The sequence below is a fragment of the Lytechinus pictus genome, chromosome 9 (genome assembly GCF_037042905.1).
Source record: "Lytechinus pictus isolate F3 Inbred chromosome 9, Lp3.0, whole genome shotgun sequence".
Taxonomy (NCBI): domain Eukaryota; kingdom Metazoa; phylum Echinodermata; class Echinoidea; order Temnopleuroida; family Toxopneustidae; genus Lytechinus; species Lytechinus pictus.
Genome location: NC_087253.1, coordinates 16,503,980 through 16,648,158, shown reverse-complemented (window position 1 = coordinate 16,648,158; position 144,179 = coordinate 16,503,980). Strand labels below are relative to the sequence as shown.

Below are 144,179 nucleotides of genomic sequence, written 5' to 3'. Positions count from 1 at the left end.
ACTAAATAATTTATGGCAATGAGCCTACCGGGTAGTTCACAGAACTTTGCCCGGTAAATATGATGCTCCAAACCTAACATTGTTGACACCATAGGTGTTTACACACAGAGCGAATCTCGCTGTTCAAATTCAGCAACGGCAAGCAATTATCTCGTTTCGAAAGAAAGAAGAATCTCTATTTAAAGGGGCATGACATAGCCGACGCTTTTATCCCATCACAGTCTACATTCTTTTAGAAGTTCCCTTTTATTCGTTTTCTATTAAATTTTAGCTTTCAAAAGTCCAAACAGTGTAAAATGGTCAGATTAAAACGTAGTACATAAATTATTGAATTATGGAACGCCATGTTTTTCTTATTTGTTTTCATGTCATGGATTAAATTGGATTTAATTATGTGCAGTTTGAATATGAGTATTAAACTAGCTTTTTGAATAACCTATTCTATGTTTTTTAACAACGATTTGTAAAAGTGATTGGGACATTTTATTCTGTAGTTTTTGAAGATATATTTTGTTATGTATTTTGCGTTTCATACCCTGTTTCATGTACTAAAGTCAATCTAATAAAGCAGACTCTGGACTAATGAATAATGATACTAACAAAGTAATTAATTTAATTGGGACCACTTGACCACACAGGAACTCAGATGATTTATCATCATAATTTAAAGCATAATGTATGTGCTAGCTGATAATTCATTGCGTCACTTGGTTGTCGGGCTAGCCTTGCTCAAGGCTCTCAGCTAGACAAAGATATTAGACTATAAAAGCGGCAGATGTAACGAGAAGTGCATAGAAAACTTTGCGCTCTTGTCGTAATAAAACGCGTGTTATCTGCTTCATTTTATATTTTGCTGGCGATGAATAATTGATTTGACATATTCCAGCAACTCGTATCCAACATTAAAACATGATGATTGGGAGATTTTCGTATGAATACGGACAATGAGTGTTTTGATTTCCATACAGAACATAATAGTACGATTACTGATAATTGGAGGCTAAAGCAATTAATGACATACCTAAAATATGATATTATATTTTCCCAAAAGGCTTGATTATAATGACAAAAATCATGTTTTGATCTATTATGTATTTGTTTCGTGGCAACTTAATGACTTTTGCATGAATTTCATGAAAATAGCTGAAAACATTTACGATCATAGTCGATATTTAGTATAAGTCTAACAGAATCCAATGAAATGACCACCAAAGTGTTTGTATTTATGAATAAAAAAAATGTGCCAAATGACTTTTGAAAAACATGTGAAATTGCTAAGAAATTAGCAAAATAAGCACGGAATTCCATAAAATGTCGGATATTTTCCCAAGCAATATTATTACACTGTCCCACATATGCCTTTTTCGTGTTAGTGATCAGGTTTATCGGTTTTCAGCTAAGGTTTCATAGTTTCACAAAAATAAGTTTATTTCAATGTGCCAGAACTAGATCTGATAATATGGATGCACTTAACCGTGATCTTTAAGACTTCCTCATAAAATAATTGTTTCCCGCAACTACTTTCTTTTACCTATAAGATGATGATGGTTAAAGTGGATGTGGCATATGATTTTGATGTTTCAAGTTTCAATTATGTGGTTTAATGTGCGGAATCATACAGTTCCTTTTTTAACAACAACAAAAAACTCCTTCGTACCCGCTCTTGCAGCTTCTTGGTAGCACACACATTTTTGTAACCGCACACCATTTAAACATTAATTTCCTTACTTCTTGTGGCTATAGATTTGCTTGAAGAAAAATGAATGATTAGAAGGAGGTGTTAATTTCCGGAAAGGAATAACCTAACATCCAAGAGCCTGTGAGAAAAAAGATAAAATGCGTGTGCTTCAGTCACAACGACGAAACCAACTCCGGACCGATCAAGGCTATTACGTTACTGCGAATTGTACATTATTGATCGGTTTGCAATCGGTGCATTGATGTGACTGTGTCATTATGATCGGTCTATAGATTTGCTTGGTTGATAACGGTATCGATAGAAATCTTTTCGCTCTGACAAGAGAGAAAACGATAGATCAAAGCGCTGAGCTTGTTTACTTGTCATCAATAAATATGCAATATCAGCTCGCTCTCGTTATCTCGACATGGATCAGTGACACGTTTAATTAAAGTGATTAGGTGATGATATTACAGGCCTAATCATCATTCATCAAATTCAGGGTGTTTACGTGACCCTGCATGTCTTGTCGAATCTTGACTTTGTTTCCATTTTATAACATATCAAAAGAAGCAATAAACGATCAGCCTCAATCATAAGAATTAACATCGATGGGTAACCGGAAGCATACATATGATACTCGGAGGGGGGGGGGGGGGGGGGTGTGACCGTCCTCTTATGAATTTCAAGTGATACAAAGATGAAAGAAAATACACCTCTTTGTTCGTCAACTCAACCTATCAAAATACCTGAGAGTCGCATCTGGTATATCTCACATGCTATTGTAAAATGTGAAATATCCTTTCCCGCCATCTGCTTAACATCACAGTGATGCAAACGATCGCCATGGTGACTCTCATACAAGCGCATGGGGTTTTGGAGTATTTTCTAAAATGTATTCAAAATGAAATCAAGAAATATCGTGACTAATTTTAAATCAGTATGAACATAAGGACAAATGAAAATAATTATAATAAGTGAAAATCCTTAATTATTGGATTAAGAATCAATGATTGGATTTTTTGACAATTTCTTTAAATATATCCCCCAAATATCAGAATTTGGTAAGTTCAAAGCGAAGTCTTATAAACAATTTCGGGGATTAATTAACCTTTTGACACCATATAAGGCTTAATTTACGTGTACCTATTTGGCAATGAAAAGCCCAAAAGCTGCACATGTGCTTAAATGAGAAGTGGAAAGTATCAAACAGTTCAGTGACGTAAAATAAAAGATAATAAAGAAAAAAAAATGAGGAGGGAATTTAAGGAATAGGAGAAAAGAGGAGGAAGAAATTTAAAGAATAAGCAAAAGAAGTGTAACAAGAAAAATATAGGAAGATAAAGAAGAGGAGGAGGAGGAAGAAAAAGAGGGAGGAAGAGGATTTGAAGATAAATAGGAGAAGAAATAATATATCAAACAAGAAATGAGAAAAACGAGAATGAAGAAAAAAAAGGATAGGAGTGGGAGAAAAGATGTAGTAAGAGAAGAAGAATCAGAGGAAAAACAAGAATGAAGATGATGAGGAGAAGGAGGTGAAGGAGATCATAATTAACAAACAATAGCACCCCCCCCCCTTCCCTCGCTTCCCCTTTCTTCCCAAGAATTTTCATTTTCAATTTCCTCCATCCATCTGAAGACGAGTTGCAAGAAGAATACCACGGGGGAATCACACGAGTCAACCTAGAGGATATATTGGCTTTGCTTTCTCAAAATTGCCTGGATATGAAGCAAATGAGGGCAAAATTAATAAAAGAGTTCGCATGAGGACACCCAACGGGGCGGATGAAATTACGAACAGGCATCGTTTTCTGCGTATGGGACCAAACAGTGAATGTTACGCGTGTCAACCTTATACACAAAGGACGGTCTTCGTGTGTGTGCGACTGAGTGTGTGTGAGATTTTGAAGAGTGCGAGTGTGGGTGCACAGTGTGGGAGCGCAGGCTGTGTGCGTACGATGGCCTTCATCATAAGGGTATGAAGGGTAAGATGCGAGATTGGATGATATGTGAACAAGGTCAGTGTGTGTGTGTGGGCAGCCGAATGTGTGTAAGGGATCCTCGGAGTGCGAGTGTGGGGGAGCAGGTACGAGAGCGCTGGCTGTGTGCACGTCGGGTATCATAGGGTAAGATGAGAGATTGGTTAGAAGCTGTTTGAACAAATAAATCCACAATCTAAGGGATCTGGCTAGATCTATTCAGAATATTCGGTGGTCAGTATTGAATAGGCCTCGCTACCTTTCCACGAAACATAATTAATTTAGTAAACATGGTTGAGAAAGAAGTCGGTAACTTGTGTTTTGGCATTTGCGGTATAACCTTTTCAGTGAATACCTCAATGCCTACCTATCATGTCTATTGTCATGGGCTCAATGTCATTCACGAGCCGATGAAGTTCTCATCGAGGCGGCTTGGTTCATATTCAATTTATTGTTAATTTATTTCTACTATGTTATTTCTTCATCTGTAATCCATTTGTCAATATACTATTATTTTCAGTTTTATTAGTCTTGCTTTATTATCTTTTTAAATCTCTTAATCTTTTCATCTATCATGTTCATGCTCTAATTTTGTATGTATTGACTAGGTCTTCGTGATTTCAAAAAAAGAGAGAAAAACAAAAAAAAAACTTGCTTTTGTTCTGTCTTAGTTTTCATGTTCGTCTACGTGTAGAAGCAATGTGGGAATGTGCGGTGCTATGTGTGAGCGTGTGGGGACCATGAGTGTCGATCCCGGGGGATGGAGGCTATATCCCCCCAAAAAAGGAAAATCAGGTGGGGGATGGCCTGTACAATCATCCCCAATATTTCGAGGACATGAAATAAAAACAGTATATCTCCAGAAAAGAAAATCAATAGATTTATGAAAATACATAAAATCAATCAAAATTGACAACGGCAACACAGAAATACCAACCCCCCAAAAAGAAAAAAAAAAAGTTAATCCTATTTTTTCTGAAGTTTACACGTCTATTTTGAAAACAGTTAACGCACTCATCTGTATGTGATAAGTGAACTTCCCGATATAGGGTAATTTCATGAGCCATGAATAAATGCATATGTTTAGGCCCTCTCTCATTTCAAAGTTGCATAAAAGCAAAATTGGTTTAACAACAAATGTATTTTTTTATATGTTCTAATTTAAGGTCAAGTCCATCCGATAAAATGTTGATTTGAATAAATAGAGAAAAATCAAACTAGCAAAACGCGGTAAATTTCATCAAAATCGGATGTAAAATAAGAAAGTTATGACACTGTAAAGTTTTGCTTATTTTCCACAAAACAGTGATATGAACAACTCAAATGAGAAAGTTGATGATGTCCCTCACTCACTATTGCTTTCGTTTTTTATTGTTTGAATTATGCAATATTTCATTTTTTTTAGATTTGACAATGAGGACAAACATGACTGAATTATATAGTATTAAACAATGCTCATTCCGCAAGTTCAGGGAGGAATTAATCGCTGTTTCATTTGACAATGAGGAGAAAAATAGTATATTCCCTATTTGATATAATAAAATACCAAAGAAATAGTGAGTGGATGACGTCATCAGTCTCCTCATTTGCATACCCACCAGGATGTGCATATAACTGTTTTGTGAAATTAAGCAAAACTTCAAAATGTCATAACTTTCTTATTTTACATCCGATTTGATGAAATTTTCAGTGTTATGTTTGTTGGATTTTTCTCTTTTTATTCGAATCAAATTTATGTTGGGGTAGACTTGTCCTTTAATTTAGCAGAAGTTACACAAGTTGGGAATATAGCTTCATCATTTTTGAATAACATGATTCTTCCCTTTGCTCACTATCCTATAGTAGTGAGATCAATCAAGTATGGCAGGGTTTGCGATGAAATCAATGGCCAATGCAATTTATTTCACTTTTCAACAACAAAAAATATGCACTCTAAATTACAAGGATTTGTAAAAATGAATCCATTACGGCGATGAATAGTGACCAGTCAAATAAGTACGTAAAGATAAATGCCAGTTGTGGTAACGATCTCAAAATGACTTTTTACAGAATCTAATATAATGACCACCCAAGTGTCTGTTTGTATGAATAAAAAATATGTGCCAAAGGATTCTGGAAGAAATGTGTACTTGCTGAGAAGTAAGCAAAATAAGCGCGGATTCGGTCACTTCCCTCAGGTCTTTATTCCAGCAATAATAAAACACTGTCCCACGTGTGCCTATCTGTGTTGGCGATCTTCAGTGTGATCGTTTTTTCAGCTTAGATTTTATGATTTCACAAAGTTAAGTTTATGTAACTGTACCAGATCTAGATCCACGATAATATAGTAATACCTAACCTTGGTTTTACAGACTTTCTCACGAAATCATTGTTTTACTGCAACTACTTTCATTTAGCTTTAAACACACTTGCCTTTAATATGTTTGAAACTTTGAATGAACAAGCAGATTGAAGGGTAACGAAGCAATAATGCAAAGTCGTAAATTACACAGCCTCAAATTTCAGGCAATCCATTAAAATTTAAGCTTACGTTTTAACCTCTTCCAAGAAGATGATGACTGTATAGGCCCTAAATTTCACAAAAAAGATTTGACTTCTATGTAAAGTATTTGAAAAGTTTGAACTTTGAGGGTACTTCTATATTTTGTTTTTGACATGTTAACAATTATGTCAAAATCTGCCACAACATAAAAAATCATGTAACTATCTCATGTAAATGACATTAAGGCTTTACGCAGAACTGTATTTTCATGCTTTTACCTTATATGGTCAATAAATCTGTTCTTATTGGTTGTTTTAAGCACAATTACTTATGGTTTTCATTTTTCTGCCCATAATTTGAGTTGTTCTTTTTCCTGAAATAAAATACTTGTAAACTTGAAATTTGTTGTGTGTTACAATGTTTCGTAATTTATTAGTGAAAGTGGATTACAATATTATGGCCTAGAAAGTGATTTTATTATGCTCTAAAATGCGATTTTCGCGTATCAATTTCTTTAAAAATCACTACCGTGGGAGGGGGACAGGGGCGTCGATCCATTTTTCGGATTGGGGGGGGGGGCAAAATCATGAATCAACGTTCAAAAGGCGCTCGATCGTACAAAACACCCCCCCCCCACACACACACACATAGGCATATTATATATATGTATATATATATATATATACATATATATATATATATATATACATATATATATATATATATATACATATGTATATATGACTCATGAGATACAAATTAATGCGAGCGCGAAGCGCGAGCTGAAATTTTTAGTATACTGACCTTAAAACAGGAAAAGCGTACCTGTTTAGGACTGTTTGTATAGTAACTCATGAGGAGGATACATATCTCACTACACAGATAATGCGAGTGCCGAGAGCGAGCTGAAATTTATTTATATTCTGACCTGAAAGCTTGATATTCTAAGCATTTTTGGTACCAATGATTAAGATTGGTATCTGAAAGAACAAATCTCTCTTTAAAAGCTCGCATATTTCGATCTGAAAAAAATGACAGATTGATGGACTTTTTTTTTTAAAAGAACAAGATATATATCCAACAAAATATTATTGCAAATCGAAGCGGGAGTTATTTTGAGGGTTAGAACTGAAAACGGGATATTCTATTCACCTATTTAATCATGAAAAGTATGGGTTTTTGCTACAGAAATGATGCGAGCGCGAAGCGCGAGCTGAACATTTTTGTATTCCAATCTGAAAAGCGGACATTTCGAGCACGATTTGCAATAGAGAACGAGTTGTGTATCTCAATCTCGCTTGCTGAACATTACAATCTTATTTTATTTTTAGACATCTGGAATTATTGGGGGGGGGGCAAAACGATATGTTTGCCCCCCCCCAATATTTTCATTGGTGGGGCGATCGCCCCCCCCCCTGCCCCCCCCCCCCCCCCAGGATCGACGCCTCTGGAGGGGGATACCCCTCCCCCACACCCTCTCCGCTCGGTCGCGTCGTTCCCTCGCCGAGACTCAGACACCAACATCCCCTAATCATCACAATAAATCGACACCTATGGTGGGGACATCTGCGATTGTGTGGGGGGTAAGGGTGAGTATGTGTGTGGTATGTGTGATTGGCTCGCTTCGCGGGAATAACTCTTACTAGCAAGACGCATGAAAATATAAAACCCAAATTTGTGTGTAGGCAAACCTGTTTTTATTAAATAAATGTGCTTGTCCTCGACCACACTTTCTCTCGATATTGCGAGACATAATGAATAATAATTGCCAAGAGATTATAATGCTTATAAAGTAATAACAAGAAGTTGAATCGAACACTGTAGGCCTATTAATGATGTCCCAATACACTGTTTTCATAGTCAACCTGTGACGGTATGCATTCTCCGTTCAAATAGAATGAAGGGGACGCGAAGATACTTGACCTCAATTTGATTTAATGATGGTGATTATAGTAACGATAATCGGATAATATCTAGTACCTGGATTACAACGCCAATGCCCAGTGGATGTGGCCATCGGTGTCACTATATCACCACAGTCACACTGCCGAAAAGGGCTCCAGTCCGATCAAAGCTAGCCATGCAGTATGTCAGTTTCGGGTCGTTTTCGTCGGTGTAACTGTGGCAAAAGATAATGCTGACTACGCCATTGAGGTTAATTTAACTTAATTCCTGCTCTCCGTCCGAAATAATCGTCTCGAAGTCTTGATCCAAATTCCCTGGGAGTTTGCATACTAGAGACTGAGAAGGATGAACGGTCATTTCGAGCTTATTTTCCCGAGATTTTCAAAAAGAATAATACAGATCTGAATTATAGAACATCATTTCGCCACCCCCCCCCCCCTCCATTTTAACTGTTATCACTGAGATCATTTTAATTATGCTGTTAATATACACTGTCACGAGCGTTTGCAATGAATGCAAACAACACATTATTTAATAGATCATGTTTTATATTCCTTGATCAGAAAAAGTAGAATTTGCCATTTATGATCATTGTTTTGTCATTTTCATTCCTTATATTTTGTCAAATTCAATTTGACTTCTTTCGTACTTCTGATTTTCCTTTATAGTTTAGTATCAATTAAATAACATTAGTTCTTCAAAACGAAATATTGTCATTTTTTGTTTCACAGGAGCCCTCTTATTGATGAAGGGAGGTGCCCCTTTCCCACACACAAATATAAAAAGTACATTTGATATAAATTATAACATATTTCTATAAATAGCATATTGTGCCTTAATCCATCCTGACATTTTCGTGACATACATGTATCGCATTTAGAACATGTAGAAAGGTGGGAGAATAAAATTGGAGAGTGCCGTAAAATCATGTTCATATTGAAAATTTGTTTGAAAATTTTACATTCTAGAAGGGTTTTGTTAGAAGTCATGCATGTATGAAAAAAAAGGTTTTCTTGCTGGTTCGATGAAATGAATAACACGAAACGAAAAAAAAACCTCAAGATTTAAAGCCAATTTTACCGTGCCCACTTGAATGATTGCAAATACTTGCTCAAACTCATTTTTGCCCACCCGATCGCAAAGTCCCTATCAGATATCATGTTGACAACCAGCTTGAAATTTGAGAATAACGGATTTTTCTGTTCAGTATGCACAAGAGGTTGGCCTATAACCGGTAAGGAACATGCGGTGTTTTGCACGCATGCACTGACTCTCAGCACGCTTAATATCATTTATATACAGCTATCATGATATGATATAAATCATTTCGCAGTTTATTCGAAAACAAACAAGTGTATCTTCAGGCACGCGTGAGGTGAAATTCACGACCCGCATCACGAACTCTCGTGAGATTAAAAGGCATGCCTGGCATACCAGAAAAAATATGCCCCATTTACACAGAAAATTTTAACATCAAAAGTACGACAGGGTTAATAAAAGAGTTTCTACATTTCCACTCAGCGCTGGCGTGTAGATAAGAGTGGGGGCATGCCCCCCCCCCACACAAAAATAATCACGACTAAGAAAAGAAAGAAGGAGATAAAGAGAAACAAAAGTTTTGCTTGCTTGCTTCGCTATCTTCAACTTTTTAGAAGGTGTTCAGCCGTACGTCATGTTGCCCCCCTACTTCAATTTGTTTGGCTCATTGCGCTACTGCCGCTCAGCCTCTCAAAATGACAAGGGAGGGAGGGGGAGGTGCACCCCCTAAAATACTTTTGACTCCTATATAACACTGTTCATAACTACCAACCAGTGGTGTACAATTTGATAATTTTGGATTGCTGTTAAGAGACTGAGCGGCAGTGGCGTATCTAGGATTTTCCACAGGGGGGGGGGGGGGGGCAAATTTGTCCGCCACAAAATTTGACTAGCAAAAAAAGGTCTTCAACCACAAATAAAGGATTTCGTACCAGAAAAAAAATTGACAAGCAAAAAAAAAAAAGAAAAAAAAAAATCAACCACAAATAAAGGATTTCGTAACAGAAAAAATTTTGACAAGCAAAAAAAAAAAAAAGGTCTTCAAGACTCGTCAGGGGGCAATGATATGTCCCTTGCATGGGTTGTGACTCGTCAGGGGGGCAGTCTGCCCCTCTGCCCCCTCCCCCCCCCCCCCCGTAGGTGCTGAGCGGTACTTCACCACAACATGTATTCCTGTTTATGCAATTTTCAAGACTTTAATGGGGCCAGATTCCAGAATGACACAGAATATCAGGACCCGGTATTACAGAGGTGAATAATCCATTGCGAATTTGAAATAATCGTTATGATTGTTTAAAGGAGAATGAAACCCTTGAAACCAGCTGAATCCATATCAAAGAGAAAAATCAAAGAAACATATTGTTGAAAGTTTGAGGAAGATTGAATAAATAATAATAAAGTTATGAGCATTTGAATATTGAGATCACTAATGCCATGTAGATCCTCCCATTGGCAATGCGACCAAGATCTGTGATGTCACACACGTACAACTCCCTCATTACTTTAGTACTTATTTCACTTATATTCTCACTTTTATAGAGTCTATCACAAGGTGAGGTGTTCTCTTTATGAGAGGACATGTACAGAGGTTTCACAACATTATATCATTGATGAATCGTTTGTCATATATGATTAGAATGAGCAAAAAGAGATGTTTTGGGGTATCTTTTCAGTGTCCAAAAGGGGAGAGTTGTTCATCTGTGACATCATATATCTTGGTCGCATTGCCAATCGGAGGATCTCCATAGCATTAGTGATCTCGACATTCAAATGCTCATAACTCTTCTATTGCTAGTCCTATTTTACTCAAACTTTTGTTGATCTTATTCTTTGATTTTTCTGCTTTCACAAAAGCTAACTTGCTCCAAGAGTTTCATTCTCCTTTAACGGACCGTCTTTTTATAGTAAAACATTATATAACCAAAGTATGAATTTAAATCAATTTTATAGTAATGCCATCAAATTTTTCTGCACGGTATTATTGTTGGGTTATTTTTTCGCTGCATGAAGTGATTACTTGATTACAGGGATTGAGTAATTTCGTGGTGGTTCACGAAAATATCATGCTTCAGAAAAAGTAAAAAGTGGTAAAGTGCTATTGTCGTCATTATCGCAGCAATTCAGCGACAGATTATAACGTAAAATCCCGGGTGAATCCTATTTGACCTACATGTTTGCAAGTGTAAGTTGCAGAAGAAAAGTATGAAGTTAATCATTCCCTTTAAACGAGCGATTCACATTGATGATATGCCCGTTCTGATAAAATCAGAAAATAATTAGGAACAAAAATGTGAAAGTTTGATGAAAATCCATAAAAGAATAAGGAAGTTATGCATCTTAAAATTCTTAGTTTGTGACGTCATATGCGAGTAGCTCCCCCTATATCATATGATAACAATTCCACTAATCATATTATTTTTTTAAAGAACAAGGTGAAATATAAGGGGGTGTGAAATTGGGTGTCTGATGATACATCTACCGCTCAAATAAAATCACATTTGTTAGAATATGGCATTTTGTGGAATTCCTACCACACGGTATAATTATTGAGCAACTGCTCATCTGTGACGTCACAAAATCAAATCTTAAAAACTAGAACTTCGCTATTCATTGACGATATTTCATCAAACCTTAACTGATATTTTCCTCTATTTTTCCTTCCCTCATCAAAACCAACCTATCGCCAGTTTGAACTCCCCCTTTAATGCATTGAAAATACGCATAATACTCCTTATGCATGTTCTCCACCTTGCGAAATGACTTTAGATGCATTTAGAAGTCATTCGACTATCGATTTGTCGCCTTTCACCGGGCTAAACTCTTGGTCATTAAAAGCTTACATCTCCCGCGAGGTAAATTAATAGCCAAGCACCGATTGATGCGATAGTATAAGAAATATTGCACTCTAAGAGGCTTGAAAACAAGATATGTTTCTGAAATGTGGATGATAAAATTGTTGGACCATACTTAACGTTGTTTTATAGTGGAGCGGTTATGTGACAAAAAATGGCCAAGATGCTCGGATCTGGCAGAAAGTGTGAAATTTGGCATACAGGGGTATTTTTGGGCGCTGATTTCAAAAATTGCCGGCCCCAAGCGATTTGACCATTGGGTCGGCCGCCATTTTGAAATCCAAGATGGCCGCCATGAAAAATCATTAAATGTCATTTTCTTGCGTTTTACATGGCATGTGACACTGAAATTTGGCACATATGGAGATTTTGAGGCACTGATTTCAAATATTGCCGGCCCCCAGCAATTTGACCATTTGGCCGGCGGCAAAATGGCCGCCATATTGAAATCCAAGATGGCCGCCATGATATATTATTGCAATCATTTTCTCGAGTTTTATATGAACTGCGGTATTTAAATTTGACATATAGGCTTAATTCGGGGTGCTGATTTCAAAATTTGCCGGCCCCAAGCGATTTGACTATCGGGTCGGCCGCCATTTTGAAATCCAAGATGGCCGCCATTAAAAATCATTAAATGTCATTTTCTTGAGTTTTTCATGTCATGTGACACTGAAATTTGGCATATAGTGGTATTTTGAGGCACTGATTTCAAATATTGCCGGCCCCCAGCAATTTGACCATTTGGCCGGCGGCAAAATGGCCGCCATCTTGAAATCCAAGATGGCCGCCATGATATATTATTGCAATCATTTTCTCGAGTTTTATATGAACTGCGGTATTGAAATTTGGCATATAGGCTTAATTCGGGGTGCTGATTTCAAATATTGCCGGTCCCAAGTGATTTGACCATCGGGTCGGCCGCCATTTTGAAATCCAAGATGGCCGCCATGCATATCGAAAAATAAGACCCCAAATTTCTTCTCTCTTTCACTGCAAACGTTCGAGTGCACGTAAGCGTATCACCAATACATAAAGACAGGCACGTCGATAGGGGTGCATGGTAGATATTCATGTAGGGTGAACAATGGGTGCGAAGGGTGACCGTTGTTGTATGAGCTTGATTTCACCCTCCCTGGAATACACTACCGTATTCCACCACACAGATTTGTCATGGTACTATATCGCCAATCCTTCTTGCTACGAGTCTGAAACTGCGTAGATTTCCCGTTTTACAGGCAAAACGATGGGAGCTATATCGCATATGATATGATATTTCAACAACTGAACTTCTCTTGCAAATTATATATCGTGGAATTCATAATTTTTCGACAAGAAAATGTAAAATTTTGAGCTAAACAATGTATATCGTCATGGGTTCGATGGCTAAAAATGAAACAAAATTCGTGCCTGGAACGTGTGGTATGGGCACATGCATATATTATTGTGGTCTTGGGTGAAATTATGTTATGCGTCTTTTGATTAGATGGTAAATAACGAATTGTTTTCCAGCAATCAAAATATATGTATCATCAGTCGAAAGAGAAGACAATAAGCTTTCTTTTGGCGTCCGAGTTGCTTTCTACACGTGTGTTAAGTTTGATGGCATCGCCCACAACTGGGATTTCCCTGTGATCTCCATAGACTTCTCTCGAATTCAGTAATGTTCATCCAATTTATGGCAGCCATCTTGAAATCCAAGATGGCTGCCATAAAAAAAATCATTAAAAAAAGAAAGTATCATAATTATAACGTAGTTATTATTTTGAAATTTGGCAATTTTGGATAACCATCGTGTGTTCGACAATCTGACAATGGGAGCATGTTCGCCTCTCAATCGGGAGATCGGGAGTTCAAGCTCCGACAGCATCAGACCAAAAGATGTTAAAAGAGGGGAGTTGCTTCTAACCTGTTTGGCGGTCAACGAATTAAAGGGAAGTTCAACCTGACAAAAAGTTTATTGAAACAATAACAGAATAAATAATGAAAAAAATAGTAAAGGTTTGAAATTCCATCAAATATTTAAAAAACTATTGGAATTTCATTTGGTGTATTTGTGACGTCAGATGCAAGCAGTTCCCCCATGTTTCTTATAGTACAAAATCAATGAAATGTAGACTCCTAAAAAAAAGAAAATGTTTTTTATTGAAGCCTCAGTATATCAACAAACAAATGATTTCACACCCGCTCCAGAAAGAAAAAAAATACCCATGATGAACCATTTATGCATTTTATGTCGCACAACATAATGGGGCAGCTGCTCGTACAGTAGCCTATATGACGTCACAAATCAAAAACTTAAAATTCTAATATCTTTGATGGATCCACCAATATCTTTTTTATATCATATTTTCTTTTGTTTTTAAAACAAACTTTTCTCCGGGGTGAACTCCCCTTTTTAAGGGATAGAGCAACGTCCGATGTGGCGCTGCTAAGTTGCTGCCGGGCTCACGATCTACAGGGTATGGGCAAAATAAATTTTCGGATTATTTCTGTTACTGAATTCTATTTTGAACAATAAAATGTGTATTATTATCATCCATCATTAATATTAATTTCATCATCATCATCATACCACTATAACCATCAGTACTTCAAGTCTGGAGCAGTTTTCTTCATGTTGATTTGTAATAAAATATTGCAATTATTGCAGCAATATTCTAAAACCAGCAGTCCAAAAACCTGCCTGTATGTCTAAAATGCAGTGCCTCAAATTATTTAAAACCAAGAAAATGATTTTGATGAATTTTCATGACAGTCGATCTTCTCTAGATTTTAAGGTGGTGGCCATTTTGCAGCATATCTATTGGACAGATTACTGGGGGCATTTTCAATATCCCTAGATGCCAATAAAATAATACGTTACGTGATACCAGATAAAGTGATTTTTTTTCAATGATCTTTTATCATGGCAGCCATCTTGGATTTCAAGATGGCTGACATTTTGCTTCTGACTCGGGATCAGATCACTGAGGGCCAGCAATATTTGAAATAAGCACCCCACACTCCGTCGATATGTCAAAGTGCAATACTGCAGATCATATGAAGAAATAATTTACAGCCTCTCAACAGAAAATGACTGTTCCGGATGGTTATTATTCAGAGAAAGCCACTTCAAATGTCTAACTGCAGAAGAAGCTAGCTGGTTTGTGTATGTATGGTGCTTCATACTTACGTAACATCTATATCAGCAATTAAGGGTGCCAAGGTATTATAATCCTTGCAACGGACAAAGATGTGGTTGTGTTGGATTTGTTTTCAGTGCCTATACAATGGGTTTTACTCACCATTATAATGTTGTACATCATTCAAACTTGGTAACCATATTGGAATTCAAAATAGCATCTATTTACTATGTTCTTTTCATTGATCAAGGATGCAAAGATCAAGTTATTCTCTAAATTTAAAGTGTAACATGCCATACGTAAGACTTGAGCAAATTATCTTTCATGGCGGCCATCTTGGATTTTAAGATGGCGGCCGTTTTGCCGCTGACCTGAAGGTAAGATTGCTGGGGGCCAGCAATATTTGACATCAGTGCCTCAAAATACCCCTATATGCCAAATTTCAGTGTCACATATCATGTAAAACTCAAGAAAATGACATTTAATGATTTTTCATGGCGGCCATCTTGGATTTCAAGATGGCGGCCATTTTGCCGCCGACCAAATTGTCAAATTGCTGGGGGCCGGCAATATTTGAAATCAGTGCCTAAAAATACCCCTATATGCCAAATTTTAGTGTCACACGTCATGTAAAACTCAAGAAAATGACATTAATGATTTCTCATGGCGGCCATCTTGGATTTCAAAATGGCGGCCGACCCGATGGTCAGATCACTTGGGGCCAGCAATATTTGAAATCAGCACCCCAAATTAAGCCTATATGCCAAATATCAATACCGCAGTTCATATAAAACTCGAGAAAATGATTGCAATAATATATCATGGCGGCCATCTTGGATTTCAAGATGGCGGCCATTTTGCCGTCGACCAAATTGTCAAATTGCTGGGGGCCGGCAATATTTGAAATCAGTGCCTCAAAATACCCCTATATGCCAAATTTCAGTGTCACATGACATGAAAAACTAAAGAAAATGGAATTTAATGATTTTTAATGGCGGCCATCTTGGATTTCAAAATGGCGGCCGACCCGATGGTTAAATCGCTTGGGGCCGGCAATTTTTGAAATCAGCGCCCAAAAATACCCCTGTATGCCAAATTTCACACTTTCTGCCAGATTCGAGCATCTTTTTCACATATCTACTGGACTATTATGGGACAGTTGGGAAGCATTATCTGGGAATGAACATCTCCTAAATTGGATTCGCCTTTTAAATTCCCCTAAATGCTGTATAAATTTAAAACAAACTAAACAGTTCAAAATATTTTTCATTTAAAACAATAATATTGCATATCAGAATATAAAGAAGAGTTTTTTTTAAGAAAGTGTAAGTATGAGTGTAGTGTGTGTTCTTTATGCGTGAGTGCATTGCTATTTTACGTACTGTACGCAGGTGCGGATCTTACTTTTTCCAAGAATGTTTGACCGAGAAATTTGACAAGCAAAAAAAGAAATGGGGGCTTCACTAAAATGAAGGTCACTTTGGTACCGAGAAATTTGACGAGCAAAAAGGAAAAGAGTTTCACTACCAAATGAAGGTAATTTTGGTAACGAGAAATATTTATACAAGCAAGTTAAAATAAATGGATTCACTATAAAACGAAGGTAATTCGGGCTTGGCTCCAAAATGTAGGTCATTAGTTTTTTTTTACTTGGCAACTCAAAGGGGGGGGGGTTAAACCGCCTACCCCCCCCCCCCTTAGACCCGCCACTGGTACGTTTGTATGTATATGCATAAGAAATCAATTTAAATCTAAGAACAATATTATACAGATATTGACTGATGGGGTGTGTAATATAAACATTCTTTGGACCGCCGAATTTATATTTTTCCGAGGGGTTATATTTTTCCCGAAGCGCGTAGCGCTCAGGGAAAATATGATCACGAGGGAAAATATAGATCCTTTAGGCGGTCCAAAGAATGTTGATTTTACACACCCAATCAGTCAATATCTTTTATATTAGATAGCCTAGATTATTTATCTAGACTCTAATTTGTAAAGAAACTAACGTTAGACCTAGGCCTACATTAAACTAGATCTAGATCTACATAAGCCTTAGAACTAACATTAAATATAGAATGTACTTACCAGATCCATTCCTTGCAAAAATTCCAATTTCAACAGAAATAAAGCCAACAGCAAAAATAAGGAAAACAGTCCTAGTGGTAGTCTCAATTCCAATGAAATTCCAATTGTTCCAACTGTTCAACGTATAACAACAAACACGAACGCAACATATTTACATAGGGTACGATGCAGTATTGTCTACTTGTTTATTATGTTTACAGTACACTGATGGAAGTGGTACTGTATGACCCTTTTCTGGTCCACATCCAATTTGTTTGATACAAAATTCATTTGAGGCGAGGACTGTGAGTCCGGTACAGGTCCAGGACACAGGGCTGACCGAGATCCATGTTGATTCTGAGCCGTAACATCAGATGCACAAAATTGGGGATGAGATATATCAGGACTAGATGGCGGCCTGCTGGTTGTACAAGGTTTTCCTGAGGCTGATGACTTGGTCCAGGACCCAATGTGGATCTCTGTAGATCCTGAGGCTGAGTCATAACATCAGGTGCAGATTCTGGAGGTGGATGAGATGGGACAGAGCTACATGTAGGTGGTGGCCTGCTGACTGTACATGGTGGTCCTGATCTTTCTTTTGCTGGACCAGATCCAGGACCAGGACCAAACTAGCACAATTAGACCTTGTACTACTTGGACTAGAAAGCCTAACTTTTGGCTGACATTTCTCTGACAAGCATAAGCTCATTTGTCGTTTGTGTCCTTCGTCAACTCGAGAGTAATGTTTAAGACTGCTCTCACTTTTATGTCCTGAAACCGACATGAGTATGCCTGGCCTCAAATCCTTGCTCATCTAACGTAGTGATAGTTGTGGCTCTAATGCAATGGCTCGTGTAGGGCCTTGACGTGTTAGCTTCAATGCTAATGCTTTTCATTTTGTTCCCCAATGCATTCTTACCAACAACCTGATGATCATACCATGGCACATTTTGTTGGTCTTGTTCTACTGTCCCTGGTCCTGGACCGCTTCCAAGTTTGACATTTTCTCGAGGCGCACTTGATTTTGGTCGTTGCCAAAAATATGGAAAATCACGATTCAGATGCGAAACATATTCACAGAACGACTTGACGGGACAATTTTCATCCTTCGTCTCATACATCCGACCACATTGGCTCCTTGAGTCATCATCTTTGTCTCCTATGTGGTTTTTAGTCAGCTTATCCTTCGCAAGATGAACATATCTCCTGTTGCTCGAATCTGTAGCAGTAGCGAAGTCGTCTGTCCTTAGATCCTTAAGATTATCCCTGCCTCTGTTACACAGGTGTAACATTAGATTAAAAAACACAGCATTCTGGAGACCTCTCGGAGTAGAACGGTCCAAGGCTCGCGAAGTCATTATTTTTTTTAAGTCTTCCTTACTAAAAGGATCCTTGTGTGTAATTGAACCCTTTCCCTCAGCTTTCAGTTTATGGAGGACTGCAGCAAACATGTCGTTTGCACGTCTAAATTCAACACTGTTCACAATGTCCATTGCCTTTGTTTTAAGAAAGTGCCTCTGGAGACCATATCGTATTGTGATCATGGAACTCTTTGCGTAACATTGGCCATTTCCCCGCCGCACCTCTGCGTAGAATGATCGAATGCACTCTCACATAACTCTTGCTCCGAGTATTCCGTCTCCACTTTTCCAAAGTCAAGAGACTTTGCCCTACAATAGCAACTGAATATATATATCGCCTGTTTCACAACGTTCTTAGTAGATTTAGAATCCTTATTGTCCAAAAGCTGGTCTAATTCCTCATTGCTCATTAGCACAAATCTAGGCTCCATTTTGAAGTATTGTTGAATTAAACTGGGGCTGGACCTGGACCGGACTCACTGCACTAAGTACTACATCACTTTTAAATTACGCGGTACTATATCGGCCCGAAAATTTATTGCAATATTGATATCGAGTTTTGATTGATTGCAAACGATAGCTACTTAAGTCCCACCTATGTTATTTTCGTGTAATTGGTAACATCTAATCCAAGAGAGGGCGCCAGACACGTAGAATAATATAGGAGTAATATAATATAGGAATAATATAGGGTAATATAGGAGCGCCTTGAGCACCTAACAAGGTGGATATGTGCGCAATATAAATATCCTATATTATTATTAGAAAACATATTCATGGACCAGCTGGTCAATATATTCATCGAAGGTGGACCGGCTGGGAAAATACACTGATTTCGATCATATCACGCGACGCGCAATCGACCAATCGCGCTTGGCTATCTGTCTTGGCTATCTAATATATAGTTTTATTTCAAATTTCATTCTCAGAAATTGATGGTTCTGTAAACTCATATCAGTCATATTATCCTTCAAAAAATCCCCAAGAAAACCAATATTAGTTGATTAATTGATTAATAATATATTCAAAATAACCACCAAGAAAGAAATATTAGCACTTTCAAAAGACATTGATCAACATGATAAAATAACGGTCAATTATGTGAATCAATATTATCGTTCAATAAATCAACAGAAAAAATATAAATATGGGTCTCATATGCGCTTTAAAAAGAAGACTAATAGTGAATGTCATCAATATACGATAACTCGAACGGCAGGTTATTTTGATGACGAGGAGTTCAACGGCAACCCATTTAAATTTGACTTAATTTAGTTTTCAAAGAAATGAAATAGGTGTAGTGGAGACCTACCCAACTCATTACTTTATATTAATTTATCTTTTCCCCTTTTCTTCCTTTTTAGACATTAAAAAAATATATATATATACTTTCACGTAGGCCTACGTTTAAAGGAATATTTAAAACAGATTTACAAATGTTCTCTCCTGACTGTAGTCCCTAAGGGGCTGCTTCTGTAAATAAAAAAGACAAAAAAAATAAGTAGAGCAAAATTCGGCTTTGGGGATTAGAATATTTAATGATTAATGCTGAAAATGCTTTGCCGTAGTGAATTAGTAAACTACAGATCACATGATAAGAGATGGAATTGGAAAGCATGTTTTGAGGTTTAAAGAGGATGACACACCTGAATCTTTCAGCCAGCGTATGCCGAAGATTATAGGCTATCGCAAGCCGTTATCTTAATCCAATTTCTTCATCTTAATAATTGCCTTTTGATAACAATCCAAAAGGATTCGTCATATATAGAAAGAATTAATTCTTGATATGTTGTGCTGTATACAAAATGCAATGTTTGATATTAAGGATGAAAATGGTTGCTATCTCGAAATTGGATTAAATGAGAAAACGGCTGGCTACACGTACAGTACGTCAGTATAAGGTGACGATGATGAAACAAAAATAAAAGAAAAGAACAAAAATAAAAACAAAAAAGAGAAAAAAGAGGAAAGAAAAAAAATCTGCAAAATATTAAAGAAGCTGATATTAAAAAAGAAAACGTGTGGGAAAACAGTCAACTGCTTTTACAAAGCCAATGAAAGAACAAATATGAATATTTTGTCACAATTGAACCTCTTTAAAGGGAAATTGCTTACCAAGACCGTGCTCCATCCATAATTCATAGTTTCATGTGGTTTTTTTTTGCCTTCTTCACTAATCCTTACCCTCGCCTGTATTAATGGACCAGTGGGTGGGGATCTTTCGATAGTTAAAGTTTGAATAAAGAAGAAAACAGTTTCTAAAGCATGTCCTTAAAAAAATTTACAATTGATTCAACCAGTCCCAACTATTGGCATGATTGAAAGCAAGCAAATTTCAAATTCTTGAATAACTTTGTTAGTTCAAATTGTTTTCTAAATAGGAACGAACGTAAGCATCATTTTCTTCACATATCAAATGCTATAACTTTTTATTTCTGAAGGGAAGCTGTTTACATTTCAAAATACAGGTAAGAGTGGAAGATAGGCCTATATTTTATATAGTGCTAAATTACCCTTTTATGGCTTGGACACAAATAACGAGTCCCCTGAGCTGCACATACGACCATTATTGCGACAAAAGAAATTGTAGGATAGCCATATGTCTGACTAAAGAAAAACTCAATGCCATTCTTACGAAAAACGAGCGAATTCTAGGAACATTTTTAAACCGAAAATAATTTCATTTCTCTAGAAGTACTCGAGTTGTTCTTATAGTTTAGGAGATAAAGGGCTTTATTCAGAATTTTTGATGGGGAAGGTTTGACAAGCTTATCCGGGGTAAAATTGTGTGCTGATTCCAAAAAATGTCAGTCTTATTGACCGTACTCACGACATTTTAGCCATTTTGGCCAATTATTGACCAAAAATGACAAATTTGACCACTCTTTGGAAAATGGTCCCTTAACAGAATGCATTTGTAACCACATCCAATTAAAAGGGTCTATCCTAAGCAAAAATGCACCCAGATTCCAAATAAAGTGGTTTCATTTTCCAAATCACACTAAAAGTGGTCATTTTTTTTTTTTTTTTTGGACCAAAAATGACAATTTTCATGATTTTTTTGTCCGAAATGTGTTACAAACATTGATCAGAACAAAGATTGGATGTCTTTAAAAATCCACATTTATTTTTAAAATGTGCGCTGGATCATAACAATCAACCTCATATAATTTATTCTGTCAGTTTTGACCTATAACGGTCATTTTGGGTACTTCAGACATAAACTGACCATTTGCGCAGTTATGCATTATAAACTGTGCAAATCGACAGGAATTTGAGGTCTTCAGCATGTATCTTCTTAATGGGATTGCATTTAAAGGTCTATCCTGTGTAGAATTTTATGCTGATTCCAAATATATCAGTCTTAATGATCCTATTTAAAAGCTTATGGGCATTTTGGTCATTTATGTGTCAAAATGACCAATAATACAAATTAAATTTATCCAAAAATACTTCGAATGTTACCAGAATCGTTACAAGGGTGTGCTGTGACACTTAACATTGGTGTATTAATCCTTAAATTGAACATCTCAAAATTATTTTTACTTCATGTAACTTATTCCATCAGTTTTGACCTATGAAGGTCATTTTTGGTACTTTAGACATAACTGACCATTCGCGCAATTCTGCATAATAAACTGTGCAAATCGACAGGAATTTGAGGTCTTCAGCATGTATCTTCTAAATGGGATTGCATTTAAAAGTCTATCCTGTGTAGAATTTTATGCTGATTCCAAATATATTACTCTTAATGACCCTATTCAAAAGATTATGGTTATTTTGGCTTCTTTTTGGCCCCAAAATGACTAATAACATAATTTATCCAATAATACTTCGAATGTTACCAGAACCATTACAAGGGTTTGCTGTGACACATAACACTGGTGTATGAACCCTTGAAATTGAGCATTTTTACTACCTTGGTCATTTTGTCCACCTTGACCCCGGGCTTGACCCCTGCCCAATGTGTATGTTAATTCACCCTATAGCGAACATGATGAGGATAAATTCAGGATTGCGTTAATATTAGCATCAGTTATTGTTAAATGGGGAAAGTTTGAAAGCTTTTGGGTGAAAATCAATACAATGATTTCATATAGTCCAGTGTTATTGGCCTAACTATTGGACCATGTGGTCCTTTTGACCACTTTTTACTCAGTGACCAGTGACCACTCATACTTTGATGAAAAAAAATGCTTAAATGTTGGTCAGTGTCATTATCAGCATGAACTACCAATAATCGGTGAAGAGTGTTGATAAATGTGATGAAATCCTTTACATCGAGTATACATAAGGTTGTTTGACCACGCACTCTGGTTATTTACCATTAGTAATGTTATATTGAAATCAATAAGTATTTTGTCACTTATTATGATTGATTATAATACATCTTATTATCAATAAAGAGCGACAACAACATTTGAATCCGATTTGATACATTCAAATGTTATTGGTCATTGTTGGGACCAAAAGTGACCAAAATGAGCCCTAGCTCATAAAGGAATTAATCTACTTCATAAAGTTTAGAAATATGTCCTAACATTGAATTATGCTAAAATGTCTCATTCCTGAATTTGCCTCCCCATATATATGAAGTTTCCATTTATAGCTACATTGTGGTCAAGGTGGCTAAAATCATGAAAATTACCACAGTGCATGGTCAAACAACGTTATGAATACTCGATGTAAAGGATTTCATCACATTTATCAACACTCTTCACCGATTATTGGTAGTTCATGCTGATAATGACACTGACCAACATTTAAGCATTTTTTTTATCATCAAGCATTAGTGGTCACTGGTCATTGAGGAAAAAGTGGTCAAAAGGACCACAGGGTCCAATAGTTAGGCCAATAACACTGGACTATATGAAATAATTGTATTGATTTTCACCCAAAAGCTTTCAAACTTTCTCCATTTCTCCATTTAACAATAACTGATGCTAATATTAACGCAATCCTGAATCTATCCTCATCATGTTCGCTATAGGGTGAATTAACTCACACATTGGGCAGGGGTCAAGCCCGGGGGTCAAGGTGGACAAAATGAAGGTAGTAACAATACTTTGGGTATGCTCAATTTCAAGGATTCATACACCAGTGTTATGTGTCACAGCATACCCTTGTAATGATTCTGGTAACATTTGAGGAATTATGTTATTAGTCAATTTTGGGCCACTAGAGGCCAAAATGACCAAAAGATTTTAAATACGGTCAATAAGACTGATTTATTTTTAATAACCATAAAATTGTACACGCATTCCCATCTTATAAGGGAGGAAAATAATACACACTGAAGACCTCAAATTCCTGCCTATTTGAACAGTTTATTATGCAAAACTGCGCGAATGGTCAGTAATGTCTAAAGTACTCAAAATGACCCTCATAGGTCAAAACTGATGGAATAAGTTACATGAGGTCAAAATACTCAGCTTTTGAGATGTTCAATTTAAAGAATTAATACACCAATATTTGGTGTCACAGCACACCCTTGTAACGATTATGGTAACATTCGAAGTATTTTTGGATAAATTAAACTGATGCTATTGGTCATTTTGAGGACCATAAGTGGCCAAAATCACCATAAGCTGTTAAATAGGGTCATTTACAGTGATACATTTGGAATCAGCATAAAATTCTACACAAAATGGACCTTTGAATGCATTCCCATTTTATAAGGGAAGGAGATAAAACACGCTGGAGACCTAAGTTCTTACGTATCTGCACAGTACATGAATTTAAAACCGCGCTACTGGTCAGTTATGTCTAAAGTGCCCAAAATGGCCCTCATAGGTCAAAACTGTTGGAATAAGTTACATGAGGTCAAAATACTCTCATGATGTTCAATTTAAAGATATAATAAACCAATGCTTGGTGTCACAGCACACCCTTGTAACGATTCTGGTAACATTCGACATATATTTTGATAAATTGAACTGATGTTATTGGTTATTTTGAGGGCCATAAGTGGCCAAAATTACCATAATCTTTTGAATAGGGTCATTAAGAGTGATATATTTGGAATCAGCATAAAATTCTACACAGGATAGACCTTTAAATGCAATCCCATTTAGAAGATACATGCTGAAGACCTCAAATTCCTGTCGATTTGCAGTTTATTATGCAGAATTGCGCGAATGGTCAGTTATGTCTAAAGTACCAAAAATGACCTTCATAGGTCAAAACCGATGGAATAAGTTACATGAGGTCAAAATAATTTTGAGATGTTCAATTTAAGGATTAATACACCAATGTTAAATGTCACAGCACACCCTTGTAAAGATTCTGGAAACATTCGAAGTATTTTTGGATAAGTTTAACTTGTATTATTGGTCATTTTGAGGGACATAAATGACCAAAATGACCACAAGCTTTTAAATAGGGTCATTGAGACTGATATATTTGGAATCAGCATAAAATTCTACACAGGATAGAACTTTAAATGCAATCCCATTTAGAAGATACATGCTGAAGACCTCAAATTCATGTCGATTTGCACAGTTTATTATGCAGAATCCGCCAGGCTTGAACAGAACTTGGTAGCCGATAGACCGTTTCACAACTGCAACATGGTCGCACTTGTCACATCGTAGGAAAGAAAACCTGTTAAATTAAAATTTTCAAAATTAAAGGTGTTTTCGCATTCGATTGCAGCGTGTTGATTCAGTGTTTCCTCCTCGAAGCAGGCCTGCGTTCTAGATCTTCACGGACGTAATTCCAGCTGACACCCGTCACAGCTAGGTGTAACACCAGAACCAGCAAGATAGGTCCTTTTATGGTAGTTTTTGCTTCTAATTTGTTACCCATGCATGAACCATGCATTTTATATACGTTTACAATGGCTTTTCAATTTGCCAATTAACCAGCTGATGTGGTTGCAAAAATTCGGAAATTGCACACGCATTAAAAGAAACTAGTTTCCGTCAAATGTTTTTTGTTCACTGTGTATATAACTGAAAAGGTTTATATGGAAGATATCGTCATACATTATTAAAAGAGAATACAGTTCCGCCGTATTCAGATCTAAATTTCGCATCTGTCTCATAGACAGAATTTTGAATTTTTATGATTCGTGTTATTTTTATTATTCATAACAATCCCCTCATAGCTTACTCAAATAAATCTAATGAAACATCGTCTCCATTTGTTCCAGTTTGCGAATTACAACATGGTTGTGTGAACGTAGCTCATAGTGACTGCGAAAGGTTGTTCATCATGCCCTTGACTAGTGTTTTCCGAAGGCATTGGTATCACCAATATTCACAAATTGACTAAATTCTGTTGAAGGTCACATGTCCTGCACAGAGAACATCATGCAGGACTACAACCCTTTCAGCCGTTGATACTACGTTCTTGTTTTGTTAGGGGTTTTTCGCTACTAATCATGAATGTGATAGCATTTGGTAAAGTGTTTTGAGGTAGACTTTCTCGTTCAATATAATAATATCGCTAAATATCATGTAAAATGAACAATACATGTTTCCACTCCCCAAACCTCCCCTTCCCCACGTTAATTTCGTTTAAAAGTAGACCCTGACTATATGACGCTGATTAACAGGGGTCCATGACATTTGATCCGGCGACAATTGCTCCGCTGCATGCAAATTCCCCACATTAATCATGTTAATGGAATGACCAACTTCAAACCTAGATTTAACACTATACCCTATCCTAAAACTAACCCTAAGCCTAACATAAGACCCTATTGCAACCCTTACCCTAAATCTTAGACGAAATAAAGCCCAGATGAAGTGTCGCCGGAGCAAATGTCTTGTCACCGTTTGACAGTGGTCATATCGAAAGAGGGTTTATCACTTTGGTAATTTGTCAAATTGCATTTTTGCAGTGGCTGTCATGGGACCAAAGATGGACACGCAGGATGATGGTGATACGGGAAGTGGTATTGCCGAAGGGACAGCGGAGAAAGCCATTCAAGTCAATATGCTGTTGAGACAGGATTCATCAAGGAGATTTGTCCCACCTTTGAGGTAAGTGGGAGAGAAAGAGGGGGGGTGTTTGTTTCACCTTTAAGGTAAGTGGAATGAAAGGAAGTGATGGTATGTAAAATATTGAAAGGAGAAGAGAGGAAGGGAGAGGGAGAGAGAGAAATAAGAGAGAGAGGGTGGGGTTGGAGAGAGAGAGGGTGGGAAGGGAGAGGTATGGAAAAGAGTGAAAGGGAGAGAAGTGAGCAAAGGAACAAAACTGCTGTAAATAGTATATTTTTTTGTATAACGAATGGAAAATATAGCTCGTGGTTGTGAATATATTTTAACTCGTTCATAACGAGATTCATTATGTAACTGAAAGAAAATAATTGCTTAGGACAGATAACACTTGGAATTCCTTAAGAACGCCACATGTCCATAATGCATTTGCATTCGTGCAATGCTTTCGACACTATATAATTGAGTGATCTATAGAGTCGAAAGCATTGCATAAAACAGAATTAGAATAATGGAACAGAAAGATATGTATTTTAAAGCACTGGAGGTAATCATACTTTCAATATTAAGGCATACATGTGCTTGATCAGTTTAATCCTTTCGAGAAATCTTAAAGTTACCCTGAGTGAAACGTGTAAGCTATCGGTTTCTATTCCCGATAATATGTTAACCATGTTGACTAATTAGAAATTCCCAAACACGTCTAATTCATCTGCTTCGTCCATCTTAATCTAATATCAAGGCGCTCTGTCACACTATCTGCGCTCAAATTCGATTTAGTAGGGCCCATCATTGTAGATACACCAACGACTTCATCAAACCTTACTTTCCCCGAAGAAACAAGTCACCTAGGAAAGGAAGATCCGTGCTGCCGTATATATCATCCAAGTTTACTCTGCTAACGCCGGGCTAGTTTTTTTTAATGAATAAATCCTTCGCTTTTCCGCGTCTTTTGAGGGAGATTAAAAAACTGGGAGCAAATCTATCCGCCGCAGACTCCTACATTGACACTAATATTCTAAGACGGTGCTGACATTTTAGAAGGTCTGCAGAAATCACAAGAGGCGCGTTTCTATACGACATGATTCTTTGTCATGCAGTTAAACGTGCAAACATCGAGGATGGAATTTCATTAGATATTTATTTTCTTCAGGCCTCAAATATTCCTTTAATAGAGGATCATAAAAGACTAGATCGCATGTCCAACTTGTGCTGTCACAATATTGTATTTTTAGAAAAAGATTACACTTTTACTACACCTACTTGCTAGTCATTGGCGATGGAAATGACATTTGGCGGTGGAAATGACATTTGGAAAGTATCATGTTACACAATGCGTTCAGAGAACATGCTGAAACTGTTTAATTTTGAGCTCTTACTTTCGATTTGCAAAAAATATTGGAGAATAAAGGCATAATACGATAGATCTACCTTTGGTGAACTAAAATGATGATTGCTTCTTTTACGGGGAATTCCCCTTCCCGATAATCCTAATAATTACAATACATATCCCAGGAAATGACAAAATTTTATGTTCCCCGACATTTAGAATGAGAAATTGTTAAAAATGTAGGTCGACTGCACGTTCGATCATCCAGGAACATGAATAATGGATTAGAAGAAAGATTTTAAACAAAATGATGAGAAAGAATATTTCGAGATAATGAGAATGAAAGAGCTGGAAAGGATTAAGACGAAGAAGAAATATGTAGATGAGATTGAGATTAAGGAAGGGTGTGGAGGAAGAAGAATAAGAAGAAAAAAAGAGTGGCAAAAAAGCAGGAATAAAAGAAAGATAATAATAAGAAAAAGACAAAGAAAGAAGTAAAAGAAGGCCGAGCAGGGGAAAGATGAATCATGATACAAGAAACAGATTGAGAAACCGAGAAAAAGAGTATGTTTTGATGACTTTCCCGAAGGTGTCGACGACGATGATGGTGATGATGATGATGATGGTGATAATGATGAAGGTGATGGTGGTGAAAATGATGATGACGACGTCTATGATGACGATAGTGACGAAGGTGGTGGTGGTAGTGATCTTGTTGATGATGTTATTGATGATTAATATACTGCTTAACCCTATACTTAATATTTTAGGCATTATATGGATTGTACCTATTTCTGCATACTTCCATGCCTACCAGCGGCTGATGAACTCGGCATGGGAGATTATAGACGACCTTTCGCCTAAATCTCCCAGGCCTATATGCCTGGCATTTTGACCAATTACATCTCTCTCCGAAAGGCCATTTTTACTTATTCTAGCATTGCCTTAACTTATGCATTTCCAACGGAGTATATACAGTTATTGAAGACAGGATATACGACGAGTGATTTCTTTTCTGAACTGCTTAAAGGGTAGCATGATAAGACGTCGTTCGGCGAAACGTATATGCTAGAAGGAACACAGCGTCCCTCATGATGTTCTGTATAGTATGATGATGATAATAACAATAATCATAATAATACTAGAATAATAATAATTGACTTTTGTATAGCGCTTTATCAATCTACGACTACTCAAAGCGTTTCACAATTTACCCGGTCACTGGATTCATAGCTTTTGGGCACACACTCGCTGATAAACCAACTACAAGGACGGTTGTTTCCTACCGGTACCCAATTAGCACCTGGGTGAGAGTGGCAAAGTGTGGATTGACGCCTTGCCAAAGGACGCTAGGCCATGGTGGGATTCGAACACATGGCCCTCTGATTACAAGGCGAGAGTCAGATACGTTGTGAAGTGTGAACAGATTTTGAATGCACTGCAAACACACACACAGAACATACTTTGAACTTACTGTGAACACACTGAACACATTTGAACCCATTTTGAACCCATTTGAACACATTGTGAACACATTTTGAACACATTGTGAACACATTTTGAACACATTGTGAACACATTGTGAACACACTGTGAACATCTCTTTGAACGCACTGCAAAGACACTTTTAACAAACCTTGAACACACTGTAAACACATTGTGAACACATTGTGTACACAATGTGTGCCAACGTTCTTTCAATGGGGTATAGCTAGTATGGAGGGTTGTATAATACTGGTGGAACTTCTTCTGGAAGCGGGGGGGGGGGGGCATTGGGCAAATGGGGCAAAATATTACGATGTGACCTACTTTTTTTCACAGAGCTAAAGATTTTTGTCTAAAATTCTTGACAGGAACTTGAGCGTAGAAGGTCCCCCCCCCCCATCACTCTCTCTCTCTCTCTCTCTCTCTCTCTCTTTGTCTCTCGGAAAAAATGAAAAAAATATGCCTTTGTGGGTGAGGAACAACTTGTTGATTAAGGTCTTTGCTTGTAGAATATCTGAGATAATGTTTCGAATTTACTAGGGTCTATGTTGCAATCTTTCACGACATATTGCAAAGTTCATTCCAGTTTAGCTTTTAGGAGCTGTAAGAGAAATTGTCGTATCAATTATGCGTGCTTAAATGTTCGTGTGACATATTTCAATATTAATCATCATACTTTTTCAGCAAGAGGGCTGGGGCATCATTTAATTCCAATTTGCTTTTTCCCTTTTTGTCTATTATTTTCTTTAAACATAATCAAATTAAGATCTCCCTCCCGTGATGAAATAAACAAATGAAATTGTGGTTTTCCATGCAATCATAAGTTGCTGAATAAAATATGACTGACTTTTTCTTGTTTTCTATATAATCTATATAATTCTTTATCTAATTGGTTGTGGTTTCTCGAGAATTCTCTTTTATACGCAATGTGGTTCAAACATCATGCATTTATGAATTTCATATCATTCCGCAATTCTTCTTGCGAGAAATTTACGAAATCAATTGCCATCGAATATACCAATCCACTGGGACATGGCAAAAAACATTTGTGTGCGGGGTGAGGGTGTGTGTGTTTGTGTGTTTATAAAAAAGCAAAGTGTGGATTTGTGTGTGGGATGGAGGTTTGTGCGATTGTTTCTGTTGGGCAATTCCATAAATTTTGCACGTCCGACCCCCTATATGAGGCACCTTCATGAAATTTTCTGTCTCTGATTTTTTGTTCTTTTGACAGTCTGTAATGCTCTCAAACGACCATGACTTAATTAGTTTATGAAGTGAAGTTCAACTTGAGAAAAATGGGGGTCGGACGTACAAAAAGGTTGATAATTTTATGGAATTGCCCTATTATTTTCTATATTATAGTCGAATCAACATCTTTGGATGGATGATTGACGTTAAGCACAGGTGCACAACCATGCGATATGGGTCATATTATTTATTTTCTTTATTTTTGACTTGCTTCACGTGGCATAATGAAACTTGTATTCTCGGAAAATCGTTAGAGAGGAAAGATCCATTATGTAAATTACCGGCAGGGATTGCGAATAGAGTGCATTCGAACGACTAATGGAAGAGCTTAAAATGCCAAATGGCATGTATTCTCTTATATCTTCTATCTTCTGAGTAAAATCCGAAATCTGAATCGGAGATAATGACGTATATTTCGATTGGGGGGGGGGGGGGGTTCGCTGATCCTGATGCCCCCCCCCCCCTTGGAGGTATTTTTTGTTGTTGTTAAAAGGCAGGTATGGTGGGTCTATGTCCAAAATAATATGAGATCTTCCCCCAAATATATATATAAATAAATAAACAAAACACCAGTAAGTAAGGAGAGAGTGAGGGAGAGGGGGGGGGGGGAGAAAAGAAAAGTCCTGAAAAGGTTATTTCGGCACAGGGAAAGAAAGAAAGAGAGAGAATGAGAGAGTGGGGGTGTGTGGAGGACTTTTTTTCCCTCTCTCACACGTGACTTAATACGATCGACGAGGCATTCACTAAAAAACAGTTTTCACCCGTCTCATAGCATGTCCAATGATTCGAAAGTTGATAACTTACATGCCACATGGAATAACTAAATCAACAGGTATGGTATTAAAGGGGAAGTTTATCCGGGGGGGGGGGGGTGCTACTCGAATTATAACATGATACCTATGTGCCACACAAAATTCGAAAATAGGGGGCTCTGAAACTAAATATTCATTTTAAATTGGGGTCTCCGGAACGGCCCTTGAATCAACGATTGCTAAAAATGCATTGCTCTGGAACTGACCACATAAAAGAATGGGGTCTCCGAAACTCATATGACTCCGCGTCGATCGAGCTCGCCGCCCCGACCGGCTGAGTAGTTCGAGAGTGGCGTGCACTGGAACATGAAACCACAAATTTGAGGGTCTCTGGATCGGGGAAAAATAGGAATTCTATGGCTTTCTAAATTGGTAATGCCCTGGAACGGAAATTTAGGCTGAAAATGGGGGTCTCGTCCGCGGCACATGATAATAATAATAATAATAATAAAGGTATATTTACCCAGGGTAGCCACTTCAGTTCCGAAAACTGTTCTCCCAGTGGGCCCTGCTATTATTACCCGGCTAAGCTAGGCTACCTATTCGGTGCACACAGCTTTTTTAGGAATTACGTACGTATCATACATTTATGCTAAGTATAATATAGCTCCCGGGGTACTTCACCCTTACAAAAAAAGTTTACTGTAAGAATACCAGAAAAAAAAAAGATAGGAAATATTGCTTAATGTTTGTAAAAAATCCATCAAAGATTTCGACAATCTATTAGAGTCTCATTTTTGTTTATATCTGAAGTCATATACGAGCAGATGCATCATTTGTCATTAATATAACATGCATAAGTTTCCCTTTTTCAATGTTTGTGATGGCTATTTTTTTTTATACAGGAGCGGGTATGAAATAATTTGTTAACATATTAAAGGTACAACTAAAACTATATTCATTTTTTTAGAAAATTAAATTCATTTTTTTTTTCAATTTATGATACATGGATTGCTGCTTGCATATGACGTAAAATAGAATTATGATATTTTTAATCATAGATGGAGTATCCTCAAATCTTCACCAATATATAAATATTTTTTTTGCTGTCTGTCTCTTTTTTTTAAGTCTAGCCCTTTTTTTTTCTTTTTACAAAACAGTGATCATAAGTGTATACATCTATCGAGCTATAGGTAGATGTGGAAGCCAGGAAATAATTTTATATTTAACCACTCTTGCGTTTTTATTTATTACCATTTTAAATGATGTATCTCTAAAGAAAAAAATCGGAATTTATGAACAAGAGTTTTATATACGCAAATAGAATTGAGAAGATTACATTTTTAAACCCCAAAAGGGTTACTAATAGTGTTATGTTCAGGTGAATTCAACTGGCCATCAAAATATACAACTTACAACTTAACAGAGTATGGTTGACTATAATGTTCATCTCATTCAAAATGACTAAAGACAAAACTTATATCCAGAACTATGATTTTTAGGGGATATTTCCTCAAGCAAAACGCATAACAAAAAACAACTACAACAAAAACATCAGAAAACGCCCTTATTATCCGACGCGATGGCTCTGAAGGCAGGCTGCCTAACCACCCCTCTAAAGACAGATTTTAGCTGCTACAGTATAAAGGCTATAGCAACAAAAGGGCTCTGAATTAGGATTGCATTATAAACGCCAAAGGCGATTGGTATGAGGGATATATATATATTTCAAAGGGTAATGTAATCCTAGATTGGTCGAATGGAAACGGTAAACCTATGATATTTCATATTTCAATATAAGGGATGACAAAAAAAGTTTGTTCCTAATAAACTGATAATTTATTAGGGTTTGCCTGACATAACAACATAACTGTGTGCAGCAGTGGCGTATCTGGGATTTTTCACAGGGGGGGGGGGGGCAAAACCGTCCGCCAAAAAGATTGAAAAGCAAAAAAAAATAATAAATAAATAAAAAGGTCTTCAATCACAAATGAAGGATTTCGTACCAGAAAAAAATTTGACAAGCAAAAAAAAAAGAAAAAGGTATTCAATCACAAATAAAGGATTTCGTACCAGAAAAAAATTTGACAAGCAAAAAAAAAAAAAAAAAAAAAAGGGTCTTCAAGCTCGTCAGGGGGGGGGGGGCAATAAAGGTCTTCACGCTCGTCAGGGGGGGGGGGGGGGCAGGGATACGTCCTTTGCATGGGTTGTGGCTCGTCAGGGGGGGCAGACTGCCCCCTCTGCCCCCCCCCCCCCCCGTAGGTACGCTAGTGGTGTGCAGAGTGTCTTCTGATTGTTAGGAGAGTGCTCTCGTTGCAATGTCGAAAATACTCGGATTTCTTTAGTTTGTTAACTATGGGAATCACGCGTTCTTTTTCATTATTTATCGCCGTTCAATCTTTCATATCTTAATCATTTATATTCCTACTGCCATTTTATTGTTATCATCTATATTCATTGTTTATTGATTGTTTCAATATGATTATTTTATTGTTATTATTACTTATATTCTCTTTTTTTGGGGGGGTGGGAGGGCTTTCTTTAGAATGAAGACTTGTGACGTAATGTCCAATCCCAAACTCCTTGTTCCCCTTCAAACTACCAGGGTCCCGTTTTCATAAAGACTTGTAATAATAACAAATGCACATTTTCTATATCAAGTTTACTATCAGCCAATCAGACTGAATAATTTAAGAGGCTTTTAACCGTTATTGCACATTCGTTTTAAAAAGCTTCATGAAATGGGCACATGGGGACCGTTTCATCAACATTTTTGTCCAACACGTTGTCAGATCCGACATCTTTCCTTGGTTCTGCTAGGCTGTTACCATGGTAACTGCCGGATAAAATCCACGAAACTTTCCCCTGATGTCATTGAAAGAGAATATTCCGGGAGAATATTCCATGCACCAGACTAAAGGTTACACCTTCTGAACAAAATGGCGTCTTTTAGACTCCGCAGAGAATTCACCCTCTTTGGTATCTTTAAATATTTGACAGAGTATCGTGTCACATGGCTAACACCAAGGGCAGGTAAGTCATCATTTATTGATTCGGCTCGTCAATAAAAGGTGAGGGGAAATCTTCTATACGTGGCACTGTGGCCCATGGCGTGAGAGAGAGAGAGGGAGAAGAGAGAGGGGGAGGGAAAGGGGAGGGAGGGGAGGGAGAGAAGGAAGGAGGGAGTGAGGAGAGAGACTGGATAAGGGGTAGCAGCAAACAGAGATTCCGGTAAATAGTTTTACCTTTAGACATGTTAAATGTCACCCAAAAGAGCGGTACGTAATGCAGTATTTGCGCAAAAGTACATTTGATACCACCAAAAAGAGAGGGGGGAACGACGCCCTTTGGATGATTCCGAATGACTGATAAAGAGAGGGATAATGATCCCCCCTCGCCCATTTACAGAACAAACAAGATTAAGGATAAAGAACGTTCCGCCCCATGGATGTAAAGGAGAGCAATGAAAATGGTAGTCAACCAATTTCAATACTCTTTCATCCATACTGCAAACCACGTACTTATACCCCTTTCATAAACCCAATTATGCGGCTAATAGCAGCATAATTTGGTCGTAAAATCGGAGGAGGACCAGAGTTATCCGCATTATTTTGATGCTGCAATTATCCGCATAATAGCGGCATCGGGACCAGATTTTGACTTTATGAACGCATTTCAAAGTAATGCGGATAATTGCCATGGTGCGGTCACAAGGTCACCCTTTTCCAACACAACCGCATCGGAGGGGGCGTGTGCAGTTGTCATGAAGATTATCCGCCTTTTTCAGGACGGGCGCTCGTAAAAATAATGCGGATTATTTTCGGAGTTTGTGAACGCAATTTTTATTGAATTATCCGCATTACTCTTAGGCGGCTAATTGGAGGATGGGTTTATGAAAGGGGTATCACATGGACCTATTACAACATATCAAAATGTAAAATGGGGTAGATTGTGTGAACAGAACGCTGTAATGTAAACCAAATATATGGGATACTTCTCAAGAAACTTGATGATAATTGGCTACTCGATTGATTATCAAAATTCGCAGATTGGTTGTCGAAAATGTTCCCGTCGTGTTCAACTAGCGTTCACCCAAAGCTGAACACACAGGGGAAGCCATGTACTTGTAAGACTGTCTACGTGATCTAAGCATATTTTACTCTGGTGAAGTATGATTGTGTATTAAATGTTAGGTTAGTTGTCTTCAAACTAAATAATTATAGCACAAATCATAAAGTTACGGCTGGCATTCACTTCGAGGTCTTTATAAAGTGAAATATCTTTGGCATAACTTTAATTAAGGATACTACCTGTTTTGTTACAAGCAGCAGCGGCATTATACTGCTGCTACTATTTGAATACTAAGCTACTACTACTTCTTCTATAAGTACTTCTCCACTACTACTACTGCTGCTGCTACTACTGCTACTACTACTACTACTACTACTATTACTACTACTACTACTACTACTACTACTATAGCTGCTTCTACTACTAAAATATTACTACTACTACGTCTATTATCTACCACTACTTCATCTACTACTTTCACTACTTCATGAAATACTTCCACCACCACAACCACCACCAGCGTGACCAGAACCATTAAAACTTCTACCAATGCTGCTATTAAAACTATATCAGCATCTGCATTGTTGCTTTTTCTTGATCGTCTTGTTTTTTTTTATTACTGCCGTTGATGCTGTCATCGACATTGTAGTTGAGGTCAGTGTGCTATAGAGAAAGTGGGCAAATAGACGTACTGCATCTCGCTTCCCAACTCCCAAACTAATACTTCATGAGAAGCAAGAATCGTCAGGGTTACCTCTCCGCTCATTAGAGAATCCAGACAGATGTCTGACGTCAGATTTATACACAATTTTATAGTAAATTCCACGGACAAAGTCAGTGTTCGTATAAGCGAATCTGAAATAATTGGAATGTAGACTCATTCACATTGAAGATGAAATGCGTATACCGATTACCAAATGAAATGCGGACATTCACACCAGAATATTGCAGTATTCCAAAGAATAGGTTTAGATTGGCAAGGTCCCCTACAAGCAGTTGGCCTACTTTTCAGATTGTCTTATGCCAAATGGGCTAAATCCGTTTGGTCTTATTTGGAACTAATTGCTGTTAGTCTACGTTGCGCTTGGGCCAGTGCACTTTGTCAGATTTTCATTTAGTCCATGTCCAGTTGGTCTAGTTACCTTTTTGTTAACTTATTGTTTTACTATGTTAAATGAACATTTAATTAATTATTTCGTCGATAACCACGAAGACTAAGTGGTATTAGATCAAGTGGGTATTAGATGATATGGGTAGACCTAATTGGTAATTTAACCAGATGTTAATTGGGCTAATTGATAATCAGACCAAATATCAAGAACACGAACTGGTTGTTGGTCTAATAATACATTTTGATATTCATTCTTCTCGCCCAATTAACACTTAGTCCAATTAGACCAAATTGTATATGGATGACTATTGGACCAACTGGCTATTAGACGAATTGGTGAGTGAACGAAATGGCAGTTAGGCCACGTGGATAGTGGACGAAATGATAGCTAGTAGACCAAATGGTAGATAGACGAGCTGGTAACCGTTGGAGTTGGCATTAGACCAATTGAAGATAAACCAACCAGAGTATGGCAACATTGTTCACAGTAGAAGGATCCGAGATAATTTGAATGGATGACTTTCGGGTCAGAAAGGAGAAGGATAGACCCAATGCTAACAAGATGACGTAGTTAAAATTCATCAGCTGCAGTAGACGACGAAATAAATTTGATGTCGTCTTTGTTTGGCACATCTTTGCTCGCGACCTCTCATAATGAAGACATTGTTAAATCAGAAATGTTAAAACTTTCCGTGTGTGTACGACAGCAATATGCCCTTAATGTGTGGCGATTATAATTAGATGACGTCAGTTATCATGGGTATTCGAAAGAATCTTGAATCTTCAATCTTATTTGTTGTTCCGAATGCGCGAGTAATCTAACTGATGATTTCGAAACACGTATATTTCATACAAAGATGTTCGCCATTCCGAAAATGGAAAAGATTTTGTTGGTCATATCATTTGTGACATGATCCGAATATTCGTTAATCCGAAAATAAATCAGTGCTTGTTACCAATTTTACCAAAGGCCTATCTTCATGTCCCGAGCTTTGGGCAGTGAAACCTAATAAAGAGCTAGAAACGTGAACCATAATCGAGTATCATCGAATATGAAAATATTACAAAAACTTAGGAGTCATCGAATGTATTTTTAAATTTACAAAATATGAATTAAATATCGCATTTTGTCGGTCGTTTGGATTAAAATTCAACTCTAGCTGCCCCTCCCGGTAATGTTTATAGTTGTACTTGAATTAGCCGTTTGAGCACGAACTTTATAAAATATTTAGTAATTGGACATTAGAAAGGATCATAGTTGTCATTTTCAGCCTATTCCATTCTTGACAAGGTATTTCATATAATCAAATTTTCAGCCTATTCTATTCTTGACAAGGTATTTTATAAAATCAAGAAAAAAAACCGCGGGTTTTTTCATTTTGATCCAGTAAATTTACCCAACTCATTTTTATATCCTCACACCATAAACTCTTTTGGGGCACATGCATTAATAATCATGATCCAGTAATGAATTGAAATACATGTAGTGACATGGAGCCTTGGGGATTTACCAAAAGGCGCAATCTGACACAAAGGTATGGATTGTTATTCCAAAAATTCAACAGTTTAAAAATGAAATATAACTCGTTAATACGAGAATTATTAATAAGGTATGCGAGTGTTACTTAATTTTCGGAATATCGAGTTTCGGAATAACGGACTTTTTATTATTTTGCTTCCGATTAAAGAAAATTCGATGCAAACTGTAATCATCATATTGTACTCATGTGTATGATATAACTTTCGATCTTTGTATTTTGCTATTTGCGATTTTAATATACTAAGCATACAATGTCTAATGAATCTATATATAATTTTGGTACCTTAGTAGTTGACCTCCATCAATATATTATTCGCAATAACGGTAGTAAGTGTTTGTCCTTGCTGTGCAAGAAAATAATCTGTATCATTGCTCATGTAATTATATTTATGCAGAAATTGGCAGCGGGACGTGAATGTACCCTTTTTATACTCAATGGATCCGATTTTAGGAAATATGACATCTGTTACACCATAAAGCATAATTCATATAAGTTTATCAAGTTTCTAGCAATGAGCCAAACGAAATTGAGGGGGAGGTGGGGTGGCCGACATGATGCATGGGGCAAAAGTTCTGTAAAAGCTGCGATAGAGCTAACAAAGCAAGCAAGCAAAAATGATGTAAGTTTTAATTATTTAATTATAAAAATATAATTTTGTGATAGATTTTGATATAATATTCAGAAAATGATATAATATTTCACACTCTTTTATTTCCGTTCTTACTTGTACCCCCTCCCCCTTGGGGTCAATGAGCCAAGCCCCCCCCCCCCCCAACTTGCACGTCAGTGGATTCTATTATCTCTAGAAATACACGAATGGGATCGTAAATACGTAACTAGAGTATTGGAACCTGTGTGTGTATATAGTTGAAATGGGACCATTTCACATTAGAAAGATGTACCCAAGTGATAACATGAAATTAAGAACCTTTCTCAAAGGTCATAGATTGTAGATATTAAAATCTGAGGTTTGGGGTCCATTTCACATTGAATATCTATATAAGTGAAGGTAACAGCATATGACAGATATATTTTCTGTCACCTTTAACAGATTTAGGTAAAAGATAGGATGAAGTAAATCCGGGGTGCTTTCACACGTAAGACATGAACATACTGGAAAAGGTGATTTTTTCTAAAGATAAATGTATTCTGTGTTCCTTATTTGTGTTGTTGTTGCTGCTGCTGTTGTTGTTTTTGCTGCTGAAGCTATTGTTGTTTTTAATGATCACTACATTGCAGGCACCCCTGCATAGAAGTTGATGTTTTGGATACGTGGTCGAACTTTATCCCACTGTCACATATGATGCAATGTCGCCCTCATGCGGCTGACTGACACTAGTTCCTAAGAGATCGCTTCACTGCTATTGCTCAATGCAGCTCCCAAATCGCTTCAAAACACAACTTTTACCCCATTGACTATACGTACCGAGTGGGCTACACGTTTGATGGCGACTGGGAATGGGAAATCTTGATTAGATCTTAACACATTATCTTTGGATTCACCCCTCAGTACCCATTGAACGGTTTGATTCGGTTAAACTGTAAGTTTAAATCGGTACATTTAAAACGAAACACTTTGTTAAGTCAAAGCAATGTTGTTACTATTGTAGACCTAAATTCTACTGGAACTCACAGTGGATTTCATTGTAGTTGGCAGGTAACAGTTCCAGTAATAGTTTACTAATTGTCTTAATAGAAAAAAAATTGTAATTTTCTTTAATAATCACCTTTGACAAAATGTAATGGTAACATTGGTAATGCTACTGGTAATAATATAAGTATTAATAATGATAATAGTAATACAATATTATTATAGAAAGAAACATAAGATTTTACAGAAAAAGAACAGAATTATCCGTAAACTGTTGTAACAGGACATTTTCTGCAATCGAACAGTACATATATTTTTTTCAAACAGGGAACGGAATTATACGGAATTATATAGTCATGTAAGGTTTTATACAACAAATACAAATTTTCTGTTTTTACTCAATGCATGTAAGATCAGGGGCGGATCCAGCTTTCGCCAATAGGGGGGGGGGGGCCGAAAAATATTTTCATCAACATTTTTCTCGATTGGCCGCTATAATCTGATTTTTTTTTTGGTTTTTCAGGGGTAGTCCTAACTAAGGACTGAAGTTTTAAGTATATGTTAGTTTTTATTGTTATAAAAAAGATAAGGTATCTCATGTGGTCTTAATAATATTTGATTTGATTTGATTTATTGTTTTCTTCTGCATCCATAACATTCGTATAATACATTTTTCATAACATAATAAACATAATATGCTAGCATTTTTGGCATGAATCATAAATAAAGAGTATTAAAAAGATAATTTCAGACAAAAATTATTAACTATATGATATTCACAATTTGCAGGAGAAGGATTGTCATCATAAGCAGATTGCTTGAAAAAAATGACAATCCCAAACTTATACTAATTGAATTAATTAATACATTTATAAAGCAGAATGGGCATACATTTTCAAATACGAAACATGAATTCATGCAATATTATAGTATGAAGATGAAAATGATAAAGCTGAGGGTGACGGTGATATGATGATGTTGATGATGATGATGATGATGATGATGATGATGATGATGATGAAGGCCATGGAGATGATGGTGGTCATGATGAAGATATTGGTAATGACTAAATCGAAGGAGGAATAAATTCACGATAAAAATGATACGACACAGAAATTTTACTTCAAATATTCTGATAATAACATAGATTTAACGTTTGCCTTAAATGAGTGAAGAGACGAAGATTGTTTTACAGGCTCTGGTAGAGAGTTCCACAAATCTGGACCATGGTGTATTATGGATCTCTGCGCAATAAGCAATTTAGGGTTGATTAAATGGAAATTAGAAGAGTTACGGGTAGGGTAAGAATGAATAGATGTATTCAGAGTATAAAAATTGTGGAATGAAGGTGGGAGCATGTTATTTACGTACTTAAACATAAGTAGTAAACTTTGAAGAGTATTTATGTCAAATACTGTTAGAGTCTTTAGTTTATGGAATAATGGATTTGTGTGTGATAAATATTGGGAATCAGTGCAGATTCAAATTGCTTTTTTCTGTAATAAGTATATTGTATTAATTTTAGTTTTTGCACATGTTGCCCAAACTATGTTGCAATATGATATATAAGGCAATATTAATGAATTGTAGAGTATGACAAGAGTTGTATGTGGAATTATGTTTTTCATTTTATAAAGTATACCAACATTTCTAGAAATACTAGTAGTTATACAACGTACATGTTCATTCCAATTTAAATTTTCATCTATTGTGACACCTAAAAACTTTGTTTCTCTTTTCCTTTTGAGAGGAGTATTGTCTATGTTTATATTGTAAGGAAATTCGTTACCATGTGAGTGTGTATGCTTGAAATATATAAAGTTTGTTTTATCTATATTGAGTGAAAGCTTATTACACTTAAACCACAAAGATAGTTTTGGTAATTCACGGTTAATTATATCTACTAAAGTTTCTAAGCTATTATGTGAAAAAAAAATGTTGGTGTCATCTGCAAATAATACATATGATAATAAAGGTGTTACAGAAGTCAAATCATTGATATATATTAAAAAAAGCAAGGGGCCTAGGATTGATCCTTGTGGAACTCCGCATTGTATTAACTGAAAATCAGAAGGAATATTATTGTGAATTACATATTGTTTTCTATTGGACAAATAACTCTTAAACCAAGATAGTGTAATTCCGCGAATTCCAAAATTTTCAAGTTTTTTAAGTAATATCTGGTGGTCAAGAGTGTCAAAGGCTTTGCTTAAGTCCATGAATACGCCTATTATATGTTCTTTTTTTGCCATTGCATTTGTAATTTTAGCGTATATTTGTATTAACGCCTGATCAGTCGAATGTCCTTTCCTGAATCCACATTGGTTAGAATTTAGAAAATGAAAAGTATCTAGAAACTTATAAAGTCTATTGTAAATAATCTTCTCTAATATTTTGGAAATGCTGGGAAGAATAGAAATAGGCCTGTAATTTGTTATTTCATGCGGATTGTCTTTTTTAAAAACAGGATTTACCTTTGCAATTTTTAGGGAATCAGGACATATTCCGGTGCTAATCGACAGATAAAAAATATGACACAAAGGAGAGGCAATATAGTGTATGATCTGCTTAAGAAGGAAAGTACTAATTCTATCAATTCCCTGTGATTTGCTTGATTTGAGATTTTTTGTTATTTCAATTAATTCCTGAACATTTGTTGGGTTAAAGAATAAAGAAGAGTTAATGGGTGTGGGAAGAAATTTTCCAAAATTTTCATCAGTTCTGTCAAGTTTGTTTGCCAATGAGGGTCCTAAGTTAACAAAAAAGGAATTAAAGGTATCAGCTACATCTTCTGAATTTATCGCAACATCATGAGCTGTGAAATTATCTTTGGGTAATATTTTGGGTTTCTTGCCAATCAAATCATTTATAATCTCCCATGTTGCTTTCATGTTTGATTTGACTTTGTAAAGCTTCTCGGAATAAAATAATTTGCGAGAAGCTCGAATTGTATTGGTTAGTCTATTTCTATAAGTTTTGTATTTATTTTTGTTTTGAATAGAAGGGTTCTTTAAAAATGCCTTGTAAAGTTTATTTCGGGTACGTATGGATCTTAAAATTGCTTTAGAAATCCATGGCATTTTTGCCTTCTTTCTTTTGACCAGTGGTATCAGAGGAAAATTTTTCTCGTAAAATGTCTGCAATTTACTGTTAAAATTTGTGTATGCAATGTTTGAATTAGACTCATGAAATACATCCAACCATTCTTCAATAGCAAGATCCCTTTTAAACGATTCAATGTTAGTTTGAGATTATTTTCTATACATTGTCGATTTGAGTATATTTTCTTTTGGAATATCATTATCGCAAAATGAAAAAACCGGCAAATGATCCGATATATCAGATATTTAATGCGCGCTCGAAGCGCGAGCTCAAATTCTTTGATATTTTATGTCCTTAGACCTGAAGAATCTGAGGAGATTTTATAATTATGAAAAAAGATAAGTATCCAACTAAACAATGCGAGCGCGAAGCGCGAGCCGAAATTTTATCATAGTAACGTAAAAAGGGACTCAATTAGGACTGTTTTTTAGTGATTAATGAAGAGGAGATAAATATCACCAATTAAATAATGCGAGCGCGAAGCACCAGCTCAATTTTTTGATATACTGACATGACAAAGGAGCATTTTGATAAATTTTGGTAAGAATTTCCAAAGAGGATAGGTAACTCACAAATCAAACAATGCGAGCGCGCAGCGCGAGCTGAAAATTTTGTTATATTGTTTTTTTATATATAAACAATTTGTGTAAATCAAACAAAATAATGAAAGCTTGATGTGCGAGCTAGAATATTGTGTGCAAATTGAATTCAGAACTGGATATATAAGTGCCATTTAATCCTCTTGAATGGAATTCATTACACAGGCAATGCGAGCGAAATTTTCTATACAAAGTCTATTTTCCAATTCTTCCCCTCACCCTTTTCTTGTTTCCTTTCGGGGTCGGGCCGGCCGTTACGAGGTTGTAAATTACACATCATGGGTATGATACCTCTTTCTTACTTTTCTTTCTGTTTTTCATAGTTTCTATCAAGTTAAAGAGTACACTTTTCTGCAGGTTGTCAAAAAATAGGGGGGCCGGGGCCGGCTCGGCCCCCTCCTGGATCCGCGCCCGAAGATTACACAGCAAAATTACAGGTGTTATTAGGGCTCTACTGCAGAAACTTCTGTTTTATTAAGGATACATTTTCTAATAATGTAATGATAATTTAATGATAAAAATAATGATAATAATAATAACAACAATAAAAATAATAATGATAATAATGGTAATAATGAAATAATATTAATAATAATAATGAAATTGGGAATGGGAATGATTAATATAAACCCTTATAAAAACGACAATTGATATAAGAACGATTAAGGATTAAATAATAAAGCAGGCTATCCTTATCGGTAAATTTATCTTGTACTTTTAGACTTTGTCTCTGATTCTGCATTATAATAACAATAAACAAAATATTCAAACCAGTAACAGCGACAACGTAAGCTCATGGTTATCATAATTATATCACTTTCATCAATACAGAATACTGATGTGTGACGTCACGCTGACCATGTTACCGGGGTAACCGATTTTAAACTATTTTGTTCTAAACAAAATAACGTGGTGATAACAGACCCGCTACTCGCTGGCTAAATTGGCCTGCAATATTTTGTCGTATTAGTTGACGTATATCAATTATGCATGAATTGAAATTGAAGTTGGTATTTACTCCTTCGACAGTTGCTCCAGGATTTGTTTCGTCTAAGATGTACACTGTAAAAATGAAGTGCTAATTTAGCACTTAAAGTGCTTGTATAGTGACTGCACTACGAGTGCTGATTTTCTAGTTCAAATTTGAATTAAAAAATCAGCACTCGTAGTGCAGTCACTATGCAAGCACTGTAAGTGCTAAATTAGCACTTCATTTTTTACAGTGTAGGGTTGGTGTTAGAGTTGCAATTGGGTTTAGGGTCAGGTTTAGGGTATAGTGTTAAATCCAAGGTTGTATGTAGTCACTTAGTGGAGTAGTTATTGTCGGAATAAATGTCATGGAACCGTTTTTCCTTCTGTGATATTAAGCGGGGTATAATTATAAATTACCTTTGTTTAAAACGAATTTTTGTTTATTTATTTATTTAAACATCTTTATACAGGATAACAAACTCAGATTGACTGTTTTTCAGCATGGTCCTGTTAACATAAAATAACAATATATACATAAAAGATAAAAGTGTAACTTAGGTTCTATACAAGTAATGAATGAATCCAATAACATTTAAAATAAGAAATATCACTAATACAGTACATCTTTCCGTTGATAAATTCATTTTCTTCTTTTATTGTTTATTACTCATTTTACTGCCAAAAATAAATGATAAACTCAACCCTTACATTTACCCTATAACTCTGTCTATATTTCATGTGAACTCGAAAATACATGATATACTGATAGTTTTCTATTTTCGACTGGTCCATTGTAAGTTTTCCTTGTGACGCATTGATGTCCGTGACGTAATGGGTTTCGTATACACTGCACTACTTTCGCAACAGAGCAAAGCGATCGAACTCTATAGAAATCATTGAAATTATTATGTTCATTTTTTGTAATGAAATGAATGTATAAGAAAGTCTATCCGGCCTCTTTTGTAAATTCGATGACAATAGTGATTTCGAAAAATTCAATTTGAGCACTTTGGTAATTTTTTTTTTTTTTTTTTTTTTTTTTGGGGGGGGGGATAAAGCCCTTCTCCACTACCATAATATAGACCATAGGAGGTTTTTATTCCAAGGTAATGACATCTGTCCTCTCAATGCCACTAAAGTCTCTGCGGAGCGTCCTAAATAATCTAGAATAGTTTAATGTGTATATGGATAGTTAGTAAGTGAACATTTTGAAGATTGCTAAAATCATCTTGATGCCATTACGTCCATTATACCGCGATCAAGAGTATCTAGGGCACACGAGGACATCTTGTATGCATTAATGGCCTTGTCGCCCCTTGGTCACCCCTCCCTATCCCCCCCCCCCTCTTCTTCTTCTCTATATAGCTCTCCATCTGTTCCTTATATATCTCTCCTCAGTCTTAAATGTTCTATCACCTCTCAAATTGTTATCATGTCTTTTTCTTTCCCTCTCTTATAATTAATTTCACAATTCTTCGGCTAAAGGCTCCCATCTTTCTTCCCTTCTCTCCGTCTTTCTCCCTCTCCCCTTCTCTCTCTCTCTCTCCCTCTCTCTCTTTCTTCCTCTCTACTTATATCTATTAATCAGTAAATCTCTATCCCCCTCTCCTTCTTTATTTCCCCACTACATCCACCATGTACATGATGTATGCATTCCCCCTTTTTTCTCTCTGTGTCTCTTTATATATCTATCCTCTACATAATTACTGCTTTGCCCCCCCCCCCTCTCTCTGTATTTCCCCTCTGTTAGTTCTCTCGTTATTTCTCTGTCCTCCCTGACCTTATATCCATATAGCTCTCGCGAAGCTGCTGCAAGCGTTACTAATATTCATTACACAAAAACTGCACTCGAGTTTGTGCGACAAATGAGACTTTCGAAATAATCATTTGAATGGCTTCGCTAAATACAACGCCGGTTTCACGTCCTGAAAATCATAATCTGTTCACAGGCGATCTTGTTTGGTGTAATTACTGAATGTGGCTTTCTTCAACTTCAAGCTAGAGGTAAATGTTTCAGTTATGTTTCGAAGGCGTTGTCTTTTGTGTGCCAACTAAAAAGTACGAACTTAGTGACATAATACCCCACGTGATATCCTTATCGTAATATCAAGTTCCTTATCTTAAAAATCTTGATTCACAAGGAATCTTCAAACAAGGTGAGTGTGTTTTACTTATTGTTCTTTCTAATTTATATTAAAATCAATAATAAATCAAGATTAAACTCATGTTTTTAAGTAATTACATAATCTAAATTGTTAAACTGCTTTGCCAGAGGCCGGGCAGCGGAGAATGTATTTTCGAAATGTTCGACGACAATTTGTGCAGGCATTGATCCACTCAATAATGATTTACACACCTGATAAGCTCATTGTAAAAGCGCATTTATGGGCCCTGGCCTTTTAAATAATGGCATTTTGAATCATAACATGCATTTCCCCTTTTTCATGTTCGTTTTACCATGGAGTAGTAGGTCCATGGTTTTACAGTGTTGTCCTATTTTACAATGCACCTTTTTTTTGTCTCGGAGTTCTTATATAGCATTCTCCGAGCTTGTACTTGTTACATTGTATGCCTTTATTTGGAAACGGTGATAATTCAAACATCAATTTCGTCAATGTCTTAGAAAATAAAGTATAAATTCTAATATTACTCTCCCAAACTCCTAATGCATTTAAGTACTTGTAATGACATCTAGTCTTGAAATGCAGGGGCGCTATTCTTTTTTTTTGGGGGGGGGGGCAATAAGACATTTGTGAGCGAATCGACCGAACTTGTCACAAAGGCGTTTTTCATTTTAGTGTTGAAAAAAAAAATCTTATACAAACTTTTTGTATAAAAACTTCCATGACATAATTAGGGTATTTTGCTGGGTTCCTGGCCACAGAAAAAAAAAGAACGAAACAAAAACACTTGAAGAGGAAGAAAAAAATAGATTTAGATTTACTAAACCCGTTCACATACCTACATTGGCACTAGTGATAATGACAAAATTTGCTACGCCCCCCCCCCCGAATAGCTGGCGTATATGAACGGGGTATAGCATGTATAGTGTCACCTGAAAACGATGTAAATTACTCAATAGGCTACATACCGATGGCGTGAATGACGGTGAAATTAACGTATAATGATGGCTTTTGGTATGTAGGTTAATTCACTTCAATGCTTGAGGACCGAATACCCGATTTCGAAATGCCCATGCAGACTGATGGGGTTTAGATATTCATCAGCGTTTAATGTTTTACGTCAGGACTTCATGATAATGATGTAGGGCATGTTTCGCCTTGTCATTCTTCTTTTCTGGCTGCATCTATGTTTTTGTAATCAATTGAAATACATTTAGACGCTAGGGATACGGCCGTCATCATTCATTGAAACACTCTAAAACATGAAATGTTAAATCAACATTTGAAAGGTTAGAGGAGTGACAATCTTTTCCGAATGTTATTTTCACCAGTCCTTGCCTTAAACCGAATCCAACATTTTAAATGTTGGGTCGGACCATCGAAACTGGTTAATGCAACTTTTAGAAAAGAATGTCATTCCTCCAACCATTCAAATCTTGATTGAACATTTCATTGTTAAGATTGAAGGAAATGATTAATATTTTTTTGAAAATGGAAGAATAGAATAAAAATGATTATAAAGAGCGCTATTGGTCCCATCATTTTTGTGGCCCCCCTTTAACTTTTTTTTCTATCCGTGGATTTTATATTTACTCATATTTTTATAACGAACTTATTCGTTCGTTCGGTAACTAATTCATTAATTTCTTCAATTACTCAAAATCCATATGTGAGAAAATTACCTTATACTTTATCATTTTTTTTACTCTTTTTCAAAATGACCTTTAATGAAAGTCAGAACAACTGTGAATTCATTTTTGTTTGATAATTAATTTTGTACATGTTTTTTGCCAGATAAGGCATCAAAACTAGCAGACATGGCAATTATTGAAATTCCACCTCCGTATGCATTTACATTGCAATAGTTAAAGCAAGGAGTCGGTTGGAGTTCGTGGATTAGTCTCATATTTCCATATTAATCGAAATTATGAGAGACATGGTTGAGTTTAATCAGGATAGTTATTTTGGATCAAGAAAGATTATGTCAATATAGCAACTCCAAGCAAGTGCTTTCCATTTGGATTATATTTAAAAAATGAAAGCAGACCCCTTTCTTTCTCTGTCTGTCTCTGCCTGAGTGTGTGTTTGGGTGTGTTTTCCTCTCTCCCCCTCTCCCTCTCTGTCTTCCTCTCCTCTTTCTCCATCTTTCTTTCTCGCTCTCTCTCTCTCTCTCTCTCTCATTCTATAAATTGTGCTTGCTACCATCCGAATCCCCCTCTGTATACCCAAGTCATTGGTACTGCAGCTCCAACCTTCCCCTCTCTCCTACCCCCCCCCCTCCTCCTCCTTCTCCTCTCATTGCAACAACAACTGTAAAAATAATAATAATAAAAGAAAGGAAGAAAGAAGAAGGAGGTGGAGGAAGAGAAGAAGAAGAAGAAAAAAAAAAGAAGAAGAAGGAGGAGGAGGAATAGAGGAAGAAGAAGAAGAATTAAGAAAGAGAAGAAGGAGGAGGAAGAGAAGAAGAAGAAGGAGAATAATAATAATACTAAGAAGAAGAAGAAGGAGAAGAAAAAAAAGAAGTAGAAGAAGGAGGAGGAGGAAGAGAAGAAGAAGAAAAAAAAGAAAAATAAGAAGAAGAAGGAGGAAGAGGGAGAGAGGAAGAAGAAGAAGAAGAAGAAGGAGGAGGAGGAGAAGAAGAAGAAGAGGAAGAAAAAAAAATAATACTCAGAAGAAGAAGAAGGAGAAGAAGAAGAAAAAGAAGAGACCTGTGAAATTTCGATTAGACCGAAAATAGACACCGGATTCATCTCCCTCCTTTTAGACGTCAGCAAGCAATGTATCGTTCCCCTGGAATTCAAAGTGGCAATGATCTCAAGACTGGCGGGAAAAAAGGATGTTGCACACTTGTTACCATGGCAACCATAGTCCTCTGGATAAATCGAAACATATAGAAAAAAAGATGGATGACAAGATGTACGGGGAAGGGATACGGGCGATGTGGGACTTTGAAATGTGGCGGAGAAAAAAAATGACGTTACAGGAGCCAAGAGGAATGTTCAAATGACGACGTATGTATGGGCAGATAAGGATGACAATGTGGACATTTGCGGGAAAAACAGATGTTGCACATATGTATCCATGGATACCATAGTTTTCATTGACAATATTGGGAGATATATAGATGGATTAGGGTATAGAAAAACACGATCTGGGTGGCCAGGGATTTCGAAGGTGGTACTAAAATGGCAATTGATGGCCCAAGCCTCCAAGGAGTTGGATAGGAAGATCAATTTGTTTTTTCACATCAAAACAGTTTACACCATGTTCATACGAAACTATACCAAACAAAATTTTAAAGACAGTGTCTTAAGCAATGTAGCGCTGACGTTATGGTACCCGATTTGAGAAAACGAGCAGTATCCACCTCCTTGAAATTACAGCCACATGCGAATGCTTTGACAGAACATGCCGTAACAACGAAGAAGGTTCCTTAATACCGAAAATATGAAAAATCAGCGATTCCTGTATTTAAGTTAAAATGTAGGCCTATGATAAATTATGTACAGCTGTGTTCATAAGTTAGTGAGCCCCATCACAAAATGCGCTCCTTTATAATATGCTGAGTGTTGAATGTAGGCCTATACGTAGACGACAACACAATGTTCCGTGAGCATAAAGATTCAAGCTTCATTTAACATGTTCAATTTAATATTTGTCACCTGACTTCACAATTAAATATCTTAAAAAATTGGCAGAACTTGAACACTTTAAATATGTTCCTTTTTCTGGTGGAGTTCACTAACTTTTGAGCACCACTGTATAATAGTATCAGTGAGACAATGACCCATACATATATACGCACGGCAAAGCTCTTGCTTTTATACGAGGGATGCTAAATTGTATGTCTTCTTCCTCTTCTCTATAAGAACAGGCCACCGTCTGGCGTATTGTCATACTGTGTCAAACGTATTTGTTGATTTACTTCTCTTTCTTTTTAATTAGCCTAATGTTCATAACATGATAATGAATGTACCTCAAATATTCTCTATCTATCTATGGAATTTATTAAAACATGTATCGACAAAGGGCAATCCCATCGGCATTTATAAAATTACATTCATTTCAAAGGGTTTTTTAAGAGGCAGAAAATATTAATTAGTAAGATGACATCCGACCATTGTGCAAAAAACTTCAGCAATGGTTTCCTACATCATTCATGTTAACAGTCGTTTCATCGCAAGCCACAAATAATCCGACTACTGCATGTATATTATTCCATTAGATAATGAGATTCCCGCCATTTTCCAACTTAAATCATCCAAATCTCAAATTCTGTCAATTGATATTATCATTAACCAACAGTCTGGTAGATAATAGTGTTTTTTTTTAATAAAATTGTAGATTAGTTGATTAGTATTACAAACTGTTCAAGCATTACCATTGCATTTGATGGATGTGTTTGCGACGCAGTCAAATCCCTGATTCAATTAATGATTAGGGAAGTTTTATGGAAATGGGTAGGAGTATTACATGCGGGGGCGGTAGTATCAGAAAAATATTACATTTGTAATATAAGGCAATGAATATATGAATAAGTAAGATGCTAAAAGAAAGTGTTATGAGTATATAGGAAAGGCTCATAATGGGGAGTAAAGCCATGTACCATATATTCTGTGCTGTATTCACAAGTGATAATTGTTTCATAAGATCTGATGATAGATATTACTTGTACTGCATGATTATGATTCTGTAAATTCTTGCCCATTGCGCCCTGTTGTAACAGATTTGATATCAACTACCAGCGACAGCGAAACCTTGATTTTAGACGTGTTGGCGTTTCACAAAGCTGTATGCAAGTTACGAGCGACTTTACGAACGACTGTTGTCCCTTTCTTATGATCTAAATCAACACCTATGAAAATATGTGATACGAAAAGAAAGGGTCACCAGTCTTCAAAAAAGTTGCTCGTAACTTCACGAGCAGCTTCTTCAATGCATAAAACACGCACCGGGGACTGTAGCTTTAACACTGGTGGTATATATATATATATATATATTTATATATATATATTCCAGGGGCCCGTCTTACAAAGAGTTACGAATGATCCAATCATTCGTAACTTTATATGGAAATCCATCAGTGTCATAGATTTTTCCACAGGAAATTTGCACTTTGTTCGTTGTAAACAAAGAGAAGCACAGTGATTTTTTAAAAGAAACAATTAATGCATGAATATACATCATACCTAGAAAATATTTTGAAGAATCATGCATAATACACGTTGACATTGCCGGCCGTCCATAGTTGCGATTGATCGGATCAATTACAACTCTTTGTAAGACGGGTCCCAGCTCTTCTTTTGGACTGCATCAAGTTAGACTCCCCCTTTAAGTGTATTTCTCATTGTCCATCTACTTGACGCTAGCTCCAATCACAATTTGTGGTCCACTGATGTCACGGAGAGATATTTGTCCTTTCTTGACTAAATATTGAGTTGCCATGACAACAGGGTGATATTTACCAACTGCATCGAGGTGGTAATTCATGAAGCGTTTCGTCCGTGATTTTTCCTCGCAAATTTGCTCTGGGCCAATCAATGCGAAGGATTTCGCTGGCTTATAACAGATATCAGTGAAAAATCTCTGAAAGACAGTTTATGAAACGCCCCCTCATAATTCTCCGATGTCCAATAAAATAGAAAAAGTCATTTAAAGCTGGTGGATAAAATGTTTTAAATATTCTAGATCTTTATATCCAATTTTTTTTTTTTTCCATTTTAATTTTAATATCTAACATTTTAATGCAGTTGATTTGTAATAGTCTATTTTAATCTATATCATTTCACTTTTGTAATTAAATCCCATTCCTTTTTTAGTCTATACCGATTTATTTTCGTTACTTTATATCCTTTGTTCGCAATTCGATTCAATCGAAGTTCGACAATGTTCGATTTTTCTTTTAATTGTATTTTTGTGTATTTCATTTAAATCAATTTTAGTTTCAATTCATTTCATTTTTGTTTCTTCTATTATTGTGATTTTCATTTCATTCTATTTCATATAATCTCAAAACGAAAACACCTGCTTTAACCAACTGCTATTATTCTGCACCATCGTGACCGCTGTAGTACAAACTTTAAACACCTGTACAGATGTAGAAGGCCCACCTGTAAAAATGCGAAGAAATATTATTAGAAAAAGCAAATCAATTCAGCAATTTACAAAAACATGATCATAGTATGTGACGTAATCATCATGTAATTAATCAGGATTTTCATTGGACACACTATTTGATTTCCCTTGACCTTTTTAAATTGATTTAAAGATAACACGCATGTTGGTTTGTTTTGTTTTTTGCTGGTATTCTCCACTCAATCACCTGAAAATTTTTCTAGTAGGAATATCAAAGTGATTGTTGTTTGCCCTGTGCGCAGCTTTGACATTCTGTTCTAAAAGACCTCTCTATTTTTTTTTCATTAATAAAACTGCCTTGACTTGATTCTGTCAAGGAAAAAGCTATCATTAATAATATTTGAAGATACAACAATAACCTTGAAGATCGTGCTTTGCACTCACGACCACGACTCGCCCTTTTGTTCTTTTCGTGTACTGATAATAACAAAGTCTGTTTTGGGGGCGAAATGCACTGTCAGTACTGTACGCATAGAAGAACGGGTTAAGAAATGTGTACACGGAAAGACCTATATTCAATCAATATTTCGTCTAATTTGTAGTTACTTTGCCAAAAGATGGACACTGGAAATAAAGGAAATAAAATGGACTCTCTGCACCCCGAGCCGTCGTACGTGCCCATGAGGTAAGTGACAAAAATTATTAACTCTGAACAGTTTATAATGTTAAACTGCTACTTCCGTGTTATATTTGAATACATGAAATTTTGAGAATAATTATGCTTTTTTAAATTTCATATGCCTCATTTTCATAAAAACCAGAATAACTATTATTTCTAGGACATAGGCCACTGTGAAAATAAGTAATTGCTAGTCTTGTTATAAGTTAACTAAATATTTCATCACCGTAAATGCATAGGGCGCTGTTTTCCCTAGCGCAGAGAGCAATTTGTGTTGCTGAAATTTCTCTTCTTTCGTAGACGACTAAAAATATTTTTTCATACTTTGTGTATTTTTATAATTCTATTTTGATACTGTTATGTTTTATGTCGTTTTGTTTGTAAAAGTTCTGTACAATTCAGCTCTTGCTGCGAACAGTCTTGAAATAAAATACCATTATTATTATATTTTATAATGTAAGTTTCGCGTAATTCATAGCATTGTGTATTTTGATACTTATTTTTGTACAATACGGTATTTTTTTTCTACAAGTAGGCCTATATTTCAATAATTTTTTTTTATTATCTCTTGTATTTTTGATGGCACGCATAAAGTCGTTTATATCGATCTATATCATGCCTATAATATATCTATGAAGTGAATCAATATGTTTGTTCGATTTGAATACGTCTTTATAGGTTACTTGCAAGTTTTCCTTAAAGGAGAGAGAAATGGAGAGAGAGAGGGAGAGAGAGAGACACACAGACATGGAGAGAGAGAACGAAAGAAAGAGGTTGCTTTATGAATATGCGTAGTAGAATCTTTCTCGCGGAAATTCTAATTCAATTTAATTAATCATAATTAAATTGAATTAATCATAATTAAATCGAATTATGATTTAATTAATCATAACTTTTCATGTGGAATTATTTTGGCGAAAAAGAAAACGTTTAAAAGAAAAGGAATACACCCCAAGTTCGTCTTGTTAATATTTATATTACAGGTGAAAAAAGTGCCCGATCAAGAGGAAAAACCTCTCCCGAAATGTTATTTTCATGAACAACGCCCTCTGTTTTGGCTGGTGTACACTATGGCGAGAGAAGTTGATCGTGAGAACTATAGATGAAAAAGCAATATGGGATGCATTTTTTAAGCTGCTCTTGTAGAGATGCTCTGATACTTAAGGAAGCTTTGTTTGAAATTTGCTGAGACCAATAATAATTATTGTACATCGTGATCATTACATACAATTCTTTTTAAAAGATTTTTCCTTCTGTCATCCGTTCTGAATAGTTAAACATTTTATGACGTGATTCGTTCAAACTATTTGTTCTTTATGCTTATTTTTTTTTGCTGTTTGACTCTAAAACCTAACGTAGAACCTCACAAAGAGAACCCCCTCACCCCTCTCCCTCTCTTTCCTCTCTCCCGTCCCCAACTCTCTGGCTATCTCTCTCTCCTACCCCCCCCCCCCTCCCCCACCTCTCTTTCATCCTCCCCTTTTCCTTGTTGAGCTTCATGGCTCAGTAGACAGTGCTTTCAACAAATCAATACTGATTACAATAATCTTACATCTGATCAACTCGATCGATATCGGTCATTGTTCAATTGCACCGTATAACAATAGATAGACTATTACATGGGGAAGAGACCCGGGGGTCTTTTGTACGTACCCCTCTCTGTATATCTCTATTCTTTCCTTATACCCTATTACCTCAATATACTACTTTAGCTGGTATTTTTAGGACAGACCGCCGTACCCATCTTCTACATGCCAGTATTATTATTCGTTATGTAATAAGTGCAGACTTATACTCAATGACTGCAAAAACACGTGTTTAACATTCTTGAAAGTGGATCTCTATATCATATCGGGGAATTATATTTAAACGAAAATGGATGCCAGGAACCAACGTCCATTGAGGTAAGATAAAATTTGAAAGTGGCCTACTATTATAATACTGAATGTGTTGGAGGAGAGAGGAATATAATGTAGATAGTGTGGAGAGGAATATGTACAGAGAGAAAGGTAGAAAGAGAAACGTGGGGGAAATGGAGAGAGGCCAAGAGAAGGGGCTGTATAGAGAGAGCAAGCAAGATTTAGAAGAAAAAAAAAATACACGTAATGTATGTCATCACCTACACGTACCTCCATGTCTATATTTCTGTTGTATTTCCTTCTGTTTTTACGATGTTGAATGTGTTTCAAAGGGACCTCGAAAAAGTACAATATACCCCTCACAACCCCCCCCCCCCCCAAAAAAAAAAAGAGAGAGAAAGAAACTGCAAGAAACTCTATTATTTACTCTCTGTGTGATTGCCTGATGGCTGATGATTCAGGATTTTTGGTTTATGTTTTACATTTTGACATGTTTGAAATAAAGAACAGGATATATTTGTCACGGCACTTGTCACCCAAGCCACACATCAGGAAGGATGTTTTTAGCTATATCTTTCCGGAATTGTCTTTTGCTTGGAACAAGGAAAATCGAATTTGTAAATCAAGGACAATCATAATCCTGTTATCATTTTTTGTTTTGATGTGAATGTTTTAGCTTCAATGAAAAGCAGGCATGAACATGGCTTTATTATAGAACTGTGGCCGAGTGCGATTTTCTTTGGAATCCGCCATTCCAAATGACGAATCTGATTCTTGGGTTTGTGGGTTTGTGCCTGTGTATACTTGTCTGAATGTGTAGAAGTGAACTCTCTGCTATAAGTTTTCAAGTAAAGATATCAAGTGGCGGTTCGAGGCGTAACCTGTTATAAAGATGGGGGTAAAAAATGTCTCACATTCTCTGACACGCCCCCCCCCAAAAAAAAAAAAAAAAACACGCAAGCAAAACAAAACAAAACAAAAACGTTAAAAGGTTACCACACTTTCTACTTTTTCGTCGAAATTATTTTAAACGCATTTTCTCATTCATATGACGATTATGATGTAGGCCTGCTCTCAATGTGACCTGGTTTATATTGCCATTGATAATGTACTTCTTTTGGAAATATATTAACTTTTAAGTATATTAGCAGGTGCTTGTCTGGGCTCTAAAAGCTTTCATGGGTGTGGTTTCCTACCCCAGGAAACAAAAGGAAAGTTGTCTATCTAGCAATAGTTGGTCCTCCGTTGGCCCTATTATCAAGTTGAGACGAAGGTTGGTTATTCCGCATCTTTCAATAGTATGATCATCGCAGCTGAGCGGTCATTGACTCAACACCACGCTTCAGTGGCGTACAGATGGGGGAGGGCGAGGGGGCTTCACAATCAAGAAAAGAAAAAAAAGGAAAGACAGAAGGGTGAAATATGATTTTATTTTCTGAATATTTTGTAAAAATCTATGACAAATTTAATCTTGTAATAACATTATCTACACAAATTTCACACTATGGAGTGTGGACACTTCGACAGAATGGTTGTTGTCATTGTGTTCACGTGGTATACTGCAGCGCAAAGTGATTTACACGTTTGAATACTCAAACCTAGCAGCAGGTGTGAACATAATTTCACTGTGGACAATTAGTGTTCACAGTGTGTTCTCATAGTGAATGATGTGAGAATGTGGTTCACACTGTTATGCTGAAGTTTGATAGAATGAAGATATTCTCACTCTTTGGACACCTCGACAGTGTGGTTATTCACAGTGTGTTCATATGATAATGGACTATGTTAAGATGTTATTCACACTGTTAAAATTGTTATATTAGGTAGTGTGAAGATGATTCAACACTGTAGACACCACGACATAGTGAATATTCACAGCTTGCTCACCTGGTATACTGCGTAGCGATGTGGCTTACTCTGTTAAAATGATAAAAATTTCACAGTGTGGAAAACTCGACGATGTGAATGTCCACTTAGATCATATTCTAAAGCCTAGCATAGCTTGGACCATGGTCTCCCTTTGCTCTAAATTTATGGAAAACCGAAAGTTGTGATTAACGCCGCCAGGTACTCAAGTTGATTGCACACTGAGAACACACTGTGTGACACTGCGTTCTCCATCAGGGTCGCCCCATCCCTCAGGGCTCTGTTTTACCACCATTGCTCTTCAAATAATTCGGTTGTATTACCAATATATGCTGAAGTATATCCAAGGGGACCACGTATGATCCCCGACGGTCGCTACTGATAGTCTAGTTTCAGAGAAATGTTGCGATTAAAGGTCAGCATGTACGTGGACTTCTTTCTTTTTGGTATTGCTTGAGCAACACAAACTATGTAAATTTATGTTTTTTACAGTGCAGATGACCGTCATTTATATATATTTTTTTGTATAAAATAAACATAATACATTTGCAGCGCGTTTGAGGGAAGGGGGGGGGGGGTGCTTTGTCGAACGTCATTTTACTTCCTTGTATTGATCAAGTTGGCGATCAAGGTTATAGTGTGGGTGTTTCTGGAAAAGAAGTATGTTAATGGAATGTGTTATTGTTTGTTCGTTACAAGTCCGGCTTGCGTATAATTACCCGGAAAGTGTTTTCCAAATTAGCGAGCCACGCAGCGGGAGTCCTGATGATAATTATGCTCATGTGATTTATCGATAGTGTTGAAACATAAACTTACATGAAATAGATAAAAATAAAACGAAGGCCATTGTGAAATTCATTAAAACAGAAATGATTTCAATCGTTCTGTTATCCCATTGTTCATCCGATGAATTGATGTTGTAATGATCCTATGCGGATTATGTAGGCCTGAGAAGAAGAAAAAAAATATCACACGAATTTTCACATAACTATTTCCACACACTATTAATATTTCGATTCGATTTTTTTTTTTTGGGGGGGGGGGAGCAACCAGCCACCCCATCCCTGGATAAAACCCTGTTTTGAAGTCTTTGTAGTCCTTTTAAAATCAACAAAAATCTCAATGCTGTCTTCTAATTTGGATATTCTGAGCAAGGACTGGTCTTTCATGAAAAGAAGGTGTTAGGATACCCTTGAATTATTTATGTTAATTTCAATTCGAACCATGACGTCAACCACGGGTAATGGCAAAGGGGAATCCCAGGAATCAATGGACCGAGGTGTGTGACAAAAAGAAAACAACATTTGACAGCTCGCTATACTGTATGCCTACTTTGGTTTGAGTCAAGCCATGGTATTAGGCTTTGATAGAATCATCAAAATTTGCGATTTTCGTGTTGTTGACTATATTTGCTTATACTTTGATGATGGTTGGAAATACTACTAGTTATCATTCAGTACAGTACTTTATCAGGGATGACGCTACATGGGGCACTCCTAAGATTCTCCAACTTATGGTAACAATTTTATGTTAGGGTGGAGTTCCTTTAACCTTATTTATCCCGGGTTCAGACGATAGGTCATGGGATGTTGGGACGGATGATCTGAGAAACCGCATGCATAGCCAAAGAATACAGCCGTTCTTCAGGGTAATATGACTTACATCCTTTTGGCACAAACCGGAATTTAAACATATGTGATTGCTGCACAGACACACTGAATCTGAATGCAGACCGATCAGACCTACATCCTTCTGGCACAAACTCGAATAGAAACTACTGTGATTGCTGAACAGTCACACTGAATCTGAATGCAGACCGATCAGACTTACAGCCTTCTGGCACAAACCTGAATAGAAACTTATGTGATTGCTGAACAGTCACACTGAATCTGAATGCAGACCGATCAGACTTACAGCCTTCTGGCACAAACTCGAATAGAAACTACTGTGATTTCTGAACAGTCACACTGAATCTGAATCAAGACCGATCAGACTTACAGCCTTCTGGCACAAACCCGAATAGAAACTACTGTGATTTCTGAACAGTCACACTGAATCTGAATACAGACTGATCAGACTAACAGCCTTCTGGCACAAACCCGAATAGAAACTTCTGTGATTGCTGAACAGTCACATGGAATCTGAATCAAGACCGATCAGACTTACAGCCTTCTGGCACAAACCTGAATAGAAACTACTGTGATTTCTTAACAGTCACACTGAATCTGAATCAAGACCGATCAGACTTACAGCCTTCTGGCACAAACTCGAATATAAACATCTGTGATTACTGCACAGTCACACTGAATCTGAATCCAGACTGATCAGACTTACAGCCTTCTGGCATAAACCCTAATAGAAACTACTGTGATTTCTTAACAGTCACACTGAATCTGAATCAAGACCGATCAGACTTACAGCCTTCTGGCACAAACTCGAATATAAACATCTGTGATTGCTGCACAGTCACATTGAATCTGAATCCAGACTGATCAGACTTACAGCCTTCTGGCATAAACCCTAATAGAAACTACTGTGATTTCTTAACAGTCACACTGAATCTGAATCAAGACCGATCAGACTTACAGCCTTCTGGCACAAACCCGAATAGAAACTTCTGTGATTACTGAACAGTCACACTGAATCTGAATCACGACCGATCAGACTTACAGCCTTCTTGTACAAACCCAAATAGAAACTTCTGTGATTGCTGAACAGTCACATGGAAGACTGATCAGACTTACAGCCTTCTGGCACAAACCTGAATAGAAACTACTGTGATTTCTGAACAGTCACACTGAATCTGAATCAAGACCGATCAGACTTACAGCCTTCTGGCACAAACTCGAATAGAAACTTCTGTGATTGCTGCAGTCAAACTGAATCTGAATCAAGACTGATCAGACTTACAGCCTTCTGGCATAAACCCCAATAGAATCTTCTGTGATTGCTGAACAGTTACACTTAATCTGAATCCAGACCTATCAAACCAATTACGTCATTTACAGTGGCATATCAGCGGTCGGTTCGGATTCGTTGGTGTGGCTGTATATTAGCGTGGGTGAGTTGTCCGGGGTTGTAATAGTTTCCTAGTTCCTGATTGTTATGTCTGTGCTTTCAAAAGAATCATTCTCCTTGTAAACTGTTCACACACTCATGTCATAATAGAACATCATATCTAGCAGTCTGAGTTGTTTGTACAATTATAGTTGGGATTGTGAAACACGTGGAGTCGACTGTGAGCCGGTGGTGATAGCATTTTATCGTTTTTTTTTAATAACCTGATACTAAGGACCAGGAATCGATTCGGATTGATTAAAGTGGATTAACACTGCAATGGATATGTGAGTAGAGGACTTTATTTGATAATTCATATTCTAAAGTTCACTGGCACAATAATTAAGAATATTTGGATTTCTTCTTTCGAGTATCAGTGTCAAGTTAGTGTAGAATGACAGACCGCAGAAGATGATCTACTGTAATAAAAATCAGAAATAAAATAAAGCGCAGTTGTCATTAGCTTCTTAGGACATGTGAATTCATTTCAAAATTAAAATAAAGCACAGTTGTCATTATAATCGTCTTAGTACAACATTATTTAGTAAATCAATCCTGTGTGTCCAATATCTCGGAAAGAAGCCATTTTTAACAGTTTAATGTTTATACTAGATAAAGGGACTTGATTATAATAACCCTCGTGATTCCAATTTATACACACACGCAGATCCACACACACCCACCCTCACACACGAACACACACACAAACACACACTCTCTCATATATCTTGTGGGCATTAGATAAACTGCAATAATAGGCATCCAGTTTAACTTGCATTCATTTCGATTGCTATGTCTGGTAAGCCTCTGACAGGTCTTCGAGAAGTCAAGAACAATCCATGTTGAAGATGATGTGGTAACTCTGTGAAACACGAGCTACCAGTCTTTCCATTTCGTCCACCCAATAGTTTGTATAATCCACTCTGTGAAAAAAAAATAAAGATAAACAGGAAAAGATATTGAAAAGGATATACCCAACTAAAATAAACCAATTCACCGACTGTGCCAACGGTTTATTGGCATACACTTCCCGATGATCAGTGGCGTAGCTAGAAGAAAAAAAGAAAGAGAGCTCGGGGATAGCGCTAAAATTGCTTCCCTCTTATCGTATTCTACTCCGAGTCATATTTGTTCACGAAATACATGGGTTTCCGTCTTTGTTGCTATTGTTGTTTGTTATTTTACGTTCCCTGAATGGATCCAAAGTTGCCCCCTGTGATGCCTGTGAGGTAGGGTCATAAAGTCCAAGTTCATCCTCTATTGTGTTCGGTGATAACGCTGGTGTGGGGGCCCTGTAATTTATTGTTGCACTTAGTCATGCAAATTTCAGCTAGGACCCGTTTCATAAGGAGTTACCCCTATTGTTACTCTGCTGTGATAGTAATCAGGGGCGGATGCAGAATTATCCAAAAGGGATGGGGGCACTTTTTTCCGAGGAAAATGTTGACAGGCAAAAATACAAGGGGGGGGGCACACTTCTGTTTCAACGGCATTTTTACATTACTGATTTTAATTTTGCTTCTTAAAGGGGGGGGGGCTCAGACCTGCTGTGCCTCCCCCCCCCCCCCCTGTATCCGGCAGTGATAGTATTACCATGACAAACGGGGCTCAGCAGCCAATGACAGTCAAGCATGGTAGTTGCCATAGTGACAAATTTACAATATCAATAGCTTTCATATGAAACGCATCCTTTGTTAAGACCATGTCCAACACGATTATGCGCGTGGCAAGGGTTTCAAAAGACGCCAAACTTTCTGAGGGAGGGAGGGGGGATGTTCTATAAAAAAAAAGTGCATAGGAAAAGTTGGGGGAAAGGTAAAGGAGTCAGGGGCTTAAATTAATCACTCGTAGATCAGTTATAACGATGAGCGTATGTGTGGGTGCGTGTATACTTGCAATTAGCTACGAAACAAAATTAAAACTTTGATTTTAGAGATTTTTTTCATCTTTTTTGAGCAATTCAGCTGATCGGGTACTCCCAGGACGAGCATTTTCTCCCAAACTTAAATGCTAATTACCGGGATATCATAGAATCGATCAAGGAAATGCGATTAGGTATTTCAGGTATACACGATACTGATCATGTATTGTTTCCCAAGTGGGTATTCCATATGCAGTTCAACGCCCGTATGTAATTATGTATATCCGTTGCATGATCAGCATCCCGTTTCGCTTCGAATATATACTTATCTATCAATCAAGGGCCTGTCCAATCGATCGTTCTCTCACACCTGTTAAATCTTGCAATCATTCTTCTTAGAAATCTGAAGCAGAAAACTGCGATTAAACTTTTCTATACACTCTAAATTTTAAGGATTTGAAGATAAAATCCAGAAAGGATGAGAATAGTGACCAGTCGAATAGGATTAACTTGAATTTAAATCGCAAAACATTTAGATTCAAATCTTTCAGATTTATATTCGGAGATATTTTATATCCAAAAGGTTTTGAATCTAAATCCAATATTCGGCCGGTCATCATGGTCATTGATCTGGATTTATTTTAAAAGCTTGGAATTTAGAGTGTAGTTTCAAACTTTTATTCACGCATCTCAGCTATACTTCACTGCAAAAACACCGGTGTTGATTCAACACCAGCCTGGTATCTATATCGGTCCACGCCCGAGAGGTGTTGAAAAAACACCAGTTTGGCGTTAGACTAACACCAATTTGGCATTTAAGCAACACCAATTAGTGTTAAACCAATATCGGTTTGATTCTTAACTGGTGTTGTTTTAACACGTCTCTTGTGTGGACCGATATAGATACCAGGCTGGTGTTGAATTAACACCGGCGTTTTTACAGCGTTGCATTTATTGATCCATATTCAGAGGCGGCACCACAGGGTTCAGGGGTACCCATATTATTTTTTGGGGTGGTGAAGACATGGAAGAGGGGGAAGAAGAGAATGAACAAAGGTAAAACGCTGGTGTTAATTTAACACCAATCCGGTATCGGAAAACAACAGAGAGGTGCTGCTGGTGTTGTTGCAACAATTTCCTGGTTTTATTCTGATATAGATAGCTGGCCGGTGTTTAATGAACACCGACGTCTTTGCTGTGATAGGGAAAACGGGGAAGAAAGAAGAGTATACAAAATGAGAGGTCTGAGGCGAGTAGCTCTCAAAAGTCAATAGAGAGAGAAAAAATCAAGATCGCAATGAGGTAACTTGTCCACCCCCCGCCCTCCCCCCATCAAACCTGACTCTGGCGCAGCCCCTCTTCATACGTACTCTCTCCGAAGCGAGGTGATGATCACGTCACCTACATTCATGATAAGTTCATCGCTCTATTTTATCTTTCCATTTATTATGCCCAATTTGACCAGCAAGATGTGCAGCCTTTTTTCTTGGAAAACAGACGTTGCCCTTTTTAAAGAGTAGTTAGAAATTTATTGATTCGACAGTTTCCACTTTTTAAAATGTCTGCCGAACTTCTTCTCATTCTTTTAAAAGCAATCGACAAACAGTTGTGGTTGATAAGCGATCGCACTCGGTTTTAATTTGATTAATTTCTTTGTCGAAAAAAAATTGAATAAAGGTGGTGATATGATGCATCCTTACCTCACGGTCCGCTTGATTTAAATATACCAACTAATCTCATTTAGGCTTACTGTCAAATTTCGCGAAAAAGTTTCCGTCAGTTATACAAAGATTCTTGTTTGAATTTTATTCAATATTTTATTAGACGTTATTAAAAAGCAACACTGATAACTTTTTAATGAGTTCGTAAACTCGTTCAGTCCACGCATTGTTCGGCATGACATTCATTTTCCGTTTGTGTGGAATGTAGATCATGTAACGTGCCATAATATCAACAGTTCTTAGACAATAAACTGAATAGCCTTTATCATGTTTATAGGCATATAGCGGTCAAAATGCAGTCGTAATCGTGTGATGGCAGACGCGACATGGTTCTCCTTTCTTGTGTAAAATTGCATAGCCGTCGTAAAATATTACAACAGCGGGAATTACAGTAATTTCGAAGAAGGTGGTATCCTAAACGTTGTCTGGTAGCCTAATTTGGGTTCATGTAGACGAACAAGAACATTTTAAGAATAGTGTTTAAAATCAGTCACATGGTATTCATGATTACCTTAATCTACATAATGCTTTGATAGGTTTATCCCTGCAGCATTTAGTATTTCATTTATTCAGATATTAAAATTTTCCGCTTGGAGTACCCATTTAAATTACTCTTATCGATGTAAACAGGAAAATATTTTTTAGACGATTAGTTCCTTACTTGGGATGTGCAGTTCATTGCATTGCCATGTATTTCTTTCTTTATTTCTTTCTTTCCTACTTTTTTGTGTGCTGCCGATAAGAAAGGTTTAGGAAGGCGTCGGAGACGGATGGGGGCTTTGGTTAACAAAAAAAAAAGGAAAGAGGACATAAGAATAGAAAGAGGGACTGATTCAGCGAGAGAGTGAAAGTAAAACAGAGGGGAGCAGGTAGATCTAGGGGAATTGTGATATAAAAAGAAAGAGAGAGAGGGAGATAGAGGGGGAGTGACTAAAGGGGGGTCTTCGGCATCACAGACTATCAATTTCAAACTTCTTATTCGTAACCAATTCGGGTGAGAGTTCAAAGTAGTTAAAAGAGTGTTTATGTGTGTGTGTAGGTGCGCTATGGTGTGTGCGTATGTGTGGGTGTATGTGTGAGCATGGTGTGAGGATGAGGGTGCGTGTGTTTGTTTGGGGTGGCACTACGTTGTATCCACTCTGTAAAGTAGCCATCACGTCTTCCACACATTGAATTCCTTAACACTAAAAGGAATGGGGGAGGGGGCCATGATGCCCCCCTTAATGCTTGGCGCGATATTTCCAAAACGCAAAAAGTTAGCGCCGCAGAATTTTGTGATGTTTTTCTCTAAAGACTCACGCAACTTTTGAGACCAAATTCGCGAAATACAGGTATTAGCATCGCGACGCCACGTGACTTTTTACGAGACAATGTTGTGCAAAAACTGACTCAATTTTATACTTTGTGTACAAATTCTACTGGAAATGAAATTCATAAAAGGGTGATTATTTTTCATTCTAATTGGTTTGCTTAATTGAGTTAGGATTTATTTTAGTTGTTTTTAGTTGTTAAATGGTCTGTAATAATTTCCATTGAAAAAAAAAGAAAAACAAAAGATGAAAACAAAGAAATACATAAGAAATTCTAAAAACAAAGAAATACATAAGAAAAAAATGGCTTTCGTAATTTTTCTTTGTTGAAACCTTTAGATTAGATTACAAACATGACATCTGGAAAAAAAGAAAATTTGAAGTGAGACTGGGTGTTAAAATTGTAAATAAAGTTTGTCATGAATATATTTGCAAATTTTATTCATGATAAATAAAAACAATAATTTTCAGATTTTTTTTTATACTGCCTTGTAGTCTATGTGGTAAAGAATGTGTGCCAAATTTCGGCGGGATCGCGCTAACGACAGTCGAGATCAGAAGGGGGGCTTCATGGCCCCTCCCCCCCCCCCCCCCGAGTCCTCAATACATCTCAAATAGCCCAGTCCTTTTTAGGGTTAAAGCTTCCAGGAATTATACAACTCTACCATGTCTGCTGGTATGCCCCACCCCCTCCTTTCATGAAAAGATGCTCCTTTATCTAACATTTTCTATGTACTTCCCAGGCATGCCACTGCGCTCTGAATCCATGAATTCTTCTTTTGGTTGTGAAAGCTTATGCGATAATTTCTATCTCGCACGTCTTTAGGTATAGGCCTATATACACATAATTTATATAAAGAAAGCAATTATCGCTCAGTGATCAGAATTTATTTAACAGTCGTTGTTGATACGCTTTGTCTTGGATCTGAATAAAATGGAGGATCAAGTAGAAAAGAGACAATCTTCTTTTGTGTAAGTTTTTATGTTTCAATTTATCTTTATTTTCCAAGAAAGCAGAGAACTGAAGGGAGATAATAAAATATATTTATAATGTCATCTTTCTGTTCATTGGGCAGATAATTTTCGTCATATTTTTTTGTTCGACTCCTCTACGTATTTCCCTCCTTTTAATTCACATTCGTGTCACAATGGTAGATAATTTACTCTTGTAATCCTCAGTATTTTCAAATACAATGCGTAAATCCGAATATCACAGCTAGAGATAATGATCTGTAATATTAATAAGTATGTTGTATATTGATATTTATTTCCAAACGTGCGTCTGCACTTGACCATGAGGAGATGGAAGCTCGGTGGAAATTTCTTCAGGTACTGTACTTTCGTTTAGCCCAATTAAGATTTTCTTATATTGAGTAGCTGCAGCATGGCGAACAAGAGGGGACCAATTGCAAATCCTTGATGGATTCCACTTTGTAAGTGCTTACACATGACTGTGCGCATCGCATTACGGCAATTTCAAAGACCGAAGGATGGGGGGGGGGGCAATGTTGAAATTTCGGTGATGAAGGGTGTCATGTCTTATTTTCACATCACTATAAAAATGTTCTTTTGACACACCACATGACATGATGTAAAGAAGAAAATAAAAGCAAAATCCTAGCAGCGCAGTTGAGTCTCTATTCAATTTTCTTCGTTGTCGAAAATACTGTTATATTAGTGTTAGGTACGTAAAATAATTTCTCTTAGGTGGTTTTTTGCTTCGCTCTCGGGGGGGGGGGGGCTTCGTTATTTATTATCACCAGTGTACTGGCATTCTAAACACCTGATTATGCGTGATGTTTTCAATGTATCTTTGATCAACCTGTAAAGGAGTATTTTGATAAAACTTAACCACGAGTGTTGGCATAAGTAGAGGTGTTGTGGTTCAGGGATAAATCTTTGCACCACAAGGTCCGGGGATCGAATCCCGACGCAGCACTCTGGTCATTTTATCTACATTTGCCACTCTCCACCCAGGTGTTGTAAATTTGAAGTAGGGGGGGGTGGGAGAAATTCTCTGAATGCTCGAGAGCTCGATATTATAGTGATTAAGCCGGGGTAATAGTTTTCAGCGCTTAGAAACATTGTATTAAGCGCTAAATGTTGCATATTATCATTATTATTATTATTGTTTATTATTATTATTATTATTATCATTATTATTATTATAGGACCACACTTTTTTAAATCAGTATTGCAATTCGTGGTTTTCGTTCAACATCAATTGGTTATATACGCATGGTGTTTTCTTTATTTTAACACTCATGGTGTTGAACACTGAAAATTTAACACCGGGCTAAAACGCCTGGTGTTCTCTATATACACGGGTTAACACCGTTTTCTATGTGGAGAGGAAACAGCCAATGGGGCTGTAAATGTGTAGTCTGTACATGACATTTGTTTTGTTATTGGAAGGAAGGAGAAAAAAGATTAGTTTCAATTCCCATTCAATCTCTGTGATTATCCCAGGAAACAAAGGGCTCTCGGATATTAACATGATTAATATTAGCTGTGAAATATTGTGGTGTCACTGCAAGAAGGGATTTAGTAGTGCAGGGAAACATGGGCGACAGTGTCTTTTTAGCTTCTCGCGATTACAGTGCGAAACCACTCGTGATGATTAATTAGCCATCAATGACAGTGTAGTTTATTACACCGAAATTAGTGTCTTAAAGGGGTTAACTGTTTCAGAGAGCCAAGGCGCGTACTGGAAAAGATTGCTGAATATTCAATCCATTTTTTGAACAGCAGTTGAGTAGTTGTATGAATGAAAGGGTTTTAGGGTATGTCCATTGTTTTCCTAACTACTGAAGGGCGATTTCATACGTGTAGTACGCGACAATTTGACAACAAGTTATAGTCTCTTAGCTAAACGCTTTAGCAATAAAAATTGTTTTTTTTATCAATGATAAAGTTAAAGCGGTTTAGGGATGTGAAAAACTGATAACCAACAAAAACAAATGTTTGATTACGGGTGAATAAAAGGTGAAAATGGTGTGTGACGTACGGGACTCAGAAATGTGCCGTACGACACGCAACATTTTCACCCCTAATTCATCCATGAAAAGCATATTTTTGTTGGTAGTCCTTTTTTACATGACTACCCAGTAGTACTTTGATATTGCAAAAAAAATTGAAGTTTATCGTTTGTTTGGACAGTAGGTTGGAAAGTGTTGTGAAATGGAATCGCCCTGAAACTGTTGGGCAAGTACTACTCGGGGTGGTGAACAATTGTGGAAATATCCACCATTACAAAGATGTACCGTTGATTATTGTCAATTTGCACGGAAACTTATCTTTTGAAATTATTTCTGGTAATCCGTTATTTTACCATGGAATTGGCGTATAACAGCTTTACAACAGGCTGGCGTGGCTGTTTCAGTTAAGTTCACTTATGAGGATTGAGGAGATAAGTTGCAGTGGTTGTGATTCATAAATAGCGAACGGAGCAAGATGATAGGAAACATCTAGTCTTTTAATTAGGTTTTATTAGCTGATTGTTAACGACGCTCTAATACGTTACTTAACACGCAATAAGGGTCTATTCCTGTACGACTGTTGTTAACTACTTTATTGAACCGGGATGGCCGCCCTGTTAAACCTTTTTCAAGGAATAAAACGAGCGGGAAGGAAAAGAGAAAATTAACTAATAGTTAAAAGAAATATATCATGAGACTTCGTAATACCTTTTTTTTTTTTTACTTAAGTGACGTCCTCTTTCTGTAATTCCTTTCCCCTGTACCTCCCCTTGCCTCATATTTTGAGCATTTTCCTGTCTCTGGGCGCATAATTCCATAATCCATTTTGTCGCAAAGTAGGAGAGACCTTGTCCCTGTGCTTCTATACCAACTCCTGGCCTGCTGCCACTAATAAAGCACGAGTTGTGATGATTGGATTTTCAAATCTTCTGAAAAAAGTCGTTCCCTATTCATTTGGTTGCACCCTTCCCACCCCCCCCCCTGCCCCCTCCAGCTTCCCCGACCTCGCTAAGCATGTTATTGCAGAATACATCAGTGATACAAATGGGTCCTCACAGCTTGACTGCTATCGGCTAAGTGCTCTGTTGAGAGGGCTGGCTCATGGAGGTAAATTTGATTTGAAATGGCATTGTAACCATGCATGTCACCCCTACGACACATAGCAACCATGCAACATCACCAGCAAACAGACCATAAAGGACAGTGGCCGAGAAATTAACCATCCTCGATCCATTTTCCCCCACATAGTCGTGTATCCTCGGCAGATGATATTCCTATGCATAGGGGTGGCGCCTCTCAGCTGGGGTGGGTAGGGGTAGATGGCTACCTTCTATGTTTTTTAAGAAGAATAGAATAAAAAAGGAGGAGAAAGAGAAGAAGATGGGAAAAGAGTAGTCGGGGTCGTAGAATTGTAATCATGATATACACCTTGACCTACTATTTTTACTATGAAATATAAGGTCACCTTAAGTTCGTCATACCATGAACCTACAATACCTATCACAAAGACCTGGCGCATCCGTTCCATATATTTGCACATAACATGGGGCCCCGAGAATGTTAATTTTCCATGTAAATCATGTAAATTGAACAATTAATTGTAATCTCTGATTACTGTCCTATGAAATAAATATTCCGTTTTATTTCCACCTTTTTCCCTACTTCCCGCTACTTCTTGAGAAGTCACAGGAGACGGTTGGTCTGCAGGCACAGACCCTGATTGAAACTTTGATCAGCAAGTGTGTCTCCACGCAAAGACTAGCAGATACAAAACGTGCTGTTTCAATCCTAAGCAAGAGGACCTTCAGTACACAAGGCATGAGTGGGCTGCACATTCAGACCCTTAACTCGAGTGAAGGGTTTGCACAGCAGACTAGGAAGCAGTCACCCCTATTTATGCCGATGCAGCAACACTGCCCTATCAAGTCTTTATGCAATTAGCATGCCCCTGAAGCCTACTCATGCTCGACTCCCAAGTAAAATAGCGAGATTTTGCTCAGCGAATGACCGGGCCTTCAGCAACGCGGGCGTATGGCAAGCCCTTTTAACATTTTATCAAGAAATACAATACTTGATACCGAAAAATTGTAATTCTTGATAATTATGAAAATTTAGTTTTTTGACATAAATTAAAGTTTTAAATTCTCCATAAAAAAAAATTATTTCTATGTATGGAGAATTGTATTTCTTGATAAATTAATGTTAAAGTGGTTTGGCATACACCCGCGTCGCCAAGCGTAAACTCGCTAATGAGGGCGATTATGAAACACAAATGATTCACGCCTTTCCCTCTCTGATTAGCTCCTTATCTTCAAGGATTTGTCGAAGAATTGCAAAAGGAGAACAAAAAGTATTTTCCATCACTGCGATCCTTTCGATGCTATGTTATGTAATCCTTTGACATAATCTGCAAGACTTTATTGCATTATAAATTGTATTTCTACATGGGTGTATTTTTTACCATTACGATTCTTGAACTTTGATACAAAAAAATTAGGGAAAGATGTAGGCCTAAAAATGCATCCTTTCATAAGAATTCAAAGATGTCCTGCATGTTTAGCATTTTCCGCCAGCCCATTACTAAACAACTATAAATGAATAGATAAATAAATAAATTAATTAATTAATTGATAAATGAGGATGATGATGATAATAATGATATAAATCATAATAAAAAATAATGACGATGATAATAGTATAATAAAAGTAATAATAATAATACTATATTATACATACAACATATATATATATATATATGTATATTTGAAACCCTTGTATTTTGCATAGAATATCTTCGAATATCTTCGAATATATTCAAGTTGACCCATGCCCCCTTCGAATCCCCCCTCTCACACCTCCCATCTCTCCCTCCTCACGCCAATGCTCTAAACCGTTCACGAAAACATCAAGCGCAATCCATCTTCTATTTTCTCCTTCTCAGTGCCATAATTCAATGTCGCCGCCCGATCAGCTACTCCATCTCAAACCATGCGTGCCGTGTGAGTGCGCTTGTTTTGGTCGACTTAACCCCGATGTTAATTCAATGGCAGCAACCCCCCAAATCGTACTCCGTCATGCGGTGCATTTCGCGTGTGTTCTGATAATAGCGGAAACCATTCGAAGACGCTGACTTCATATCTTGCGTGGATTTCAACACCTTTATATACTGGATTCGCATGTGGATGGAATCAAAATAAGTATTTCTTACCGTGTGCAGGTCCGCGTGATTGCCATAGAAACCAGTTTATATTAATTATTATATTTTCATCATAGATACGTCAGAACAACTTCGTCCGTTATTGTTTATGATATCAGAGGATCTTGTATTTCTTTTGCCTCGTTCGACGTATCCTTTTTCAGTAATTACAAATGCTGGGGACAGGTGATAAATTATGGATTAGGACAGAAGATTAGATTGTTCCGTGATAGGGGTAGGGAAGATCTGATAGTGATTTGAAAGTTACGTCACAAATTGTAAGAGAGAGGGAGAGGGGGCAAACAGAAAAGGCGGAAAATTGGGGGATGGAGGGGGAGAGAATTTACATTTATATACATGTATAATAAAGAGAGAGATAAGGATAGATAAGGAGAGGAGCAGCATTCGGAGAATGGTATGGGGGGGGGGGTGGGAGGGGTATAGTAAATGAAATGTATTTATGTATGTAAGGGTGAATGTATGCATTAATGAATGTATGCACAAAATGTATATTTTGTAAAGAAAAATAAGTGTCGGATGGAATGTGCAGCGGGGGGGGGGGTATAAAACGAAAATAGGAAAAAAATGATGATGGATACAGAGATAGGTAATCATGAATGTGGATATGTTTCGATTTTTCTCTAGGCTTGTCCGTATGCTTGTCAATAGAGAGTGAAATGAATTAGGAAATCACGTAAACATTAGATTGCCATGGTAACGCAACATGAACACTGGTATTATGACGTGTGAAAACGTGATGGTAAAACAAAGGATGAAAGGGGGTAAGAAGAAAATATATGATATAAAAAAATTATGATAATGTTTTGAGAAATAGATATATTATATACATTGATGGATAAATATATATTAGATAAACAGATATATACTAGATATAGATAGTTACGTATGTAGAGGAATTGCTGATAGATTTAAAGAATCATAAGAGACAATGAAGATGAAATTGAAATTTGAAAATAATTAAATAGGTTATAGATGGATATTAAGACTGGCAGGTGGATGGAGGGAGGGACGGGAAGAGCTGGAGAGAGAGAGAAAAAAAACCGCTTTATTATAGTGACTTTTAAGGGTGGGCTATATTGAAGATTGAAGCACAGAACTTGGAATCTATACCTTGAATACATCACTCATTGCTATGTTAGGAAAGCATTATGATGTTGCTGTTCCCAGGTCTTATATGAGGATTGCGGAGACACCAAATTGATTACACCGTGCTCTATCGTACTCTGTAATATTACACGACTTCGTTCGTCGCACGTAACCTTTGTATGCCTAGCATGTAGCAGCAAGGTTCCCCCTACAAGAAATACTAGCAGGATCCAATCTCCAATTCAAATGTTAACGATTTTCCTCGCGAAAGATCGATGCTCTGACGTGTTTTGTTTCTAGGATAAGTAAGGCGTTTCGCATCCCCACCCAGCCTTCCACCCAACACGTCCCCATCTAACGACGATTAAAGAGGATTCAATGATTATCTTTGTAACTCCCTTCTGTAACTTCCCCGTAGCTTGTTCTATGCTCGTCGTGATGATTGGTGCATTGTATTAATGAGGAATTAATTCATCTGGACAAACAATCGCTCAGGAACTCCCAGTCCGCTCATTAAATCAAAATTACGACATCGCGTTACGCCCATTAACAGTGTACACGCCGACCTTCATGGGCAGTTTGCATCACTACATTAAAGCGAGTTAGTGGTAACTGTGGACCTTGCTATCTGGGGCTGACATAGGGTCGTCAGTCTCGCTGGTGATGTTGTACCTTTAGTTTGGAAAATAATTCTATCGTGAACTGTAGCGTTATGAATAAACCAGGAAAAAGATCCACGAAAGAGGCACAGCATGAAACAATATACGGGTAAGTTTGTCTGGGTATAATCGTGTTTTCGGTGCACTCTATATGACTGTTGGTTTTCTTTACAAATAATTGTTTACAATAGAAAGTTGTCGAATGGCCTATTCATCGAATTTAAAGGATCGTTGAGCTTCATTCAGTATATAATTTTTCATGCACCTGATATGCTGTAATCATTTTTGCAAACCTTTGGGTCAGACAGGAACCACCTGAGCTTTTTGAAGTTGATGGGTCGCTTATTGGTCATGTTGGTTGCGATAATGAATGCTATTGTCTTTTCCTGTCATAAGCTATAAAGGGGAAATGTTTGTTCAGTTATTGCAAAGCAGGCAATGATGCTTCTGAAATAAGTTTGTCTGGGTTTCCTCTTGAAACATTCCGGACTTTTCGCATTTACTACGGAGACACTCTCTACAACGCACCAATTTCTTTGGAAATGCAGGTCAAATCACAATAGAGAGCTGACAGGTTTTTGACGAAAGTTGATGGACCGGGACAGCATCGGAATATCTTGACCCTGGACATCGGCATATGTAATTTGCACTTGTTCGTCCGGTGCAAATCTTCGGATGATCTGCTGCCCCAGTCCACCAACTTTCGACAACAGTCTCTCAGCTCTCCATTAATGATAATAATAACGGCATATTTACCCAGGGTAGCCACTGCAGTTCTGAAAACTCTTCTCCCAGTGGGCCCTGTTATTATCATTACCCCGGCTTTAGCACAATCCATTGTGATATTATTTGCATTTTCAAAGGTATCGATCATAGGCGGCGGAAGTGGGGGGGGGGACGTTTCCCCCCCCTAAATTTTAGATGGGGAGGACGATCCCCCTTAATTTTTTTGTTGGTAACCTTTTTTTTTTTTTTTTTTGCTTGTCAATTTTTTTTCCTGCGTACCTTCTATAATTTGTGGTTGATAACATTCTTTTTTTTTTTTGGGGGGGGGGGGTTGTCAAAAAATTGTGTGGTGGTCCCCCCTAAAAATCTTTGGCTTCCGCCGCCAATGGTATCGATGCGTTGTAGAGAGTATCTCCGCGTAGTAAATGCGAAAACCACCATTCACTGACAGCATTCTTACACCTCAGATTTTTGCAATCGTCCACAAAGTTGCTCAATCCCTTTAATGGTCTCGGGATGTATCAAATTACAATGGGACTTCTCCGTTGCTCTTGATGGTATTAAAGTTTGCTCTTCTTAAAGTCCCTTTATTTGCTAATTGCCGTCCGCAATATTACCTTTGATGAGGGGGGTAGTTATGGTTATGTTGATGGTGATGGTGTTATTGATCATGTAGTATTAGTAGTAGTAGTATAGTAATAATAATAGTAGCGAGGAGTTGTAATAGTTACTTTTCGTGTGTTGTCATCTAAATGATTTTCATATTGCGTAATTTGAAATTAAACTGATCAATGATAGTTTGACGTGCGTGATTTTAGATAATGTTCACTCGAATATTCGAAATAGTTTATATGCTGCTGCCTGCTGCCATGTAGGCAAAAACATGATCATCAAAGTTTGGCGCCCAAAAATTATTTACGTGTCAAGAAAGTGGATCTGCTCTTCTTTACTGTATGAAAAGAAGAGAAAGTGTTAACGTCTTTTTTTTTTAATATTACATGTGATTTTTTAATGAATAAAAGAGGTGCGCAATAAGTTCCCTGCATGCATTCGTTTCGCTCTGTGTGTATAAATGTATAGGCAACGCAGAATGATACGATAATGATATTGATAAATCGTGTAGTCATAAATATATGAAAGAAACTAACATTTTCCTTAGTTTATTCATTGTGGCACAAGAATGATATTTTTATTGGGACGACCTGTTTGGGAAGATATGTTTTGTTCATTGTATATCAAGGGGGGGGGGGGTGCGGTAGTGGAACCAGCCAGACAAACTTATCCTTACATATCCTGTAGGTTTACTAATTCGTAATATAAACCCTTTTTCTTCGTCATGCTTTCCATTTCCTAAAATGCCTTCTCGTTAGTGCTATCCCTTGATAATTGAAAGGGACGGCCGCCCTTCATGCTCTAGCCTCCCCCTTCTTATTATCAATCTACTCCTCTTCACTCTAAATTGCCTTCTCGTTTGGTACAATCCCTTGATAATCTTCAGGGACGGTCGACCTTGCCCCCCCCCCCCCTTCTCAATCTACTCGTCTTCATTCGATTTCATCCAGGCCCCCTGCGCATGAACCTTTATCTTTAACTCTCGTGGGGTATATCCAGGGAAACTTTTTCCTTTTATACCCCTATGGATCCGTTCTCAGTGGGATCTTCCCTGTCAGCGACTGAACGCTACCAATCCATCAAACATAGGCCAGTCGACATTCAGACATAAACTGTACAAGCAGACGTTCTGCAGAAAGAAAAGACTCAAATTGAAAATGAAAAAAAAAACGGGAGAAAAAAAACTACCTTGTTAATATCGTTCGAAGCGAAGGAAACGGGCAAATAGTCTGACTTTTGTCTGACATTTAGCAATGCTCTCTGTGTGTCTTCAATGTCCCATTCCCACACTCTTTCATGCCTTATCTGCTCAACACAGAAAACACCATACTGCACCATGCGACGAATATTGAATTACATGTATATGATATATATAACCTGCTGTCACTTTAACAATAATACAATTCCATCTTTGTTCTTGTAACATGCATGTACGCTGTAAAGCTAGCGCAATGCGTTGTAGTTAGTGCAAAATAAATTTAAAGAGTTGCATTTATGTTTAAAAATCGCCGAAAAAAAAAGAATAAAATATTTAAATGTGTGATAAAGATATTCTTCCCAGGTAAATTCGTTTTATTGGAACCAAAATGTAAAAACGTTACCCCACCCCCATCCCAAACTGAAATATAAAAAAAAGGAAAATAGAAAAAATATGGGCCATGAATTTAAAATAAGGCATTTTTAAGGGGGCTTTAAAGGCAAAATTTGTTTTCAAATCAAAATTCAATTAGATAACCGACAGCAGAAAAAGTCCTTGGATTGTTCGGCGTCTTATGTTTGAAAGCAGTTTGATTTTAGGCGCTTGCCTCAGGCAATGATATTTAACCCCCCCCCCCTCCCACTTTGGCCACTGATGGTAAAAAGGCAACACCCCTTTTTACGTATCTGGGAATTATAATACACTCTGAAACACAGTGAGTGGAAACGGCCATGGATAGAAAGCGTTTTCCACCTTACCTTACAACGTTGTCACTCTATCTTTTTTAAGGGGTGGGTAACTTACCCCCTTTTTACCATTGCAGTATTCAGGGTGTAGGCCTATTCTTAGCAAAAAGTACATATTGCCTCAACTAATAACTTCAGAATAAGTGCTATGATTATGTATTCCTTCGCCAAAAAACAGCAACATCTCATGCCTGAGGTTACGAGTAAAATGGCTCTTATGAATATTTTTTTGAAACCGCATGATTTATACCAGCAGAATTTCGATTGGGCCAGACATATTTTCTTTCTACTCAAGAGGTGCGGTTGAAGGGGACCTGTCCTTCGAGCAGCCAGTTCACATCAGTGGATCTCTTGCCATAGACTCGACGAGTGTTTGTTTTATATTCTTGATAAACATAACCCTAGTTTACCCCCACACCCAAGAAATAAATGAAATAAAACGAAATAACTTAATAAATAAATCAATCAATAAATCAATAAATGCGTAAATGAATATTGTGACTTCTGTGGAAAATGTTAAACAGATCATTTAATTCTTTTGCAAGAAAAGGATGCTTGGAAAATAAATTATCCCCCAATGGAGAAATTATGTTTTTGGATGAATAATGTGAAGTGGTGAAGCAAAATTTGTATTTCCCTCTAGTGGGCATGTAGTAAGAAGCATTAGATATTATAAGTAGCATACAGCTTCTTTAAAGGAAAGCTCACCCTTACGTCCTTTTGGTTTCAGAAATATAAATGAATAAAAACACATATGAGTCAAGGACCTATTGCATAATTGGCAGTGCTGATCGTAGTAATTTCATTTGTGACGCCCTATCTGAGGGGTCCCCCAACATCTGACCAATTATATCAAATACTATTTTCTCGCAAAATGTGATTTACTCGAGTCAGACCTGCAGTTCAGACAATTCATTTTCACATACTTTTCACTGAGAATGTTGTTGTTCATCATCGATCATGACAAAAATGGAAATTCATGGAATCTAAAATATATGGCATATGGGACTCGAAAAATGGTTAACGCGAGGAAAGAAAATGAAGTACCTATGAACGAGGGAAATGTACCAAAATAATACATGGCATATGGGGCAGCTGCTCGAATAACGCCATCAGAAATTCAAACCTTTCAAATATGCATGTACTATATTTTTATGGATTTTCTGCTCAAATAAAAAAAAACTTAGGGTGAATTTCCTCTTTTGCATCTGCTGGCTGTTGAACCCATTGCCGAATATTAAAGGCATTAGCTTGAAGCTATAGCTCCATAGGAATTATTGTACAAGCATCGTTTGGTGCATATCTTTTGATTAGAAGCAAATCTTTACGCCGTCAGACCTGTGAAGTTATTTTCAGATGTATGGTACAATCAGAATTGTGAATTTCTTTTGAAGCTTCATGTAAAGCCTGCAAGCAATAAGAGTATTAAATTTATGCGTTCAAACCAATGTCCAACCAGCCATTGTTCATATTAATATGCTTTTTATTGAATATATTGGCTTTCTTGTGTTATCTACCCTCCTGTCAATTTAAACAGCTGAAGATTTGGGATTTGCCGGCCTGAAAGGGCTTTTATCAACATTTTAGTCTGACCATACAAGCATTATCCATACAACATTTTTTATAGACTTTTTTAGAAAGCGAGTGGGGTACCAATTGCTAGTTATAATGTTCAAATATTCTGGGTTTTTTTTCTTCATTTTTTTGTTTGGGGTTGTTTAAGAGAGTCACCCAGTCCCACTATACCAGCCAGTCTTACAATCCTACATATTTATTCTATTAATCCAACAAATAAAACACGCGTCACCCTCCAAGGCTTAACCTCGGATGATAACTCACTTACAGATCTTGCTACCATTACCCTTCAAAGGATAACTCACTTACTATCATCGGCCTTCGCGGGCCGACACACTTACTAAATACAGCGTTACTGGGTCGACCTTGGCAATACCTGTTTTTATTCGAGGCATGCCGCTTATATCATCACGCACAAAGGTCAAAAATAGAATATGAAAATAGCAGACGGTATGAACGGTCAATCATTGATCTCATTAAGGGCTAATCAGTGTCATCAGCCAGATATGTATCTATCGAGTGCAGGGCGGACCAAGCAAGAACACTTGCTATGTGGTCTGCGTGCGCACGGGTGCGCGTGTGTGTGGGGGGAGGGGTGAGAGGCCGATGTGTAAGACTGCGTGTGAATGTGCGTAATTGTGCGTGCGTAATCGTGCACGTGGGTGTATGTGTGTGAGTGTGATAGGGTGGATGTGCTGCAGACAGTGTGTGAGTGTGCGAAATGGTGTGTGCCTGGATGCAATCGTGCACGTACGAGTGTGTGTGTGTGATAGGCTGGATGTGTAATACGGCGTGTGTGTGCGTGCGTGGATGTAAGGGTGCAAGCATGTGTGTTTTTGGGTGTGCAAGACGACGCGCTAGTGTGCAAAATGGTGCGTGCGGAATCGATGTAATCTAGCGCGAGTGGGTTATCTATTTGCTAGCGTGTGCTCGGATGTGTGATTACATTACGAGTACTAACAGCCCCCCCCCCCCCTTTTTTTTTCAAGTTGTAAATCCAGCTCATGGAATCCACCCTGTTATATTAATTGTGAGAATAATACTTCCTTTTTATTAACTAATACAACAATCTGCATGGTCACATCTATTAAGAGTTATGAACTCGGGCTCACATGCCTTTAAAGTTATAATGTTCTCTTTTTATATTCCTTTAATCTATTCTCGATATTACTTTTCAATGTTACATTAAAATGAATGATGTTATCGGTACCCTGATCAAAATGATTAAAACTCCATTATATATCAATTATTGATCGAAATGAATGGGCAGTCATACCGATTCTGGAATTACTATCGTAACAATTATCCGATTGAAGCAGAAAATATTGGAATTAATCACATTTTGTTATATATCTATCTTTCTATCTACCCACCCATCTATCTATCTATCTACCCACCCATCTATCTATCTATCTATCTAACTATCTTTCTTTCTTTCTATCTATCTATATATCTACATGATCTATCTATCTATCTATCTGTCTATCTATCTATTATTCTACTTTCTCTCTCCCTCTTTATTTCACGATCCTCTACTCTCTTCTTCTTCTCGCCTCCAGGAAACAGAGTAGCGGTGACTTACAGAGTCGGTTAAAGACAAGAAAACTGCTCGGTGTAGGAGAATGCGAAGATGGCTCCGTACCACTATCAAAGGTATATCAATTTTGAACAATGAGGAAATCTATTACACGAGCAGCAGTAGTAGTAGTAGTAGTAGCAGCAGCAGCAGCAGCAGCAATAGTAGTATAGTAGTACTAGTAGTAGTAGTTGTACTAGTAGTAGTAGTTGTACTACTACTACTACTACTACTACTAGTAGTAGTAGTAGTTGTAGTAGTAGTAGTAGTATAGTAGTAGTATAGTAGTAGTAGTAGTAGTAGTAGTAGCAGTAGTAGTAGTAGTAGTAGTAGTAGTAGTAGTAGTAGTAGTAGTAGTTATATTAGTAGGAGTAGTAGTAGTAGTAGTAGTAGTAGTAGTAGTAGTAGTAGTAATATTCATATCACTACCACCACTACAACTGCCACTTAATCATACTTCTGCTTATTGATGAATATTTTATTATCATGGTACAGTTTTTATTAGCATTATCAATGGAAATTCGAATTATTTTTTTCATTTTTATTTTTCGTAGTATAATATATACGTCATTAATCTTATTATATTTATCTTTTATATTTCTATAAACACCGTTATTATTCAAAAACGAAAAAAAATTGCCAATATTGATGTTAGAGGGGTGAAAGCATTAGTAAGTGTAAAAATCAAATATTTTGTCTCTCATAAATATGCAGTAATTGTAGTTTTGATACAGAATACATGTGATATTGAATATGATGTATATTTTGGTTAAAAGATTTATTCCTTGTTTCCTCTTTGCAGATTAGCCAAATACTCGGCAGTGACGATCATTATATTATCAACATGCCAGCTGGATTAAGGTAAAAACCACATTATTAATTCAATTATCCATCTGTTTTATTCATTATTCTTTTATAATGATACGTAACGTTATTATTTGTTTAATTATCTCGTGGGTTTCTTTTCACTGGCTATTTTATAACGTTTTTATTTAATCACGCGTTACGTATGCCTTTACAATATTAATGTAATTCACTTAAATCTAATTCAAACTTGATTATTATGATTTTAATAAGGGGTAAATCCAAAGCCTGACATACTGATGTGCTGTCAATATCTCAGAATCTTACTCACTCAACAACAACAACAACAAAAGTAAGAAAGAATCAAGTACTTTGCTGGCATTGGCCTACAAAACATACAAAAAGATAAATGTCAAAAACAAAGTCTTCACATTCTCACTCTTTCTCTTTACTGTTTTTCACTGTCTCTTTGCAACTATCTCTCTCTCTCTCTTTTCATCTCTCTGTGTCTTTCTACCTCTCGTTCTTTATCTGTACGTCTATCTCTCTTTTCCTCTCTCTCCCCTCCCTCGTTCCATTGGTCTCCCCCTCTCTCTCTCTGCCTGTCTCTATTTCTTTTCTTCTCATTTTTTCTCCATCTCTGTCTCCGGGTAATGTTCCGTAAAGACCCGTCTCTTTCAAGAACTAACACAATACGATCGTGAATAATTGATCAAAAATAGCACAAAAGACAGACGTACAAGCGTGATTTAAAAAGAACATACAACTGATTAGCATCGACTCAGAAGTAGCACAACAACTATTATTTTACACATATATCTTTTTTATAACTTTGAAACGAATGAAATGTATTTTATTACATTTTCATTTATTCATTTTTCTCCACCAACTCTCAGTAAAAAAATACAAAGTAACATGGGGATTGAAAGAAATGAGACAGTAAAAAATATAAAAGAGCTTTATATGGTTTTGCCACGTGTCTACAGTGCAAAGAAGATAATCTAAAAGCATAAGTTGATACAGATTATGTTTAATATCTACATGCATTTTGTATTATAGTGCATTTTTGTGGACCGTGCATGAATAAGAAAAACCAAAGCAATGAGATTAATAAGACTTGTGTACAGCACTGGAGTCTATCCGTGAGAAGTCTACAGTGCATTGGACCTCCTAAGGGAAAGTTTTATTCTAATATTTCCCTTTTTGTTTTCTTTCATATGCAGGCTATGGCAAGTGACAACTGCTGTAGTATTTACTTCAGTCTCGCTTCTGGTAAGAATTGAATGTCCCTCTTTTATTTGATACTGGAATTTGCTGTCTTTATAATTAGGGGTGTTCAAATATCATGAATCTTATAATTTTTCCTTCAACATGTCGACACGATTTCTCTTAAAAATAGCAAAATTAATTTAGAAATATTTTCGCAGGAGTTTGTAGCTAAATATGAAAAAAATATGTGCATATACGTTTAAAAAAATTGGAAATCTGCACATTATGGGGAAATGTGTAGTGGAATAGTAAAACATTACATTCCCTCAATTACTCTTGTGGTTGTCGACTTTTTTTTTTTGGGGGGGGGATGGGTCGGTAAATTGCCAGTTCGTCTACTGCCAACTCGTCCACTCACCACATGGTCTACTTTCATTTTGTCTAAAGCCATTCCGTCCATCAACATTTCGTCTAACAATTACCATTTAGTCCAATAACCTTTTCGTCTAATCATCACTTCGTCTAATCCCCATTTCGTCTATGACCATTTTCGTCTCAATAACCAGTTGGTCTAATTCATTTTCATTCTTTTTGCACAATTAACACTTAGTCCAATTACACCAAATGATATGTGGACTAAATTGCGATTGGACGAACTGGTTATTAGACGAAATGGTGAGTGGACAAATTGGCAGTTAGACCATGTGGATAGTTGACGAACTGATGGTAGACCAAATGATAGTAGAAGAGTTGGCAATTGGACGAATTGGAATTTGACGAATAGATAAACCGATTGGCCAAGGAGACCATGCAGGCTTCTGTAAATATGCGTCAAATGCTATAATTGCTTTGCATCCTCGTTTATCAAATCGGACGCACTTTACATTCCAAAAGCGATGCAAACATAAAGTTGGCTCCAAGACGAAACGAATTGGACATTCACATTTTGATCGATGGCTCACACTGCTAGCGAATTTAAGTCACGTGTTACTGATGTTCTAACAGCTGACGATGAGAACTGATTGGTTTTAACGGCAAGACACGAAAGTGTTGATATCTTAATAATCGCTAGAGGGTATTCATTTGTCTCTCTAGCGATTATTTCAGTCCGCAATAATGAACCTATTTAGTATTGTTGATATCTTGCTTAGATATAGGTTTAGTCGAAAAAATGTCTCTGAAATTCTAAGTGCTCTGTTATGACAATAAGGGGTCCCAGATTTGTATACGGGGCATTAATTAGTATAATCACCGAGCAGGCGAAGAGGCCGAAAAAACAAAGTAATTTTCGCATGAATAATTTTAAATAACTTTGGTGGTCCTGTGAAAATGTGTAATTGGCAAGATATTAAAGGTAATTGGATTGAAATTGCAAGATAAAAAGTAAAATACTTACAACGGATACAGAAAAGTTTTGAGATGATTTATAGCTCCATGATAAAAGTGTCAAGGGATTTTTATTTTAAAGAGAGGGGAAAATGTGCCATGAACACCCATTAACACTCAATTAATCTTTTTATCTTTACAATATAGAAATTATCAGAAACATTTACAACTACAGTGTTCTGTACGTTTACCCTGAAATGATGAATATGAATATGTGGACAAATTGTAGAAATAATGAAGAAAAAAATACTAGGGCAGTAGAACTGAAAAAAAATATCAGATGTGTTTTTTTAGTTACTCGTCACTACGAATTATTAAGAAAGAAAGTTTCAAGTTTGCCTCCCTAGTGAAAAAAATCTGCAGAAAAGGACCGCTTTTTTCCTATTTGCACTCGGAAACGCTCGGTTGCAACCTAAAGGTGCAACTTTTCGAATTTTTTGAAGGGGGTAACTCTGCAACCTTTTGGGTGCATAATGTAGCTAACTTTACCATTAAACATGCATTAGAGCGCCCCTTAGGGTGCTACTATAATTGTATAAATAAAGACCGTTGGCTCTCCAACCACTATTTCGTGAATGTATGTACTTAAATTAATAAGTATCTTTCCATTCGTTATCTCTCATTCATTCATTCATTCATCCATTTCTTTCTTTCTATATTTCTTTTTCTTTCTATTTTTCTTTCTTTCTTTCTTTTTCTCTTTCTTTCTTTCTTTCTTTCTTTCTTTTTATCTTTCTTTTTCTTTCTTCCTATCTTTCTTTCTATTTTTCGTTCTTTCTTTCTTTTTTCTTTCTCTCTTTCTCTTTCTTTCTTTCTTTCTTTCTCCCTCCCTCCCTCCCTCCCTCACTTTGCAAATTTCTTGAAGGGGGTAACTCTGTAACCTTTTGGGTGCATAATGTAGCTAACTTTACCATTAAACATGCATTGGAGCGCTCCTTAGGGTGCTACTATAATCGTATAAATAAAGACCATGGGCTCTCGAACCACTATTTCGTGAATGTATGTACTTAAATTAATAAGTGTCTTTCCATTCGTTACCTCTCATTCATTCATTCATTCATTCATCCATTTCTTTCTTTCTATATTTCTTTTTCTTTCTTTCTTTTTTTCCTTCTTTCTTTCTTTCTTTCTTTCTTCCTCCCTCCCTCCCTTTATTTATTTATTTATTTATTTCTTTCTTTTTTCCTTTCTTTCTTTCTTTCCTTCCTTCATTCCTTCCTTCATTCTTTCTTTCTCTCTCTCTCTTTCTTTCTTTCTTTCTTTTTATCTTTTTTCTTTCTTTCTTCCTCCCCTCTCCCTCTCTCTCTTTCTTTCTTTCCTTCTTTCTTTTTGTCATTAATTCATTCATCATTCCTGACGTCATTCAGCTGACATTCATCTCTGAGTTTATCCCTCTTTCATCTTTTATTCCAGAGTATCTTCTTTCCGGTGACTATCTTTAATATGTTATTCTCCAGCGGCTGTGGCAATGATGCCGTTCTACCACTCAGGCTCTTTGGGGCTGCGCTTATCTGTAAGTAAAAAACATTTTCATGCACTTTATAAACACGTTTACCTTCAATCCATAGAGGTACAGATGTCATGAGATCAAAATTTATCGCCTGTTGGTCTTAAAATTGGCAACAATCATTAATTTTGTGTTCATTTTAATATTCAAATTCATTTAGCTGTCTGTATTGATTTGATAAGATTTTTTGTTACCTTCTGCATTCCTAACATTCGTATGATACATTTTCATTACATAACAAACACTAAATTAGTTACTGCTTGTTTGGGGAGGGGGCACGAATCATAACTAGAGAAAAAAAATATGGACTAAAGAAATATCATTCTAAATAAATACGATCTATTACCAAATAGGTTTAACATTTACAATTTGCATGAGGAGTGTCATCAAAGCAAAACTCGTTATTGTTATTACAGTTTCATTATCATTATTACATCTATAAAGCTATAATGCTTCAATCATATATTTGCTTATATAGTTTGCCTCTACATTTTACTCATTATGTATATATTTTTTTTATTGTATTTATTTCTTTCTCCAGTCACTATATATAAGATTGTCACTTGGTTATGTACTTTATGCTATATTATGATTATGTCTCACGCATTGTAAATTTGTTTTGTATATTATTCCAATAAATGCAGAAATCCTGCAAAAAAAAGCAAAATTTTATTCATAATTTTAATGATGAAGATGGAGAAATATATCCATGCTTGAAAGAACACAGTGTCACACAGTGTGATCACAGTGTGTTCACATAGTGGACTATATGAGAATATTATTCACAGCGTTACAATGCTCAAATTCAACTGTGTGAAGATATTTTCAAACTGTGGATACCTCGACAGTGTTGACTGTTCACAGCTAGCGTGTTCACATTGTCGATTATGTGAATATGTGATTCATACTGACTGTTTAAATGCTCAAATTCAACCGTGTGAAAATATTTGCATACTGTGGACACCTCGACAGTGTGACTGTTCACAGCTAGCGTGTTCACATGGTCGATTATGTGAATATGTGATTCACACTGGCTGTTTAAATGCTCAAATTTAACAGTGTAAAGATATTTGCAGACTGTGGACACCTCGACAGTGTGACTGTTGTTCACAGCTAGCGTGTTCACATGGTCGATTATGTGAATATGTGATTCGAACTGACTGTTGTAATGCTCAAAGTTAATGTAATATTATTGGGGAACAGCAGTAATCTGATTCAAATCATTCCTTCATTTTTTTAGGTCTTGCCTTGTTATTTTGGAGTTCAGTAAAGTCAGTCAGTCGGTATATCATAAGATGGACATTATTAGCCGAGGTCCTTTATCTCTCAATTCAGGTTATGGGTAAGAGCCAACAATATTTTGTTCATCTTGTCAGTTGGTAAAGGGGTTGTGACAGTTAAACATTTTTAGCCAGTGTATTTTATGTTAAGTTTGCGCATTATGATGTGTTATGATTCAACAAAGTGTCTTTGACGAGGCTCACTAGCGAACTTGGGGCACAGGAGGGGGGGGGGGGCTGTCAGAAAATTTTAGACCGAAAAATGGCTAAAAATTGTGATTTTTTTTCTCCCTCCCAGAAAAATGATAATGACCAGATACTGGTACATATGCCTTTGGCAAGGCCCCACATAAAGTTTAATGTTGTTGAATATGTAGGTTTTGCTAGGTCAGTGATTTTGTACCTAAAGGCGACCGCACACCTTACGATTGGTCTGCGACCCGATTTCAGAATAAACTGTAGTAGAATTTGATGCTAACATTGAGACTTGGAATATCTTACTGTGAAAAGTTCTAAATCATCATACGAATACCTATGTTGAAATCTGTGACTATGCTATCATCCTTCTTAGAATAAAAGCGAATTTAATATCTAGTCGTAATGACGTCACAGCAGTCGTACGATTGGCTACGATTTGAAACTAATTTGGCCTTTACTCCGAAATAAAGGCTTGCAATCTTTCAGAATGGTTATATTAGTATTCTTTCAATTAATTTAAACCTCAAATAAAATGATATGTTCCATTCACATTTTCAGAAAATGAGCAAAATGCGATTTGTTCCAAACAGTCGTAAGGTGTGCGGTGGCCTTTAGATCAGTACAAGGAAAGACTGGGATATAACAACATCAGCTCGCACACATAATAAATTGAGGCGATTTGGGGGATGTTTTGTCCATTTAGGTGGTATGAGATGATATATGCTCACCGCTCCTATAAAATAAAAATAAAAAATTGCATGGGGGCCACATCTCCCCCCCCCCCCATATCGACGCCAATGCTTATATGCATTATGCATTATTCGGCAAAAATGATGTGAATGTAAAATTGCTATGTATCATTTCAAATTTTTCATCAAACGCTATTTATGGAAGTTCCAGTGATTATGCCACTGTATAAGCTTGCTGTCTTTGATTTTTACCCTTTAGGTTGGAGTACCGCTTTAATCATCATCATTTTTTCTCTCTCCCTCTCTTTTCAGTTGTTTGGTTTACCCTCTGGGACACGAACCACTTCTCATTTCCTAGCCTCTTAGTCGTGGTAACCATGGTAATGGCGATCATCATAAGTCTTTATTTCTACTCCATCTTGGCCGGTATCACCTTCAAGACCTTACTCAAAGGAAGAGCTCTTTTCGCAGATTTCACGCAAAACGACAAATTCGACTAGTCTGTGTTTCGTTTAATGTACCAAAGAATATGAGTTAAGGACCACACTTTAGGGGGTCTGTTGCAAGAAAATATTTGCAACCAATTGCAAATATTCTGATGCAATTCTACAACAGAAAGATATTAAAGTTGTTAGCAAATCAGATTACACTCCATGTTGCCAGAGCATGTCAACGCCCAATCGCAAATTTGCAATTAATTGCAAGACATATGATTGATTTAAGAACAGAAAATTTATTTGCAATTGATCGCAAGTTTGTTGCAACACTCCATTAGATATTATACAAATAAGGAATGTTTATGAGTGCAATGAACAGAATACTTCATGAGGTGAAAGATGAAATGGTCCATTCAACGAGGCGTAGCCGAGTTGAATGGATCATTATTTCATCTTTCACCGATTGAAGTATTCTGTCCATCGCACGAATGAAAAAAACATTCATTATTTGGTTTATATGACACCTAAACAATTTTTTTTTTCATATGAAATTCATGAATTTCTATGCAAAACATGCTCATGCAGTGCGAGTTCGGTCTGTTGATTGTTACGTCATTACAACACGCGCACTGCTGGTGCATGAGCTGCAGTCTCGGTGCGCGAGTGCAATGGACAAAATCGTATATGGATCCAAAATTGCACGATGAATGGATCCAAAATTGCACGGTTGATGACGTCATTGCAAAATGGGCTGAATGACCGATATCAAACATCCAATCAAATCACAAGGATCTATCTAGGTGTCATATAACTATTGATATGCATTTGCCAAGTTCCATTGTTATTTGTAGGATCACGATGTCCTCTTTAATTATGATAGCAAGCTTTAATAGGTGACATGCCATTCAAATTGCAGCCTATAGGTTGAATGGGGTGCTTTTATAGCACTTAGATGTAAACCCCAGAGATGCTGTGCTTTCTAAACGTTTCTATGAATCTGTATGACGGTAATGTATAGGGAGAAGCTCCCGAATGAGGACGGTGTAATGGTGACAGTGAGAAAGTAGTGTCACAATATTATGACTAGAACAAACTAGTCAAAATTACTCTACCAAGTGTCGGTGCAGCTCTTATATCTAGTCATGCATTTTGTCATTTTTAGAATCAAACTATTCACTGTAGTCAAATCAAATATAGGGGAAAAGTATTTCAAAGCGACCTGACGACGAAAATAAGATCTGCACATAGCTGAGAGTAATCATGTTATTTTGATACTTTAAAAGAAGGCCTATAGATCTATACAGTGTGCATTTTTTTTTCAACTCTATCGATGGTTGGTTTGAAAGCTTGAAATTAATATTCATCTTCGGATGGTTTTTATCTGGTTTTTTCCTATGTTATCAAACTCAACAGTTATTGTATTTTAATTCTTCTTAATGTCAGCGATTTGTTTCCACTCTTTGAAGAGCATATTGATCAATTTGGGTGCAAAGAATATATTTTTTTATAAAATCATCTTCCGATATTTCTTACCGGAGATAAATGAAGGAGAAACAATGTACTTATCATACGTCAGATAGAGATAATTATAATTCCAGTGGAAAAAATGTATAGTACATACTGAATGCATGGAGCTAATCTGATCTATTTATTACACACCTTTTGGAGTGAGATTTGCATCTTTTGATTGTAGATTTTATCCCTTTTGGAGTAATGCGCAGTTCCCTCCAAGGGATTGGTCCCAACCACTCCAAGAGGAGCTGTGGATTAGGGAATAGATTTTAGCTTTTGGAGCGTAGTAATAGAAGGTTAAAAACACAATAATGGTTGTTGATTTTAGAGTATCTAAAGTTGTTTATTTATTTAAAGGCTGGAAAACAACGCATTTCATGATTATGAAGAAATGATATATAAATTGATTCGTATGTTTAAGATCCCCCCCCCCCCCCCCCCCATTTACACAGGTGGTCACCCTTACGCATGCGCGTCCCTGATCATTCGGGAATCTGGATATTCCCTGTTATGACGGTAATTCTCCCGTTATTACGGGCGTTTAGAAGGGAAGCCTGTACATACATGATTTACCCGCCGTAGAGCGGGCGCTATAGCAAAGTTCGCCATATGAAGAATGCGTGCAGCTCGGGCGTATGAATTCTTTTAGGAACAATATCAATATGAAAATTTGAGAAATATTAGCCCGAACATACCCATGTCTATTATTATGGGGGATTACAAGGTGCTAAAACCCCCCCCCCCCCTCGGAAAAGGGCGTAAAAATGTACATTCTCTCAAAATATCAAGAACGCGTGTTGGGAACAGTTGACCTTTAAGGGAGGGGGTGGGCCAGGCAATTCGATTTTAGATTATAGTGAAATAGTAAATAATCACGGTTCAAGCTTCTTTATAATTATGGTTTTATACAACTTTTTGTGTATATGTGTGTATATATTCTTGGGCCGTTTGTTCATCATGCTGTTCACAAGTGTGATTGTGCGAATGGCTATTTATAACAACTGATCAAGTCATAATTGACTATTTCTTATGTTTCCTAACGCAATTCAGGGCCGCGGATCCTTTTTGAAAGTTGGGGGGGGGGGGGGCTGGACGCCACATAATTATGAAAAATCACAATTTGATAGTCGTCTTCACCTTCACGTTTTTGTACACGTTTAATGAAAAAGAAAGACTGAAGCCCCCCCCCCCCCCGGTTCTGCAGCCACTGATAATGGCGTTCAATTTGAGTAAAAAAATAAGATGAAAAGAGGAAGATACGATTTATTCAAAGGCACTCGGGATCCAACTTTTCTAGTCAAAATTAAAGTAAACTATGTACCGCGAAGATCTCAGATTCTATATACTAATATAAATTTCGTTCAATATTCATCTAGGTTTCAAATAAAGTGTTACAATGAAACACAATTCGAAAACCAAATGGAACAATCAGAACCACGTAATTGCATTGAGTGTTTGAGTTCTGTGTAAATGCAGATTTTTCTTCGACATGTTCCTAATTTTATTTTTAATCAATATTATTATTCTTATTTGATTCCTTTTGTTTGTAATATAAGCAAGATAATGGTGCTTAATTCAATTTGTTCTTTAAATCACTTTTTTTCAATCGAGTCTGACAATCGTTTGTTTTACCAAGAACAATTATCATAGTCCTATTGTGACCTACGTGGGGTATGGTTTATTTTGGCAGTATTCGCTGCAGGAGTTCTGTCAATTTTCACTATCTGCTGGTATAAAGTTGACGAGATGGATTTTAGATTGTGTATATAGTGTAGTTACCACGGTTACATGAACAAAACTTCGCACATTATTGATATATTTCATTCATGATACATCATTGTCGAAATGATATTGTGCCTAAAATGTTTATTATGAAGGGAAATTCTTCATTTCTATTTAAAGGTCAAGTCCACCTCAGAAAAATGTTGATTTGAATCAATAAAGAAAAATCAGACAAGCACAATGCTGAAAATTTCATCAAAATCGGATGTAAAATAAGAAAGTTATGACATTTCAAAGTTTCGCTTATTTTTAACAAAATAGTTATATGAACGAGCCAGTTACATCCAAATGAGAGATGTCACTCACTCACTATTTCTTTTGTTTTTTATTGTTTGAATTATACAATGTTTCAATTTTTACAAATTTGACGATTAGGACCTCCTTGCCTGAAACACAAAATTTTAAAATAATGGAATTCCACGTGTTCAGGGAGGAATAAAACTTCATTTCACTTGACAATGACGAGAAAATAAAAATATTTCATATTTCATATAATGAAATACAAAAGAAATAGTGAGTGAGTGATGTCATCGGTTCCTCATTTGCATACCGACCGAGATGTGCATATAACTGTTTTGTGAAATGAAGCGAAACTTTAAATGCCATAACTTTCTTATTTTACATCCGATTTTGATGAAATTTTCAGTGGTATGCTTGTTGAATTTTTCTCTTTTTATTCAAATCAAGTTTTTGTTGGAGTGGACTTGTCCTTTAATGATACAGTATATACGTATTATTATTATGTTTGCTCTTTGACGTAATATTTTTGTCTTTTTACATTTTCCATGAAAAAGTAGGCATATGACATTGATAGAAATTAGAAAGCATAAATTTCAACAATAGTGACTTCGTCACCTAGTCATTACGAGATAAAATGATCTCCGGGAATGTCCCGCCCCTCTCTGAAGTACGCTTGCGCGTAGATAAATTTGCCATTCTTCAATTGCATTCAATGTAGAAACGACATAATTATAATTAAGATTGTTTCGCTTAGAACTTACTTTTGAAAAAACAAAACAATATGAACAAAATAGTTGTGTGTTGGTGTTTTTCCCCCTTTTTTGAATAAGTGGCAACATTAATGTATAAAAACGTTGCGAACATCATAGTTGTCAACTACGGAGCGAAGCTGCTGAGCTCATCATTGCATTTTATATACGCTTACTTATGTGCACCACTATTTCGTGCTGAGTAAAAGGTTAAAATGTTATTTTATGAATCCATTTCCATTTTGGCATTTAGACAGCCTAGCTTCATCAGGAACAGGGGAGTTATTGATTACTCGCGTCCTACTTTACAAGTGTATCTCCAAAAATAATCATAAATTTACATTATTTCTTATATATTCTATATCAAACAGCCTTAATAGTGAACTGAAAATCAACTTGAAAAAGAAACAAATAGGTACGTTTGGTCCTTTTTTTACCAAGTATATCAAAAATATTTCAACTACCCCATTATTCTTTCTTTATGAATGTGCAATATTGCTGAAAATACATATTATTGAACTGAAGAATTTTCTTTCTCTTTTTATAACTTATTTTTCACGATATGATAATGTTATTGTGTACTACCACTTTATCACTGCACATTCAGTTTGTTACAGTCTTGTACAAGTATATAGATTTAGATAATAAAACGAAACTCACAACCAAGTGTTTCTGAGTTTTCATTTTGTAAACCTTTTCCTTTTTTCTCAAAAGAAACGGGAAACCATGGAGTTTCATTTTTTTGTTTTTTTTTGTTTTGGGGGGGGGGGGGGGACTTTCACAATTTTTTTACACACAGCAGGAGACCAACTCTTCACTGCAAAATCAGGTGTAAGTGGAAATCCAGTCTTTTCATATTAAATTTGTCGCCGTTTCCTTATGAGCATTTTAACGCAAAGTATATTTTTGTCCAAACTTACTTACCGTTAAACGAAATTGGATTCCATAACATTTGTTCCACCAAAAATTGCTCTGCTGTAAATTCAACAAAGCAATGGAATGACAAACACCCTAAATTCACTCTACAACTTTGTCGAAAAAAAAGAAAAATTGGGGGTGTAGTGTCTACGAATTAGACTAGCGATAATAGTGCCACGGATATTGTTAAAAGTGTTATACGCAGGAAAACAGATTATACAAGTGAAATGTTATCATATAAAGAAACCGTCTGCGATGTTATTATTGTTAGTCGGGTGATAGTGATCCCACTGAGAGGTCGGATGTTACAGGGGGCAGCTATTTAGCCAAAGATAGGGTCTTCATTCATGTATAAAGTCATTTGCAGCTTATAAAAAGATTTATTTAACAGCGGACCCATATGTTGACAAATCAGCAACGGGAACTTGCTATATATTTCTCTGACCTGTATATATATATATATATACAGATCAGTGGTATCACCAAAAAACCAACCAGTAATGGCCGGGGGAGTGTGAGGGGACTGACAAGGTACCCATACTCGTCCAAGCGTCTAAAAAATAAAGTTGACCTCCCTAAATGGCACGCCAACAAACAACAAAGCATATTAATCTTGTATTTCTTAATGCTATTTTATTAGAATGACATTCACACACAACGTAGAGACTCAAGTGTACAAAAGGCACAGAAAAAAAACATGTTCTTTACTTTCCTTGTCACAAGAAATCATGACTTTTTCAAACTTCAAGGTTGTTTCTTCATATCACCTTGACTCCCAACTTCTGTACTTCCCATAGACTTTAATACAGGGTTCAGTCGGTTCCAGTCAGCGATGGGTTAATGCTCTTGGTTCATATACTTCCGAAAGTGGACCTGTAGACCCCCTCAAATTTGATGGGCTTTTTTTTTTTTTTTTAATCTTTACATTTTGTTTCTGGACCCTGTTACATAATACTTAGCGATTTGAGGGGCTGATTATTATGAATGATCATACACAATATTCATTGCAAATTGTTGAAATCGGCCCATGGTCGATTGCTAAGCCCTATGTAACTGGGCCCAGGGCTCCATAACACAAAGCGTAGTTACTGATCATACGCTTAATTTTTACGAATGAACGTACATTGTAAACAATCATGAAAATTTGTTCTACGATCATTGCTAAGCTTTGTGTTACGGGCTCCAGAATATAATAATTTTTACCAGATACCTTTCTTATCATACCAATATGACTGGTTCATGTGCCGAATCTTCCAATCATATATCATAAAAACAATTTCATTTTCTCTTGCAAATGATTTCAGGGCCCTGTCTTACAAAGATATACGATTGATCCAATGATCCAATCAATCGTAACTCTATGGAAATCCATCAGTGTCATAATTTTTTTCTATGGGAAATTTGCACAATGTCCTTTGTAAACAAAGAGAAGCACAGTGAATTTTCACGAAAGTAATGCGTGAATATACATGAATGAATAGAAAATATTTTGAACAAACTTGTATAATACATGTTGATGTTGCTGACCGTTCATAGTTGCGATTGATCGGATCAATCGTAACTCTTTGTAAGACGGGGCCCAGCTCTTGGTGAACCACACTCCAGTAATCACTGCTTGTGCCACGTTGGAGATAAGCAACAAAGTGCATACTATTTCATTAAAATGGGCCTTGTTTAAAAGCAAAATATTGCATAGACAGGGTGCATATTTTGAAAAGAAGTAAATAAATTTTAGAGTTTGATATGGCCAATATTTCTTGGCATGAGTTGATGCAATGGGTATATTGTATCCTTCAGATCAGAAATCGGAATGAAAATAATTTCAATATCATAAAAATCTATTTTTTTATGGCCGAGTTTCATCGAATACGCAAAAGGTTACTTTGACCCCAAACATCTAGTCAATTTCTTATCTTTATAAGTCAATGCTATTTACACTTGCTAGAGGCACAAATAAATGGAGTTATTCAAGGTTTGCATTTAGGGTCTCAGTTGTTACTATTTCTTATGGCAGAGTCTCATCAAATACGCAAAATGTTACTTTGCCCCCAAACATCAAGTCTATTTCTTATCTTTATTATTTCACACTTGCTAGATGCCCAAATGAATGGAGTTATTAAAGGTTAGTATTAAGGCTTTTGGTTGTTACTTTCATCCATCAAAATTAAAAATAATATATTACTTGCCCAGTTTAATGTTAAATGATACATGTACACTACATAGGTCTATTCATTTAAGAATAAATATTCAAAAGGCCAACTGGTTGTTATGCCAAGTCAGCATTGAATCTGCCGGACAGAGTGAACATTTAATCATTTTTAAAATTTCAAGTCTGTATATTTTCAATGGAATAAATTCTATCATCAATGTCATCAACTAATGAGTGAGAATCGAACCAGTGCCTTAACATCAGTGCAGTGTCGAACGAGTCTTAACTCTAGCCCGACACCTTTACCACTATATCATGAGTAATGGAGTTATGTGCTTTGCTCTCATTTATTTTTCATTATTATTATAATGTGATTAAAGAATATTTCAGAATGTCTCAGCTAAGCTTTGCTATTTACGTATATTAAATGAGGCAGAGTAATATATGGAAACGGCAGGAAGTAATTCCTCAAAAAGCTGTGCGCACCAGAATCGGTAGACTACATGTAGCTTAGCAGGGGTAATATAGGAGTGCCTTGAGCACCTAGCAAGGTGGATACGTGCGCTATACAAATCCTATATTATTATTATCCAATCCTTCCATTATGAAGATTATTCAGACCTGCCAACCTCTGGGAATGAAAAACTGTATTCTGTGATAAAAAAAACTGTATTTTTCCCAAAAAAAGTGTATTTCATATTAAAATGCTTGGCGCACTCGCTCATCGCGGCGCTCAAGCTGCATGTAAGCTAAAGTGCGCACTGCTCTTGCAGATGAAAAAAAACCCATTAAAACATGTGTATATCTCACCCTGGTTTTAACAAAATGATTGAAAAAAAAAACAAGTTACCTGAAATTACATTGATCTAATAACCATATTTGTGTACGTTTTATGAAATAGAGACATATAGAGATTATTTTTCTCAATAAATTACGATTTAGTAAAAAAAAAAAAATACATTTTTCAAAGAAAAAACGTACTGCCGTATTTTGGTTGCAAAAACGTACTAAATACGGCTAAAACGTACTGGTTGGCAGGTCTGGATTATTGGGCACATAAATAATAAAATATACAAAATGAAAATATAAGGCTATGGCTATCAAGGTGTTCCATTATTCTCAGAAATACAAATAAATAAAACAGCAGAACAATAAACAGAGAACCATCTACTTAAGGATGACAGTGTATAGCTCACGCAAAAAAGATTACAAACGTCCATGCCTACAAGACTTTATCAAACACATCTAAATTGCACAATGCAATGTGTCAAACATAAGCAACATCCAAACGCCTATAGCAAAACAGGTATCACGGAATTTAAGTAGAATCATTTCTTGAAAGACTGATAACACGATTCATAATCAAAACGATCTCAGTAGTAAGTATTTTCAGCCGCAATTATATGCATAGGAGAAAACATGTATAAATGTGTACAAATTTCACTAAACATCATCGACATCACTGATAATTGAAATAATATAACCATCATCATATCAGTATAGACTGAAATGACAAACGCTACTTGACTTGGTTACTTTTTCCTTCTCTGCTAATATTTCAGCATATATTTACTAGCTATGATGCAGTACATTATCAAAATAATGCATGATTATAAAGTGAGAAAGAAAATCAATATTACTAAGTATATCACAATCACTGGAAAACAGATACTTATTCACTTTTATGCTTCAGAACGAGTAGACTGATATAAAAATAAACTTACAAGTTAAAGTCCACTATATGTTTCTCTATAATTCGTAATGACTCATATGAAACTAAGAATAACTTTCCTGTCCTTCCACCATATTTTCATTTGAAAAAATCTGCCCCAATTACACAAAAAATTACTAGAGTTCATTTTCAAGTCGATTGCCATGTATAATATGAAAATTAGACTCTTAACCCTAAAAAGACTGGGGGGGCTGATTCAGCCCCCCCCCCTCAACATTTTTCGCGATAAATCTGCCGTGCAAAATTTTTTGACCACGTCGCTCGCTGATTTTTTACTTTCAAGTCTCGCGCAACTTTTGAGACCAAAATTGTGACCCCCAGGTACGCGGTTCTGAAATTACGCAACATTTCGTAAGTGCATGCAGACCAAAAATTACTCAAAAACGTGAATTTGTGTACAAATCCAATGCAAATAGTGCTTTTAGCCAAAATTTATATATGTATCATTATTTTTCCTTTTACTGCTTAATATCAATTGATTTTATCTTTTTTATGGTCAAAATAAAGTCCCTGACAATTTCCATTGAAAAAAACAATTAAAAAAAAAAGTAAAAAAACAAGGAAATACATAAGAAATTAAGAAAACAATAGAATACATAAGAAAATAAATGTGATGTTGAATTAAAAAAAAAAAAAATTTGATCAGATGCCTATCTAGAGTATGTGAAACAAAAATGAGCATTTTAGGGGCATTATTTTATTAATTAGAGCAAACTTATGATTTTATGCATAAATTAGCATAATTAATGAGCAATGAGATTTTTTGCAGAATTTGATATTATAGTTTTGTAGATAATGCCATGGGTAACGTACGTGCCAATTTTAGTCGCGATCGCGCGGTCAACGGCAGAGATCATAAGGGGGGGTTGAATCAGCCCCCCCCCCAGTCTTCTTAGGCGTTGAAATAGCCCAGTCTATTTAGGGTTAAGATATTGAGCGACTTGCATGACAAGTATAAATTTGACTGTAATTTGAACAAATTATGATTGTCAGAAAAGTAGAAGGTGATGAAGAACTAAGACTTATGCATTCTAAGCAAAAACCTAGCTTAACAAGAAAAAATTCATTTTAATTGTTCGAGCTTGAAATATCAAGCTCTTTGTATGGGAGTAGAAGAAACTTACGTTCAATTGTAAATGTAGAGTAACACCCAAAATCATGCGCAAATCCATTGAATAAACACAAATTTGTAGTTGATTCGCCTTAAATTGCTACTCAACTCTCTTGTATTTCTAAATACACTCTAATGTGAGACTTGGGCTTGATTTGAAATTGAACGCAGGTTGATTGCAATTTCCCACTTGTCTCTAGTTACATGTACATAGAACGACTCATTTACATCCCAATTCTTTATAATCATATTTCTTTTAACAGTATATTGCTAACAACAAACAATAAAAAAAAAACGCACTGAAAACAACATCTTGCCGACAGATTCAATTTGATTTTACATCAAGACATGCCACATGCATATTATGCTTGAATAAATTAGAAATAACGACAAAGGTGAAAGGCCACTGCTTGGAATAAATACAAAATACATGAACAACGAAGGACGTGCATTTATGTTTTAACACAACCTCATTTTTGGCTATTTTTTTTTATGAAAACAGGAAATCATAAATGAAAAAAAAATGCAGCATTTTGCCGAGTTATATATCTATCTCTTTGAGAGATATGCTATTGTGCATAAATACTAACTAATATTACTTCATGTACATACATGATTTGCCATAAAAGGCACAGATTCCTATGAAACTGTTCAATTTCACAAGTGGTGAAAATTACTGGACATTGAAAATGAAACAACTCTAACTAGGCCCTTGAAATCAATAACGTGTTCATAATTCCTGCCTGTTTCTTATTTCAAGTACTAGTATATCTGCTTGAATTTTTAATACAAACTGCATTTTCAATTAAAAGTACAAGTACCATTAAGTACCATTGTATCACATTCATAATAATAGCCAGGGGAGTGTTTCCCAAACAGTTTTGTCTGTGACTTTCAATGGCTAGTTATGTCTCAGCCAATCAGAAGCAAGGATTTCAATAGCTTATAACACATGTTAGTGAAAATCACTAGCAAACTCTGCTTAAAATGTTCCACCGAATATCAAGTAAGATATTCCCGGGGAGCAGTTCATCAACAGTTTTTGTCTGATAAGTTGTCAGATCTAAGAACTTTCCTTGAATTTGATTGGCTGAGAAGCACAGTTACTATGGTAACTGTCAGATAAAACAGTGTCAGGACATTTGCTCTTGCAACAATTGCTCCGGGCTTTATTTCGTCTAAGATGTAGGGTTAGGGTTGCAATAGGGTTTCATGTTAGGTTTAACCAGGGTTAGGTTATGGTAGGGTATAGTGTTAAACCCAGGGTGGAAGTAGGTCATTTGATTAGTGTGTGGAATTTAGAGCGGAGCAACTGTCGCAAGAGCAAATGTCATGGAACCGATTAAACATAATTTTTTGGCTAAAAAGTCTGACAAGTCCTAAAATGCTCTGCGGAGCAGATCAAACTGATTTTGTATAACTGTACACCAATTTGAGCTGGGTAGGTTGTCTGTGAAATATCAACTATATCCTTTGCAGCCATCTTTGCAAAAAATATATCCAAGCAAACAAACTACTCCTCATTTTCAAGAAACAATGCGATCAACATGTCATTTATTTCAAGGGTCTATCTTCACAGGAAGAAAATATCAGTCTATGAGCAATTACATACTACTGTCACAGAATCTACGAGCAATCAATTGTCAGAGAATCTTCAGCTGTTGTCATGGAAACCTAAGACATCATTGTAGACCTTCTTCAAGCGAAGCCATAATTGTCAGATTACGGTTGAATCTGAGGAAACAAAGAAAGAGAGAGAGACCAAAAATAAAAGAAAATTCAGACGATCTTATTACCATCAACTGATCATTTCCTCTCTCTTAACAGGAAGTGGACAGAAAAATAAACATGTTGTTTGTTTTTTCCCCAAGCCATGGCATGTTTTTCTTCAGCAAGAAATTTATCAACATTGTGCTGCACTCAACCCAAGTGAGGTGAATGGATACCTGATAGGAAGAAATTCCTTATTCCTTGAATGCTTTTGAGCATCTATTTGGGCAGTGCAGATAAAGCCCGGATGAATAGCAGTGCTTTGTAACCCCCTGACAAATCCAGTTATTATTTTTATTATCATCATTATTATTACTATCATCTACATCATCATGCTTATCTGATAAGAATGAAGTATGCAGAATTCATTCTTATAAGTTATGGGCCATTTTGAGAAAAAAAAATTGAGGCCGTGTCATTCAGTTACTGAATGTAGTTTTGTTCAACAATTTTTCTAGATGTTCTGGTTTGTGCACCCGAAACTAGCTATATTTGTGTTGTTGTTGTTTGTTTTTGTCTTTTATTCTTGCTTTGTTTTCTTGGAATGTATAATTCGCCATAACTGCAGATGTAAAAAGATATATATATATATATATATATATACATGTATACATATACATACATACATATATACAGTATATGTGATGTATATTTTTTTTTGTGTGAAGTATCTCTATTAAAAAATCATTGAAAGATAACAAATTATGCCTATCTGATGAAAATGTCTCCACTTCTTTGTGACTCATTTTCTGTTCCTGATTTTTCATCAACTTGAGCAGGGGATAATGTTACTTCTCAAATTTGATTAGCATTTCCAGTTGTTGGAGAAGAGCGTCCAATTATCTCCTGTACAGTCCAATTTAACGCAAATTGCAACACAAAGGAAATTATGTGTAGCAGTCTTTAAAAAAAATGTGGAGCAAATTGCAATGTGATACCACGGTCCCGACTAACAAAGACTTGCGATTGATCAAATCAACTTCAACTATGGAAAGCCAGCAATGTCTACATCTAAAATGCATGTTTGCTGACAATGTTTCCTAGATATGATGTATACTTTATACATTCATTGTTTCTTGACCTTTCAGTGTGCTCTGAACATATTTCCTGTAGAAATAAATCATGACATTGATGGATTTCCACATAGGTAAGGTTGATCAGGGCCCCGTCTTACAAAAAGTTACGATTGATCCGATCAACTTCAAGTATATGGAAATCCATCAATGTCATAATATTTTCTTCAGGATATGTGCACAATATCCTTCGTTAACAAAGATAAGAACACCAAATTTTCAAGAAAAATATGAATATACATCATACCTAGAAAATATTCGAAACAAACTTGTATTTCGGATGTTGACGTTGCTGGCTTTCCATAGTTGTGGTTGATTGGATCAATCGCAACTCTTTGTAAGACGGGGCCTAGGAAGCATTCCTTTTGGTACTCTATTGAAAGGAGCTCAGTTTCCATAACACACTTACGCTTTGAAGCTTTCCTTGATTTCATCCACCTTCGACGACTGACAACAGAGGGCGCAATTCGCCTTGGCAGGGTCAAAGAGCAGGCTGAAGTACTTTTGTCCGACTCGTTTCAAGTCTTCTATGGTCACTTTTGAGATCTTCTGCAGTAGCTCCCTATGATATGGATAAAGAAAGTTTAGAGTTTGAGAAATAACTCTTAGAGGTAAAATAGCGAAGCTCAACTTCTGGTATAGAAATTTAATTTTGGTGAGTAAATGGATGGAAGTAGTCCTAAAGTATTTATCAAATGTCAGAATGCTTATTTAGAACAACAAAGATTAATTTCAGTAATTCAGAGTTACTTGATACTTCATTCATTTCATTACCATTTGCTTTTCTTTTCTAACACAAGGAACAACATAAGGGACCGCACTACAAACTGACAGGCATATTGCAGCAATACCAAACCCTGATAAGGGTATTATTGATGTTCCTCCGATGTGAATAGCTTTAGCCAGATCCTCGAGCGTCATGGTATATTTTGTATTCTGGAAATGGGTGTGGGCATCATGAGCAAAATTACAATTACAGTTATAGTTATGAGAAAGGAAACAATTAGTACAAGCTATCAAATTTGTCTCATGATATTACGGACAAGTAGACTTAGTGGCAATTTACCATACAGTATTGTAGGGGCGTCGTGGTCTATAGGGGCGTGGATTCAAATCCAAACCAAGACATGTTTTCCTTCCTCAAGACATTTATCCACATTGTGCTGCACTCAACCAAGGTGAGCTGAATGGGTACCCAGCAGGAATAATCTTAAAATGCACTGAGGAGTGAGGATGGAAGGCAGCTCGGGCTAAAGCTGGGGTAATAATAATAATAGTTTGACTGAATGGGTATCCAGGTGAGCTGAATGGGTACCAAGCAAGAATAGTCCTTGAATGCACCGAGGCTGGAAGGCAGTTAGAGCTGAAGCTGGGGTAATAATAGAAGATCATTTCTAGATAGATGGCGCTATATAAATGCCTATTATTATCACCTACCTGTTGTAATGCTGGTCCACCCCTCTGAGATAATTCATCATGGATTCGTTAGAAGTAGAGGCAACGGTCTCTTCTCTCTCAATGATCTCATACAAGACACTGCTTATCGCTGTCTCAACTTGACCGGGGTGGAACTCTGTCTTTCCAGAGAGATATCCCTCCTAAACACACAAATAGAAACACTACCATCAAATAATCATACTGTTAGCAAATCTGACCCCCATTTTTATTTCACGACACAATGTGCTCAAGCTATAATATTTTTATTTAAGCAATACAATTGCTCAAGCTACAATATTTTTATTTAACCAATACAATTTTTTCTCCATTTCAGGAAATCTTAAGTAATTCATTTATTTTCATGCACGTCTCTCCCTTGTAATGAAACAAATTACAAGAAAACTGATTCTCCAATTATCATCACCTTTTTTTTACATTCTTACGGAAGAAAATTTGAATGAATGTAATTTCAAGTCTCCAAATAAAAAAAAACACTGGAATTGAAATCGTCAACTCGCTCATGCATTGTTATGATGGAATGTAATGGCCTACAGAGGTAAAAAGCTAACAAATATAAAATCTAGAATTGCCATAACTTCATTTAATTTTACTTTAGCAATTTTAATACCTTCTTCCACCTGAAGTAACCTGTAAACAAAGTTGACTAGCTATATATACATACCACAATTTCCTTGGCTTGTTTGTACGCGGAGACCACATGGGTGCACTTGTAGAGCTGGAAGTACATCAAGCCTTCCTCCGGTCGGATGTACATGCTGTAATGATAGGCGAAACCTAGACCTCTGATCTGACGCCACATAGGACCCTGAAAATCATACAAGATGGATATATTTGAATCAAGGGCATATTCTGTGTTTGGCTGGAGGAATGAGTTGTACTAGAAGTATTGCTCTCCATAAGCAACAGCAGTAAAGAACAGTCATGATGACCATGAACAGAATTTTCCAAATCATCAACCTTATATTCATTGTAATCTTCCTCCCAAATATTATTACCATCATCCCTACTATCGCTACCACTATTTTTATCTGCAACATCATCAAGATTACTTTCATCATTGTCCTTGTTACCATTATATTAATTTTAATCATAATTAGTCCAATTATTCTAATCACCATCATCAACACCACCACCTTCCTCTCCTCCTCCTCCACCTCTCTCCTCCTCCCCTTCCTATCCTCCTCCTCCTCTTCCTCTCTCCTCCTCCTCCCCCACCTCCTCCTCCTCGTCCTTCCCCCCCCCCTCCTCACCCTCCTCCTCTCCCCTCCTCCTCTCCCCTCCTCCTACCCCCTCCCCCTCCTCTTTCTCCTCCCCCTCCTCCTCATCATCATCATCATATCCTCAACTTTACCTCCAGAGCACAAAGGCACTCCATGTAGACCATCACAGCCGGTAGATCGGGGTGCGCACAGCTGTCAACACAAGGGACGGTTGCGACAAAGAAAGCCGACTCAACGGAACCCACACCAACAATCTGACCGTTTGGCTTAGATAAGGTTTTGTCTCTCAGTTGTAAGGACAGCTGGGGACCCTCAGAGCTGAATCAAGATCAATTGATTTTTAAATTAATAACGAGACGGAACTTGAGACACGTATATCATGGTGAGCTACACTATATTTAACATAACTTCATTTGTTCCAATAGTATGAGCTTCTCCTAATACTACTATTAAGTACTACGGATACTACGATGAGTTGAATACTGTAGGTCTCTGGCAGGATGAATTCCTTGATTGCATTCAGCACTGCTGAAGAAGGTTGTCCACATTGGGTGATTTCAAGTTCGGTGTTGGCCTTGGTGTTGAAATTTTGATTTCTTCCCCTAGCTCCAAAACTTATTCAGAGTTTGTAAAACTGATCCAGATCACATTATTGACATCTCAACAACTAGTGAGTGACTTTTCGGGACCATCTTCATTTTGTGTTTGGTGTTATAATCGTGTAAAAATTGACCTAACTGTACACCAACACCAAGAGGTCAACACTGAACTTGAAATCACCCATTGTGAGCAGAAGTCAACTGTGTCTGACCAACCCTCGATCTCCATTATAGGTGTGTCATGCACGTGCACAAAAGAAATAAGATCTAGGACCAGACCGAACATAACTTTTCCCGTTTCGCCCAAAATACAGATTTCTTTTAATGGCCTTACTACCATTCCAAACAAAGAAAAACATTTCTGAAAAAAAAAATGTTACCTCTTTTCTGCTGCCTTCACTCCTTTCTCGATGAAGTACTGTTGCCATGGAGATTGAGGATTTGACAGTTTCTTCATGTTGGCTGCCATATGGATTCTGACGTTTGAAGATGAGGTCAAGAGGTCACGGAGAGAATTGAGGTTCTTGATGACCTGTTGGGTTGGTGAATATGATGAAGCTAATTATTTAAAAGGCAACTTGATTGTCACTGCTGAAATGACTTTTACATGGCCTTGTTTGATTAAAGAGAAATGCCGGTTGTGGTAACAATCTCAATGGCTTCTATCAGAATCCAATACAGAGATCAACGTATTTGCATAAATAAATAAAAATATGTGCCAAAGGACTCTGGAAGAAAATGTGTAATTGCTGAGGAATGAGCAAAACAAACAAGGAACTCCATCAAATGTATTTTTTCAAGCAATTATGAATACACTGTACCACATATGCTTTTCTGTGTTAGTGATCATAAGTGTCAGTTTTCAGCTAACATTTTACGATTTCACTAAGTTTAATTATGGAAATGTACTAACTCTAGATCTATGATAATAGAATGACAATTAACCTTTATTTTAAAGACTTTCTCAGGAAATAATAGTTTGCTGCAACTTCATTCTGTTAGTTTTTAAGATTTTTATTTCAAATCATGCAAAATGCTTGTTTTTCAAACCCTCATAATTACGGTAATTCATCGCTTTTTCAATGACCATTGTGGTCTAGTGATTCCGACTCTCGCCTTTGCAACAAAGGGTCGTGGGTTTGACCCAAGGCGTAATTTCCCTCAGCAAGAAATTGATCCATACTTTGCTGCACTCAACCCAGGTGAGGTGAATGGGTACCCAGGAGGATGAATTCCTTGAAGGCATCAAGCATCTTCAGGAACTGAAACTAAAGTTAGGGTAATATACACTGAGCCACTGAATGAGCAACTATGTAATCTGCACCTTTAAATGCTCTTTATCATCAATGTTGGGTCAGAGGCAGTCTCAGACAAGACCGACCAACACAATGATCCCTAAGACAGAGAGAGAGAGAGTCAAATACAAATACAATTGTACCAAGAATCGGCCAATGCTGAGACAAGCTACTAGACACACCATCTTGAGATATGCTTTGACACTGAAGTGGACAGAAAGACAGACAGGGATGTGAACTTACAGTTGATGGGTCTTGGCCGAGTTGATCTAGTAGCTTGTTTAGGAATGTCTGCTGTCTGATCATGGAGGCAACGTGGTGATTACTCTCTGTAAGATAAAGAAAGAAAATAATTATCATCAGAAGAATTGTATCAATTAGCACCAGATCATAAACAGCAGCATAATTCATCTCAAGCTGCATCACCAACACCACTATTATCTTATCTTCATCATCACCCCATCACCACCTTCATCATCACCATCATCATCATCATCATCATCATCATCATCATCATCATCATCATCATCATCATCATCATCACTATCATCATCTTCATCATCATCATCATCATCATCATCATCATCATCACTATCATCATCATCATCACTATCATCATCTTCATCATCATCATCATCATCATCATCATCATCATCATCATCATCATCATCATCATCATCATCATCATTATCATCATCATCATCTTCATCATCATCACTGCATCATCTCTGTATCATCATCATGATTATAGCAGGTGCAGTAGTTAGAATAAAGGACCTAACCTGGTGAATAATTGATATCCCTGAGAACCGTGAGCGCCAACGTCCTGCCGTCTCTCTTGAGCTTGGCGACATCGTTGATCATCTTCTGAGCGACAATCTTGATCCTGTCGGCGGTGAACTGAACCTGGAACAGAATTTCCTGAAGCCACTGCACGCCCTTGCTGTATTTCTCCTCTTCCACCTACGGTAAGGATGAAAATTTGAGAAAACTCAAACAAAAATTATAGCTTCCGTACTTAGAAGAGTTGCGATTGATCTGATCAATCTCAACTCTGGAAATCCGTCAATGTCATAATTATATTTGAAATGTACCTCTTTTCCATTGGAAACAAAGAGGAGCAAACCGATTTATCAAGACAATGATGAATGTACAATTTGAATGGATGTTTGCATTTTATGCTTTCCATAGTTGTAATAGACTGGATAAATTGCCACTCTTTGTAAGACATGACCAAAATGGTCTGTATCTAAACTTGGGTTTATAAACTCGGATCGAAAGTTGTGATTAACCTTGGAGCTGTAAAAGAGGTTTAATTGATCTGCACAATTTGCACTTGAATCATCCGTAGTTGCTTTGGAACAATAACTAAAATACTTTTTCCACCATTAAAACGGGACGGAAGACTGCTGCAAATGTAAGACACAGCCTATGGCCTATAGGCAAATAAAACATGAATGAAAAAAAAAACCAGGTCTATAGGGTCAATGGAATCCTTTATCCTTTAACGCTAAAATCATTCTTACTGTACAATCAACTCACCTTGATGACAATACTAGCAACCTGTGAAAACTTTCCACATCTGAACCTGCTACCCCTGATCCCAAGCGATGATCTGGTGGCTAGTGTATCAGCCGCTAACTGAGTGATCACATCCTCGTGAGATACCACAGCTACAATCGACAAAGAGGAAAATGAAAATTGTTATATAACAATGCACCAGTATCAATGGGGTATGCACATGTGGATATTCTTCATCCCTTCCCCTCTTGACCACGGTGTATTATTTTCCCTTTTTCACCATTCTGTGTATTGGTAGGCTCAACAACCTGTCACAATAGCTCCAATCAACTTGTTACCCACAATTATTATTATTATTATTTGTTTGGCGTCACTTGTGCCTGGGAGACGAAAAGCGAACTGAATCACTATGACCCATAGGTCTCTCCTCCCGATATAACTGATTGGGGGGAGTGCAGGTGGACCACTACACCGGGGTTTCCCCCTACTCTTATACGAATAGTGCAGTGGGTTCTTAACGTGCAAAGGTGGTGATTCTCCTCTACACGGGGCCTCCATTTAACGTCCTATCCGAGGGACGGAGTGTTTTCCAATGTAACATAGCCTGCATCTATGAAACATGGGAGAGACGTTTACACACAACGCACTGGCTTCAGTCATCCGCCCGGGGTGGGCTCGAACCCACGATCTTTGGTTCGACGTTCAGACGCATTACCGACTGATTCAACAACGCTCTCAACAATGCTAATTTTTATCATCATTGATATCCTTGACAGTAATATCATAGACAACAAAATGACACCCCCCCCCCCAAAAAAAAAAAAACTCTTCTCCTCCCACAGGTACATCTTTTACAGATTGCTCAACTTGCCAGGAATATTTTGTTGTTTTCAGTCTCAATGAGCACTTTTTGACTTGGATTTGAACAGAATGCAATTGAAAGTGTATGCATTTCAATTTGATCATTAGTCTAAGTCAAAAGATTGAGGACAATGAAGTATGAGAGTGCACACTCCAAAACTTGACAATTTTTTGTTGTAAATTATTTTTTTTAGACAAGTATAACTTAAATAATAAAAAAGGTCCTCTCAAGAAAGCATAATTCCTCCCCTCTCTTATGAAAAAGAAGGGGCAATAATTATCATCAAATACAACACATTTTAGAAGTTTGAGAGTACACATTCCAAAACTTGACTTGACTGATTTCTTCATTTTTTTGCAGGCATTGTTTTGCGAAGAAAAGTAAAAATACAAAATGTTCTCTCAAGAAAGCAAAACTCTCCCCCTATGTTATGAAAAAGAATAGGCATTATCAATAACAAACAATGACCCTCTCCTAAAAGGGTTATGTAACAACATGCAACATTTTGCCCCCCCCCCTCACCTCACCTCCTTCCTCAGCCAATATAGGGAACCACTTACCTCCATCCCTAGTGATGGGAGATTCAAACAATAATTCCAGATAAAGAGGAAGGTACGGCTTCAGAGTTGCATCTAGCTTGGATGTATCCAACAGAACTGAGAGCTAGGAAACAATTGGGTAAAAAATACAATCATACTTATATTGGTTCATCCGGCCCAATATTTCTCCATTCTAACTTCACTTCAAGAGCTGCTCAAGCCATAATAATTTGAGAGCACTTGACATACGAACTTACAAATATAATGAGGGACATCATTTCAGGAAGTTCTAACAGAAAATTTAAATGTCAGATATACATACTGTATGGAAATGCCAAGCTACCTTTCTGGATATTGCCAATACAAGACCATGAAAATGCGTTTCTTATTGGTTAACGTTTTGTTATTATCATTCATTTTGATTCGGGTAAATCCATATTTACTTTTTTCAAAGTATGGAAATGAATAGAAAAACAATAAATGTTGTCAATTTGAGCACAAACCAGAATAAAGTAGACCTCATAAAAGCTGTGCAGCTCTTTGTGTAATTAAGTATATATCTGAAAAAATATTGCTTTTCACAGACAACTGTTATAAGTTGCTAACATCCAAGCATCTAAATAAATACTACGTAGTCATGAAGAAAAAAATGTCTTACCTTGACAAAGTTTGTGTGGATATCATCCAGCTGAAAGGTAAAGGGTAGTGACTGGAGATCCAGACCAGTATCACCGGCCCCACCCTGGAGGTTGCTGTAGCGTTGGAATGGATGAAATTGGATGGATCCTGTGTCTGGGATGGGGAGTTTGGTCAGTAGCTCGGGAGGTGCTTCTTTCTGTGGAGAAAAAGATATGGCATTTTTGTTTCGTGAAGAGAGATTGGTGGGATGGTAAAACACCTCTTTTTCCTCCAAAATGTACATAAATACAAAAATACAGAATTGATTTTGATTTACATCAAAATCAAGGTTTTCGTTGTAGATGCCATAATGGCAAAGAGAAAAATATTCCTATATCACATCTTTAAGCTCAAAACAAATGTATCATTACACCTTGCATGTTATGCACACTCTACACTCACTGGGGAATCATTAAAGCAATGAGCTTACCCCATTCTCCTCATGGCTTTCTCCAGTATGTCCGCTTTTGATTTAAGCAAGTTTATTGTTACACCATTCATGCCATGCACAATTAGGGACAGTGATTTTCCGCGATCGCCGTAAACGGACGGAATTCGGAATTGGCCTTTTGAAACGGAAAGTGGCTTTTCAAACGGAAAATCACAGAAAACATGTTTTTTCTCAAAATGCACAAAATATCAACAGAAATTAATCCCAAATCCTCAACAAAATATGAATATCAACTGGAAGAAACACAATCTCACTTTGCTACAACAATCATGACAATCAACACATCGTAACTACACTCAAGCCCCTCGATCGTATCTAAATTAGTTTACACTCACGTCCGCATATAAGGCAGAATACGGCCGTGTGTTGCTGCCCTCTGCGTTCGGTCATAATATCATGATCACGGTGATTCAACAAATAAAAAATGGCGGATAGGTGATAGGTCGTCGACTGATCAAAACCATATCCGAAAAGTCCCCAAATCAGTGATAAAATCTCATTTAACCATAAAATAATGCTAATAATATGAAAGGTGAGGATTTATTAATGTTGATTATGTTTCTCTAAATAGTTTTTGAGCTCGAATCTCTTTGATTAAAGTGGATTTTAAAGCGATGTTAGTACTTTGGTAGATGCAAATTTTGACCAGCGCTAGCATTTTGACATTGCGTATTGGTATTCTATGTAGACGGAATTGTCACTTTTTCATACATGTACACAAAGTCTATGGGGAAACGGAATTTCCGTTTTCAGACATGCTGAAACGGAAATTGAGATTTTCTGAAACGGAAAAGGCAATTTTTAGAAACGGAAAATCACTGTCCCTACACAATCTCCACTCCCTGGGGAGTAATTCAAACAGTGATCTTACCTCATTCTGTTCATTGGCTTTCTCCAGTATGTCTGCTTTTGATTTAAGCAAATTTATCATTACAACATGCATGTTATGCACACTCTACATTCCCTAGGGGATAATTCAAACAGTGAGCTTACCTCATTCTCCTCATTTGCTTTCTCCAGTATGTCTGCTTTTGATTTAATGCTTAAAGAGCCGGGTTATTTGGACCCATCTCACAGCCGAGGAGGGCGGAATCTGCCCCCCCCTGAGATCTCGGCCGTCGATCGCATGAGCGCCGCAAAAATTTGCACAGTGGTAGTGTGCAATAAAATCTACAAGGCTGTATGATTAATTTTTCTGAAAAATTAAGATTTTTTTAATGAATTAATTATGCTTATTTATGCATTAAATGAAACATTTGCTCTAATTAACTTATTATGGCCCCAAAATTGCTATTTTTTAATTCACAGACTCTTTGTAGGATTCTGATCAAATGTACATAAAAAAAATTTGGTATCGCAAATTTTTTCTTATGTATTGTATTGTTTTTTAAATTTCTTATTTCTTTGTTTTTTTACTTTTTGTTTTTTATTGTTTTTTTGATGGAAATTGTTGCAGACGTAATTCTGATCACAAACAAGACAAAATTAATTAATTTTAATCAGTAAAAGTAGAAATAACGATACATTTATGAATTTTGGCTAAATACACAATTTGCATTGGATTTGTACATGAATTCACGTTTTTGAGCAATTTAGGGTCTGACATGCACTTACATAATGTTGCGTAATTTCGTAACCGCGTATCCACGCGGTTAAAAGTTGCGCAAGACTTGAAAAAGTCAAAAGTTGCGCGAGACTTAGAAGTAAAAAGTCAGCGAGCGGCGTGGCGGTTTAATCGCGAAAAATGTCGAGGGGGGCAGATTCCGCCCCCCCCCCCCCATCCCTCCCTGGCCTTTTAGGGTTAAGCAAATTTATCATTACATCATGCATGCTATGCACAATCTCCACTCCCTGGGGAATATTTCAAACAGTGAGCTTACCTCATTCTCCTCAATGGCTTTCTCCAGTATGTCTGCCTTTGTTTTCAATCCCTCTTCACCGAGAGCAGCTACTTGGCTGGCGACTCGTTGCTTCTCTTCGTCGGCCATGTCTTTGGCCACCGCACCGCTTGGTTCTCCGATGATCTGTACATGGAACAGAAAAAAAACATGGATTTATAACTCAACTAGACGGATTCTCGACTGCATGCATTTGAAGGTTATGCCTAGAGCTATCATTGCCAGATTAAGAAAATATCACATACCTCACTTCTAAAATATTGAAACAATTGCCTCTGTAACCACTGACCTTGTTTAGCAAAAATCGCATCAGGTTATCCTCACGACACTGATCACTCAAACAGTTCTTCAATCATTGCCATAAAGATATATTTTCAGGTTCATAATGACCATTCCAATCTTTGACCCACAAAACTAATAAAATCTGTCACTTCTCCAAGCATATGCATACTTGGACCAAGTTCGAAATCGATCACTGAAACAATTCTTCAGTTATAATTGCAAGAAGATGTTTCAATGTATAAAATCACCTCATTGACAATGGAAATTTCATCTTGGTACCCCCAAAACTACATGTAATCTCATAATCATAATTCCCGCATACTTGAGCAAAAGAAAGATTGCATTCAGATTTTGGAAATGGAAGAATACTTGAACTTACCATTACAGAGGGAGGATCGACAAAGTATTCCTTGAGAAGAGAACACCAGAAGGGCTTCTCTTCACTTTGAAGGCGGCGGAAGTCATCCACTTGATTCAAGCGTTGCTTCAGCTGAAAGAAAATAATGGTAATTAAAACATTTTTTTAAAGGGATTCCAGCCTCGTATCAATGATTTTAATGAACTTACATTTTAAAAAATGAGAAAAAGATATGAAAGGTTTGATGGAAATCCATCACAGAATAACAAAAGTTATGAACACTTTATTATAAAGTTTTAATTTTGAGGAGTCACATGCAAGCAGCTGACCATTTGTCAAGAAAGAAATTTAGAGGCATCCCAAAAGCATTTTGACATTTTGAAATTTCCAGAACAACTGTAATGAGTTGAATATTTGCTAATAAAGAATGGTCAATGTCAGATTCCGCTATACCTATAGTAAATTTGAACAATGACTTTGTAACTAAAGTAAAACTTACATTTAAAGGTCAAGTCCTCCCCAGAACAATGTTGATTTGAATAAATAGAGAAAAAGTAAGTTATAACATTTTAAAGTTTTGCTTATTTTTCACAAAACAGTGATATGCACAACTCAGTAACATGCAAATGAGACGGTCGATGATGTCCCTCATTCACTATTTCTTTTGTTTTCTATTGTTTGAATTATATAATATTTCATTTTTTACAGATTTTGACATTAAGGACCAACTTGACTGAACCATATAGTATTAAACAATGCTAATCCCACATGTTCATGGAGGAATTAATTGTTGTTTGACTTGACAATGAGGAAATTAAAATATTTGATATTTCCTATAATAAAATACACAAGAAATAGTGAGTGGATGACGTCATCAGTCTCCTCATTTGCATACGGACCAGGATGTGCATATAACTGTTTTGTGAAATTTAGCAAAACTTTATTGTAGAAAGTCAAAAGGGGCCTAAGCTTTCGATCCTAGCAGAATCTTCGTCGGAGGCAAAATGACAAACATATATTTTTCATATACATTTCCTTTTTGGATATATTTATATACATATCACTCAAAGATACATCTTTACACTTACCTTCTTCTCTTAGTTTGTTTAATGCTTTATCATATACACTTATATGTCTTTTGCACATTATCAGTTGTTCCCCATTCTTTTCCTTTTTTCCCCACACTTATGCACCAGTTTATAATGCATTTCTTTGTAACCTGTTTGACCCACCTCTCACTAATTCTCTTGTTATTCATCTCTTCCTCATACCCTCTATCACTGTTTTGTTCAAGATCCTGTTTGATGTTGCCTGCCTCATTATCTTAATCCCTCTTGGCTTGAGGTCTTTTACTGGCCTTACTTACACTAACTTCCCTTTGTGTCTGCCTACTCCTTTTCTTTCATCCCCTTCACTAACCTGATTGGTCTTCTCTACTCACTAATGCCCCTTTTGTCTCCTTGTTTCTAGTGTTGCTGTAGCTTGTCTGTGGTCTATTTTATGGTTGTTCCACTTTATATGTTTGTCATTTTGCCTCCCACGAAGATTCTGCTAGGATCGAAAGCTTAGGCCCCTTTTGACTTTCTAATTTACTCCATTGGCTCTCTTTTATTAGATAAGCAGTTTTCAGCAGCTTCTTTTTGCCATTAAGACTTTATTGTCATAACTCTTATTTTACATCCGATTTTGATGAAATTTCAGTGTTATGCTTGTTGGATTTTTCCCTTTTTATTCAAATCAACTTTTTGTTGGGGTGGACTTGTCCTTTAAGTCAAACATCTATTTGAAATATTGTATGATGAAGAACAGTGATACAAAAGATGCACTTCTCACCTCTTCTTCTGTATTATCATACAGAAAATCCCCAATGCACATGAAGGCAAACGTCTCGTGTGGGTTATCTTCCATGTTGTTGAGTGCTTCTAGAATGCGACGGTGGATCACACTCTTCATGCGTACCATGTCGATATCTTCTGTGCCGTTTGAGAGGTTATTCAGAAGGGAAAACGTCCTGTCGCAAACAAATATAAGTTTAGACACATTCAACTTTCACATTTTCTTGGTTACATGAAAAAATAACCCAGCACAGTACAATTTATGATAGGTCTCTTAACCCTAAATAGACTGGGCTATTTCGACGGGGGGGGGGGGGGGGCTGATTCAGCCCCCCTTATGATCTCGGCTGTCGATCGCGCGATCGCGACGAAAATTGGCACGCGTGTTACCCATGGCATTATCTACAATTTCTTATGTATTTCTTTGTTTTCGACTTTTTGTTTTTTATTGAATTTTCAATGGAAATTGTCGGGGACTTTATTTTTACAGGTTACAAATAAATGCATTTTGAAATTGCACAATTTTTTTTAAATAGATATTTCATAAATTCTTTAATGCCCTGGGCACAGGGCATAGCAGCTGAAACAAGAGCTCTGAAAATAATGATAAGGCATCTCTGAACATATTATTCATAGACAGACAGCATTTCATAAATGCCTACTACAATTATTGTCATTAACAAGGCTAAGCTCACCTTCCATTGATGTCTCCGAGTTTAGCTTTGGGAACATTCTCAAACTTGAGGTAGAGACACGAGGCCGTTGCTTCAATGATAGAGTAGCGAACCTTGCTGCAGTAGGCATCCGACAGCTCAACGAAGTCCCTCTGGAGAGGAGCGACTGAGGTATCAGTCAGGTACTCTAGTAGAATCAACAGAGCTGACATCTTGTACATATCCTGAAACAATAAAACAAATTCATGAGTAGGTCCTATAGAAGTCAAAGACACAAGTACCGTACTGCAGTACATGTAAGTTTCCATCAGCTCTACAAAGTCTCTCTGCAGAGGAGCGACTGAGGTATCTGTCAGGTACTCTAGTAGAATCAACAGTGCTGACATCTTGTACATATCCTGAAACAATAAAAAAAATCATGAGTAGGTCCTATAGAAGTCAAAGACACAAGTACCCTACTGCAGTACATGTAAGTTTCCAACAGCTCTACAAAGTCTCTCTGCAGAGGAGTGACTGAGGTATCTGACAGGTACTCTTGTAGAATCAACAGTGCTGACATCTTGTACATATCCTGAAACAATAAAACAAATTCATGAGTAGGTCCTATAGAAGTCAAAGACACAAGTACCCTACTGCAGTACATGTAAGTTTCCAACAGCTCTACAAAGTCTCTCTAGAGAGGAGCAACTGAGGTATCTGTCAGGTACTCTAGTAGAATCAACAGTGCTGACAACTTCTACATATCCTGAAACAATAACAATAATTTCATAAGTACATGTAGGTCCTATAGAAGTAAAAAACACAAGTATCCTACTGCAATAAGTGTCCAACAGCTCTACAAATTCTCTCTGGAGAGGAGCGACTAAGGTATCAGATAGGTACTCTAAAAGAATCATTAGTACAAACATCTTGTACATATCCTGAAACAATAAAAGAATATTGACTTGTCAACAGGCTTCGTAATCACCTGAAAGACCATTGACCTAATGACCTCGAAAATCAAATTAGATCATTGTTATACCTATAGGCATACATGTACTTGGACCAAGTCGGAAGTTGATCTGTCAAATGGTTCTTTATTTATCACAAGAATGAAAATGGGACGGACAGATGGATTGAAGTATAGAACGACCTAAGAACACAATGGCTGAAGTGGGCAGAAGCATAGGAAATCCCGTAATGGATTAGATGATGGTGACAACCATAAACTTATGGCTTATCTACCACTCTCTCTTGCGAAGCTGCAAAGAGATGGCCACATTTTTCAGACAGGGAATTCTGAAAATATGATATTCTGACCTTAACTTCTAATCATGGGATTGTTCAGGCATTTCTTATTGGAGCAATTTCCTGAAATGACAAAATTTAAAAAACGACTAAGAAATAAAATTGATAACTTACATCAGCACATGCACCCCTCCAGGCCAAGTAGATCATTCCATTTGATTCATCATCGGATGGGTATTTGACGGTCTCTACCACTTTCTCTGGGAGGGGTGGTACAGGAGACTGCCATGGGCGGACATGTGAGGGTAGGGCTCCCTGTAATGCAAAGAAAATGATACAAAGTAATCTGTACTTTCTCTTACTGAAGAGGAAGGACTGGTATGTTGGTGTGTATACTATGCAATAAGCTAGTGTAGGGTTTCCAAACAAACAACTTTTAACTTCTTGAAATACCTTTTAGCTTTACTCCTTGCTCGAAACTTGAACGATTCCAAAATTCATACAAATGTCAAAAGACATCAGACATAAAGAATAGTACTAGAGCTTGAGTGACCTGAATTGCCATTGTTTTGAACCATCTTTGGTACAGTGCTGCTGCAAACTTGACAGCACCATAACAGAAATACAGGTACTATAGCATTTATCTTCTATTATTCTATTTTATATTTGACATGCTAAGAATCTTGCTATAGGATTGGTCAGAAGTCGGTCACGTGATAAAGGGTAGTTTCCCCATCAATCATCACTTGCAGTGATCCTTTTCAGCCCACTGGATCATAACGCGTTATGACTTAGTTTGAGTACGCGCAAATTTTGCCACTCTATTTTTTGGTCCATCATTCTCCATCACATGCAGTGTCAATCGCGCAAGATCTAGATGGGTGCGCGCATTGTACATACGCCAATTGCCCCTCGATTGTTTCGTTGTGATGGCAAAGTTCCTTTGTGAGGTCACAATAAATCTTATTGGAGCAAGATCTTGGATGCTTGCGCAGTTTAAATAAACGCTAGCAGTTAAACAAGCATAATCGTCTCAATGGATTTTTTTTTCAAAGAAACGTCGATAAAAAAAAATCTAATAAAGATGTATTGATATCGAATTTATAGTGGTTCTTGATGTGGAATATAAAGCATATAATCTCCTTTTTATTTCAGGTGATGAGGCAAACTATCACTTTCTCGGCAAGTTGGCTTTAATCGCTATCTTTCCTCGGCTTCGCTTCGGAAAGATAGCTATGTCCAGCTTGCCTCGTAAGTGATAGTTTGCCCATCACCTTAACCATCTTTGCAACAGCACTTATGTGATCTTGACAGCACCACACATTGAAGAAATACCTTTGCCTTGATCTTCTGTTCAAAGGGTTCCAAAGCCTTGAAGACCTCCTCCGGGGCAACCTTGCCTGTAATAATCAGACAGAGGTTTTCAGGACGATAGAAGTCACGGTGGTAGTTGCGAACTTTCTCGTTGGACGTGGAGTCCCGAAGATTGGCCATAATTCCCCCAGTCTCTGACTACAAGAAAACAATAGGATGATGGAAAATAATTTATAACCCGTAATAAACTGTTGTTGAAGTGAAACAGTTGATCTACAGTAAATTAGAATAAAATATATATAATAAAAATAAAATATCCAAAGGTGTTCAATGCAAATGTGCATGCAGTTCATTGCATTTTGGGGTACTCCCACCAGAATTCACATCAATCAACAGCCCCCCCCCAAAAAAAAAAAAAAAATAATAGTAAAATAAAATGAATGAATGAATGAATAAATAAATTAATTAATTAATCTGCCATGCATTATTCAACAATAATTTCTATTGGTCATTACTTCTTTTTAGAAATTGATCGTAAACATAGATTTATGTTCACAAAGCCCAAAACTAAAATCAATTACCCATAATGCAATGGTTACCCAAATTTCCATAGCTTACCTTGTACCCACAATGCCCTGGGTACATCTTTCTCAGCATAGCAAGGTGACATCGGGACTCCCCAGAATTTTCCCTACCCTGCATCTCACAGTACACAACACCAGCGTTTTCCCCTTCACCGTTCACATGATGTACTTCAGTGATGTAACCAGCATCCTACAGAAAAAAAAAATAGAAATAAATGTCTTAACCATCCTATTTTAAAAACACACTGGCTTTAAAGCCCGGACAAATATCAGTTTCACAGATAATTCTAATTAAAAAATCCAGTCAATAGTCTTAATAAATTTTTACCAAGTAGAATTGAATTATCCGACAGATCTGTGGTATTGGAACAATAATGTGGGTCAGCATGCTTTGGCCCTAAAATCAAAGCATCACTGATCATCAGGCACATATACACAAGAGTGCAGAGAGGGTGGGGTATTTCCATTGTCCTGATGAAATGTCATATACATTCATCTCTAATAAAGATTTTGTACTGAACAAACTTTTTGGGGTGGTGTTTCATAAAGACGTTTTATTTGCTATTTTCAAAATTGCGAACGACTTTATGAACGAGTGATAACAACACCAACACCAATAAAAATCTAAGGTGTACTATTTCCCACAGGAAAAGATCAACAGTCATTCCAAAAGTAGCTTGTAACTTTATACTGTACAACAGCTTTATAAAACACCCAATTGAAATTGGGGGCAAACTACTCACAGCCCCCTTTGAAACACATCCACTTCAGACCTTCATTTTTGAGGAGCGCAATTGCACCGGCGTTCCTACCGCGCCCCTAAAAAAATAAAAACAAAAAATCGCGCTCCTAAAAAAAAAGCCTTCACAAAAAGTTGCTGAAATTTCACATTTTACATCTTTATATTCACGAAATAGGCATCCGTTTTCCATAATTCCTTGAAATTATTTTGATTTAGTTGGAAACTACCGGAAAAATGAAGAATATTCACCTCTTTCCCAACTCTTGATTTGATTTTAAACAAGGTAAGTATTTTAGTCCCATATGTAAATTTTCATGGTAACACCATGGAAGTCTACATGTGGGACTACAATATTTACAGAGTGTAAATTCAAATCAGATCAGAGTCGGTAAAGAGGTGAATATTCTTCATTTTTCTGATAGTTTTCATACTAAATCAAAATAATTTCAAGGAATTATGGAAAATAGATGGCCATTTCATGGATTTAAAGATGTAAAATGTGAAATTTTAGCAATTTTTTGTACAGTTTTTTTTTTTTTAAAGCAGGAGCGCGATATTTTGTAAACGTATTGACCCAGGCCTAGTTTCACCACAGATTAATTAATAGCTACACAGCTATTGCATATTCGATGAAAAATCTACAATTTATCATACATGTACATGTATTGTATTGAATTGATTTGAGCTCCTCAAGGAGAGCGATTCTGAGGAACTCAATTGAGCTTCTCAAAGAAATAAGGAGAGCGATTTATTGAGCTCCACGAAATTATAAACATGAAGGACTGCCACTTACCGTGAGTGTTGGATAGAGAACATGGTCGAGATAGATCGGCATGAGATTGATGAAACCTTGACTCCCGGCGGTCATCACTGTATAGCAGGTGTGGTCAGTATCCGTCCAGGCGTTGGTTCCCTGAGCCAAACAACGATTGGCTAGCATGTCCAACACTCCCTTGGAGAAGACCAAACAATGCAAAATTCAATATTTCATTGATATGTAATTCTTAATATTTCAGATTATCATCATCAAAAGTGAAAAAGCAAAAATAATTACATGAATGAATAATAAAAAAAAACATGCATATATCCAGCTACAAAAATTGGAGAGCGTGCCCTGCGGCCTGCACCCAATGAAGAAAGATCAATATAAAATTTAAAATACTGATAGAAAATCCTCATCATTTATAATTCTTATCAAAAGAAAAACAAATCAAACACAATAACAAATGAATCGATAAATCAGCACACAAAGACCATACATATCCTTTTTCTTCTCCTATCTCATTCATCCTCTTCTCCCATTTTTACATAAAATCTTTATTTATCTCAAATTTGTATCCCATTTAAATGGGTTGTCGAGTGTATAAAGCTCAATTTGGCTAAGATTCTACATCAGGTTTTGATGTAAATTGACATGTTGTATTTCACCATTATTAACAAAGGTTTTTCCTTGAAAAAGAAAATGTGAACTTGAATTTTGAAAAAAATGAAACACCTATTTTTATCTCCACATTGTCAAACTTATAGTTGACACAATTTCTGTTTTAAGGATGCATGTATGGTAAAAACATTTCAAATATCTCACCTTAAACGGATACTCTTCACTCCCGAGAAAGATAAGATGTTCAAGCGTATGGGGCAGCCCATCGTCATCGTGTGCTTCAGTGGCTGAGAAAAAAAGAAAAAAATAATTCAGAAACTAGAATTTAAAATTAAAAGCAAAAACACTTTTTTTTTAATTCTGCATTTTACACCCAAAAAAATCATGACAAACAGAATAAGATTCAAGACTGCCAATGGCTCAACTAAGTAAAATCACTGGGTTTTGCAGAAATGTGATCGAAAAATCCTATGCTAGTCAACGAGCGCTCACTTTGTAGCAAATAGTCATAACAAGTGGAACGCCTCTGGCAGTCTCGCCTGCATTACGCGATTTAATATAGAAGCAGCGCTAACTTTGAAAACTACTATAAAATAATCATTCACAAAAACACCATTCATATAATGACATAATACCACATTCATTGACCATAAATGACATTTGGACGGTGACTTAAGACTTGTCAACTACACCCATGTCCACATTTCATTCACTCTATCTATAAACTTTCAAAGTTATGATGGCAATTCAACAATTACCCCAACATTGCCTAAGTTTATTGACCTTAACTGACCTTTGACCTTGGTTTTGTGACCTGAAACTCACAGGGGATGTTCAGTGATACTTGATTACTCTTATATCCCAAGTTTTATGAACTAGATCCATAAACTTTCAGAGTTACGATGGTAATTCAACAAATACCCCCAACACGGCCAAAGTTCATTGACCTTTAATGACCTTTGACCATGGTCATTTGACCTGAAACTCGTACAGGATGTTCAGTGATACTTGATTACTCTTTTGTCCAAGTTTTATGAACTAGATCCGTAAACTTTCAGAGTTAGGATGGTAATTTAACAAATACCCCCAACACGGCCAAAGTTCATTGACCTTAAATGACCATTGACCATGGTCATGTGACCTGAAACTCAAGCAGGATGTTAACTTTTACTTGATTAACCTTATGCCCAAGTTTCATGAACTAGGTCCATATACTTTCTAAGTTATGATGTCATTTCAAAAACTTAACCTTCGGTTAAGATTTTGAAAATAATTCTCCCAACATGGTCAAAGTTCATTGACCCTAAATGACCTTTGACCTTGGTCATGTGACCTGAAACTCAGGCAGGATGTTCAGTAATACTTGATTAACCTTATGTCCAAGTTTCATGAACCAGGTCCATAGACTTTTTAAGTTATGATGTCATTTCAAAAACTTAACCTTAGGTTAAGATTTGATGTTGACGCCGCCGCCGCCACCGTCGCCGCCGTCGGAAAAGCGGCGCCTATAGTCTCGCTCTGCTATGCAGGCGAGACAAAAATAGTGGGGAAGAGTTCCATAAGTACCAGTTAAAATTTGAAATACAAGAATTAGATTTGTTAGAAATTTAGAATTTCAACATTTCCAATCACTCTGAAACACCTTCCAGAACACAAAAGCATCTAGAGACATGCCAGACTTCCACCACCTAGTCAAATTATTAATGGTGCCCTGGGATCGAATCCTTCTATTTTGCAAAGGTCTAAGTCAGGGATTCTCAAATGGTGGCGCACCGAGACTTGCGGAGTGGCGCTTGGGAGCCGGTATAAAAAAAGAGAGTAAAAATACGGAAAAATTGGTGAGAAAAAATGTATCTACCAGTAACTTGGAAATAAGGATTTGGTGATCATTTTAATACAAAGAGAAAACAAAAACTCTTTACTTGACACTTAATTGCTAATTTATTTCCTCAAATTTTGTCCAATTTAGCACTCGTTAACCCCTATTATGGAGGATCGATGGTGTTCTCCTTTTTATTTATTCTATGCTGTACAAAGTTTATGTGCCACACAAGTGATTTGAAAACCCCGTTTGTAGGATTTCTCTTTCAATGGCGACGCTCACGTCTGTAACGTTGGGGAAGTACAATAAGAAACAAGATGGCGGCGTAAACATCGGGCAAGTCTCTTCCGTCTTTTCACAATATCTTTTCATTTTTTTGATGAATTCTTGTTTTAAAAATAACAACGAGAGCGTAGAAATGTCGGAAATGAAGTTTTATCCCATGTACATGATTTAGAGCTAGATCTTTTAGAAGGAAAGTAGAAATCTCAGGGGTGAAAGTTTCAGGTTTTGGCTTCCTTTGTGTGGGTCTATGAGATAGAAGGCCTGGCTTCGTATGAGAGTAACCTTACGTTAGTAAATGATTTTTACTCTCTAGAAGCCGCCTGGCTAGTTGATATCACATAATTATTAGTTTATATAGATTATCAGTAGAGGTGCACGGCCAATATGGGAGACTCTCTCCAATAGGGGAGACAATCTCCCACATTGGAGACTTGCTTTGCAAAACTTCCAAAAGGACAAAAGAAACAACACCAACAAAAGCATGATTTTTTCCACCCAAAATTTTGTCTCACAGAGGTCAGAAGCCCATTTGTTTTGTGTGTGATTGACAACAAAAATCCTTATCAAAACAAAAGTAGACGGTAAATATTTAAAGTAGACGGTGAAAAGGGGTAATTTTTCATGAGGAATCTGCTTATCACATTTTTATTTGCCGCCAAGGTAATCCTTTTGCAGCAAATGTAAACAAAGGAAATTGGACTCCAAAACTGGAGACTGTCTCTGAAATTGGATACCCAAATTCTTTACAAAAGTCTCTGATATTGGAGATAATCTCCCAGTGTCCCAGAGTCCCACATTTGGAGACAGTCTCCAGAGTCCAATATTGGCCGTGCGCCTAGTACTGATCAGATTATATATTATAGGGATCAGCCTCAGGGATGTGTCATTACTCATTTCAATTAACACACATCATACACACCCTCACTCAGTCATACACGTCCACATAACATAAGCTTAGGCCAAAGCCATATTAATAGGCATATAATTAATGACTTAGCAACATTCAGCGTCCATAACCACCACCCAAACAGTAAACACGCACAGGCACAGCCCGCCCGCCGGCCGCTCACGCGTGATGAATCAAGGCAGTGCAGTGTCGCTTAGCTCACGCGGCTGCCTTTTTAGAAGCGCAAGTTAAACCAACTTTACTAACCTAAAACAAAATAACCATTCACAAGAGGTCCTTCTACTTGAGCAAGACAAACTGTCAATCCTGTTTCAGTCGACCTATATTTAGTAACAGGCACAATGCCATTTGACACAACGTCGCAAATTTTTTCGAAGCTGGCTGCCATTTTTGCAAATGTTTGGTGACCTCGTGTGACCTTTAGGCAATTTCGGTATCGATATCCCCCCCCCCCCCACCCCCATGATGGGGGGGGGGGATCCGTTACACTGTCAGGGGCATGACGGTCCATCATATCCGAATAAACATCACACGATTATGATTTCTTTGTTCATCTTTTATATATATATATGATTCCATATAATCCATCTCGATCTATTCTTTGACACCCCCCCCCCTTACGTACTTTAAAGCCCGCGCATTCCTTTTTCTATTTTGTGAAATACATAATACACCTTGTTGGTATTTATTTTCACTGCTTATAATTGTTATACTATACCGTTCTGATACTGACATTGAATGCAGAAATTAAAAAAAAAAAAATTATCACCATTATGGTGAAGCTGACTGGGCAAACTATCACTTTTGAAGGTAAGCTAGATGTAGCTATCTTTCCGAAGCTGAGTAAAGATAGCGAGTAGGCCTATAATACACCCAGCGGCCCGTATTCTGAAGTCGGGTTTAACTCAAACTCAGGTTTAAAGTTGTGGTTTAAGTATGGGAAGCCAAAAATATCAAACAAATTTATTAAGTTGTTTGTTTCTTATGTTCCCGGATTCATCGATGGTGAAGACAGTAATCTTTTCATATTTCCTAGACAAGTATGAATGATTTGAGAGCCAAATGAGCTTAAGTATGATATCTCTACTGATAGTGATTATGTAATTGGCTCTCCATACTTAAACCACAACTTTAAACCTGAGTTTAAGTTAAACCCGACTTCAGAATACGGGCCAGCATGTCCAGCTTGCCGAGGAAGTTTGCCCAGAAGGAAAAATCAGTTCCACTGGACCAGTTAGACCAGTAGAATTTTAACTGGTAACTTTGGAAATTGGAACATCGGTTTACTGGTCTAACTGGTCATACTGATCCAGTTAAAAAATTAAACTGGTCTTGAGTACTGGAATTTTATACTGGCCTCGTTTCTGGTAGTTGTTACTGGTCTCACTGGTCTTCATACTGGTATCCAATTCAAGCTGGTCTTTACTGGTATTTTTACTGGTCTAACTGGTCCTCGAACTGGACCTCGTACTGGTCTTACTGGATCAATTTATTACATGCATTTGGTTTGTTATATACCATGGTCAGTGAAATGTGATGGAAAAGATGGTTAGTAAATTAATCTTTCTGCTGTTATTTTAAATGTGATATATGAAATTACACATTTTCATTGTGAATTAGTTCACACACTTATTTGGAAAGTTTTTAAACAACAATGAGTGCCATTGCAAGGATATTCCATTCTAAATCCTGATTTTTCTTTTTTAAATAGGAAATATGCAAATAAGGTAAACCACGTGATCAGCATCATCAGAATTACTGGTATTACTGGTCTTGACCAGTTCAATTTCAAACAATGAATTTATTTAGACCAGTTGACTATATCAGAGGAATATATCTTGCTTTGATCTTAATCATATAATTAAAGGAAATAATTATTTTAATGATAATGTTAATACTTGATAATTATGATAATATTAATAATAATTATTAAAATATCGATAACAATGATAACAGTAATAAGAATGATGACAACAATGATCATAATAATCATAATAATAATCATTATGATAATTATAAGAAGAATGATGATAACAATAATAACGATAATAACTTTCTCTGAATTGCAAGATTCATTTTCCATAATTCGTCAAATGATCTTACTTGAAATAAAGTCATTATCTATTGGACCAGTAACACCAATTTGACGAAAAACAATTGAAATGGTATTACTACTTTGCTTCAACTGGAATGCAATTGTTTGAACTGGTCTCCAGTTGATTTATACTGGTCCAGTTAAAAATAAACTGGTCCAGTAAACATATACTGGAAACCAGTAAATATCGACTGGAAACCATTTATTGGACCAGAAACACCAGTTTGATGAAAGACAATTTAACTGGTATTACTTATTGCTTCAACTGGAATGCAATTGTTGCCCTGGTCTCCAGTTGATTTTTACTGGTCCAGTTAAAAATCAACTGGCCCAGTAAAAAAATTCTGGAAACCAGTAAAATTCTACTGGAAACCAGTAAAAATTCTTACTGGTCTTACTGGTTTTTCCTTCTGGGTGGCAAGTACGTTACCTGAAATAAAGAGGTGATATAGTAAATGTGCTGCATTCAACATAAATGCCAATATGACTATATAACTCGAAATGATATTCTGTGGGCAAAAAATAGGTATAGTTTGATTGCATTTTAACTAATAGCCCCCCCCCCCCCCCCCTGTGGTTTTAATGACCCTTTTTAAAACCAGGAATTACTTTAACCTAAGTCACGGATAAATTTATTTATTATGCAACAGTGAGTTTTTAATTTATGTACGGTTTAATATGAAGTAATCTTTTTTTATTTCAAAGTGCGATTCTTGCCCAACTTCAAATCTGCACTTAAACGCACCCCCCCCCCCCCCCCATCCCAAGTCCTCCCGGCTATTAGGGCCATTCCTCCAAACTATTAATTGGCCTATAGCTAGGCGAGTAAGGTACAATTAGCAGCATTAACTCCATGGTACAATTTTGAAACCTGTGATTTTACATTTGTGAAGTGATACAGATGACCCCCCCCCCCCCCCTCCCCGTCGTATTCTCCGGCCCGTCACATCATTGGCATCCCCTCCTCCAAAAGCTTATCTAGACCAAACCATTGATAAATGGTATCGGGGCGCTATTTTGGGAGCGCGGGGAATTCCCACTATCACACTCAGTCTTCTGTTCCAGACCCCTGGTATATTGTGATGCCGGGGGCAAAAAAAATAATGACAGCATAAAGTAAAGTCAAGATAGATGAGCAATTTAACTAACAATAGGATGATTAATGTGCTGCAGTGTGAAAAGTAATTATACACCCCGGAGGTAAGTTAGGAAGGGGCTTGAATGATTCAAGTTCCATTAAACAAAACAACAACAAAAAACTTATAGGCGGGGTCATAGAAATAGGAAACACGCATAACATTTCCAGGTTTACAAAAAACAAATGATTATATAAAATTCTAGTGTATTTCAATCCCGAGAATAATAAATATCATCAATAATAGTAAAGGCATACGAATTATAATTCCCATTACTTCTAGGTACTATTGCACACTTTGGAATGGTTCTTCTTTCACTAGGCATAATATAGAATTATGATTAAAATTGAAGAAATAATTTTTTTCGTAATCTGCATCATGATATAAACAGTGGCTGGTCCAGGTTGGGGGCACATCTTGCCAGTGCCCCCCCCCCCTTGTGAGGCACAGTCCCCCCCCCCCCCCCTGTAGGGGTAAATCATGCATAAGCAAGTGAGCAGCTTTTTTTGTCAAATTTGGTCGTCAAATTAATTCCTGGGACCAAATGACCTCGATTTGGTAGTAAAACCTTTGTTATTTTTTGTCAAATTTAATTACTTCCATATAATGATAGGCTTATATATGGGCCTTTTGATGTTCTTTCTTCCATCTCCCTTTTCCTTTCTCCTTTTCTTCTCTTCCTCCTCTTTCCACCCTTTTCGCTACTTGAAAAATCGAAGCGCAGCCCCTGTCTTCTTTCCACCTTCTCGTATTTTATCATGTGGGATTATCGCTTTCGATCGTGATAATTCCAAAAGTAAACTTTTTCAGAGCAGAATGATCACAAAAAGGGGCCTGTAATAGTAGACTAAATTGATGTCGCCAATACCAAAAACGCCAGCGCCACCGCGTTACCGGCGAAGTGGGACACTGGCAGGGTCAATCAGGTGGATATATCAATTTGAACCCTTCATAATATATGTTTCCTCATCATTCCAAGATTCCTGTAAGTATAGATCTGTCTTATTTGATTTCATATAGATATAGGTCTAAATAAAATGTAAAATATCGTTCGTTTTACGTGTGCCAAAACCTCGATCTGATTGAGCGGGAATGTTGAGTCGAGTATTAACAAAAAAGGTTCTGTCGGTACACGCATTATAAATAGACGATGCATTTTTTTTCCTATCTCAATATTCATGTTCTCTGTTCAGATTTCAAAGACAGACATATAATATTCATATTTCAGACAGCCTTATTACAAATACCATGAGCCATCTGGGATATATTCATCTCAGTGATGGGTTGAAAAAAACTCAAAAAATTAAATATTTCGTATGAAAATAATCGATTCGATTATTGTTCTATCACAATTTTTGTAATGAATGACAGGCTACGCATGACGTCACGCTGTCAAAAAAAAATAGAGGGAGCGCTCGTAAAGCGCTACAACAATTTGTATATTTCCAATTGTTCTCATGCTAATTCGTCCAATTACCAACTCGTCTCACTATCATTTGGTCTTATGGTCTACCATCAGTTCGTCCAATATCCACATTGTCTAATTGCCATTTCTTACACTCACCAATTCGTCTAATAAATGTTTTATTTCATGACAATCACTTATTGAAAGTGGAAGATATCTACTTTATGCAGCTAGGATCTCTTATGTATGATTTTGATTCAGGAAATCTCCCTTCAGCCCTGGCACTGATATTTAAGAAAAACAGTCAAGTACACAATTACAATACTAGACAATCTTCCACTCTCCATATATCTCGTGCAAGAACAAAGTTCACTTTGGGCACTCTAGTTTGCACTGGACCCAGGTTTTTTAATGCACTTGACCCTGACATTACACATGCTGTCAGTTCTACAGTGTTTAAACGAAAATTGAAATCTTATTTACTGAGTAACTATGGAAGTGATTCGTAAAGCCTATTTTTCGTGTGTTATCAGTTAATGCTAAATTATCAATACTAAACATCCCCCCCCCCTTTCCCGGGCCTTTTGTCCCTTTTGTACATAAATGTGTCCCTCTTCTCTCCCCGCCTCTCTCTTTAGTTATCATATTATATTATATTGCCATTTCTTTGTTGTTTATCCAATGTTCTTTGAATTCGTAATGAGGAACCTTAATTTACAAGCATTGCTTCACTTAGGTCTCCTAGTCTTCCTTTAAAATTATTTCATTTCTGTCTTAAGCTGTATAATGTATTTAAAAACAATGTTTTCTGCATACTCTGTTTTATATATATACCTGTATGTTTTATCATGTACTCTGCTCATTGTTTCATACACACTTATATGTTTGTCATGTATTCAAACTCAAAGTTGGAAGACAAAATAAAATGAACTTATGAACTAATAAATAGTTGGTCGAATAGCCATTTAGTCCATATGCCATTTAGTCTAATTAGACTAAAGTGTTAATTGGGCAAAATTAATGAAAAAAAAACGCATCAGACAAACTGGATATGAAACGAAATGGTCTTAGACGAACTGGTGACTAGACGAAGTGATGATTGGACAAAATGGTTATTGGACCAAATGTTGGTTAGACGAAATGTTGACGGACGGAATGGCATTAGAATAAATGAAGGTAGACCATGTGATGATTGGACAAATTGGCAATCCCCCCCACCCCGTCCCCAAAAGAGGTTCGCTGTTCAAATCTACACTTATCTAAGAAAAAAACTCCATATTTTTTCCTTGATTTAGATTTCTATTTACCAGTACATGCCAGTATAAAAATGTAAATAAAAAGGGCCTGCAAAAACGAATTGCCAATTTGATATTAACATCTATACTCTAAAAATGAAGGGCTAATTTACCACTTAAGGAGCTTTTATAGTTACTGCACCTCGGAGTACTGATTTTCTAGTTCAAATTTGAATTACTGGGGCCTATTGCAGAAAGAGTTGCAATCAATCGCAACTCTAAAAATTATGCACAACTTGAATTTAAACCAATCAACGGCGCGCATTTGGGGCTTGCGATTGATTTTTTGACTTGCGTTTAAACGCAACTCTTTCTGCAACGGACCCCAGCACTCTGAGGTATGTAGTCACTATACAAGCTCCTAATGTGCAATAAAAAATAGCACTTTATTTTGTGGAGTGTATCTTGCATGGTTTAAGAGCCACCATAACATTTTAATTTCCTAATTTCTCTCAATCTGTCCACAGTTTGGTCGTCTTATTTTTATTCTATCCAAACCATCATTAGAATTATATTTTTTTTTAATATATTGAATTCGATCATATTTACAGAGTCTTATGTTCATTTTAATCCACAATAATTTACTCATCAAAGTTTAGGTGTGCATATACCTGCATAATATGATGCACAGAGTGAAAGAGAGATGATTATATATTCATTGATAATAATTATATTCCACACCAAGCATGCCAAGAGGGGGAGGGGGTGGCATATTAATACAAAGATATATCGAGGGGGTTCGAGTTAGAAAGTCTAACCTGTTATGGTGAACATATTTTTTTGGAAATTTATGAGCTAGCAAAACGAGCCCCCACCCCCCTTCATTTTGTCCGACAAACTATCATCGGACAAGACAAGGTCACCCGATATATATTTACTTGAGAATCTTTGTGTATAAAATGCCGTTCAAAACTATAATAGGACTTCAATTGGTAATCAGAATATGCCTATATTCTCAAACTAATAGATAAGGAATATACAATTGAGAAAACAACACCCTAGCTCCCATTTAGTTTATATTTGTTTTAGATCATGATCACGGAATAGAAACAACATGGATCATAAACATCGATACTTGGAAAGCTGCCAAAAGCCTTCATCGCCAAGTGCTCCAGTTTTGTTTGATGACCTGTGAGTTCACATTTTTCTATTCATTTATCTTTAATGAATTATATACTTAAGGTTGCCTCTTATTTTCTTTCCAATTTCCACCTCTTGCTTTCCCTTTTCTTTTTGTCTTATCCCATTTCTTTCCCTTTTCTAATCCCTTTCATCTCCTCTCTCTCCTCTTTCTTCCTAATCTTTCACTCCCCCCATTCTTCATTGATGACACTTTGTAGTAATTATGTTATGGCCTCTGGTATTTACTTATGATACATTTCTTTTTCATCTGTATGAATCTGTATTGTATTTAAATATTTATTTATAATGTTTACTTTATATTTTGTTATGTTTCTGTTTGTACATGTAAACATTCACACATTTCAGTCTTTGACTGCTTGTGATTGTATTTTGATAGTTTTTCTTGCAATAAAATCCAATATATATATACTTTTAACTGATTTCTGTGGGACCAAATCCTACCCAGTAAGGGCTTCCATGTATTTATTTATGTGTTTATTTATTTTTATTTATTTTTATTATTTATCAAATCAAGCGCTCAATAGCCTTCCTTGAAGAAAAATGATATTTAAAAAAGATGGGCAATCCTTATAGGCCTAATCTAAATTATTTTTGGAAATATATTCAAATAATCCGTAGTTTTACTCCATTATAGGCTAATAGGTAATATTTTGTTTTCACTATATTCAAAGTACAAAATTTTACTCAGCAGGCCCTACTCTTGCAGAATTGCAGTGCTTAACGTGCACATTGAAATTCTGAGTTACAATACAACGATATCATGGTCATTATGAAAAGAATACTAAAATATTGAAATACATGTCTTTAGTGATTGTAAAGAAAGGGCCTGATGTTTTAATCGTTTTCTGGAGATAATACTGAAACGTTTCTATTCAGTCGTTTGGAAACCTTAGTACGATATTCTAACTTTTGGAAAACTTCGTTGACAATGTTAAAATCAAAACATTTTGGACTAAACATTATAAACGTGTTAAACATCACACATAACTTGTATTGTAAATCAAAATTTGATTTTAAACATGGTATAAAAATACATTATTTGGAAAACATTTCTGAGATAACATCAGGTTAAATGTTAATTTTGCCCCCCCCCCAAAAAAAAAAAGGAGGTTGAAGATTAATTCGCCTAGAGAAGCTGATCACAATTTATGCCAGCATTAAATTCCCCAGTTATATTTTAGCAGTAACTTAAAGGGTGCTATAAGCTTATAAAGAACATAAGTGAAGCGACAGCTTGCTGGGACAAAAATAGCACTTGTTGCTGCATAAATACTTCATTTTGACAGTGTTGGTATAGCTTTTGCAATTCAACATAATAGGCCTATAAAGAACCTTGAAGAACAATTAATTAACATACTTATAACTTGATCTTTAATGAATCAACATGGGAATGATTTCTTGCCACAAATTCGGACGATGGTTTTACCTAGAGCAAATGTAGGATATTCTTTAACGTAATAGCATGTATATATCATGTATATATTTATTCATAATTACTGATATAATTTGATTTGAATTTAATCAGTTTCTACATTGTATCAAGAAAATACTGTTAAATACTTTATAGGACTGCACTGTTTCTCACTATTATGAAAGTTCATCTGTGTTGGTTGAAAATAACAAAATATTAAAGTTTTGCTGACAACACACAGAAATCTCGTAAAGTTTAACCTCAATAGCTGAAAGTAACTCTTCGATATGTACATGTGTGTTGTGAGCGAGAGTTAAACATTTTGTTACCTTTTTTTCTCTCTCTCGTTATCTGATAACTAGAGAAGACGTATTTACAGAAAATTCTGATTTTCCTTACCAAACAAACGTTGATGCAATCACTAAAGAGGGTATCCCGAAAACATCAACTCCAGCCAAGAAAAATGGAGCAGAAAAGGGTAGGTCGCGAAAAAAAAATCTTAGTTTAAAACCAATTCGTGTAGAATCTTAGTTTAAAACCAATTCGTGTAGAATCTTGCTAGGCAGAGAGAGAAAGAGAGTGGTATGGGGCCACGGAAATGAGGGAGGAGGGGTGGGGGTCAATAATTATTAATGGAAAGAGAAACTACAGGGGGGTGCATGCGGAAAAATATCATATGGTGGCACCCCTTCAGGTTTACCATTTTATAGTTACTTTATATCCCGGTAACGGGTCAGCCATGTGAAAGTCATGGGGTACCATGGTCATATGGCAAATTTGTCATTGAAAGGATATTAAAGGTATAGTGTATGATTGGTTGATCTCAGACAAGGGCAATGAATCAATTTTGAAATTATTACATTCATTAAATACCTATATTATTGCTCTATTTTATCACGGAAAAGAAACTTGCATAACTTTTATATTTTCATGATATTGAGGGGTGAAACATATATTATAACAAATGTCGGTTAAACGAGATAAGGTTGAACTTTCTTATTGACGCCCTCTCGGGTTAAAAAATAAATTGATATTAGAACACCGTTCGAATCATGCATATTCATTACGACCTCATGCATATTGATGAAATACGTCATGGCGCATGCGCAGTATCAAGAAATCATCGTATCAACAAAGTGCAGTACTGTGTGTGTAGCTGAGTAGAAAGCAAACATCGAACGGTGCGTGCAAGCTCAATGAGCCGATGCTAGCCGGCCGGCTAGCGACATGCTTGCGCTCTGCATTAGTTTCAGATATAATCCACTATTAGCGATTGCACACACAGGATACTACTAGGATACTAGTAGTTTCAGGATTGTATATCGTACGCGTGAAAAGGGATTCAAACACGTTGAATATCTGACGTGAATGACGAAGCAAAGGATTGCCCAATACGGCTTACTTTTGGAATCTTATGTCATGAATCTGAAAGTATACTCCAAAACTAAAAGAGATACGAGAATCCCAGAGATGGGCAAGGGCCGAGTTCCGAGTTTGATCTTTCTTCATGTGGATTGTAGCTCTTTTATGCACCTTTTCCCTTCATGTATAGCTTGGCGTGCTACATACGGGAACTAGAGCGAGGAAAGGGGGAGGGAGGAGAGAGAAGAAAGAAAGAAGTGAATTAGTGAAAGAGAATCAGGAGAGCCGTTATAAAGGGATCTGAATACAACCATGGACCTATTCGTAATAGGTCCATGATACAACATACCCTAATTTGATATTTTGGTGTTTTTTTTTTTATCTTTCCTGAATGTTTCAGTCAGTTTCAGATTATTTGGCTCCACTCGATCGCAAAGTACAGAGGAGAAATTGGAAAAAAAAAATTAAACCAAAAATATTTAAAACTCTAAACAGACGGCCACCACCATTCTGTCTACAGCCAAGCATGAAGAAAGGGAAAGGGCGAAGAGAAAAACGATTACTTTCAGGGCGGTTATACGATATAAAACAGGGTTTGTTTAATACGGGGTTAAATATAGGCCTATAGTAAAACCATAGAGCTATTAACATAACGAAGATGAAACCCCAATGTAGGGTTAAATATAGGCCTATAACCCAATGCAACACTTGACTACTCTTCGTTTGTTTAGATTGAACTCGCGAGGTCAAAAGGTGAGCTGAGAAACCTGTTGATGCGAAGTACGTACGTATAGTCTATATTGTGTAGACCGTGATAGCATGAATGTGACAACGCATCAAGTTGCAGATTTCTATTATTTCTGTTAAACCGAGGTTTTACCTGACTGCTAAGAAAGCACGAATGCCTGTGAGCAAGCAACCAGGGGACCAACGGCTTAAGGTCGAACAAGCAGAGTAAAGGCGTCATGAGTAAAAAAAATGAGGGGGGCAGACATGACGTCAGGGACAAGATTTCTGGGAAAACTCTTATTTTTTGCATCCACACAAGAAAGCTTGCATCGAGATATGGAAAAATGAGAAGTTGAGTATTGCGCGGTGCTATGGTCTAGAACCGCTCTACGTATTCAGAGTTGTGATTTCCAGGGCCGACCAGCATACATGTAAGAGTTTTACAACATAACTTTACAAGGCACGCTGTGGGACAAAGTGCAACAACGTATGTGAGAAAAGACTAAGCAAACCTGTAGAAGCAGCAACGTACAACGACCAGTCCATGGGTCGCCGAGTTTTTATGCAGTATGGGGAGGGGGTGGGGGTAGCCTACAATGATAATAATAACATTTGTAGGGCGCTTTATACTTTATACAATCATGGACCTGTTAGGTCCATGCTATAATCAAACCATCAGCACGACGAGTGGATGGATGACTGAAAGAATGGATGGATAGGCACATATAAATGGATCATCCAATTGATGTATTTTCCCAAGAAATGGATGGTCAAAGAGAAATGGATACAAATGATGCAGCAATAGATAGGGGCACCCCATGGGAGATCAACTTGCTACCCCTTCATAGACAGTAAACAAGTAGAAAGAATTGATAAAAAGATGAAATTTTATAGCAACAAATGAGAGGAAGAAAGGCCTCCGGGAAAGGCCTATGCGCATACAGAGTGTGCACGAGCAGTTCAACCGTTGAAAAAATGTGAATGACTGCGACATGAGCAGGACAAAGACATTACTTTCCGGCATTACTTGCATCCGGGACTTGCATCTTGATTGGCATAACATTTTAGACTTATTTATCAATGGAATTGTAACTCCCATTTCCCTGCTATAACTATAGGAAAAACGAATGATAACTGTTGTTTTATAGACGTGGAAATTTATGCTTCATATTAGGACCAAAGAGATTCTGGCGTACGTGTCAATATTTCAAAACTCATGCGGGAAAATAATATAATCATTTTTTATGATTGAAAAAAAAGTGCCAAGTTCACACTGTCACGATTTTTTTTTGGTGGCGGTGCTGAGGAAAATTTGACAAAGCAAAAGAAAAACATTAAAAAAGGTTCCAATACAAAATGTTGGTAATTTTCCTACATTTATCCAATTCGACACCTATACCAGAATTCCAGGGGGAGCTGCCTACATGGAAAATAATGCACGCCGCACCCCATTGTAAAATCTTGGGAATGCTTTGCACCCCCGGTTCCAAGGGCCATAATTATAATCGCGGAATAATTAATCGTATCAGATCAGTCGAGGCGATCGTATTGATCGTAGAAATGGTTGGAATGGTTCAACTATGTGGTGATGTGGCTTTTTTTGCAGGATTTTTTTGCATTTATTGGAATAATATACAAAACAAATTTACAATGCTTGAGACATGATCATAATACAAGTGACAATCTTATATGTAGTGACTGGAGAAATACAATATATAAAAAAATATATATATAATGAGTAAAATGCAGAGGCAAACTATATACAGTAAGCAAATATGTGCTTGAAGCATATAGCAGCCAAAATAAAAATGAAATTTCGAAACGAGACAAAAATAAATTTTTTATTTTGGGGCAAGCCCCATCTGGCGAGGTTTAATGGGTATACGCTTTTTCTGATCATGGACCCTGATGTACTTAATTTATGATGATGTAATGCACATGTGCTGCCGATGAAAATATAATATTTTGCCTTTATGGGTGTTTTACAACTCCAGGGGGATCAATGAGAATACAGTAATAGTTCTGAATACGCACTGAGAGAAGTGAAGGCCGGGGGGGGGGGGGGCACTTCCATTGACGAGTGGATACCATGCGCGACCATGGGGTCTCGAAAAGCACCCAAACACGTATTTTCCATATTCTGAAACTGCAAGTATTGGCGTCTCAAACCGACCCTTAACAAGTATTGGAAACAAAACGATACTCTTGGCAAGTATTCCCGAAAAGAACCCCTAAACAAGTACAGCGATATTTTATTGTTATGTCGGGTCCGTCGGTCGTTGGTTTTACCTTTACACATCATTATTTTGGTTTAGTACGCGGGCCCCACCTTCCACAACTCGCGCAAGTCGGACTCTAAACACGTAGTGTTGGGGCAAAAAGGACATCCTTTATAAAACATTTTAATTTTGTTTCATCATCCCCGAAAATATGACCCTAAACACGTAGCTTTCCTAGCAACATATATACCCTTTTTTCAATATTTTTGTGTTTTTGACAAAAAGACATCCTTTTTACGTGTTTTTGGGGTCGCGCATGGTATCCACTCGTCAATGTAAGTGCCCCCCCCCCCCCCCCCCCCCGGAGTGAAGGCAAAGCGGTCATGGAGCATGCAAGCAAACGAGTAATTATAATTCCTTGAATAGTCATACCATAATAAAGTTGGAGAGGATAATATTGAAATAAATAGAAAAATAACATTAAAAAATGCGAACATAAGGAATACACACAGCCCCCAACCCAAGGCTAGGAATTGTGTAAACATCGAAAAATACAGAAGGATGTTAGGAACCATGCTTGAACTATTCATGAAAACAACCATTGGCGTAAATAATAAACGTAAAAAATATGAATTAAGGGGCCAGATATATGTGTCGGGCACAAATCATTTTTTATCGGTGATAGATTTTGACATAATATTCAGATATTAGTTCCCCTTCTCGCTTTCTTTTTGTATTGGCCGTGACAAATTTGGGAATCCATATAGCCCCAATCCTTCCCCATTATTTTGAACGCCACTGATTTCAACTGGATATCGTCAAAAAATATTGATTGATTGATTTTATTTCGCAAGTCACCATAATATATTTACAGTAGCATTAAAAACAACAGGCTTACACAGGATGACCCACGAAAGCTCTAAAGCTATTTTCCAGTGGGGAAATAGGCTTTACCTTGTAAATAAATATTACCTTGGAAATAAGCTTTACCTTGTAAATAAATATTTACAAGGTAGTCAAACTGACAGCAGATGCAGCGTGTAAACACAGTATGAATTTCATTACATGATAATAATAAAATGATAATTACGTAATGTCATGGGTAATGAAACAAGGATGGGACGTTTTGTAATTCGCTACGCAGGCTTTTGATAGTAAAGCTGATGAAATACAGGGTTGAAAGTAAAATAATGAGAAAGACTGAAATGAAACGATCTATTCAAAATATAAATTCCATGAAAGAGAAGCGATTCAAACAGAGTATTATATTGCGTTTACATTCCCTTTGATTCATATTATTTTGATTCCCTTTCAACAATCTACTTCATTCTTTATTTCTTCTCTCTCCTCCATGCCCCCCTTCCCTTTCTTGGGGCGGCGGGGGATGGGGGGGGGGGGGTATCGGATATGAGAAAGCATGCAGTTTAGGTGTTATGGCACACTCGGACAAGTTCAATTTACTGGCCTAGTATAGGTCCATTGGTAAATTGCCAAGTCGTCGACTGCCAAGTGCCAACTTGCACTCACCACATGGTCTGATTTAATTTAGTCCATATCCATTCCGTCCATCAATATTTCGTCGAACAACTATTTGGTCCAGTATCCAATTCATTTTCATTCATTTTGCACAATAGCACGTTGTCCAATTAGACCAAATGGTATATGGACTGAATGGCTATTGGATCAACTGGTTACTAGACGATAGTGGATGAACATAATTATGGTAGACTTTAATGATAGTAGGCGAGTTGGCAATTTGACGATTTGGCATCAGACGAAATGGAAGTAAACTGATCTGATCCATTAGTCCAGGATAGGCCCCATAGAGAAAGGGTCGAACCTTGTTTTTTTAGATATACAATGTTTTTTTATGGTTTCTTGTCAATTCGAGGGTGCTGATTCCGAATCTGAATGATGCCACTCTTGTAACCTTGAGCATTTTCCGCAAATTGGCAAAATCCAATATGGCCGCCAAAATATGCAAATTATACCCATGAAAATCATAAAATTGCACACATTAACTATAAAATGCATGTATTTGTTGTGCAGAAGTGAAATACTCGTTGGAAAAGCGATATTTGACAAAAATTTTATTTTATTGATATTCTAAATGGCCGCCATAACCCCTGTATACTTTATTATGTAGAATATGAATGGGGAAAAATAAATTTTAAACAAGAGCACTATTATTGCATGTGATTGTGACCTACGAGTAGACTACTGTCTGAAAACATGATTATTAACAAAACTATGTCATTTGTATACTATCTAATGTGATAAATGCTGTATTATGATATTCAAAATGGGTGTCATAGACTCCTTATACTGTGTTCAATATATTAAAGGGGACAAATAATTTTCACAATATTTGAATTTGCTTGACTATAAAATGCCAATAACTGCGAAATATTGGTGTAACACTGTCTGACAACAATGATTTCTAACAAAACATATCATTTCCCTTGCAATTTTGGTAATTATGCTGCATTTTGACATTCAAAATGGCTGCCATAGGCCCTATCTGTATTATGAACAAAGCGAATGAAGAAACTAATTTTCACAAGAGTAAGAACAATAAAATGAATGTAATTGTAATCTACGAGTGAAATATTGTCTAAAAACATGTTTTCTAGCGAAACATATCATTTCCTTTTTCATGAATGAGATAAATGCTGTATTGTTAAATTCAAAATGGCCCCTATGGGCCATTACAGTATTATTTACAATATAAATGGGGACAAATACTTTTGAAAGAATTAGGATTTGCCTGACTATGAATTCCATATAATTCTGTTGTATAAGGAATATATTGTTTAAAAACGTGATTTTTTAATGAAATATAGTATTTCCTCTCCCATGTAGGTGATAAATACTGTATTTTGACTTTCAAAATGGCCGCTACAAGCCCTTACTAAATTATGTAACATGCGTATAGGGAAACTAATTATCACCAGAATGAGAACCAAAAACGCACATAACTATGTGATGTATAGGTAAAATGTGGTCTTTAACATGATTTCTAACTAAATTCATCACATATTGGTCGAGAAGGTAATAAAGGCCTTACTTTGAAATTCAAAATGGCTGCCATAGCCTACAGTAGTATGTACATTGTAAATGGGGACAGATAATTTTGACAATTCTTATATGAAAATTGCTTCATTTTTATGTAAGTGTTAAGTATTGTCTAAACCCAATGATTTCTAACGAAATATATCATAGCTTGTGTCAAAAAGGTGATGAATGCTGCATTTTAAGATTGAAAAATGGCCGCCATAGTCCCTTATCTTAATATGTAAAATTCTAATGGGGAAAGATAATTTCCACAAAAAAAAACATATTGCAGCCATTTTGAATTTTAGAATATAGCATTTGTCACCTAAATAACATAAGAAATGATCTATTTCGTTAGAAATCATATTTTCAGACGATATTTCACTCATACATGCAACACCATTTAGTCAGGCAAAGCCAAATTCTGTTAAAATTGTATGTTCCCATTCACATAGTACATAATAGGTCCACCGTTAGGGCCTGTAGCGGCCATTTTGACTTTCAAAATAAATTATTTATCACCTACCTGGCAGAATAAATGATATATCTTGTTAAAAATTATGTTTTCAGACAATATTTTACTCTTAAATCACACTTATATGTATTTTATGGTGCTGACTCCTGTGAAAATTGGTTTCCCAGATCGATTGTACATCATACAGTCAATGTCTTTGGCGGCCATTTTGAAAGTTAACATACGATATTTAACACAAACATGATACCCGAATAATGTATTTCGTTGAAAATTATATTTTAAGACAGTATTCTACCAATTTACCACAAAAACATGCGTTTTAGCGCTCACATCGTACATCATAATTTTAGGGCCTTAGGCGGCCATTTTAAATTTCAAAATGCAGGATTTATCACATACATGACGTGTTCAATAATAAATTTCGTTTTAAAACAATAATGTTTTTAGTCAGTATTCTACTTGTTTATCTTAACAAATTGCATTTTAGTGCTCACTATTGTGATTTTTTTTTGTCACCATTCACATTGTACATAATAGTGTTATGGCTTTTGGAGGCCATTTTGAAGATAAAAATACAGGATTTATCACATACATGACATACAAAGTTAGATATATCTTTAGCAATCATGTTTTCAGGCATTACTTCACTCATATATCATTATTACTTGCATTTCAGTGCTCACATTTGTGAAAATTAATTTTCCCAATTTGTATTGTACAGGGATCTGTGGCGGCCATTTTAAATATCAAGACAATAAATATTTTGCCAAAAATCATTTTTTCAGTTATTATATCACTCCGGCAGCACATTTGAATGTATTTTATAGCCAATGTGTGGACAATTTTATGATTTTCATGGGTAATTTGAATATTTTGGCGGCCATTTTGGATTTTGCCAATTTGCAGAAAATGCTCAAGGTTACACGAGTGGCATCATTCAGATTCGGAATCAGCACCCTCGAATTGACAAGAAACCATCAAAAAACATTGTATATCTAAAAAAACAAGGTTCGACCCCTTCTATCCTGGACTACATGGACTTATATAGTATCACACCGGTATAGATAAAGAGGTACAAAAGTGGAAACGATGCCCGACGGACATGCGCATATCCAGGATTTTGCACCATGAGGGGGTCACTATTTTTGCGCCCCTGTGAACTTTTCGGAAAATTGCACCCCGACCCGACCACTCAGGCAATCAAAGTGCCTAAATGCATTTTGAATTGTCTTATTCCACAACCACGTGAAAAAGGCAATCGAAGACCATTTTTTTTTAATGTGTCCATGTAAAAAAAGATCAAAGTTGTATCCACTTCTTGAAAAGAATAAATGCGACCAGAAAGCATAGAATTTTTAAGCGTTTTGGGGTTTCAATTTAGTTCAACTTTTCATCAGAGTGGTAGACCATACTAAAATTATGTGCGGGAGCTGTAATTTCTTAACCGGGGCTAGATCCAGCTTTCGCCAATAGGGGAGGGGGATATTTTCATCTGTTTTCCGATCAAACATTCTACGCTTTTTGCAACCGTGAACATGATATGTATATGAATTATTTAAACAATTATTATTGATACGAGCGCGAAACGTGAGCTGAATTTTTTTTATATTCTGACCTAAAATTTGGGGGGAAAAAAATCTATGAGCACTTTTGGCAATCAAGAACAGGATGGGTATCTATCAACATTTTATGCGATCACGAAGTGCGAACTGACAATTTTTGAATTCCCAATCCAACACTGGACACCATAAGCACTTTTTATAACCATGAACAGGATGGGTATATAGCTAAATAATTAATGCGAGCGCTAAGCGCGAGTTCAAATTTTTTGATATTCTGACCTCGTAAATTTGTGCGAGTGCGAAGCGCGAGCTTAAAAAGGGATTGATATTTTGACCTAAAATGTGGACATTCTAAGCACTTTTGGTAATCATGAACAGGATTGTCATCTAACTAAACATTGATGCGTCCGCAAAGAGCGAGATGAAATTTTTTTTCATATTCTTACCTAAAATTTGGACATTTGAGTAAGCATTTTCGGTTATCATGAAAAGGATGATCAGTAACAAAACAGTTTATGCGAGCGCGAAGCGCGAGCTGAATAAAAATCTATATATTTTTATACAAAGTCAGACATTCTAAGCACTTATCTTACCATGAACAGGATCGCCACCTTACTAAACAATTAATGCGAAGAGTAGGATGAATTTGTTTTTATATTCTGATCTAAAATTAGGACTTTCTAGGCACTTTTGGTAATCATGAACAGGATCGGTAATTGATGGGAGCAAACATGAGTTTGGCACCCCCTCCCCTCCCTAGGTAAATTGAACCTGAATTTGATGCACCGAGACAAATATCAAATTAGCGTGTGGTGAATATCCATTCGGCACCCCCTAGGTTGAACATCAATTCGGCGCCCCTATATGTCAAACAGCAACTCGACAACCGTATATAGGAAAAATAATTATTCGGCGCCCCATCCCCAAGGTTAAACATCATTTCGGTGCCCCTATGTCGAACATCTTTACGGCGCCCCGAGGTAAAACATTAATTCGCCCCCCCCCCCCTAGGATGAAGATCAATTTGGCACACCCTAGGTCGAACATCAATTCGGCGCCCCTAAGCAAAACATAAATTCGGCGCCCCTAAGCAAAACATAAATTCGGCACCCGCTATATACATACTCTAGGTTGAACATCAATTCGGCGCATCCACCCCCCCCCCCCATGTCAAACAGCAATTCGTCAACCCCTTTTCTTTCCTTCCCTTTTCTCCCTATTTTGGCGCCCCCGAATACGCGCATGGTAGAGCTACGGATATAGAGAAATAAGGACAAAGATGTAATGACAATATAAAAACTCTTGAAATACTTTACGTTTTCTAGGCAAACAAGAATCCAAACTCCAAAGCGTATAAATAACGTCCGGCTAAATAGACCTCCATTTGCATCCTGTTTGATATGCTTTCCTGTAAGTTCCATTGTGGGCAAAATAAAGGGCAAAAGTAAGTCTGCTTTCTTTGAGAGGGTGTAAATGATGATATATTCAAATACCAGCGAGTGCCATAGGTGACGGAATCATAGGCGACGGAACGTATTTTCAATTTTTTTTTTTTTTGGGGGGGGGGCAAAGCGAAAAAATGCACTTATATGCAAAAAATTGCATTTTTTATGCAAACTGATATTTTCACCATGAGATTATCATCTGTGTTAAGTAGTTGTGCGTTTTGTAGTAATTAAATTGAGCAAAACCTTTTTAAAGTCTTTTCTGATTGATAAAATATCTCTTTAGGCTTTATTTTTCCGGGAGCGAGCGTAGCAAGCAAGCAGTTTGAACATTTTCAAATCTGAAGTTGTGAAACTCGCCGCTTTTTGGTCAAATCGCGCAAATTATTGTTAAAAGAGCATTCTTGCGAGGTGTTAAGAGCGCAAATCGCGAGCTATAAATTCTAGACATTGCTTGTACTAACATGACTAATAAGACATGAAAATCAAACATTCCGAGCAATTTTGTTATGAAAAAGATGTGCATCTAATTGAAGAATGAACGCGAGCGCGATATTCCAACCAGAAAACTGGACATTCTAAGCACTTTTTTTAACCCAAGAACTTAATTGTGTGTCTTAATAAATAATAATTGATGCGAAGCGCGAGCCGATAATTTGTAATATTTCAACCTGAAAACTGGATATTCTAAGCAGTTTGAAACCAAGAACATAATGTGTACCTTTGATGCGAGCGGAAAGCGCGAGCTGAAGATTTGTGACATTTAAACCTGAAAATTGAACATTATAAGCACAAGTTGTAACCAAAACAAAGTGAGTGCCTTCCTAAAAAATAAATGATGTGGGCGCGAAGCGCGAGCCAAAAATTTTGTGATTTCCAACCTAAAATGTATCGTTTGACTTCAAAAAAGGTATTTTATTTTGAAAAGGGACATACATGTACATCATTTTGAAATAAGTGCACTCTCCATTTAAAAAAGGCATTTTTTTCCTACTGGGATTTTTTATGTAGGGGGTTAAGTGCCCCTGCCGCCCCTGCTGCTAATATAGCCTCGGGTTATAATTTTTATCGAAGTTCAAACTGGTATTAACAAAAAAATGTTGGTATGACTGCATTTTATAACGATGGTTTTCTTTAAAATATATATTTTTTACCATTTCGATCCATCACATGTTTGCATTTTTTTGTCCGTCGATATGCCCAGCGCTGAGAGGTCATGCCAAAACGTGATTTTGCATGAAGTACATTCTCTGAACCATCATCGGAACTTCGGAATCACACAGAGATGGAAGACCCCTTCCCCTAAATAGTTCCGCCTAGCTGTATGTCCTCGAATATATATATATATATATATATATATATATTTAATAAGACATCAGAAATGCGAAACACAAATTCACGAGTAATGCAGTTTTTGCAATAAAATTTGCAATTTTATTATATATATATATCACCATGATAAGTACGTAATTTTATTATCCGAGCACATGCAGCGGACCGAGGAGGAGTGGGTGGAGGGAGAGGCGCACCTAGGAGACGTCATACTTGTTCTTAATTGTATATACTACCATAACAAGTTGAAAAGAAAAATACAAAGAGAAACTTGGAGGGGGATCGATGTTACATGGTTATAACATACAGACCTACGCACCGGTATCATAGGCGGATCCAGGAGGCCGACGTTACGCCCCCCCCCCCCCCCGATATTGGCGGCGCAAAGTAATATGAACGAAAGCAGAGGGGGGGGGACAAAATATAAGAGGAAGAATGAATAAAAAAAGGTGAGGGGAATTCAGACTTGGGGAGGGGTGAGAGCCAATCATGTCACTACACATGTATAAAAACAATTTAGCCCGCGCTTTGTGTTCGCATTGCCTGTTCGATGGAACATGCATCTATTCATCTATACCAATTCATTTATTGATTTATTCATTCAGTCATGGTTAAACAGGTTCACAAGTTCAGAGTTATTAGTATATAAAATCATAGTAACAAGTACAATTACAAGGTATAATTTATATCAAAATAGTATGAGACATAAAGAAATATTAACTGATCAATGTAATACAAAACACGGAAACATTGTTGAAGGGCTTATAGTAAAACGAACAAGGGAACTAAATAGGCCTTTACTTATTCAAATTTTTGAGCACCTTATCCGTCAGTGTGCATCTTGTTTAATGATCATATTGCTCAGATCAATTTTCAGGACACAATACACAGTCCGAAAATAATACCTCACGCTCGCATTTTTTAAAGGGTTTAGTACTGTTACGACTATAGATTCCAACAAAAACTAGCTTTGAGCTGCCGATCGATCGGGAAAAATGTGGATGAAAATATTGTTCACCCCGGCCCCGTTATTAGTGAAAGCTGGATCCGCCCCAGAATATATTGTTTAAAAAAAAGGCGTAGGCCACGCGGTATTTGTCATTTTTTAGTGATAAATACATTGAGGCAGTATATTGACAAATAATCACTGGAAGAGAAAGAGCATCTTATAGGCCTATATAACGCCCAAAGCAAAATAATGAAAAATGGCGGCCAAGCTAGTTCAATACAAAATGATTTCCTTTTCCTTTAAAAAAAATGTTACAACACGTTATAATAATGAACAAATCAAAATACAGAACCTGAAGAAATTGATAACAATTCAGTGAATCGGAATCGAAACAAAAATGCGTAAATATAATTATAAAATAGAAAAAAAAAACGGAAAAAAAATAAGAATAGCCCTTTCACAAGCAACCATAATTCTCCCTCCCTTCATACCCTGGACAAGTAAAGAAAAAAAATACAGCTAGAGAAACGAAGCAAAGAGGAAAAGCAAGGAAAGGGAAGAAAGCCGTCTCTCGGTACCTGGTACTCTGCCCAGATATCAGGACCTATTCTCCGCGATTTGAAAAACAACGTGCATAACATCACAATTGTTATGATAGTCATTTCAAAAAGTTCCTTGGTTGTTTCCAAGTTATTTAATTTGCCGTCGAGGGACTGCGCGAATGCACACGCTCCTACAGGATATGAATGAAAAAGTCGCAAATAGACTCCGCCGTTCAATCCGATACTGTACCGTATAGCCGGTATACAGATCGGCACGTGAGACAAGCGCAGAGGCGATGGATATGAATATTCATGAGCAGGTATTGATGTCATTTGGTCTCAAGGTGGCGCTCTTCATTTTTTATGTCAATTTCAAAATCTGCATCAAAAG

The 144,179-nt window shown here is 36.7% G+C and overlaps 2 protein-coding genes and 1 long non-coding RNA gene across 3 annotated transcripts; 2 read left to right on the top strand and 1 right to left on the bottom strand.

The window, feature by feature from the left end:
- Window positions 1-72,640: 72,640 nt before the first annotated feature.
- LOC129268736 (tumor protein p53-inducible protein 11-like) lies at window positions 72,641-91,615 on the top strand. The gene is made up of 7 exons (XM_054906249.2): window positions 72,641-72,832; window positions 79,140-79,233; window positions 79,959-80,017; window positions 81,184-81,232; window positions 83,969-84,068; window positions 85,303-85,404; window positions 86,542-91,615. The coding sequence occupies exons 1-7, from the start codon at window positions 72,777-72,779 to the stop codon at window positions 86,727-86,729; spliced, it is 648 nt and encodes a 215-aa protein (XP_054762224.1). The 5' UTR covers window positions 72,641-72,776; the 3' UTR covers window positions 86,730-91,615.
- Window positions 91,616-92,474: 859 nt separating this feature from the next.
- LOC129268202 (uncharacterized protein C05D11.1-like) lies at window positions 92,475-122,066 on the bottom strand. Its single transcript, XM_064104815.1, has 21 exons — window positions 121,881-122,066; window positions 118,825-118,907; window positions 118,033-118,191; window positions 116,532-116,687; window positions 115,935-116,111; window positions 114,774-114,914; window positions 113,394-113,596; window positions 112,697-112,874; window positions 110,885-110,995; window positions 110,206-110,349; window positions 107,855-108,031; window positions 107,218-107,320; window positions 105,817-105,947; window positions 105,057-105,237; window positions 104,518-104,603; window positions 103,360-103,511; window positions 102,512-102,698; window positions 101,822-101,965; window positions 101,140-101,300; window positions 100,112-100,264; window positions 92,475-98,593 (listed from the first exon to the last, which is right to left on the bottom strand). Exons 1-21 carry the CDS (start codon window positions 122,020-122,022, stop codon window positions 98,542-98,544), a joined length of 3,021 nt encoding a protein of 1,006 aa, XP_063960885.1. The 5' UTR covers window positions 122,023-122,066; the 3' UTR covers window positions 92,475-98,541.
- Window positions 122,067-125,766: 3,700 nt separating this feature from the next.
- LOC129267646 (uncharacterized) lies at window positions 125,767-131,161 on the top strand. Its single transcript, XR_010294600.1, has 3 exons — window positions 125,767-125,850; window positions 128,595-128,696; window positions 130,482-131,161. It is a non-coding gene; the product is annotated as an uncharacterized LOC129267646 (long non-coding RNA).
- The last annotated feature ends 13,018 nt before the right edge of the window (window positions 131,162-144,179 follow it).

Coding starts and splice junctions, on each gene's coding strand:
- LOC129268736 (XM_054906249.2), top strand. CDS start 72,777: ATGAATAAACCAGGAAAAAGATCCACGAAAGAGGCACAGCATGAAACA. Junction 72,833..79,139: donor CAGCATGAAACAATATACGG/GTAAGTTTGTCT, acceptor TCTCGCCTCCAG/GAAACAGAGTAGCGGTGACT. Junction 85,405..86,541: donor TCTCTCAATTCAGGTTATGG/GTAAGAGCCAAC, acceptor CTCTCTTTTCAG/TTGTTTGGTTTACCCTCTGG.
- LOC129268202 (XM_064104815.1), bottom strand. CDS start 122,022: ATGGCAGCCAGCTTCGAAAAAATTTGCGACGTTGTGTCAAATGGCATT. Junction 118,908..121,880: donor GAATGGTTATTTTGTTTTAG/GTTAGTAAAGTT, acceptor TTTTTTTCTCAG/CCACTGAAGCACACGATGAC. Junction 100,265..101,139: donor GTGGACCAGCATTACAACAG/GTAGGTGATAAT, acceptor TCCATATCATAG/GGAGCTACTGCAGAAGATCT.